Raw genomic sequence first — 144179 nt, 5'->3', positions numbered from 1 at the left:
CAATTAAGAAAGTAATGGAATATTTCACATTGTCTTAAGGATCCTTAACATTTTATTTTTGTCTTTCTTTACCACACTGGCCCTTTATTGTTTCTTGCTATTCAATGCATTTATTTCTTGTTTGCTAGCATGTATGTGTTGTAGGATTCGTGTTCTATGCACCATCTAATTTGTAATCAGCCAATTTAGCTGCGGTGAACCAAGCCCAGTCCCTTAAAACAACAACTAAAAGGCCCAGGGTACTTGTTTCTACTTGGGCCTTGGCATCGTCCAAAAAGGACCCACACACATATATAAAGAAAAAAAAAAAACAAATATGTAATCAAATATTTTATAAACAATTAAATTGTGTTCAAGGGGGGAAAAAACATGAATCATATAAAACAAAAAAAAACAAAAAATTGATTTCTATTATTTTCTAAAAAATTAAATAAAAGTTTCAAATGAACTCTATTAGGACATACAATGCAAAACCCAAAAAAAAAAAAAAAAAAAAAAAAAAAATCAAAATCAAAATCTTACTTTTTTTATCACTCCATTTTCTACTAAAAATTTTAGGATTTTAAGTGTGTCCAATAAATCACACTAATGATATAATAATAATTTACCTTATTTTTTCAAAGAGGGTAATTGGAAGTTTAGAGCAAAAAAAAAATAACCAAAAAAAAAAAAAAAGTCTGACAACATACATAACATTTAGAAAATGAAAAGAAAAATAAGCACGATTGAAATTGACCCGAGATTCATGTTGAAAGTCAAAAGAGGCTTTGGCCTGAGATTTATTCCCTGTACGCTAAATCTCCTTCTAGCTTATGTTAAATAGAATAGCATTAACACATAAGTTCTTGTTGTCTCTTGTTGCATGATTGCACATCTTGTGAAGTTGCTTATCAAAGATGGGCTAGCTAAGAACCTAGGAGTTCGTGCTCTTCTTCATCCTATTGTGATTGCATGAGTTTGTAAGCATATATGTACATCACCAAGAGTCTATTCTGTATATCCAATTTTTTTTAATTAGTTGATATGTATATATAGTAAATAAATATACATTATAGATTACCCGTTTACACTAATTAGGAATTACTATTATACTATAATTCATTCACAATGAAGATAGGTTTTATCTCAATAATAAAATAGATATAAGTATAAAACTCTCTGATGGGACTGACGAACTCAACCTACCTGAACGATCTCATCAAGACCAACGAGGCCATCTTCTGAGACGAGCTAACCACATGTCCATATCACTAATGAAAGTAACGAAGCCATTCAATACAGCTAATAATGTCTCGAGGGGTTACAAAACTAGCTATACAGACTGTTGAATGCCTCTTTAAGGCCCACATTATTGAGCATGAGGCGTTACCAAGAGAGACATTAAAGCCACAGTAACAACCACAATGGCTAGGGGTTGTGGAAACATATATAAAGCCCTCACAACACCAATACGAGGTACAAAGACACACCTAAAAAGCACTACTAGTTATTCTGATACTTTGTTATTTCCTAAAAACTTTCTTATACTGACTTTGGCATCGAAGACATTGTGGCAGGCACCACACCAGTGACCACATTAAGGAAGCTATTTTACCATTTTTAGGGTGACACATATGAAGACTCGGCTCCATCTGGATGCACTTACAACGACTAACGAATTTGCACATCATCAGTTTGGCGCCGTCTGTGGGGACGACATTTTTCGTACTCAGGTTCAAAAGCGTAGTTTCCAATCAACTTCTACATTCAGATTGAGTCCAACCAAGATTCTGCAGCCTTATCTTTGCAAGTCCAGGCTCTTGCAACCACCGTCGAAGAGCTCACCAGACAGAATCAGGAAATGAGGCTACGACTTCAATAGGAGGAGAACCGGTCTAGGGCTAATCAAGAGGATGAAGGAGATAGCCATAGAAGGAGTGACCATCGAGGACCAGCTACTCTAGTGAACAAACTCAAATCTTCTTCGAGAAATGAGGAAGGAGATGGACGAGCTGAGGAACGCCATTAAGGGGAAAATAGACCAAAGTTTGGATAGAATGGTCAGGGCAACAGACTCGCCCTTCACTATAGCAGTCTTAGAATGCCCAGTACCGTCGAAATTTCGGTTGCCTTAGCTTGAGCCGTTTGATGGACTTAAGGATCCCAGGACCACCTCAACACCTTTAAGACAACGCTAGGCCTTCAACATCCTCCTAACGAGATACTATGTCGTTCCTTCCCCACCACTCTCAAAGGAGCTGCAAGGGAGTGGTTCACAAAGTTACCAACATCGTCCATCGACAACTTCGAGCAGTTGAACAACGCCTTTTTATGCCACTTCATCGGGGGACAGCTTCCTAAGAGGCCAGCGGACCACTTACTCACCATTAGACAAGGAGAGAAAGAAACCCTGAGGTCGTACTTGAAATGCTTTACTCGGGAGACCCTGGAGGTAGACAAAGCTGACAACAAGATGCAGTTGACGACCTTTAAGGCGGGGCTGAAGTCCAGAGAGTTTATGGTTTCACTCACGAAGAATCTTCCTAAGACAATGGCAGAAATGCTCCTAAAGGCACAGAAGTACATGAACGCTGAAGATGCATTAGCCGCCATAAAGGATGTAGAAAAGCCGGAAGACAAGGGAAGGAAGGAGGATAATCGTAGAGGACAAAAAAGGGAGCATCCAGATCGTCGAACCAATGACGAGGGTAAAAGGAAAGACGAAAAAACTCCTCGAACGGTAAAATTCACTCCTTTAGTTATGCTTGTTAACAAAATTTTGGCGCAAATTAAGGATGAGCATTACCTCAAATGGCCAAGGCCATTACATTCGTCCCCCAACATCGGTGACAAGAAAAAATACTATCGGTTCCACAAGGATCACGACCACTACACAGAGGATTGCAGGGACCTAAAGGAACAGATAAATGAGCTTATACGGAAAGGGAAACTACAAAAGTATGTGAAAAAAGGAGAATCTAGTAGATTCAGAGGCAATAACAAGAACTAGTGCGAATTTTCACCCAATGACGAGGATCACACGTCCCAGCACCCACCAAATGTGATCAGGGAAATCAAAATGATCACAGGTGGTCCATCCACAGGTGGGTCATTCAAATCCCTCAAGAAAGCATATCAGAGGCAGATGAACAGCGTCCATAGGATGCCCCCATTTAAACAAAGATGGATGAACCAAGACATGTGTTTCTCAGAAGAAGATGCTAGGGGGGTAAAGCAACCTCATGACGATCCTTTGGTCATAATACGCGTAATAGAAGGATTCAATACTAGGAGAATCCTCGTGGATAATGGTAGCTCAGCAGACATCGTCTACCTCTCTACTTTCTAGCAACTGAAGATAGATCCAGGAAGGCTGCACCAATTTGACTCTCCCCTCGTCAGTTTCAATGGAGACAGGGTGTATCCCAAAGGCATAATGACACTGACGGTGACAGTGGGGACTCACCCAAGATAGCTGACTCATCAGTTGGACTTTTTAGTGGTAAACTGCCCTTCATCTTACAATGTGATCATCGGGAGACCCGCACTTAACCGTTGGAAAGTAGCCACTTCTACCTATTGCTTGAAGGTAAAGTTCCCAATAGAAAACGGTGTGGGCGAGGTAAAAGGAGATCAAGTACTGGCCAGGGAATGCTACAAAGCCGTGCTGGCTGCCAAAGAAAACCATACATGGATGATCGAAGAGAAGGAAGAAGAGAAAGTGGAAGCCCAGGAGACAGTGGAATTGGTCGAAGGCGAGACAGCAAAGACAACCAGAATAGGGATGACACTAAGTCCTGAGATAAGGATAAAACTCGTCCAGTTCCTTAAAGAGAACCTGGATGTTTTCGCATGGAGTCATGAGGATATGTCGAGTATATCCCCGAAAGTCATCCAGCATAAGCTAAGTATGGACCTGAAGATGAAGCCCATCCAACAAAAAAGACGAGTCTTCGCTCCAGAATGGAACCAAGCAATTACAGACAAGGTTAACAAGCTGTTATCAGCAGGCTTTATTCGAGAGGTTTACTATCCAAATTGGCTCGTTAACGTCGTCCTAGTGAAGAAAGCGAATGGGAAATGGAGAATGTGTGTGGATTTCACAGACCTGAACAAAGCTTGCCCAAAAGACAGTTTCCCTCTACCAAGGATAGATAAGCTTGTGGATTCTATAGCCGGGCATAGGTTACTGACATTCATGGATGCTTTCTCAGAGTACAACCAGATAAAAATGGCTGAAGAGGACCAGGAGAAAACCGCTTTCATCACGAGTCAGGGGCTCTATTGCTATAAGGTAATGCCCTTCGAACTAAAAAATATAGGAGCAACCGACTAGAGGTTGGTGAACAAAATGTTCAGCAAGCAAATCGGGAGAAATATGGAAGTGTATGTGGATAACATTCTCGTTAAGAGCAAGGAGGAGCCTGCCCATCTAAACGACCTCAAGGAAACATTTGCCATACTCAGATAGTACCAAATGAAGTTGAACCCCAGCAAATGCGCCTTTGGAGTAGTTTCGAGAAAGTTCCTGGGATTCATGGTGTTTCAAAGGGGGATAGAAGCAAACCTGGAGAAGGTACAGGCCATACTCGATATGACATCATCCAAGACTATCAAAGAAGTCCAGAAACTCACAGGAAGGATAACAGCACTCAACAGGTTCATCTCTAAAGCAACGGACAAATGCTTGCCCATCTTCAAGACAATAAAGCAAGCTTTTTCCTGGATTGACGAATGTGAGGCAGCATTTCAAGAACTCAAGCACTACCTGAGCAATCCACCTCTCCTAAGTCCATCCAAGGAAGGGGAAAATCTATATTTGTATCTAGCAGTATCAGCCATGGCCGTGAGCGCAGCCCTGATTCGAGAAAAGGACAAAAAACAACTTCCAGTTTACTACGTCAATCAAGCTTTCCAAGGAATAGAAGCCAAGTATCCCAGAATCGAAAAGATTGCATTTGTTTTGATAATAGCTTCCCATAAACTGCGACCATACTTTCAAGCGAACCCCATCCTGGTAATGACGGACCAACCCATTAGGAAGTCCATGAACAAGCCCGAGGCAACTAGGAGAATGGTTTAATGGGCAATTGAGCTTAGCCAGTTCGACATCAAGTATCACCCCAGGATGGCTATTAAGGCACAGGCTCTAGCGGACTTCATAGCCGAGTTCACCCTTCTAGACGAAGATAGCCTCATGGACGAGACAAAATGGTGGATGATATAGACCAATGGTTCGTCAACCCAAAAGAGGGGGGGAGTAAGGGTCGTCATCACTACCCTAGACGGAAAAATGTTGAAATACGGAGTTCAACTAAAATTCTTGGCCACTAATAATGAGGTCGTGTACGAAGGAATACTGACGGGACTAAGAGTTGGGAAAGCACTGGGAGCTAAAAACCTGCTCCTCCAGAGCAATTTGAAGTTGGTAATAGGGCAAGTAAAGGAGGAATATGAAGCGAAGGAGGAAAGAATGCAAAAATGCCTCAGGCTGACGAAGCATTTAACACAAGGGTTTGATAGGGTGGAGTTCGAGAAGATCCCAAGAAACCAGAACATGATAGCAGATGAGATCGTGAAACTGGCCTCGTCAGAAAAAAGATCCACGAGTATGGGCTTGGACATGGAAATCCAAAAACACCCCAACATCGAAAAAGTCTCTACATTTGCAATCCAGAGCACAAATAGTTGGATGACACCGGTCATATCCTTCCTTCAAGACGAACACCTCCCACAAGACGTCAAGGAGGCCAAGAAGGTTAAGAAGAAGGTAGCTAGATTCACAATCCTAAATGACACCCTGTACAAGAGAGGCTTCTCCATACCCTACCTGAAATGTGTTAACGAAGAGGAAGCCAAGTATATCCTGGAAGAGATCCATGAAGGGGTTTGCGGTGACCATGCAAGCCCCAAATCCTTGGTAAGTAAGGTTATCAGAACATGTTACTTCTGGCTTACCATATAGGTGGATGCAATGGAACTCGTTAAGAGGTGTGACAAGTGCCAGAGGTTCGGGAATGTCCAACGCCTCCCAGCCGGGAAACTGACAACAATAGCCTCCCCTTGGCTGTTTGCCCAATGGGGAATAGACATCATCGGCTCGTTGCCCCAAGGTAAAGGACAGGTAAAGTTACTGCTAGTCGCTATTGACTACTTCATAAAATGGGTCGAAGCAGAGGCTCTAGTAACCATAACTGAAGCAAGAATCCAGATCTTCGTGTGGAAGAACATAATTTGCAAGATCGGGATCCCACGGACGATCATATCAGATAACAGGTGGCAGTTTGACAACCAAAGCTTTAGGGACTTCTGTTTAAACCTAGGGATCAAAAACCAGTTCTCATCCCCGGGACATCCACAGGCAAACAGACAGACGGAGATGACTAACCGAACACTACTCAAGATTATTAAAGTCAGGTTGGACGACGCAAAAAGGGTCTGGCCAGAAGAATTGCCCAATGTCTTGTGGGCTTACAGGACTATGGCAAGAACCTTAATAAGAGAAACCCCCTTCAGACTCACTTATGGCACCAAGGCGGTAATCTCGGTCAAGGTGGGAATAACCAGTGTCCGACGAGAGATGTTCCACGAGGAGAGTAACGACAATCAGCTACGAATTAACCTGGACTGTCTAAACGGGGTCAGAGAGAAAGGTTTTAACAAGATGACGAAATAACAGCAGAAGATGGTCGAGTACTATAACAAGAGGGTGAAGCTCAGACAACTCAACATAAGGGACCTCGTCCTACACAAAATCAACCTAGCAACCAAAAACCCTGCCCAAGGAAAACTCGGCCCCACATGGGAAGGACCCTATCGGGTCGTCCATTACTCCTGGCAAGGTAGCTATCACTTGGAATCCATAAACGAACAAAGACTTCCACGACCATGAAACATTGAGCACTTGAAGAAGTACCACCAATAGATGTAACAGACAATTGTACTAATTCTTGAAAGCAATAAAAGAACTATTCAGCCAATGTTTTAATGCGAATAAATATTTAAAAAAAAAAAAATTGGCTAAGTAACAAGATTCCGCCTTAATGGATGTAAGTTACTGACGAAGCCATAAAAATGACAAGATCTCTTAAATGGGTGTAAGTCATAAAAAATTGGCTATGTAATAAGATTTCGCCTTGACGAATGTAAGTTACTGAGTAAGCCATAAAAATGACAAGATCCCTTAAATGGGTATAAGTCATAAAAAATTAGTTAAGTAACAAAATTCCGCCCAGACAGATGTAAGTTACTAACGAAGCCTTAAAAATGACAAAATCCCTTAAATGGGTGTAAGTCATAAAAAATTGGCTAAGTAATAAGATTCCGCCTAAACGGATGTAAGTTACTGACGAATCCATAAGAATGAAAATTAACTAAGTGACGAGATCCCAATTAGACGGGTGCAAGTGACTGACGGGGGTTCATGATCGGCAAAATCCCTTAAGGGAATGTAAGTCACAGGAAATTAGTAAAGTGTCAGAGATAAAGCATTGGAAGAAAAACCAAATGAACAAAGATCACACAGAAACAGGAGTATGGGCAGGTAAGTATGCAATTACAAACATGATTAAAAGCCTAAAAACAACGAGCAGATACCATTGTTTTCACATTAAGATTATAAGCCCCTAAACGCTGGGCCAAAAACATTGTTCTTAAAGTAGATTGAAAAAATTGTTCTGAAATTAGAATTGAAAAGGCCCAACAACATAAAGGGCACCCAAAACAAAAGAAAATTTTTACAAGTAACAAGTTCATGCGCCGTTAGCCACGTCATTGTTAGCTGTGGGCACAGGAGTAGTCTTGGGGGCATCACCTTCTGGAGCTGTAGACTGGGAAGCCTCGTCCACAGCCATCTCTTTGTCAACCTCCTCGAGATCGAGATTCTCCATGTCCATGCCAACCGGGTGCTTGGCAAGGTAGCGCCTAAGAAGCTCGAATCCCTTAAAGTTCCAATTGAAGAGCATAGTATTATGCTCATCAATCTGCTAAAAGGTTTCAACGGCCTTAGCAGCAATGGTCTTAATTTTCTCCTTAGCTGCCAGGAGCTACTCGTCTTTCTCCACCATCAGTTGGCGCTTAACCCTGAGGTCATCCCCCATAGCCTTGAGTTTCTCTTTCATGGCATTTGTCTCCCCCATGGTGATGATCAAATCCTTCTTCAGTTTTGAATTCTCAACCTCCAAGGCATCCACCCTCAACACTGCAAAGACAACTTTGGTTTCCTGAGCAAGATACACAGACGTGATATGAAGGCTCTCTCCCAACACCTGAAAGAAGAAACCAAACTTCAGCAAAAATAAAAAATAAAAAATAAAAAAAAAAGGAAAAAAAGAAGAAAATGGGTTTACACAGGTACCTAGACGAGCTTGTAAAGATGACGACCCACAACCTCGTTGGTCAGTACTCTTGAGAACACCTTCATGTCTTCAGCAATAAAACTGTCCTGCGCCCTCGACAAGGCGACCCCCGCACCATCCCACATGCTAGGAGATCGGGAGTCAACCTTCTCCTTCTGCTTGTCCACGATTCGCTGCCTTTTACTTCAAGGATTAATCTCTTCAACTGAAGTGTTCAGAGAGGCCGTCCTCATTGCTTTAGTACCAGGAGTGGACAAAGTCGCTGTAGTGACAGGGCCACCCTTCTCCGTCACCCACACATTCTTGGCCCCAAGATTGGACAAGGGCTCATTCTTCCTGGCCCTCATCCAAGCATACATACTCTGGTTAAATTTAGTTGTCATTCCTGCAAGAGGAAAGCACTTGTTAAAAAAATAAAAAATAATAAAAATAAAAAATAAAAAAAGGGAGGGAAGAAGGAAAGGAATGACGAACTTAACACTTACTCTTTTTCTCCTCAATGTCAAGGTTGCACAAGACGAAGGCAGATGGTTCCGGACATAAGCAGTAGAAGGCAAGAGTCTGCGGGTCCACTAGATTGTCAAAATCCTCTATTGTCTGCATGTACTTGATGGCTTTCTCAACACGCTCCCTGCACCTGCTTTTAAGTTTGGGCCATCTTTTAACTGCGCAAGACAATGAACAAAGGAATTAGGGACGATAAAGCAAACACAATGAAAACTAACGGACGAAGAGAAATGATAACGCACCAAAGTTTGGGGTTCCCCACCGGCGGTGCAACCTTGGGAGATCACCCCAAACCTCATTGGAGGGGGTCTCAATGTCATCCTCGGATACAAAAAAGAACCAGGACTTCCAACATCTGAATGACGAAGGCAAATCCTGGGCAATCCTAGTCCTCTTCTCCTAAGGCAACAACTCATAATACCCATGCTCTTTGGATGACTTCAAACGATACAGGTAGACAAGCTCATCCACTCTGATCATATCTCCATCCGCAGCAGCCAGCCATATCCCCATACAGCTGACTACTATCCTCCACGAATTAGGCATAAGTTGCCTAGGAGCAATACCAAAATGGTCTAACAGCTCCATAATAAAGGGGTGAACGGGGAGTCTAAGCCCACATAGGAAGGCAGCCTTGTAGAAGCATACCTCCCCAGGGAAGAAGTGGCAAGCCCATTCCTCCTCACGGGGTAGATGAACCCTAACCCTATTCGGGAATTGAAATCTGTCCTTAAACCTAGAAAGTGTCTCATCATCCAAACCGCACACATCCTCAAGGGCATGGAAAGCCCTAACCTCACGAGCGGCAGAGACGGCGGTATCCCCCTCCACAGGTTTATCACTGGACGATAACCCGGTTTCTAACTCACTTGACCTCACCTTAGGCATTCTCCCTCACTCCCTCATCAAATTCTCAAACCAGTCAATTAATTGACAAAGCAAAGGCAGCAAATCAGCCAATGCAACACTCAAACCACTACCCTCAAAGACAAAATTCTCAAGGTGTGCGAAAACACCTAAAGAACCCCCCAAATGCACAAAAAGGAAAGAAATCGAGGGGCAGGCTATCCTAACCTCAAAGCTACTAACCATGGAAACCAGAAAACAGAGAAAAAAGGATGAATCCTAAAAACCCCAAACACCGAAACACACACACACACACAAAAAATAAATAAATAAATAAATAAATAAATAAAAAGGAAAAATAAGAAGTTTATCACAACCAAAAAGAAAAGTAGCAAGAAAGAGGGAGAAAAGCGTACCTCAAAAAGGGAATGTAGGAAGTTCGACCACACCACGCACCAGTTCGGAGAAGAGTTGCAAAGAAAGGTTGGAGAAGAAAATACTCAGAGCAATGATTGGGAGTTTGGAAATAGTGAAAGGGAAAGTGAGAAGAGGAGAAGTTTAAAAACCAAGGCTCAAAATACTGAAATTCAGCGGGAAACCCAAGATTCATACAAATTGGAGCATTAACTTCACTGATTAGAATGTGCCATGTGGCCATAACACGTGTGGCGCCACCACTACGCATTTAATGTGGACCAAAATCCCAAGAGTCATGTACAGCCTAAGGACCCTTCATCTTCTATAATCGTCATGACACGTCACGATGACCATAGAATCCGGGGGCAGCTGATGGGACTGACAAACTCAACCTACCTGAACGATCTCATCAAGACCAACGAGGCTGTCCTCTGAGATGAGCTAACCACATGTCCATATCACTGACGAAAGTAATGAAGCCATTCAATATAGCTAATAATGTCCCGAGCAGTTATAAGACTAGCTGTACAGACCGTTGGATGCCTCATTAAGGCCCACATTACTGAGCATGAGGCGTTACCAAGAGAGACATTAAAGCCACATTAACAACCACAACGGCTAAGGGCTGTGGAAACATATATAAAGCCCTCACAGCACCAATACAAGGTACATAGACACACCTAAAAAGCACTACTAGTTATTCTGATACTCTGTTATTTCCTAAAAGCTTTCTTATACTAACTTTGGCATCGGAGACGTTATGGCAGGCATCTCACTGGTGACCATATTAAGAAAGCTATCTTACCATTTTCAGGGTGACACATACGAAGACTTGGCTCCATCTGGACGCACTTACAATGATTGACGAATCTGCACATCATTAGTCTCCAACTCATGCACGTGTCTAACTCTTCCTAACTATGAAAGTTGGTTTTTTTTTTTTTTTTTTTTAACTTTAAAATTTGGTGAGATAGCATTAGCACTTATCTAAAAAATTGTTGTTATTTTTATCTAAAAATTAGTGTTAAAGCAAAAGTTGATAAGAACAAATAAAAAGTTGTTTTTATCTATAAATTTGTGGAAGTGTGAAGCTGAAATCTAAATCTAAAAAATAAGTGGCATGTGAAGAGGAAATCCAAAGAAAAAGAAAAGTAACCATGTGTGAAGAGGAAATCCAAAGAAAAAAAAGTGTAGTAACATAATTAAAGTAAAAAAAAGTTAAGAATAAAAGGATCACAATACCTGTAGTAATATAAATTAAGTTTTAAAAAAATTAATAATAAAAGGATTAGAATTTGGATTGTTATTAAATTAAGATTTTTTTTTATCAACTTAGAAATTATAGAAGAAGAAAATAAGAACAAAAAAATTTATATTTATTTTTTTTAAATCTAAAAAAATTTCTGTAATTTGGCAAAGCCACTTGGCGCAACCACAGCTTCTAAACCCAACTTTTATTGTATAGTATATGATGTACAACTTTTAAAACCCTCAATTTTTTCCACTTTTTCTTACTTTTTTCTAGGTACAAGTATACTTTAACACACTTTTAGCAAAAAAATTTAAGTAAAAAGTTAAATAAGCTACTCCCAAATGGACACTAATTGGACAAAGAGATGATTGGATAAAGTTTATAAGGTGGTTCGGACTCATCTTCAGCAAGTCATAACTTTTTCACATGGTTTTTAAGTTGTATTTTGTAATATTATATCTATTTTTGTTAGTGTGAAGTAACACATTAATTATATTCTAGAAATATTCAATAATTTTCTTTTATAATAAAATATTATTTACTTCTCATATTTTTTACAAATTGAGTATATTTTTTTTTATAGTTGTTTGATTAAAAGAGTAAATGTTTAGGTTGAAAAATAATAAAGTGATATTATAAATTTGGGAATAAGATTTTCACGATTAAGATTTTATTTCTTAGATGTAAAAATTTACATACTACTGCATGATTTAAAATTTTAATTAATTTAGACATTTACAGATTTTTTTAATTTATAATATTTAATCTAAATCATGAAATAAATTAATTTTAAATGTAGATGATCATTTTTCACATATCTTACTTACATAAATCTTATGTGTGAGGACTAGATTTGAACTCCTAGCCCACTACGTGGATGGACGTAGGCCCAAAAAGCCCAAAACATTGAATTTGTAAAGAAAGGGTTTGGATACTAGGCTTTAGTTTGATCAAACAAACACAAAAATTGGATTCAGATCATAGGAGAATGAAATAAAAAAGGCTCGTATTGAAGAAAAATCGTCCTTAGAAAGATCCGAGGAGGTTTGATCTTATGTATTGATCTCAAGTTTAGTTCTTAAATGCTACAATATTTTTTCTTGTGAATTCTCGATCCCCTCTCTTGTTTCCCCCCTTTCTTTATATACTCTCCTTCCTTCTCTTCTCCTTCTTCCACGTGCGTGCTAGCTGATCGGTGTTGATACTTGTCCCATCTATACCTTTTATAAGTCTTTCATGTAATAGCTGTAAGGTTGAAATACATTGTTCAGGTATCACCTCCTCATTAATGCGGCCAGAGTGTTAGCTGCAGTGCATTTAATATGGTGGTAGCTGCTTTCTCTTTAGATATTTTAGGGCATTCTTCTGATCACCACTCTAACAATGCTTATCACTACCGACAAGACTTCTAGGAATATTACTCCAGAGTGACAGACAACCTTTTTGAACCTCGGCCTTGGTTAGCCGAGGATGAATTTATCCTCGGCCCATCCCTTGAGCCATAGTGGTCAAAGTTGACCTTTATTCACTAACACAACCTTGCCTAACAAAGATTTCTCATCCTCAGACAAACCCTTGTCTTCGGATTAGGGCCCTAAATCCATAACACAAACAAATGACAGACTCCCAGGCCCAATATCCCTACAGTAACCAATCTATCTTTTTTGTACTTGTTCAGCCTCATTTGAAGGCTTTTATTTAATAAAAGTTTATGGATATTTCCTTTCTTCTTGTGATTTCTGCACTAAAGCTGATATCATTTCCATTTTAGCTAACACTTAAAAATAATGATGAGGAAGCATTTCTTTCACTAATCTGCTTAAGCAAATGGCAATTGTCTTGCTTCATATTGATTAGCAGCAAAAGTAGGTGAATTTTATTAAGTTAATCACCTCGGCAAGGTATAAACCTAATTCTATGAACATACACAGTATTGTAGTATGCATATAGGTGTAAGTGGTGCTAATGAGGGTCAAAGAGATGGTCAATTTTTACACAAATACAAGTATGCTCGTAAATGCTTTAAGTGATGCTCATGAGCATCCATTTGGAACTCTTGACGCAATGAACATCATTGCTGTTTAGAGTGATTACACCTGGTAACAAAGTAGCTAACAAAGGAAACAAACTTACTGTAAATACATATATTTTACAAAGTCCGTTATGAACAAGATTTTGCCCTAACATATAGCCATTTGAAGGGATGTCGTCCGAGGATCCAGGCACAACCAGGTTTCTCCTTGACACTCAGGTAGTTATTATAATGTATTAATTTTCCCAAAGCAGATGGTCTGAGGAACCAGGCATAGCCGAGGTTCTGTTTAACACTTTGAAAAAATAATTAAAAGATATCAATTTTCCCAAGGTATGTGGTTCGAGGATCCAGGCATAACCAATGTTCTGCTTGATACTTAAATTGATGTCAAGAAGTGTTAATTTTCCCAAAGCAGATGGTCCAAGGAACCAGGTATAGCTAAGGTTCTGTTTAACACTTAGATAAGTGTCATGATGTGTTAATTTTCCCAAAGCAGATGGTCCGAGGAACCAGGCATAGCTGAGGTTCTATTTAAGACTTAGAAAAATAATTAAAAGATATCAATTTTCCCAAGGTATGTGGTCCGAGGACCCAGGCATGACCAAGGTTCTGTTTGATACTTAAATTGATGTCAGGAAGTATTAATTTTCCCAAAGCAGATGGTCCGAGGAACCAGGCATAGCTAAGGTTCTGTTTAATACTTAGATAATTGGTGAAAAACGTACAACACATAATATGGAAAACCCAAATTGGGTGAAGGAAGCCTTTATTAATAATAGTATCTTCTTAGATTATGTACATTCCAGGGTCATGGTACAGCTTTTTCCTCCAAATCTTCGAGGTAATAGGCACCTATTCCAACCACCGATGTAATATGATATGACCCTTCCCAGTTGGGTCCCAATTTTCCCCATGCCGGGTTCTTTGCAGCTCCCACAACCTTTCTTAAGACCAAGTCTCCCACTATCAGTGGCCTTAGTTTCACATTGGCATCATATCCTTACTTGAGCTCGTGCTGGTAATAGGCCAATTGGACCATGGCATTTTCCCTTCACTCTTCAACTAAGTCCAAGCTCCTCTCCAACAGTTCATCATTATTGTTCGGAGTAAAGGAACTTGTTCTCAGTGTATGGAATCTGATCTCTAGAGGAATTACAGCCTCGACCCCATAAGTCATGGAAAAAGGGGTTTCACCTGTGGACCTACGAGGTGTAGTCTGGTAAGTCCATAAAACATGTGACAGCTCATCTACCCACTTCCCCTTTGCATCATCAAGCCTTTTTTTTGAGTCCACTTACTATGACTTTGTTGACAGCTTCAGCTTGCCCATTCCCCTGCGGATATGCTGGGGTGGAATATCTATTCTTTATTCCCATATCGCAACAGTATCTCCTAAAGGCTTTACTATCAAATTGGAGTCCATTGTCTGAGATAAGAGTATGGGGGACTCCGAACCTAATGACAATGTTTTTCCAAATAAATCGCTTAGCATCCATATCCCTGATGTTTGCAAGCGGTTCAGCTTCAACCCACTTGATGAAATAGTCTATACCGACTAACAAATACCTCTTATTCCCTGCTACCTTTGGGAAAGGACCTACAATATCCAAGCCCCATTGTGCGAAAGGCCAAGGACTGGACAAAGGATTAAGAACTCCTCCAAGTTGGTGAATGTTTGGGGCAAACCTTTGACACTGGTCACACTTCTTTGCATAGTCCTGTGCTTCTTTTTATATCTTCGGCCACCAGTAGCCTTACGTAAGAGCCCTATGTGATAGAGACCTACCCCTCGTATGGCTTCCACAAATTCCTTCATGCAATTCCTCCAAGATTAGCTCAACCGCTTCCAGGTGTACACATAGCAGATACGGGCCAAAAAAAGATCTTTTATACAACTTCTGGTCCTCGGATAGCCAGAACCGAGGAGCCTTTCTTCTCACTTTGTCAGCTTCGGACTTATCCTCTGGCAAAACATCTTCCTTGAGGAACAATACAATAGAATCCATCCAACTGGGACCTGCTCTTTTTTGATGAACATTGGCCATGGTTCTTCCAGCCTCAATAGGCTTACATAAGTCTTCTATAAGGATTACCCGAGGTAAACTTTGCGTTGAGGAGGTGGCCAATGTGGCCAGAGAGTCCGCATGTGTATTTTTATTTCTAGGGGGAGTTCTTGGAATATTACTCTTGAGTGACAGACAACCTTTTTGAACCTCGGCCTTGGTTAGCTGAGGATGAATTTATCCTCGGCCCATCCCCTAAGCCATAGTGGTCAAAGTTGACCTTTATTCACTAACACAACCTTGCCTAACAAAGATTTCTCGTCCTCGAACAAACCCTTGTCTTCAGATTGGGCCCTAAATCCATAACACAAACAAATGACAGACTCCCAAGCCCACTATCCCTACATTATGAATTGACATGTTATCTATTAAAAAAAAATAACTTTTATTTATTTATTTATTGAAAAAATATTTGATAATAATTTTAACATTTTACAAAAGAAAGAAAAAAAAAGAATTGGAGTTTTGCAAAATTGATTTCAAATTGTACCAACTTCCACGATTATATCATGAATTCAATGTTTAATGCTTAAATGACAAGTTTTTTTACTAAATATTTAAAGGTTGAAGATGATAGCATATATGTGTGAATTCTAAAAGGCGACGTATATCATGTTTTCAAATTTATTAAAACACAAAGTCAGGGACGGACCCAGGATTTCAAACTGGGGCTCAGAGATAAGCGAAAAAAAAAATTTCAAATACGCATCCATATAGTATTAATAAACCATCAATCAAGACAAATACCCAAAAATCATTGTTTCTTAATATATTAAGATACAATCATCTACCAACAAAAACAAAAGACACGAAACACTATTATTTCTTAATACAATCATCTATGAAAAGAGAACTCAACACTCTTTCAAATCTTCAAAATCATTTATGATTGAATCCAAACTAAATGTTGAAACTATATCCTTTTCAATGTATAACATCAAAGAGTCCGTCAAATTTCTAAATCCACCAACAGTGAATGTATTTTGTCTCACAACCCCATTTGGATTATGAAAGACAAAGCAAGGTAGACAATAAGCTGCATCTTTCATAGGAGAATATTCAAGCCATGTTGAATAATATTCAAACCAAGAAGCTTGAAAGCTACGATTGTGTTTTCCACTTTGGTTGTATTTCTCTAGACGAGGTTGGTACAGACCATTTTTAATGTAGCCCGTTGAATTTTATCACATTGATTAACATGATATTCCCATATTTGTTTGCGTGCTCCGGGATCATAATCCAAAGAATCAAGATCAACTTTTTGAAATTGTGTTTGAGAGATTTGGTTATTTTTCGGAATTGGGCTATCGGCATTTTCTAGAATTGGGGAATGAATATTTTTTGGGATTGGAACATCGACATTTTCTGAAATTGGGGAATGAATATTTTCTAGAATTGGAACATCCACATTTTCTGGAATTGGAATAGCAACATTAGTTGTTGGCAATCCTACGTTTAACTTTTGAAGAATTTGATTTTTTTTTTTTGAAAAAATCAAACATTGTAGTTAATTTTTTCATGATCTACAAATAAAACAAGAATCATATATATTATCTCACAAACGGTTGTTATTACTAACTAAAGACAAATACTAGAATCTAGGTAATATGCATGATGCATTTAATTATAAATTTAGTATTTCTCACTTCTTTTCAATTTATAAATTTTTCTAATTTAGCATTATGAGTTAACAATAGGCTCAAGTGAATCACTACTAGTGAACAGAAACTTTTGGTTCCAAAAGGGTAGCTGTTGTGGATGATGTAATTTGGATAAGAGGGATAATAACAAGAAAGTATCAACCTAAATAAATAGAAAAATTCTTAAACTACAACTCTTATTAGAAACAGAAACAAAATCCACTACCTAGAAACTACAAAATTTTTAATTTACTTAAAACCCATCATAGTTCAAATGAAAATTAGCAGTAAATATTGATGGAATGATTAAAAAAAAAAAAAAAAACCATTGTTGGAATGTCATAAGTGCACACTAACAAGTGAAAAACTACTGCTAGACATAGGAGCATCTCAATTGTTTCAAAACTTGTTTAACTATACTAACCGCAACTTTATCTCACGCTCTTTTTTTTCTCAAAAAAATAATTACATACATACATACATATATATATATATATATATATCCTACCAATTTACCATGCATTATTAAATAAAAAAATAAACTGCAAAAGAAAAACATGACTAATAGAAGGTGGCAAGTACTAGCACATACCTGTTTGGTTTAAAAGCACAACCAACCAAACTTTTGTGCTTTGATTGGCAAGAAACACAACAAATAGCCATCTGTCACAAGTCTCCTAAGCCCAAAGGCTTAAGCAACTTACAGCAAACTTATAACTACCAACACAAAGTCACCAAACAAAGAGTAAGAAAGTTCAAACAGAGACTATCACTAAGAATTAAGAACTTGTTATCCAAAATGGGCTCTTGAGTCTTGACTGGGCTGGTCGGTTGGGATAGGGGGGGACCCAAGTCATATTGATAAGGAGGCCCAAGTTTTTTTTTTTTTTTTTTGAAAATTTTAGCTACTAAATTTATTTATTTTTGGCCCAGGGGGGCCCGGGCCCCCTTAGGCCCCCACTAGGTCCGCCCCTGATTGAGACAAGACAAGTCCATTAAATGTATTAGAAATTTTCATTTCTTGTATCACATCTACAACACTTACACAAGCATATCCCATAACAACATAGCCTCATGTGATATATTTCACATCACACACTAGTTGCATTAAATCTAAACTCATTTGACATCATCTCATTGTCAAATTTTTCATGTCATTGGATTGAAACTTGCTTCAATCTATACAAAGATTTAACAAGTTTAAGCACTTTGTTTCCTTGTACAAGAACCATAAATCCCCTTTGGTCTATTGTGTATCAAGAAAATTCACATCTTCCTTTTATTTGTAGCCTTCTAAAACAAGTCTCGCATTGTAATAGTCAATAATTCCATCAACTCTCAAACTCTTAGGTGGTAGATCCACCAATTCCTTTAGGATTTTACTTCTTTGAAGCTTTAAGTTCATCTTCTAATATATAAATTAGAAATTTTGGACCAAACAACCATGACGTTTGTCCCTATACTACGCTTAGGCTCAACCTCTCTTCCATCAACTCTTGATCATGAGAGATACTAAACGTATACTCAAAATTTCTTTAAGAAAGTTTAACACTTGAAATATATTCTAATTAATTGTTATGCATATAAAAATAATAGATACATTAATTAGAAAGCACTATGCACTACCGTTATGACCATAACCAATGAAAACACAATCAATGGTTCTTTATCCTTTAAGGATAGGAATCACCACCTTCATCAAACACCCCCACATTTAAAGAATTTATAAAAAGGCAATTACTTTTTCCATAATTCACAAGGTGTTTTAGTGGTTTCTATTAAGGCATCTCAATTAACAAATAATTGGTGGAAATAATAGCTTCTCCCCATAAGTTCTACAATAATCAAGAACTTATTACATTCATTGAGTTATTTTTCAACTTCATTTTTATAATGAATGAAACTCTAATACCTCATCCTTGCTTACTTATAAGTACTTGTGCATGCCAAAAATGAGGCTATTGGGTGGGGCCTCACTCGGGCTCACAATCTATTTGTAAAGTGGGCTTGGATTTCCTACGTTGGGTTGTTCTTCGCACAGAGACTCACCGAAATTGTGTTTCTATCACTCTGGATTGCTCACCTCCCTCTATTCTCTGTTTCTTTGCAAGCCTTTCCAACCCCTTTTCCTCCTTTAGCTTCTCATATTTATAGCCAAGTGTTAGTGGAAGGATTATAATTGCTTTCAAAGTTAGTGCAATAGGAGGTCCAATATCGTTAATCATAAGTGGGTGTTTAGGTGGGAGTGGGGTGAGGTGAGAGTGGCCTTGGAACTGGTTCCCACTTCAGTAGATATGCTCAGTAGTGATATTCCCCAAGGCACTGCCAGGCATATAAGGGATGTTGTATCCGAACGCCTTTCTTTTTGTTCGGGAATGGTTCATCGAGCAAGGACCAAGTGGCAAAACAAGGTGCATGCTAATGTAGATTGTCTACTCTTCAGGCTTTTGAGCAATACGAAGCTTGGGCCCGTGGCTATTGTAGGTTCGGGCTGGGGCCATGGGCCGCATTGCTGAGTCAAAACCCAAGGCCCAAATGGGTCTGGGTACCTCAGTGCCATACAACACTCATAACAGACTCTTGTGCATACCACATTTTAGATAACCCAAATATGTCAAGTAAGGCATGTAACATATATTTTATCCAAAGAAATATTACAAAACATATATTGGGATTAAACACTTTAATATCCAATCAAGTTCACACATGCTCAAAAAGAATATATACATGTATGTAATTAAATAAGGCTATATGTGCTCAAATACAACAATCATGTGTCCTTCATATCAATACAAACAATTGAGCCTTAAACATTATAAATAAATAACACTTTTGGCCAAGGGGTGAACTATATACTCTCTAACTTAGAGCATCTACAGCAGTGGATCTAAATTTTTAGCTTTTTAGCTACACAAAAAGTCACTTTATCTATTTTACTTTCTCACACCCTACAGCAGTGGAGCTATTTTACCTTTTAACACAATAAAATAATATAAACACTACAATAAAATAATATTTCATTCAACCACCAACACACTCCACAACCACCATCAAACCCATAAAAATCACTGCACAACCACAACCCCATCGTGCCCATCAAAACCAGTGAAGAAGAACAAAACAAAAACCCAGAAAAATCAACACAACCAAACTGAAACCCATGCCTGATACTCTGTCCAATTCGGTACCAGCCGACGAGACCTACACCAATCATCGATCAATGATCATAAACAGTGATGATGAGTGCAAAGTGAAATGGAATGCTCTGATTTAAGGTGAGTCAGGTAATGTGGGACCCGATCGGAGCTAAAAATGGGGAGAGAGAGAGAGAGAGAGAGAGAGAGATAGAGAAAACAAAAGAGAAATGGGTCTAAGGCGATCGGCGGCGTGGTTTGAGGCGGATGGCGGCGTGGGTCTGAGGCTGATCGGTGGCTTGGAATGGCTGGTGGGTCGGTGACGTCGAGCTTCGATGGCGGCAACGTTAAGGATGAGTCGGGCCAACGGTGGTGAGTGAGGGAGCTTGAGAGAGTGACGTTGAGAGAGTTTTGAGAGATGATAAGAGCTTTAGCACTAAGAGAGAGAGAGAGAGAGAGAGAGAGAGAGAGAGAGAACCATTTTTATTATTTTAATCAGGCCAGGAGTAAAAAATTGTTTTTTTTTAGCTCTCAGCTACAGTGCACATCTATCTATAAATGTGCACTGTAGCAATGGAGCTAAAAAAAAATTAGTATAACTCCACTGTTGCATGCTTCTTTTTGGTGTTTTGGTGGAGCTAAAATAGCTATATAGCTATTTAGCTCCACTGCTACAAGTGCTCTTAGAATGAAACCCCATAATTACAACCCCACTAGTGTGCAATTGGTCACATACTTGGGCTTATATCCACACATTTGAAATTATTAATAATAGCTCTTATAATACTATTTTAATTATCAAATAGAGGATCACTTGATGAATTAGTAAAGGCTAACCAAAAACTAAAAATGGCAACCACGCCCAAAATTGAATACATTTAAATGGATTCAAAAAATTTTGCCTCCATCAAAATTTCCAATTTCTTTTATTCATCTAACCCATACACCATTGCACATAAAAAGGCCAAGAACATCATTTTGAACAAACACCACTAAATGTGGTCATCGTTATAAAGTTTAAGGTTAGATATCAATATAAATAATTCATCTAACAAATAATCATTGAAATATCTTGTAACTAAAGGCTAAATAAAAATAAGCATGTCATCATTTATATATACCAACATATATGACAATTTAAAACAGTTTTAAAAATCGTATCTCTTTATCAAACTGTTAAATACCAAAAATATATCAAATATCATTATCCTCGAAGATTTACAGCATAGTACAAACAAACTAAACAACAGCCTGAACAAAACCCAGCCACGCAATAATTCAAGTTTCACAAATATCCTAATATAATATAATTTAATTAAACCCACCACTACTGTCAAGCATCAAATCAACTTTATCACATGCTTAGAAAATATGACAAATATGACACAGAGCAAACACTAGTAAATGTGACAAAAGTCCTAGAGCATCAACAGTGGGGCTTCTATATGCCAAATGTTAGGAACATTTGGCATTTAAGCCCCAAAACTACTCAACAATGGGAAGGCCATATTGCATATACCAATTCCAAATTTGGGATTTAGCTACAGTACCATCTCAAATGTAAGATGGTACTGTAGCTGAATGTTATAAAAAAAAATAATTTTTTAATACTCTCATTTCTCTCTCCTCTCTCATTTAACCCGAGAATTTCTCTCTCCTCTCTCGTTATTTCTCTTTGTTTTCTCTCTCTTCCTCCTCTCGTTCTGCTCTCTACTCTATCTCAGATCAGTTTGTTTCCATATAAAAAAAAAAATAAAAAAAAAACCTCAGATCAGTCTGCTATAAATTCTGATGGGTTTGTTATGGATTCCTTCCTCACTCTTTCTCTCATCTCACATCTCTCTTTCTCGTTCAAGGCTTGCACTATAGCTGGGTTTGGTTCTGGTCACGGCATGGAGATCGGTGGATCGGTGTATCGGTGAATCATGGGTCAGGTGGTGGCGTGGGTTTGGATCGGTGGAGATTGGTGGGTTGCCAATGTCGCCGATGATGGATCGCTCAAGATCGCTGATGATGGGCTGGATGTGGTGTGATGTTGGCGGCGTTGATCTGGTGGCGCCGTGGGTTAAATGGTTTCGCCGATCTGGTTTTGTGCTTTCGCCGATCTGGGTTTTGTGTGGGTTTTGTGTGGGTTTTGCAGTGAGGCATGGATTGATGTTGGCGGCGTTGGTGGCGGCGTTGATCTGGTGGCGCCGTGGGTCAAATGGTTTCGCCGATCTTGTTTTGTGCTTTCGCCGATCTGGGTTTTGTGTGGGTTTTGTGTGGGTTTTGCAGTGAGGCATGGATTGATGTTGGCGGCGTTGGTGGCGGCGTTGATCTGGTGGTGCCGTGGGTCAAAGGTTTCGCTGATCTTGTTTTGTGCTTTCGCCGATCTGGGTTTTGTGTGGGTTTTATCTTTTGGGTTCAGATGGGTTGGATGTGGCAGTGATCTGATGGTTTTTTTTTTTTTTTCCTTAGTTTGGGTTTTTGGTTCCGGTGGAATTTGGTGGGCAGTGGGCATGGTGGCGTGGTAGGCATGGTGGTGGTGGTGCGGTGATAATTGGGTTGTTGGGTTGTTGAGAGAGGGACAGATACTCAGAGAGAGAGGAGTGATAGATAAAATTTAAATATTATTTTATTGTAGAATTTATATTATTTTATTGTGTAAAAATATTATTTTAATGAGTAGAATAGGAAAATAAAAATTGGGATGTTGAGTGTATTGTAAAATGGTATTGTATAATTGATAAAGTAGGTTTTTGGGATGGTAAAATAAGATGGGATTTAAGATCCGGATGTGGATAATCTAATAAAATAATCAAGAAGGAAAGATCAACAATAAAACAGTATATACAAACCAAATTCTGCAGTCAAACACGAAATTCAACGTTTTCAAATATTAGGGTCCGATTTAGATATAACTTATTTTGTTAAAAATTAAAAATTAAAAGTATTGTAATAAAATAATTTTTAAATATGTGAATAGTACCATGAGATTCATTTTTAATATTTTTTTTCTGAATAAGTGGTTGTGAGTCCTGTGAACAGTATATAAATAGTGTGTGAACACAGTACTCAACAATACATGAACAATTCTAATTGTCCCCTTTGAAATGCATGAAAAAAAAAACCCAAAAAACGTCAAACGCAGAAAACGCTAGATCCAAACGCTACCTAAAGTTCACAGTTTTAACAAATAGGTATACACGACAACCGATAAACACAAACCCAGTTTTGCAAAACCAATCACCGATAAAATGTTTTTAACCAACACAAAATTCCTTTCACCATCAATCACAAATGTAAATTAAAATATATGAAATTTGTTTTAAGATGGTTGGATATATTTCAACAATTTATTTTTGTAATAAAGTAAAAAGAATTATAATAAAGTAAAAAAGAATAATACACAGATCTAATTATAAGCAATATTAACACAAAAGAAGTAATAGGCAAAATAACAAATATATTCTGCATATATAAAAGAAATCTATAATATAATTAAAAACTCACAGATCAAATGCATGAAGGATTAATGAATCAAATAAGTCTTGTGTTTGACACAATTTCTTTAAAACGGATTTCGCCCCTCACACAATCATTGTGGCGCTTTGAGACTCACAAACGTCTGCCTCCCAGGATAAAATGATCTACAGCACAAAAATGAAGCACACAAGGTCGTGCTCTGCAAACTACTCAATGTCTCTTTCTCTCTCTTTAACACAAAATGAATGCACAAAAATATTCTCACTTTGAGAGTTTTTTCTTTTTCTAAAAGGTAGTTTTTATGAATGAGTGACTATGAAAACTTATACATTACTGAACAGACATTCTATTTCAGTGATAACTACTGTGTACAGACTAACTGACTTAAAAATTAAAATAATAAAATATTGTTATTTGGACAAATAGGCCCAGTCCACATATGCCAAAAACCTAACCCAATATCCAACTCATGAGCATATAAAGTCATACATTGTCTATTTCTTTTCCTACATGAGACTCAGAATTTTTACCACTTTTAATAACAATATTAACATCTTTAAGTGAACATAAAAAAACATCAATTTTTTATTCACTCTATGCTATTTTTTCAACATGTATATATACGTCACAAACCCTTCCACTCTTTCCCATTTTTTTTTTTTTTCCTTTTATCCTTTTCCAATAGTGTACGTGATAGGGACACCATGAACGGTTAGAAACGAAAAAGACAAACAAAAAATTATTAGAAAATTAACTTGGTAAAATTTGCCAGCTATCGATGTCGATGCAACCATGGCGCCGATGAAGTAATGACAGACATTCAGACAATGAGCCAATAATAGAAAAAAAACAAAATAAATCTTGGACCGACTTTTATATGACCCATCCTTGCAATAAATCTTGGTCACATGCATAGAAATGCCGCAGGCTCATCTCCTTCGTCAAATATGAAATTGACTCGGCCGTGCCGCGTAAAGCATTTTTGTTTTACGATTTGCTATTGCCATCAATTTTTCTGATCCTCCAAATCTTGTCCGTCTGTTCCTGCAAACATGTCACACCCGCAATAGAAAGAAAATGAAAGAAACAAATCAGAGAAAAGCAAGAATGGACAGCATGATGTGCATGACGTGCATATTTAAACACTTTTAAATAATCTGACACAACCTAATTAAAGGTAACGAACCTTTGAGCATGTGTGTATGCCTTTGAGCACGCCCGTGCTCAAAAATTTTTCTTTTTTTTTTAGTAAATATTAATAATTTATATAAATTGAGATTATTATATTTTTTAATTATAAAAATATTTAGGAGTGTGATGAGTGTTATGTACGGAGAAAGGTTACTAATTTTAATATTTGGTACAAACGCATAATAATCATCACATCTTTAAGTATTTTTGTGATTGAAAAAAGTAGTAATCCCAATTTATAATAGATGCAAATTATTAACCTTCACCCAAAAAAATAGAAGAGTATTTCACACGTGTGCTCAGAAACTAGTATTTTATAAGGTACGTAACATTTTTTATGAAGTAGTGAATTAATAAGATTTTTGTTAAAGGAAATGCCCCTGAAAAGATTCTAAAATTTAGTAATTACACATCCACCTTTTTTCTTTTTCTTTTTTCCTTTTTGGTGTTGTTGATGTTTTTTTTTTTTTTTTTTTCCAAATTTTATGTATGGAAATTATCATTTTTTGTCTAATCCTAAAATGTAGTTTTTTAATCCAAAAATTTGGTGTTGTTGTTCTTTTTAAAAAAAATTAATAACATTTATCAATTTTTGTTTAATCCAAAATTTTAGTTTTTTAGTCCTAAAAGTTAGCCACTTACTACACATTCGTAACAAAAATTAAAAAGTGTTTAAATTTCAAATATATCAACAACCTTTAAAATTGAGAAAAAGTTATGTAACATTTTTTATGGAGCAGTAAATTAATACTTATAGAAAAAAAATGTAAATTGAATTTCACATAGAATTATACAAATGATAAATATAGATTCTGTTACAAAATAAATTTTTTTACAACAATTTCTTAGATAAAAACCACTTTATGTGAGGTTTGAATCATATAATAATTCCTATAAAGTCTCTCACCCGAACTTATCTAATATTCCACTCCAATTACTCCTCAATGCAATTTAAAAAATTTGTGCATACATTAACTTTTTTTTTTTTTTTTTTTTGAGAATCTCATAAGTGAACTTGAGAGAGATAAAAGAATTAGGGTTAAACCAAGTATTTAAAAAAAAAAAAAAAAAACTTTAATCAACAAACCAAAGTTAGCGTGCGTGTTATTAAAATCCTATTAAAATTTTTCAAAATAAAGATAAAGATTTTTTAGAATTTAACTCTATCATGAAGTCTTTAAAATCTTATCACCACATCATCAACCATTTAAATAAATAACTAATGGAGATCTAACCATGTGATTGGTGGCTCTACTTTCTCGGATCCATAATGAATTGCCAATGAAAATCATAATTGAGAGGTTGGAGTTTGTGAGGTTGCTACATACCTAATTGTCAAATTAATATGAAAAATTAACGCCAAAAACATATACAATGATGGTAAAAAAAAACTTTCTTAAAAAGGAAAAAAAAATACAAAGAAGGGGAAAAAAAGTGAGGAAGGAGAAGGAAATAGTTATTGAATTAAATGAAAAAAGACGAAAACCTTGGCATGCTGCTTCAAGTTGGCAAATGCATTCTAAAAAAAAAAATTGGCAAATGGATATGATCGGATGGAAACTTGGAGTTGGGAAATTGATAAGGGAGTATTGTGGTAACTATTTTTATTTGAATTCAAAATTTTTAAATAAAATGTAAACAAAGGCTACTAAGGGAGGTAAGGGAAGTCATACTGTTTAACTATTCACGAATGATTTTGAATGCTTCTTTTGTAGCATCTGGCAAGCCTTGTCTTTGGATCAAGATTCCTACAACATGAAATGACAATTCATTAAGAAGTACAGTGGCAAGGTAGAATTACATTTAAAAAAAAAAAAAAACTAGAATGAGAGTTTGTTTTAAATTGGGTAACCATTAACATGATGCATCCAAAACAAAAACAAAAAAAAAACAAAAAAAAAAAAAGTAGAACTCAAAAAAGTCAATCATAAACAAAAGAAAACAAGGAGGAACTTGCAAACATAGAACCTGAAAATTTGTTGAAGCCTCTGACATTAAATGTCTTTAATCTGAAGAAAAAGAAAGGAGAATGTAAAGCTAAACTAAATGTTTTCAATTTGAAGAAGAATGAGAGATATAAAGTGAGATAGAAACCGACAAAGGGTACGAGAGTTTGTGGGTCTTAAAGTGTAAGAGTTTTAATTTACATATTTATTCTCGTTAGTTGAAAACTTGTTAGTGGGTATGATGAGGGTATTTTAGGCATCAAAAATGAGAAATCCAAAAAGGGGAAGTTCCTTAAATAGTAGTATAGATCAAAGATTTTGAAGCTAAAAACTTGAGTTCTAATTTAAAGGTGAGAGAAAAGGGGATAAGGATAATTGTTAATGTTTTTATTTATTATTTTTTAATAAAAAGAATTTTAATTGGAACTGTGTTTTAGACCTACGTAAGAGTTAATGAGAAATTGGAATTAAAAAAAAAAGTTGGAATTCATTTGAAAAAAAAAAACCATGCTTGAACATATATTTTTTTTTAATATTAAAATTTCGATAGCTAGATACGGTGCTTGAGTTTGGGAGAAGTTTGTTGTGATTAGTAACATATGTTACTGGGTGGTTTTGGTTTAGTAGGAAGTTATTGCAAGGAAATTGCAATTGATTGTGTAAGTAGGGAGAGTGGTTTTGGTTTTGCATGCGGAGTGAGAGTTTTCTTGATCGAGTGTGTTTTTTTTTTTTTTTAATGATGGGATAAGGATAATAATTATTAAAAAAAAAGAGATAAGAATAAGGGTTCTCCCCATTAAAAGAAAAGAGTAAGGGTTTTTTTAAAAAAAACTAACTTAACGTGAAGGAGAGGAGAAAAAAAAAGGAAATCTTGCAAAAGATTTTTTTTTTTTTTTTTTTAGAGAAGAAAAGTTGGTTGCCGTATTTTAATAGGAGTAATTGTAACAAATTTGAATTTTAGTAGCGGTTTAGTGGGTGTAAAGTTATTTTGTAGTGGGTTGTTTAAAAGTTAGATATATAATTTTAATTGATTTTCCTCCAATTTTGTCCAGGTGTGGGGTATTTTGGAAACAAAAAAAAAAAAAAATCAGGTCCAAACAGGTAACCCCCTTAAATAGTAGTATAGAAAATTGATAAGAATAAGGTTTTTCCCCATTATAATAATAAACAAATAAATAAATAAAGTAAGGGTTTTTCTAAAAAAACCAACTTAATGTGAAGGAGAGGAGAAAAAAAAAAAAAAGGAGATCTTACAAAAGAGAATTTTTTTTTTTTAGAGAAGAAGAAGAAGAAGAGAGTTGGTTGCCGTATTTTAATAGGAGTAATTGTAGCAAATTTGAATTTTAGTAGTGGTTTAGTGGATGTGAAGTTATTTTGTAGTGGGTCATTGTAGCAAATTTGAATTTTAGTAGTAGTTTAGTAGATGTAAAGTTATTTTGTAGTAGGTTATTTAAAAGTTCGAAATATAATTTTACTTGATTGTCCTCCAATTTTGTCCATGTGTAGGGGCAATTTGGAATAATAAAAAATCTGGTCTAAACAGGAGAACTCCTTAAATAATAGTATAGATAATTTTTAACAAATAATTTTTTTTTTAATAGGACAAACAAATAAAGTCGTTGATTTGACTTTTCAAAAGAGAAAAAAAAGTTGTTGATTTGGTCTACTTTTCTTTAATTTATTTGTTGTTGTTTAAACAACATTATGGGTTTGTTTAAATACAATTTATTTTGTTGAAAACTGAAAATATTGTAGTAAAATAATTTTTAAATGTGTAAAAAATTACTGTTCACTCTTTTTTTATTGTTAATATGCCTTGGTGCACTATTCATGTCCCATAAACAGTGCACCAGGTGCTGGTCTTAAAAAAAAAAAAAAGGCTGAAAACACGCAAAACGTGAAATGTGAAACGTGAACGTGGATCCAAACCAAACTTATATGTATTTTTACAAACTTTTTCACTCATATATTTTCAAATAATACAGACAATATTACTAAAATAACATTCCCGAATGTCCCTTATTTACTATCAGAACAAGAAGCTTGATAATGTTTATAGGGTCCAAAATCTTTTACACGGAGGAGTGTTTTAACTCACGCGCTATCGTATTCGTATTGGCCTTTAATTTTCTAGTAAGTCCAAGCGATTCTCACTGTTTTTTCGTAAAATCCAAAAACAAAGATGTGCTTATCTTGAATCCTTGAGGCAGTCCGTAGTTGGTAGTTAATACAACTTGAAATCAGATTTGCAAATCTCCATTTTTTTTTTCTTCATAAAATGTTAAAATTATTATCAACTTTTTTTAATTAAAAAAAATGACATACAAATTAACTTGACAATGCGTAATATTTCAAGTTTCAATGACAAAATATACACTAATCTCATTACGCATGCTCCGCACGTGAATGAGACTCTTTTTTTATTTTGAGTTTAATGTAATTTTTCAATTTGAATTTATCTTTGTTAGTGGGGTTATATTGGAAGAGATTTTTAAGAAACTAAAATTTATGATTTAAAATGAAGTAAATTGCTTGGATTAGTGTACGCTAGCTGTAGGTGAACAATTTGGTGACTCAATCCTTGTTACTCAAGTCTTGGTCCAAAATGTCCCACACAATGAATTTTTGTAGAGTATGGGTTAAAGAACTCGGTTTCAGTTAATTTAAACGGTTTGATGCATGGGTTAAGGGAATACACAAACACAAACGAAAATGCCACTGTGTAGAAAGGTCTCCAGAAATGATAAGGCTAAAAACTTGATTAATAGATACAGATCAATGTAGTCAGACTTCTCTACAGTATTCTCTCCTTTTTCTCCCGTCCCTTCTCTTGGGGGACTTTTACATATTATATAGGCCCTTTCCCATCATCTGGGCTTTACACTTGTTGATCATCCAAACCCCCACTTGAGCACCTGTCTCATCAGACACCTCTTTCAATTCTTTGTGAGTTGTGGTAGCCTAGGTAGTACTGTTCAGGGGTCTTCTCCTCATTAATGCAGGCAGGAGAGTAGTTGTAATGCATTTAATATGGTGGTGGCAGCCTTTGCTGAGATATTTCGGGTTTTCCTTCCTTTTTACGTATTTGGAAGATGGACTATATCAGTACCAGGCTTACAGCAAGAGGGGCTACCGCTATGTATGCGAATAGTACCTCATCCGCCTTAGGGCTAGACATGATGGGTGGTCGCGACAAGTATTCTTTGAGTTGCTGGAAGGCCAGGACACAATCCTTCGGCCACTCAAACCCTTTCCACTTATTTATTAAGAGGTAGAAAGGTCGGCATCGGTCTGCAGATCCTGATATGAACCAGTTCAACACTGCGATCATGCCAGTGAGTTTCTGCACCTCTTTCGGATTCCGAGGAGCCTGTAGGCTATTAATCGCTTTGATTTGATCTGTGCTTACCTCTATTCCTCTGTGAGTTACCATATAGCCTAGGAATTTCCCAGATCCGACCCCAAATGAACACTTGGAAGCATTGAGCCGCAACTTATGCTCCCTTAAGATGCCAAAGATGATCTCCAAGTCCTTCACGTGCTCAGACACCACCTTGCTTTTTACCACCATATCGTCTATGTAGACTTCAATAACCCTGCCTAGTTGAGGTTCGAATATTCTGGTCATCATCCTTTGGTAGGTTGACCTTGCGTTCTTTAGTTCGAAAGGCATCACCTTATAGTGGTAGTTTCCGACAGGTGTCATGAACGCCGTTTTCTCCTAATCCTCTAGTGCCAATGGTATCTGATGATAACCCTGGAAGGCGTCCAGGAAGCTCATTCGAGGGTGGCCTACAGTCGCATCTACCAATCGGTCAATTCAAGGTAACGGGAATGGGTCTTTCGGGCATGCCTTGTTCAAGTCTGTGAAGTCCACGTAGACTCGCCACTTCCCCGTTTTCTTTCTTACCACCACCGTATTTGCCAGCCATTCGGGGTAAAAGACTTTTTTAATAGCCCCTGCCTTTTTCAGCTTCGTGACTTCGTCTCTAACAGCACTGGCATGTTCTCTCGAGGGACGTCGGGGTGGTTGCTTCTTTGGAATGGAAGATGGGTTAACATTCAAGTGGTGACAAATGAAACTAGGGTCAACCCCCAGGGCATCGTAAGCATCCCATGCAAATACGTCAACGTTTTTCCTCAGAAATCCAACCAGCTCCTCTTTTTCTTGAGGAACTCTGAGCCGACTTGGAAAAATCTCTCTGGATCGTTTTCAACGGTAAACTTTTCCAGACTTTCACACCTTATCTCCTCGGCTAGCCCATTGATTTGCCTTGCCGAGGTGGTTGATTGCTATAAGTTTTCAGAAGCCGAGGACTCAGCATTGGACTGACATGAGATGGCGGCCACCATACATTGCCTAGCCATGGCCTGATCTCCACGAATCTCTTCCACTTGGCCTCCGAATGGGTATTTTACCTTTTGATGAAGTGTAGAAGATACGGCCTCTAGGGCATGGATCCATGGCCTGGCTACTATCACTGTGTAGGGCGAGTAAGCATCGACCATGATAAAGTCCACTTCCACTACCTCTGATCCGGTTTGTATGGGTAATCTGATCTGCCCTTTAGGTACCACAGTTTTCCCTTTGAAGCTAATAAGGGGGGAGTCATAAGCCGTTAAATCCTCCGGCCTTAAGTTCAGCCCCTTGTATAGATCAGGGTACATTACCTCTACTGCACTGCCCGGGTCTACCAGTACCCTCCTCACATCGAAGCCTCCGATTCTCAGCGTAACCACTAAGGCATCGTCGTGAGGTTGGATAGTTCCCCTCTTATCTTCGTCCGAGAATCCTAATATCAAAGAGTTTCCCTTTTTAGACCTTTTAAATTCTCTTTCCATGTCCTCGGCGGAGAGCTGAGCCGCGGACAGCACCCTGGAAGGAAATGAGCCGGTTCTTCCTGGAGCAATGAGGATGACGTGTATCGTCCCCGTGGGAGGTCTTAGTGATACATCTTTTTGAGGCTCTTGCATTGTCTGGTCCAGATGACCGCTTGAGGGGTGTAAAAGGTGACGTAACTTTCCTTCTCGAACCAACTGATCCAGGTGATTCCATAAATTCCGGCAATCCTCAGTGGTATGCCCATGGTCCTGATGATAGTGATAATACAGATTCTGGTTACGTCTCAAAGGGTCCCCAGCCATTTTTCCTGACCACCTGAAGAAAGGTTCATTCTTGACTTTCTTCAGAATTTGCTGTACTGGCTCTCTGAACATGGCATTAACCATTTGCATGCTATTTTGTCCAGCCTGTCTCGAAAAATCTCTCCTCGACTGGTTATGGTTATATCGTTCCGAACTGTAATCATTCCCTTTGGGGGGAATGATCTTCTCCTTTCCTTTTCCTTGTAGCTGATCTTCTTCCACCCTTTTCTACTTATCAATCCTATCCATCAACTGATGAACATTGGCAACAGGTTTACCGGTTAAAGATTTCCTTAAGCCGTGCTCGGTGGGGAGACCGCTTTTGAATGTGCTGATGGCGACATCATCATGGTTCTTATCCAACTCGTTATACATCTCTCAATACCTATCCGAATACGCCTTTAGGGTCTCTCCCTCGCGCATGCACAGGGACAATAACGAACTTAGGGGTCGAGGGACTCTACTATTTGTAATAAAGCGAGAACAAAAAGCCCGAGTGAGCTGCTTATAGGAGCCTATGGAATTTGTTTTCAGGCTGTTGAACCATCTCATCACCATTGGACCCAAGCTAGACGAGAAGACTTTGCACATTAAGGCCTCATTTTGGGAGTAGATGGTCATTTTTTGGTTAAACTGGCTCACGTGCTCCACTGGGTCTGCTCGACCGTTGTAGATGGTAATCGTAGGTTGATTGAAATGTCGAGGTAATTTAGCCCCTTCTATCCTGTGCACGACGGGTGATCTAGAGATCTGGTCTAGTGCCCTGTTCATAGCATTATTTCCCAAACCCTTACTGGATGGGCTCTCATACCTTCACACAGGGCGAGACTCCTTCTCATAAGAAAAGGTCTCACTTGGGGGTGTTCTCGACCTCTGTCGATAACTCACGTCCTCCTCGTTAGAGGATGCATCTAAGCTGGAGGGAGATCACTTTCGCTGCGCACGTCACAACTTTCTTTTCAGGTCATCTATCTTTCGCTGCATGGCCTGATGATTGTTTCGCCTTTGAGATACGTGACTACCTATTTGGGTATGACTTTGGCTCGTCTGGGTAGTATGCATGCTTCCCTCATGATTCCTTCTGTTGCCTGGGTTGGAAGGATCATTTTGTCGCTGAGACTCAATAGGTTCTGTCTGTTGAGGGTTAGTTTGGTGGGGATTCTCCTGGTGTGAACCTAGTCCTGCCATGCTTAACCGTTGTGCTTACGAACACTTAAGTTCTTCCCACAGACGGCGCCAATTGTAGGTGAATAATTTGGTGACCCAATCCTTGTCACTCAAGTCTTGGTCCAAAAGGTCCCACACAATGAATTTTTGTAGGGTATGGGCTAAAGAACTCGATTTCAGTTAGTTTAAACGGTTTGATACATGGGTTAAGGGAATACACAAACAAGAACGAAAATGACACTGTGTAGAAAGGTCTCCAGAAATGATAAGGCTAAAAACTTGATTAATAGATACAGATCAATGCAGTCAGACTTCTCTATAGTATTCTCTCCTTTTTCTCCCGTCCCTTCTCTTGGGGGACTTTTACATATTATATAGGTCATTTCCCATCATCTGGGTTTTACACTTGTTGATCATCCAAACTCCCACTTGAGCACCTGTCCCATCAGACACTCCTCTCAATTCTTTGTGAGTTGCGGTAGCTTAGATAGCATTGTTTAGGGGTCTTCTCCTCATTAATGCGGCCAGGAGAGTAGTTGTAATGCATTTAATGTGGTGGTGGCAGCCTTTGCTGAGATATTTCAGGTTTCCTTCCTTTTTACGTATTTGGAAGATGGACTATAGTGGCTTGGATGTACATTTACTCCGGATTTTGCAGTATCCGAGGAAAAATTACTCCTTGGACATGTTCTATTTGCCCCAGTGGGCCTGAATAATGATTGCTTGGGCCACGCTGACTCCTCGGAAGGGCTGCGTCCTCGAACTGGCCTAGGGCCCAGCCAGCCTGTTATTTTAGGCCGGTCCCCACACTAGCTTTTAGGGAAAAAAAAAATGTATCAAACATGTATAAAATATATTTAAATAGAAAGTGTTCTAATTTTTAGGAAAAGAAAGTTTCTTTAGTAGTTTTTTTTTTTTGAATTACAATTTTAACCCTAATTTCTATTTTTTAAGAAGGGTTCGGTTAATGTGTGCCCTTAGGGCACACATTAGTAAAATCCTTTTAAGAATAAGAATTATCTAATTAGATTAGGGGGTATTTTTGACATTTTCAAAGTTATAATTAACTTTCTGAATCTTCTTAATATATAAAGATAATATATTGCACACGCATGCGTACACATACATATCTTTACTCTCTTTTTTTTATAAAAAGAATATATATATATATATATATATATTATGAATAACACATCCATTTATAAAATTCATATAAGTAAAATTTGTGAAAAATGATCATCTACATTTAGAATTGATTTACTTTATAATTTAGATTAAATATTATAAACTTAAAAGTGTATAGATTACTAAGTCATTTTAAATTATGTTTCAGTTTGTAAACCTTTATATCTAAGAAATAAAGTTTCAATAGTGAAAATCCTATTTCAAATTTGTAGTATAAGATCACTTTCTTATTTTTTTTATCCTATATATTTACCATTCTTTTAATTAAACAACTAAAAAAAATACTCAATCTTAAAAGAGTAGAGAAAATGATAATTAAACAACTAAAAAAATACTCAATTTGTAAAAGAGAGAGAAATGTGAAGTAGATGATATTTCATCGTAATAAAAATTTATTGGATAATCCTAGAATACAATAACTTCACATCAACAAAAATACTAAATAATTACTCTCTCTTTTAACCCGTACTCTTGAATTTTGAAAGTAATTACTCTTATTTCTCACTCAATTAACAAAGGAGAAAAAATCAAAAAAAAAAAAAAAATCAATGATGGAAATGGTATAGACTAAGGTAGCGTTTGGATAGGACTTATTATGCACCTGCGTTTTCTATTTCAGGTTTCCTTCCCTTTTTTTTTTTTTTAGCATGTATGAACAATAACCACACTGTTTATACACATGAATTCACTGTGCAAGAGACAAATTATACTATTCATGCACTATTTACACACTATTTATGCACTGTTCACGCAATGTTCATGAGACCCCTAACCACTTTATTTAAAAAAATATTAAAAATACATCTCATAATACTATTCACATATTTAAAAATTATTTTATTATAATATTTTTAGTTTCAGCCAAATAACTAATATCATCTCAAATTGCCGAACTATCTTATAAACTTTATCCAATCAACTCCTTGTCCAATCACTTGTCACCGACTGCTTACTATATTTGGTAAAAGAAGAAAAAGAAAAAAAGAATCTTTCATACGTCGGCCCAAAATATCTAAAGTTTATTGTCCGTTTGTACGATTTCCGTGTCATAAATAACAACTCCGTATGTTCATAAAAAAAAAAAAAAAAAAAAACAGAGCTTGCCTTCTCCACCCAGAGCGCTCAGCCTTAAAAATGCCCACCATGGCTTGGACATGGACCATACTCTCACTTGTTTTGCTTGCTTATATCCTAGTACAATGGAAAAGCAAAACCAAGAGGAAGAAATTACCTCCTGGTCCAAGAGGGTTCCCTATCTTTGGGAACCTTCATATGTTAGGAGAATTCCCTCATCAAGATCTTCATCAACTAGCTCAAAAACACGGTCCTATCATGCATTTGCGCTTAGGGATGGTACCTACCATTGTTGTCTCGTCCCCTCAAGCTGCCAAGCTATTCCTTAAAACACATGACCTTGTTTTTGCTAGTAGACCACCTAATGAGGCTTCAAAGCACATCTCTTATGAGCAAAAGAGCTTGGCCTTTGCTCCATATGGTTCTTATTGGCGCAACATACGTAAGATGTGCACCCTTGAATTACTTAGCAACCTCAAAATCAATTCTTTCAAATCCATGAGAAAAGCAGAGCTTGACCTGTTGATTAAGTTCATTCAAGAGGCAGCACATGAACATGTTGCTGTTGATCTCAGTGCCAAGGTTTCATCTCTCAGCGCAGATATGAGTTGCCGTTTGGTGTTTGGGAAGAAGTACATGGACAAGGAGTTTGATGAGAGGGGATTCAAGTCTGTAATCCAAGAGGGTATGCAGCTAACCGCAACTCCTAACTTAGGTGATTATATTCCTTATGTTGCACTCCTTGACCTTCAAGGGCTAACTCAGCGCATGAAGGCTGTGGGTAAGATCTTTGATGCCTTTTTGGAGAAGACCATTGATGAGCATGTCCAATCCAAGGATGAAAGTAAGACCAAGGACTTTGTTGATGTCATGTTGGGCTTCATGGGATCTGAGGAATCTGAGTACCGAATTGAACGGCCCAATATCAAAGCTATTATCTTGGTAATTATTCAAAGAACTTACATGATATTAGTAAGGAGTCAAACACATCATATATCAAATCGTTAAATTAATAATATAGTCAAAACTGATTCTTTATGTTTGTGTCGAATTAATTGTATTAGGGGAAAAAAAACGATTCTATATGTTTGTGTAGAATTCAATTATGTACCAAATATAATCTTGTGTATACAACATGATCTCTAATTATTTTTTATTTATACTATCCTACTATCTACTTAAACACTAATTTTTATAAGAATTAATCAAGTTGAAGCTAAAGCGGCATCATTTGCTAGAATCAAAATTTAATTCTAGTGTAGTTTCTTTACTAGTCGATCCCAATAATTTTGGGATTAAGACTTGTTTGTTGTGATTTTCTAACAATGATTTTCTTACAGGATATGCTTGCCGCCTCAATGGACACTTCAGCAACAGCAATTGATTGGATGCTCACGGAACTAATCAGGCATCCTCGTATAATGAAGAAAGTCCAAAAGGAGTTGGAAAATGTGGTGGGCTTAGAGAGGATGGTAGATGAATCTGACTTGGATAGCTTGGAGTACTTGGACATGGTTGTAAAAGAAACCATGAGGCTACATCCAGTAGCACATTTGTTGATACCTCATGAGTCATTGGAAGATTGCACTATCAATGATTACCACATACCTCGTAAGTCTAGACTCTTAATAAATGTATGGGCAATTGGGAGAGACCCAAGTGTTTGGACTGAGCCAGATAAGTTTAATCCAGAGAGATTTGTTGGGAGTAACATAGATCTTAGAGGACATGACTTTGAGCTTATCCCATTTGGGTCTGGGAGAAGAAGCTGTCCAGGAATGCAATTGGGTCTAACTGTGGTTCGGCTAGTGTTAGCACAACTTGTTCATTGCTTTGATTGGGAGCTTCCTAATGACATGTTGCCAACGGAGTTGGACATGACCGAAGAGTTTGGTCTCACAACTCCTAGAGCCAAGCACCTACTTGCTATTCCTACTTATCGCCTTCACAAGTGATAATGTGTTCTTTTTGGTTTTTGTTGTCTAGACTACTAATTAAAGTGCCAGTATGAATGTCTAGATTTGTGGTTGTTTACTTCTACTGCATTTGCTCATTTTGTGGATCATATTTTCTGCTGTACATACCTATCATTTACAACTCTATAAGCCACCATATAACTGGTGTTCCTTACTCATGGAAAAGTGTGGAAGAATTAATTAACCTTGATTTTACATCAATTAATTTTGAGGTTTGTTTTACTGTTCCTCTTATGAATGGAAAAATTATATATAATTGTGAATAAAAATACAGCATAAAGCGAAAGTACAATCGTATAACAATACAAAAATTTACGTGAAAATTCCTTCTCAAAAAAAATTACGGGATAAATTCTAAATAATTTCACTATATTAAATTAAGATTACAACACTTAAAAGATACAATTTAAGCAAAAAAATTCTCTTTTTATTTTCACTCACTTCTTTCTTACTGTATATCTCTCACAATTTTCTCTTACTCTCCATTTTTCTTTTCTTTTCTTTTTTACTTGCTCTCACTCACGCAGTTCTGTCCTCACTCTCATTTGCTGGGACTTCTCCTCTCTTCTTTACCCCAAATGGCCGAATGGCCTTCCCCTTTTTATTTCTTTCACCTTTTCTTCTTTTCTTCCTTCCACAGCCTTCACATCTCTCATTGGCCGAATGGCCTTTGCTTGTTTCTCTTCTTTTGTCTTCAGCGTGTCCAACACTCTTTGGTTCACTTCTCGTTAAGAGAAGTCAGACTTTTCACTAGTCATGGAAGACAAGAGTGGCATGCTCATTAAATGAGCTCTTGAAAAATCATGTGGACTGGACTCATGGTGCAGTGCACCCAACATCTTATACAACCGTACACGCATGTGAGAAGATCAAAATGTAGACTGAGGTGGAGTTTGGATCCACGTCCTGCGTCTACGTTTTCAGTAATCATGTGGACTGGACTCATGGTGCAGTGCACTTTGAACCACATCAACAACTATACCATTTTCATTATATTTTTTTTGTATTTATCTAACAATTTAAAAATAATTTCTATCAGTTTTAAAATACTAAAAAATATAAAATAAATTTCATCCCTATCTCCACCATAAAGCCTACTTCTTATCTATATCTTTCTCTCAACTCATCATCTTCCTCTTCTCCCAAAAAAAAAAAAGAAACACACATCATCTTTCCACCAAACAAATTGTTAATGTTTCTCCTATTAATGACTTCACCATTAAATCTTAATTGCCTTAAATTCAACAATCAATTCTCTTTCTCTCTCCCTCTCTTTTTGACTTATCATCTCCTTATTTTATGGTTTATGCTAGATTTTTTTTTACAATGTTGTAATACAGTGTTTTTTTTTTTTTTTTCCACTTTTTAATTTTTAGTCTTTTTCTTTATATTCATGTTTACAATTTTTCTATACATAATTACATTTTAACCATTAAAATTGTTTGTGTCTAAAAAATTGGAATGCATTTTATTAATTTAGTACATGTGAAACAATTAAGCTCTTTTTTTTCTTTTTTGGTTTGGTAATGTTTTGTTTTGTATTGTCTGTTATTTGATTTAGTACATGTGAAACAATTAAGCTCTTTTTTTTCTTTTTTGGTTTGGTAATGTTTTGTTTTGTATTGTGTGTTATTATGTCTGGATTCCATAGATAGAAAATAAATACTAGTAGTTTTAATGGTTCTTTTTTTTTTTAAATCTATGGCAAACTAACCTTTCTCCTAGCCTCCTCCACAATAAAAATCATTTAATGCATTGATGTTAATGTTAAGGTATTTGTTCATCAATATTAGCCCAATTAAAGGAGCTTTCTTAACAGACCGGCCAATAAAGAGTTTTTTTTTTTCTTTAGAAGTGTCAAATAAAGAAGTTAATAATTGATTAAGGTAAGGAAGTCATTAATTAACACATGGCAACCATTTTAAAATAGCTTCTCTCCCCATCAAAACGTTCATTTGCCTCCTTTTGTATTTAAAACCCACTGATTTAATTTTTTTTTTTTTATATAAATTTTGAATTGCTCTCTTTCCACCCCATAAGTCACCAAATTACAAATAGAATTGGAAACTCCCTTTGAGTTCAGTTTTTTCTTTTCTTCCCCCTCAACTTCTTTGCTTTTCAGCTACAAATTTTATGGTTTGTGCTATATATATATATATATATATATATTATATATATTTTTTTTTTTTTTTTTATGATGTCGTAATACATTGTTTCTTTTTTCTTTTTTCCAATTGTGAATTGTTAGTCTATTTCTTTATATTCATGTTTAAAATTTTCCTATGCATAATTGCATTTTAACCATTAAAATAGTCTAAAAAATTGGAATGCGTTTTATTAATTTAGTACATGATCATTTCCCTCCCATTTATTTATTTTATTTCCTGAATGGCTTTGTTATTTGTTCTATTTATGTCTACTATATAAATTCGTGTATTCTAAATCTATGCTAACTTCTAACTTCTTAGGATACTTTGGAAGAAAAAACAAAATCTTCTACATATTATGATCAATAGGTATGGAGCATATGGTGTTCCTCTTTTTCTTTGTATTTGAGATTATAACTTAGCTTTGTATGGTTTCTCATTAATTTTACGATGTAAATAACTTTACAGCAAGTCATACATACTAATGTTTTTTTTTTTTTCAAAGATCTAATCTCTAATTCTTACCATTTATCATCTCAAAAAAATAAATTCTTACCAATTATAATTTTTAAGGAAACAACTCTTGGGATGCTTACAATGTTTAACTATTGCTTTACATTTTCCACGATAATACTAATATCCATTACTCTTACTTGAAGCATATACCTCGATGTGATCTCATTCTCACATAAAAAAATTTGGGAAAAAAAATAATGAATATGGAAAGTCTCTAATTTTCCATAAACCAATATGGTAGTCCAAAAGTTCTCTATTCAAACTTGCTATTATGTTACCACATTTAATTCGATGAGTTTATACACACACACACACACACATAAACGCCCATATATGCAACTTAGCAGTTACAAGTACAATTTTTAATTACCAAAATATACAAGGTCTCTTCCTCTTCTCTAACATTTCCCCTCCCAAGACACTTATGTATCATTTATACCTTTTCCCCTTCCCTTATACATATATATATATGGTGAAAAACACATTTTAGTCCCTATATTTTCAGACAATTCCCATTTTAGTCCCTACATTTTATTTTTACCGCTTTTAGTCCCTATCCTGAAAAACGCTTCCCGTTTTGGTCCCTACCGTTACTCATTTAATAGAAATATCCTACGTGATAAACAATCCAATAGTAAATGCTGACGTGTCTATTAAAATAATATTTAAAAAAGCCATGTCAAATAAAAGTAATATTAAAAAATGCCACGTCAGCAATTTAATTTTTGAAAAAAGCCAAATCAGATAAAAATAATATAAAATTTTCTAACCTAATTATTTAAAAAAAAAAAAGAAAAGAAATTAGTTAAATTAAATTTTTTTTCCTTTTTTTTGGAAGAACATGAAGAACGTTCTAGAAGATGTTTCCCATTCCTCTTTCTCTATTCACAGTTCTCCATCTCTCCCTCTATATCTCTCTTCTACGTTTCCCATTCCACTTTCTCTATTCACAGCATGTTTCGCTCATCTATCTCTTCTCATCTGACAAAGTTTTGGTTCAATCGAATCGATGGTTGCTGGGTTTTAGTGGTGGCGTTTCGGTTGTAGAGTTGAATCGGTGGCCGGCTTTGGTGGTGGGTTTTTTTCGGTGTTTGCTGGATTTTAGTGGTGGCGTTTCGGTGGTGGGTTTCAATTGTGGAGTTGAATCGGTGGCCGGCTTTGGTGGTGGGTTTTTTCGGTGTTTGCTGGGTTTTAGTGGTGGCATTTCAGTGGTGGGTTTCGATTGTGGAGTTGAATCGGTGGCTAGCTTTGGTGGTGGGTTTTTTTCGGTGTTTGCTAGATCCATTTGGTGGTGGCGTTTCGGTGGTGGGTTTCGGTTGTGGAGTTGAATCGGTGGCCGGCTTTAGTGGTGGGTTTTTTTCGGTGTTTACTGGATCCATTTGGTGGTGGGTTTCGGTGCTTGCTAGGTCTGTTTGGTGGTTGGGTTTCGTGATGGTCTTTTTGGTAGTTGGGTTTTGTTGGTAGCCGGGTTTTGGTGGTGGCTGGGTTCTGTTCGATGTGGTGGTGGTCATGCCGGGTTTCGTTACGCTTTCTCTAAGATCTTATTCAGGCTTCGCTGGGTTTGGTTGTGCATGGAGGCCGAAAATCTGGGTTTAGTTTTGTGTTTTTTGTGTTTGGTTTCAAAGCATAAGAAAATCTTGTTGAATGTTTGTGTTTCGTAAATTTTTATGGGCATATCTTTTTATTTTGTAAATCTGAGTGATTTTATGGTTTTGGTTGCTAAGAAAATGCAAGAAAAGAAAAGTAAATTTTTAATTTTTAATTTTCTAGGCAAGCTTAGTTGGGGAAGAAAAATGAAGAACATGTTCTTCATGTTCTTCCAAAAAAAAGGAAAAAAATTTAATTTAACTAATTTCTTTTCTTTTTTTAAAAAATAATTAGGTTAGAAATTTTTATATTATTTTTATCTGATTTGGCTTTTTTCAAAAATTATATTGCTGACATGGCATTTTTTAATATTATTTTTATCTGACGTGGCTTTTTTTAATATTATTTTAATAGACACGTCAGCATTTACTGTTGGACTGTTTGCCACGTAGGATATTTCTGTTAAATGAGTAACGGCAGAGACCAAAACGGAAAGAGTTTTTCAGGATAAGGACTAAAAGCGGTAAAAATAAAATGTAGGGACTAAAATGAGAATCGCCTGAAAATGTAGGGACTAAGATGTGCTTTTCGCCTATATATATATATATATATATATTCTCTTTTTATCTCTTTTAAAACCAATAAGCTTAGTATTTGTGATGGAAAAATTTTAATTATCAGTACATGTTTATTTTTTATATCTACTACATATCAAAGGTACCTCTCTCTCTCTCTCTCTCTCTCTCTCTCTCTCTCTCTCTCTCTTATTTAGATTTCTCTATAATCTTGACATTCTATTTGTTTTAATGCTTTATGATAGGCATTTTACAAGTTCTAGAAGTTCTTGGATTAATTAGAATGGAGAAAGTTAATGTATGAAGATTGATAAGTATTGTCAAGATAATAACAATAGTTTTTTATGTTAGTAAAGCAATTTGAATAGCATAGCTTAAATGATAAATGGTTGTTAGGTTGTCTATATGCTGGTATTACTAATCAAATTCTCTTACATTATTTCACTTTTTGTATTACTAAAATTTTTTTTACTTTCACATAGGTCACACTTTTTAGCAAGTTTTCCTAACCATATATATACAGTCATCTACTTGGATGATTTCCTTAGCAATTCTACAATCATCAATCCATTACTCTTGTAGTATAATTATAGATTATTGCATTGTTTGTTGACACGTGATAATTTATAATTCAAGATCTTTTCCTACTATTTTCTTGGCTAATTTGTTAAAATTTAGAAATTGTGTTTGGCTTCATCTTGCTAGGTTCTTTTTTCATGATCATTGGTTTATATGCTGTGAGTTGGGCTAAAGTTAAAGACCTAGGAGAGATCAAACAAGATACAGTTGTACAACTACTACATGAATCTTTTAGAGAACATGAGTATTAAATGTATAAATTTTTCAGTAGCTTAACATAATGAGGTGATTCCATGGTATAAAAAAACAAATATGGACATGTATAAACAATTATATCATGAATACGTTTGCTTTTATCTACCCCTTTTATGTTTTTTATTGATTGACTAAAATCAACTACACATTTAGCTTCTTCTTAAAAGAAAAAAAAATACTACACATTTAGCTTCCTTAGTTTTTCAAAAATTTTAAATTGTGTATAAAGGAAAAATATAAATCAATATATGTTTTGGGGAGAAATTTTTTTGTAATAGTTGATTCTCATATATGAGTTTAGTGATTATCAAAATATAAATTGTTATAACTTTGTTTAATAGTTCTTATGCAAAAAAATGAAAACAAAGTTTGAAGAAATTGCTCATTAACATCTCCAAAAATGTAAAATAATGTTAGCTTTTATATGAAATCATCAAGATTCATTTTCATGTTCTAATAAAAATTATACATTCTCTTTTTTTTTTTCTTTTTTTTTTATTGTGTTGCATTTTGGTGCATATCTCACCATATTATAACGTATTACAAAATATTTTGTCATATATATTAATTAAAAATAAAACGCAACATGTTTCCTTGGCAAAAATATATATATACAAAAAATCAAGATATAGACTTCTATAGTTACCGAATATATATTATATATATTATAGTGTAATTACATTATTGTGAGATGGGTTTGGGACTATTATTTATAAGTCTTAACCACTATTTTCATTTTTTACTTAACATAAGAGAATATGATGTCAAAAATTTCCACATATCGCGCGGGTCTACGACTAGTTAAAATAATACTTGAATGATAAAATTCATTATTTCTTAACAATTTAACAAATGGGATAACTAGTAGTTTATGATTGTATTGAGCTAAGTGGTCCTAAGTTTGAAGGAGATTGTTTCTCAAAAAGAAGAAAGATAAAAAAAAAAAAAAAAAAAAAAGGTTTGTAAGAGTGGGTTAAACTAATGGTTTCCAATTTTAGACAATTGATTAATTTCTCTCTTTTCGCTATAGAAATGTTAGACCTAGTGATTATCAAACGTTAGAACTACTAAATATAAGATTTGTGGGATCAAAAGAAAAAATAAATTATAAATAAAACTATAAGAATTGCAATTAACTCAAGACCCAAATTAACTATATACAAGAACAAAGGAAGAGGCGAGGAATATATATATTTATATATATATATATATATATATAGAGAGAGAGAGAGAGAGAGAGAGAGAGAGAGAGAGAGAGAGAGAGAGAGAGAGAGAGAGAGAGAGAGAGAGAGATTGGATTCAAGTTATACCTAGTATAACTCTAAATAATGTTACACAACACAATGATTTGTTATAAAATTCATATTTTGGAAATCCTACCGTTGAATTACATGTTCTATGAATTTATATTTTCTTAACATTCATGTCAATTGGATGTTATTTACCTTTCGATCCATAAAGTCATCTTTTAAGCATTATTTTAAATTACAAAAACTTGAATTTAAACAATTAATTGATGACATGGATATCAATTTTTAATCACCTTGAAATTTTACAAGCATGGAGAAGATATGAAGTAATATAATTTAACAATGGATTTAAGTTACACATGGTATAACTTTAAACAATGTTACACCACTCAATATTTTTTTATGTGAGAGACCGCGCCCCCGGCCCGTTTTTAGGATATCAAGCCAAACCCACGTGAATTGGTAGAGTCGTGTTATTGCCTCTCAAAATGAAGGTTCGACTAGTTATATTTCCCCTTTAGATTAAGGGTTTTATAATGAAGTCGCCACTTATTTAATTATTGGGACAAATAAGAAAACCAAAATTAAAAAATTCCTCATTTTATTAATTTTCAATTGAATTTACATTAATCATAGAAAAATTACATGGCTTTAGTTCTAGATACAATCTAAGATAAAGTATATGGCTTTGTTCCCTATTTACAATCTAAAAATTGAAAATTACAAGGATAAACATTGATCTATCAACCTTTGATCTAAGTTCAGAGGCTATGTTACAAGGTGGGAAGGTGTTAGGCACTCACCTTGCTCGATGAAACCGGTCTTCTAGACAATAGTGGCCAACATTCATATCACATCATCCAATATGTTATAAATCAATTTGCATGTTGAATTTAAAGTGTGTGCATGTGATAAACCCTAATTCAATTTCTTAAGCATTTCATTTGGATTGAAAAATAAATTCTAGTGAATGTGTGTGGATGGTGATATCCTAGATTCAATAATTTAAAAGAATTATTAAACAAACATATTTTTCATGTTTTTTATGTGGATTTAAGATCGAAACTAATATTATGCATGAACATATGATGAACAACCAAAAACATGTGAAGAACATATAAGAACAATTAAGAGCATTCAAAGGAATTTAAATTATTATTATCATGCTTTAATCTTAAACTCTCATCATGGCAACAAAAAAAAAAAAAATCAATTAGGGAAAGGGATTATACCTTCATGCAAAATTCATATAGTGGAGGAGGAGACTCTTGAGGGAGGTCCTAAGGGTGGAGAAAAAGAAGAGTTAGGAGAGGAAGAGTGAGTCTCACTCAATACCTTGAGTCTCAAGAGGACCAAGATATGACAAAACTACTCAACTTCCTAGAACTTAAGAGAGGAGAAGAGAGGGGAGTTTTGTGTGCCCTTTAGAATGGAGGAGAGAGGGGTTTATATAGGAGTGGTTGAAGAAATATAAATAGAAGGTCATTTAATGAGGGTTGACAAAGAATCATGAACCTAAACCTCATTTTAGCTTTTGAGAAAATCTGGTGCATTAAATGTAGAGATTGGTGGGAATGAGGAGCAAGCAAAATTCGGTTTTCTCGTAGCTGCTGTAACAGCCTGTAGAGCCAACTTCAAAAAATCATATCTTACTCAATTCTGATCAAAATTGTCTCATTCTTGTGCTCAAATTGAAGCCCCAGATGTCTAGTTTCTGGTAAAATTAATCTTATTCATAGATTCAAAATATTCTGAGAGATATCAATGAAATGGTGAGTAGAGGTCATTTGTTTGAAAACAATTTCAGCACAATTAGCATTAATAGGTCTCAAATTAGTTTCCAATTAACATTAATAGGCTCTAATCACTCCCATTTTAGACCTAATTAGTTCCAAATTTACCCTAACTAAAAGATAATTGCACAAATTACTCATTGAATGATTAATGTTTAACTATATAGTTAATTAGGTGTGTGCAACTTTACCATAAAATGTAGTCCTGACCAATCAAATTATGACACATCATTAATCTCAAATTGATTATACTTATAATCAGTTGAAATCAATTGTTCATAATCACATATAGTCGGACTCAATTTGTGATAGTGCATCTCAGCCATTAAAACTTAATTTGATGATAACTTTTAATCTGGGCGTCCGATTAGGGCTTGTAACCAGTCGATTTGATCATTACATCAAGATCATTTTGGTGAAATAAGATTAAGGATCTAATGAACAGAATAAAGAGGCAAATTTTCAATGTGAAATTACCCTTTTACCCTACATGTGAGGTTAAATGCGGGTTGCAAAATGGGGTATCAACATTTTAATTGGATGTGAATTTGACAAATCCACCGTTAGATTACATTACTTCATATATTCTCCATACTTGAAAATTTTCAAGGTGATCAAAGATTAATATCCATGTCATCAATCAATTATTTAAATTCAAGTTTTTGTAGTTTAAAATTATGCATAAAAGATGAGTTTATTGATTGAATGGTAAATAACATCCAATTGACATGAAAATTAGCATGAATATTAAAAACATATAGAACATGCAATTCAATGGTAAAATTTTCAAAATATAAATTCTATTACAAGTTATTAGGTGGTGTAATATTACTTAGAGTTACACTTGATGTAACTTGAACCCAACCTCCTCTCTCTCTCTCTCTCTCTCTCTCTCTCTCTCTCTCTCTCTCTCTCTCTCTCTATATATATATATATATATATATATAAGTCAATAACATGACAGCAATAAGTCAAAAACATTGAAAAGTATTATATGATAGAGATCAAATTTGTAGCATAACTTTTATAGGATAGAGTTATCATCATTGGTGTGGATATATATGGATCAAGTTGTTAATCGTAAGCAGACTATTTTGATTACTTGACATGCTTATTGGAAAGTTACAGAATAAGCAGGACTTGGAGCCTACAAGAACATGTGCATTGTGGATAACATGTTTATAAAGTGTAAACAGATATATAGACTCTGATGTCAACATGCAATGTAATGAACATTTTTCATTTGCAAAAACTAAAAAAAGATGCTGATATTTCAAAATAGCGGAAAAACTAGTCAAATTCAAGAAATAGAAAGAAAAAAATCCCAATAACTTAAATTTTTGAAGCAATCAGTTATTTAATATAATATCAGAGTAAAAGGTTTTAATTTCAAAAAATTGTTTTCTTCACTTTACCTTTCATTTAAAATTCTACGTGTGGGCCAAAACTGGTAATTATTTTTGTATGTATGTCGATATATTTTTTTTTTAATTATTTTTATCTTTGTTTGTGCGTGTACGTGCATTTATTAATTAAATTTTTTTTTTTTTTACTTTTATCACAATTAATAGTAGACCAGCATGATACGTGAAAAAATTTAACTTTATTATTATTATTTTTTTTTTTTTTGGTTGTTGAGTGAAAAATGAAAATAGTAGATACGACCTATAAGCGTTAGCTACAAATCATTCTAAAATGATGTGATTATTTTCTAATTAACAAAGTATAATTGATAACCTAATATAATATATTAGATTTTCTTAATTAAGCTATCTATTTTTGTTATTAAAGTGTTTTAATTTTTTTTTTTTCAAGGAAACATAATACATTTTACATTCAACATTCAAGGAAACTTGAAGGAAGTGGACGTAATAGACTAAAGTTGACCGAATGGACCGAATAGACTGAAAGCACTTTGTTTATGGGAAGGTCTATTGGATTTGTGGGGAGTGGAACAGTAACTTCTCGGGCCTAAAGCCCAAGAAGCAATTGGGCCACGGGAAAGAATTAGGCCTAGCCTTTGTTTTGAAAGGAAGGATCAATGGGTAATAAACCATGAAAGAAGGAAAGCTGGGTCATCCCAAATATTGTGGAAACAATAAGTGACACAAGAGATTAGTTCCTGTGGAAAAAGTAAGGTGCCACCTTACCTAAGGTATGGTGCGCGAATGATTCACGTGTGATTTCTAGGAGATTCCTAGGATCACAGAAAAGTTCCGGAACATACAAGAAGGTTGAAGATCTTTACCTCCACATTAATGATGGGGCTCTTACCTCACCTCTACGCATTAAATACAAGTAAGACAGCTTGAACAATACAAACAACCCCCAAAAGTCAGAGTTCCAGGATAAGGGAGGGGAGGAATCTGATAAAGTTGAGAAAAATATCCCTAAGGCTCTAGCAGGCAACAAGATAGTTGTAGTGATAAGAGCAAGAATTGAAACTATAAAAGGGGGAGGAGAGGTAAAAGAATGGGGATCTGGAAAAAAGAAGGAAAAAGGAACATAGAGAAGAAAAATCAATAAGAGAGAGAGAGAGAGAGAGAGAGTAAAGATAATACCGCAGGAACGTGAAAGTTATCTATTGTAATACCTAGGTTGAAATTGTAATATTTGAGTTGAGAGAAATCAATTGCTTAAGTTTCCAATTATGGAGTGTTTTTGCCTTATGTTTACTTATTTGTTGGTTAATTGAATAATTTGAGTGTGAATCCGTGAAGGACTCCACGGGGGCAAGTTTTTGCAACCCCACAATTGGCGTCGTCTGTGGGGAATACTCTACTAAGCAGAAGACTCAAGAGTTGGTTTGTTCTAGACTATGGGGAACCAATCACGGAGTGGTCCCACTCATCTAGAGCAACCTAGCATTTCAGAAGAATCTGTTCATGTGGATCGACATGTGATATCCAAAGCTCATAAAGAGAATCAACGACAACCTAGCGCACCTCCGCAAGGAGAAGGGACTGCTACCAATACAGAAGGTCTGTCCTACTATAATAGGGATGGAAAGGTGGAAAGGTTAAGAGAGCAGGTGACGTTGCTGTAGAGGAACACCAAGAAGGATAAGGAGTTGCTCCGTCGTAAAGACAAAGAGCTTCATAATTGGAAAGGACCAAGTCCGGCACGCAGTCACTCTCGAGCAGATGAACGCATGTTGGATGCTAGGAATAGGAAGCGTGATAGGAAATCACCCCCTCCCCATGGAGAGCGAGAGCAGTCTCCGCACAGTGAAAGGACAGTCTCTCCACCTCACCACAAGAATAGAAAGAGAGAGCAAGATAGGGAGAAGCATAAAGGACCAGTTCCTCAACCCTCGTCAACCCTTCAATCTTAAGTCCCCGCAATGCCAAAGGTTCTCAGAAGAGATTGAGAAAACTAATTCACCATAAAGATTCACAAGGCCAACTTTCACTATTTATGATGGGAAAACGGATCTCGTGGAACATGTCAATCATTATAACCAAAGCATGGTCATATATTCTTAAAACGAGGCTCTGATGTGTAAAATTTTTCCTTTAAGCCTGGGGCCAATAGCTATAAGATGGTTCGATGGGCTGGAAAAAGGGTCTATCTGAGGATATGATGAGCTAATCAGAGTGTTCGGAGCGAGATTTGTGACGTGTAGTAGGACCCCGAAGCCTTTCGCCTCACTCCCCTCATTGGCAATGAAGAAAGGTGAAACCCTCAGAGCTTATTTGGATCATTACTGTGAATTATACAACCAGATCGAGGGAGATAACAAGGGAATTGCTACAAGTACCTTCAAGGTAGAGCTCCCCATCGATTCCAACTTAAGGGCTTCGCTAGCTTTAAAGCCAGTCACGGATATGAATAAATTAATGGAGTGGGTGGAATATAAAAGGTTAGAGGATGACCAGTTGCAAGATAAGGCTAAAACAAAAGCACCCATCATAGAGAAGAAAAAGGTTAAGGTAGATCAAGCTCCCCAACCTCGAAATCAAAGCGTTCAGAGCAAGATTTATGAAGTGCAGTAGGACCCCAAAAGCCTTTCGCCTCACTCCTCTCATTGTCAATGAAGAAAGGCAAAACCCTCAGAGCTTATTCGGATCGTTACTGGGAATTATACAACGAGATCAGGGAAGATAATGGGGGAATTGCTGCAAGTACCTTCAAGGTAGGGCTCCCCATCAATTCCAACTTAAGGGCTTCGCTGGCTTTGAAGCCAGTCATGGATATGAATAAATTAATGGAGTAGGTGGAGGAGTATAAGAGGTTAGAGGATGACCAGTTGCAAGATAAGGCTAAAACAAAAGCACCCATCATAGAGAAGAAAGAAATTAAGGTAGATCAAGCTCCTCAACCTTAAAGGGACTTCTTCTCTCAAGCTCAGAAGATGAGGCTCGAAATGGTTAGTTCATTGTACAAAGAGCCTATATACCAGATTATGGAAAAAATAAAGAATGAGTCATACTTCTGCTAGCCGAACAAGATGAGTGGGGATGTTACGAGAAGAAACTAGAGCCTTTACTGCTCATATCATCGAGTCTGGGGGCATACAACTAAGGATTACCAAACCTTAAAGGACCACTTGCACCAGCTTGAAAAGGTAGATTATTTGGGAGAATAATTAGTACAGGAAGATTCTCGTCTGCAAGACCTGAAAGGGGCAACCACTTCAAGAACTTCAACACCAACTCGAGGGCTCATAGAGGTAATACACGTGGTTAGGAAGCAAGCGGAGACTATGAGAACTCCACTGAGGATATTGACCGTGAACTCAGCTTCTGACTCAGAATTAGAAGGCCCTATACCTAAAAAGAGATGTTGGGAGGACAAATGCATTGGCTTTACAAGAAAGGACCTTATGGATACTATTCGTCCCCATGAAGATGTGTTGGTAGTTACACTGCGAATTAGGGGCTTTGATGTAAAAAGGGTTATGATAGATCAAGGAAGAGGAGCAAAAATAATGTACCCTGGTCTATATGAAGGGATAGGACTAACCCCTGAAGATTTGACAGAGTATAACAGCCCCTTGGTGGCCTTTGATGGAAGTATTGTTCTGCCAGCTGGACAAGTGACTCTTCCTGTGGAAGTGGAAGGAAGAAAGGAAATGGTCCACTTTATAGTAGTGCACTCCTACTCCCCTTATACAGCAATTCTTGGACATCCTTGGATTCACACCATGGGTGTAGTTCCATCTTCTTTACATCAAAAGGTAAAATTCCCCACCGAGCAAGGCATTGCAGAAATACGTGGAAACCAAAGTGTGGCATGTAGATGCCAAATAGCCATTGTAGGGCACAAGAATAAAGGAGAACTTAGACCGACAAATCCCTTGTAGTAGCTATAGTCTCCACCCGAGGACAAATGTGAACAATTGGAGAAAATACACATTGACCTTGGGGATAAGTACTTCCAGCTAGGAGCTAACCTTCCTATCTTGGAAAAAGTAGAATTAATCTTGTTTCTAGTAAGCAATTTGGATGTGTTTGCATGGAGTCCATATGAAGCACCCGGGGTAGATCCCAATTTTATTTGTCATCAGCTTACTGTTGACCCCCAGTGTCCACCAAAAAAGTAAAAACCTCGCAGGTCCTCAGATGTACACGCTGGGGTAGTAAAGAAAGAGGTAGATAGACGCAAAGAAGCTGGGGCAATTAAGGAGATCTTTTATCCCGAGTAGTTAGCTAACACGGTAGTGGTGAAAAGGAAGAATGGAAAGTGGCAAGTATGTGTGGACTTCATGGATCTGAATAAGGCATGTCTGAAAGATCCTTTTCCCTTGCCCAAGATTGATCAGCTTGTTGATGTAACTTTTGGGCACCCTAAGATGAGTTTTCTTGATGCGTTTCAGGGGTACCATTAGATAGCTCTGGCCCCCAAGGACCAGGAGAAAACCTCTTTCATTACACCTACTAGTAATTTTCATTACAAGATCATGCCATTCGATTTGAAGAATGCGGGATCCATTTATCAAAGAATGGTGAACTAGATGTTCAAAAGAGCAATTGGGAAGGAATATGGAGGCTTATATAGATGACATGGTGGTAAAGATTAAGGTCGTGAAAGATCACCTTAAGGATCTCACAGAAACCTTCAAGACATTGTGAAAGCACCGTCTGAATTGAATGCTTCTAAGTGTGCCTTTAAGGTCAGCTAGGGGAAGTTTTTGGGTTATCTGGTGACTCACCAAGGTATAGAAGTTAATCCAGATCAAATTGTAACTTTGCAAAGTTTGAAGTCTCCTAGGAACCCTAAAGAGGTCCGGTGGCTTACTGGGATAACTACGGCTCTTAATTAATTTATCCCACGGTCTACGGATAGGTGCCGACCTTTCTTCCAACTGCTGAAGAAGTGGAAAGGCTTTCAATGGACGGATGAATGCTAGCAAGCATTTGATGAACAAAAGTTGTATTTATCTCGAGCTCCCGTCTTGTCAAGGCTGGTACCTAGAGAAACGTTGTATATGTATTTAGATGTAACTAATCATGCGGTGACTGTTGTTTTGTTAAAGTTAGATCAAGGAGTTCGGAAGCCAATCTTTTTTGTCAGCAAGACTCTTATGGAAGCAGAAACACGTTATCTCCTTTTGGAAAAAGTTGTGTTTGCAATAATTCATGTCGTACAGAGATTGCCCCATTATTTTCAAGCCCATACAATAGTTGTGCTAACCGAGCACCCCTTGCAGGCGTTACTCAGGTGGTCAGATTTCACAAGAAGGATAGCCAAGTGTGGGGGCTCTTTGGGAGCTTTTGATATTCAGTATAGGCCTCGGATTTCCATCAAAAGGTAGGTTTTAGCAGATTTCATTGCCAAATTCACTCCGGGAAAATTAAAGTTTTGTTAATAAAGGGAAACGGGGCAATAGAACCTTGGGAACAAATATGGCAGGTGTATATGGATGGACCGTCAAACTGCCGAGGGACAAGGATTAGAATTATATCATCTCTCCGAAAGGAGTCAGAGTGGAAAAATCATTCAGGCTGGGCTTTTTTGCCTTAAATAATGAAGCAAAATATGAAGCTATCCTCGCGAAGCTCAAAATGTCTAGAAAAATAAGGGCGGACAGAGTATAGTTACACTGTGATTCACGGCTGGTTATTAGTCAAATTACAGGCGAGTTCGAAACTAAGGACCAGAGAATGATAAGCTACTTAAAAGAGGTTGAGATACTAAAGCATCAATTGAAGAAGGTAGAGATCTCGCATATCTCAAGGGTCGGTAACAGTCATGCAGACTTTCTGGCTACTCTAACTTTTTCAATAAAAGATCTCCTTCCAAGGATTGTGACAGTTGAACTTTTGCCTTTTTCCAGCCTAACTCCTTTCGACAAGGGCTTAGTCTTGAGCATGCATTCACCCACAAGCTGGATGGTTCCAATTGTTGCTTATCTCCGAATTGGGATTTTGCCCGAGGATAAGAAAAAGTCTGAGCGGATCAGATGTAGGTCTCCAAGGTACTGGGTCTCCAAAGAAGGGAAATTATATAAGAGATCATATTCAGGGCCCTATCTACTGTGCATGCATCTCGAGGCAATTGAAACACTTCTGGAAGAGTTACATGAAAGGATATGTGAAAGTCACACGGGAGGTAGGTTGTTGGCACACCAATCCCTTACTCAGGGATATTAATGGCCAAACATGCAGAAACAAGCATTAGAGTACTTTAGAAAATGCAATCAATGACAAAGGTTTGCTCCAAGCATTCATCAATCCAGGGGTCCTCTCAACCCTATATCCAGTCCGTGTCCCTTTGCCCAGTAAGGGGCTAGACATAGTGGGGCCTTTTCTGAATGCCACGGGAAGTAGAAGATGGCTCCTGGTGGGGACAAATTATTTCACCAAGTGGGTGGAAGCAGAGCCCCTTGCCTATATCCAGTCTGTTTCCCTTTACACAGTAAGGGGCTAGACATAGTGGGGCCTTTTCTGAATGCCACGAAAGTAGAAGATGGCTCCTAGTGGGGACAAATTATTTCACCAAGTTGGTGGAAGCAGAACCCCTTGCCAATATCCGAGACACGAATGTGAAGAGGTTCGTTTGGAAAAATATTGTGATACGGTTTGGTGTGCCAAGGGTTCTCATATCGAACAATGGATTGCAGTTTGATAGCAAGACCTTTCGGCGATACTGCTCAGAATTGGGAATAGTCAACAGGTATTCTACTCCGTCTTATCCACAAAGCAATGATCAGGCAGAGGCAACCAACAAGTCCATTGTAAATGGCCTGAAGAAGAGGCTAAATGACTCAAAGGGTCGATGGACGGAGGAGTTTTCGAGCGTGCTATAGGCATATCGAACCACTCCACGGTGCTCCATAAGAGAGACTCCTTTCTTGATGATATATGGTGCAGAAGCAGTAATACCCGTGAAAACTAGGCTCCCTACTTCTCGAACTGACGTGTTTCAGGTGGGAGAGAATGATCAATTACTCTGCAAGCATCTGGATCTGATAGAAGAAAGCCGTGATGTGGCCTTAATAAGGCTAGCTAACTATCAACAGAGGATCTGCCAAGGATACAACAAGGGAATCAAAAATAGGTTCATTCCAGAAGATTTGGTATTGAGGAAAGTTTTAGGAAATACCCGAGATCCAGCTATGGGAAAACTAGGCTTGACTTGGGAGGGGCCTTATAGGTTCACATCCATTGCTAGGGTTGGTGCTTATCAACTAGAAGATTTGGATGAAATACCTATAGCAAGGCCATGGAATGTTTTTAATTTGAAGAAATATTACTGTTGATTGTTATGTAAGAAGATGTGAATTAATCACACTACTATTTTGTCTATAGCATTGAGTTTTGTGATGGCCTGACTAGGAACACTAAGATTGCATAGAAAAAGTAAACCCTACAATACTAGACCCTGTCTTTGCCTCGGGTGGGTTTTAAACTGAGTTCTCTGCCTTAGCCTAACTTTCGAGTCACTAACAGAAAATGAAATTAAAACTTTATAGTAAACCCCGCGGTACTAGACCTTGTCTTTGCCTCAAGTGGGTTTTAAACTGAGTTCTCTGCCTTAGCCTAACTTCCGGGTCACTAACAAAAAATGAAATTAAAATTTTATTGAAAGTAAACCCTATAGGTGGGTTTTAAACTGAGTTCTCTACCTTAGCCTGACTTCTGGGTCACTAACAGAAAACGAAATTAAAACTTTATTGAAATTAAATCCCGGGGTACTAGACCTTGTCTTTTCCCTGAGTGAGTTGCGAATTGAGTTTTCTATCTTGGTATGACCCCATGGACACTTACAGGAAGCGAACTAAAGACTATACATAAGAAGAAAAACAAGCTTCGTGGCAATGGGCTTCATCTTTGCTACGAATGGGTCTTGAACTATTATCTTACTTAGTTTGTCCATATGGACACTGGCGAAAAGCATGAATAAGACTTGCTAATGCGTGAGAGATGAGTTCCATGGAACAAGTAGCCCAGATAAGTGATTAGCTTTGTGGGAAAAACCATGAAAAATAATGACAACATCTCTAAGCAACTCAGGAGACAAAAATATGAAGCATGGTTAGGTGCAAAAACTTTGAAATACTTAAATGTATAAAAGTTTGAAACACTTAAGTAAATTAAGTACAAAACAAGGGCCCCCAAAGTTGGGCAAATTACTAAAATGTTCTTAAATTAACTATAAAAAATAAAAAACAGTTAAACATGAGGAGGCTTCTTGGTGGAAGATACAGGAATAGAGCTGGTCATCTCTCCTCCCAATGCTGCAATAGGTCCTGCCCCTTCAACCTCTCAAACGGGAGATTCATTGTTGATGATCGCTTCAATCTCGAGGTTAGGAAGGATGACTAGCTCCACAAGGATAGGCATGATACTCTCCAACCATAAAGAGGATGAAGCCTCTACTTGCAGTTTGTCAAGGGCAGCAACCCATCCCTTGGAGAAGTAAACCTAGAGATTCTGCTGAACTTCTGGCTTCACGATGGCGATGCAGTCATATTGGCCTTGATAGTAGGCCTCTTGCATCTTTGCATCATCAATTGCCACATGCGCTTTCAGCTTAGCGTCTTTATTTGTAAGGGCCTTTCTTGCCTCTTGGAGTTCCTTCTCAAGGGCCTCTGTTGTAACGACCCAAGGAAAAGTGCTAGCCACATCTGCGCTATACCTCAAAAGAACTAGTCACAATTGAGGCTCCTTGTAGTTGTTAATAAAGCCCAGTTCAACCTAGTAAATACCCGATGTGGGACTCATCACACACCCACACATATCAAACAATCAATCAAATTGAGGCATCACAATCTCCCCCACTTAAATCCCTAACGTCCTCGTTAGGGCCCACTTTGTGGGGTAGTGTTTCTGAGCCCACACAGGATTACCGGGCCGGCTCTGATACCATATGTAATGACCCAAGGAAAAGCGCTAGCCACATCTGCGCTATACCTCAAAAGGACTAATCACAATTGAGGCTCCTTGTAGTTGTTAATAAAGCCCAGTTCAACCCAGTAAATACCCGATGTGGGACTCATCACACACCCACACATATCAAACAATCAATCAAATTGGGGCATCACAATGTTCAACCCAATAAATACCCGATGTGGGACTCATCACACACCCACACACATCACACAATCAATCAAATTGGGGCATCACAATCTCCCTCACTTAAATCCCTAACGTCCTCGTTAGGGCCTACTTTGTGGGGTAGTGTCTCTGAGCCCACATGGGATTACCAGGCCGGCTTTGATACCATATGTAACAACCCAAGAAAAAGCGCTAGCCACATCTGCGCTATACCTCAAAAGGACTAGCCACAATTGAGGCTCCTTGTAGTTGTTAATAAAGCCCAGATCTATCCAGTAAATACCCGATGTGGGACTCATCACACACCCACACATATCAAACAATCAATCAAATTGGGGCATCACAATCTCCCCCACTTAAATCCCTAACGTCCTCGTTAGGGCCCACTTTGTGGGGTAGTGTTTCTGAGCCCACACAGGATTACCGGGCCGGCTCTGATACCATATGTAACGACCCAAGGAAAAGCGCTAGCCACATCTGCGCTATACCTCAAAAGGACTAGTCACAATTGAGGCTCCTTGTAGTTGTTAATAAAGCCCAGTTCAACCCAGTAAATACCCGATGTGGGACTCATCACACACCCACACATATCAAATAATCAATCAAATTGGGGCATCACAATTTTAACAACCCAAGGAAAAGCGCTAGCCACATCTGCGCTATACCTCAAAAGGACTAGTCACAATTGAGGCTCCTTGTAGTTGTTAATAAAGTTTAGTTCAACCCAGTAAATACCCGATGTGGGACTCATCACACACCCACACACATCACACAATCAATCAAATTGGGGCATCACAATCTCCCCCACTTAAATCCCTAACGTCCTCGTTAGGGCCCACTTTGTGGGGTAGTGTCTTTGAGCCCACACAGGATTACCGGGCCGGCTCTGATACCATATGAAACGACCCAAGGAAAAGCGCTAGCCACATCTGCGCTATACCTCAAAAGGACTAGTCACAATTGAGGCTCCTTGTAGTTGTTAATAAAGCTTAGTTCAACCCAGTAAATACCCGATGTGGGACTCATCACACACCCACACACATCACACAATCAATCAAATTGGGGCATCACAATAATATGTAACGACCCAAGGAAAAGCGCTAGCCACATCTGCGCTATACCTCAAAAGGACTAGCCACAATTGAGGCTCCTTGTAGTTGTTAATAAAGCCCAGATCTATCCAGTAAATACCCGATGTGGGACTCATCACACACCCACACACATCACACAATCAATCAAATTGGGGCATCACAATCTCCCCCACTTAAATTTCTAACGTCCTCGTTAAGGCCCACTTTGTGGGGTAGTGTCTCCGAGCCCACACGAGGTTACTGGGCCCGCTCTGATACCATATGTAACAACCCAAGAAAAAGCGCTAGCCACATCTGCGCTATACCTCAAAAGGACTAGTCACAAATGAGGCTCCTTGTAGTTGTTAATAAAGCCCAGATCTATCCAGTAAATACCCGATGTGGGACTCATCACACACCCACACACATCACACAATCAATCAAATTGGGGCATCACATCTGTTCTCTCCATGATGGCCTTAGTGTTCTCTTTAGCCTTGGACCTTAGCCTCTTAAACTTTGAGACCTTGTTCATAACATCTGGGATCTTCTCTAGAAGATCCTTGTAGTCATTACTCAACTCCTTGACCTTGGCCTTGGCAGCTTGGTACCTCTCTTCGATCACAACGGAGCATTGATATCCCTGCCATATAACAAAGGTAGTGATTTTTAAAAGAAGAAGAGAAATTTGAATGAAATAAAGAAGTAGAAAGAGCAATAAGAATGTGCTAAGGAAAAATTAGTTACCATGATGGCTTCCCTTTTCATATTAAGCAAGAGGGATTCATCATCCCACTTAGCCCAGTGATTTATGTCAACTGGAAGCAAGAAAGATTCACCAACACTCTCGGCCACTTTGCCTTCGTTGCCCTCTCTCCAGGGCCTAACCCTTTCTGTTGCAATGAGGGGAACCCCATCCACCATGAAGGCATGGACATAAGTAGAAGCCCCTGCGGCTTCAACCTAATTGTCCCCTAGATCGGGGGGAGAGTTTTTAGGATCAGGAGTTGTAGAGGATTGGCCTACTCCCTTAGGACGCTTCCGACTAGCCCTAGTTTCACGGGAAGGAATTGCAGCCACCATGGTGGTTGGAGTAGCTTGAGTGGCTGCGAGAGCATTAGTAGTTGGGGCAGGAGGGGTTTGAGTCTTATGCATGATTAAAGTGGCCAAGAGTTATGCAAGGGTGACCCCACTTCTCTAAAGCGTCATCTCGACTGAAAATTCGTCTAAAGGGATGGCTTCCTGAACGTTAGATTCTTCTTGGGGAGGTGAAGGACTGCAGGGAGGAACATTGCTTGTTTTCTTCTTCTTTCACTGATGTCGGGGACAGTCAACAGGGGTAGGAGCAACAATGGTTAATCCTAGATCCACGGGAGTGGAAGGGGGAGGAGAGTTGCTTCAGTACCTTCCTTTTTCTCGGCAGGCGCATTCAAAAGGGGATAAGATATATCCCTTACTACGAACGTCTATGTATGGGAGTAGTGGATGCTTTAAGGTAATAGCCTTTCCCACAGCTTGGAAGCTTTGATACATGGGGGAGTAGCCGAGTATCAAATAAGTTGCACGGAGTTAATCGTCGGTGTGGGGATAAATTGGAGATCTCAGCAACTTGTTCAAATCTGTGGAGTTGATTAACTATCTTTTCTTTTGAAAGGCGTGTTTCTCTGGAAAAAAAAAAAACAAAACAAAAAACAAGCAAAGGTTAGTCATGTAGGATATGAAATACAACTCAGAAAAAAAAATAGAATAATAATAATAAGTTAGTTAAAAGAAAATCCTATTAAGTCTACCCACTTGCTTTACCCACATTAGTGAGGCAATGGATTCCATCAGGGTACCAGTTCACCGAGACGATTAAGTAATCTCCCTCTGTTTCCCTGTCGAAATCCGGAAGGACTAAGATAAGCCTCACCTCCCCGTGCCAGATCTTAAAGTAATACCCGAAGGTTTTACTGTCTTGAAAGCGATAAACATAGTTGATGTCGTGCTCGGTAAGCTTCAATCCGAACCTCTTATTAAAGGTGTCTACACTAGGGGTGTGTGCAGGTCGGATTGAGCGGGTAAATGCCAATATTTCTATCCAATCCGCCACTAGTGGGTTGGGAAAATTCAAATCCGCTACCAACCCACCAAAGTCTAAATCCGGCGAATTAATTACAAATTTTGGTGATTTCAACTTGGCGGGTTAGGCAGGTTGGGCGGGTTGGCATTAACAACATTTAAAAAAATATATATATATCACAAACTGCAATTTTTTTTTAATCATCTCAAAATATAACTAATGCACAAAAAATACTAAAGGTAGATTTCATTGAATAATCTCAATTCTAACATAAACATAAGGTCAATGAAAAAGAGATATATCATCTCTAGCAAAAGTAGGCTCTGTCTTACAACTTAGGAAATTAAAAAACAGTAGGCTTTGCTTTACAACTTAGGAAAATTAAATCAACAAACTCAAAGTCTTAACATTTCCAAAGTCACATCAAGGATTAAAAAGAATAATAACAATTAGACAAAGACAAAGAATTAGATGAACTGTATTCTTATGTAATATATAACATATTTAACTTGAATATACAATGAACTACTTGAATATACAACGAACCTGCCAGCCAAAATGGCTTTACTTGTAATATTATAACACAGTTTATAATATATAAACGGATCAAATGACATAAACTGAAATAAAAAAGACAAAAAAGAATTAAACAATAGAAGACAATAATGCAATTACGTACCTTTGTGATTGTCAGCAAAGAATTGAAATGATAAGAAATAGGCTTCAAAAAGGTTAAAGAAGAAAGAGGAAGGGAAAGACAATGGCTGAAGGTAAAAGCCAAAAGTGAAAGGTGAGAAGAAAAAGTGAGACCTAGAGCCACAAAGTGTATACTGTATATACGGCTAAAATAAATGGGATGGGTGGTAGCAAGGGATGTTTAAGGTTTCAATGTTGACTTTTTAGATTTTGTTTAAGGAATTTTTTGAAGGCTAGTTCTGTTTAGGGAATTGATTATTGGTTAGTTGTAAAAATTTATTAGGTGAATTGATTAACTTTAAATACATAACAATCTGAACTAATATATATTTATATATATATATATATATATATATATTTTATGTATGTATAATTAAGTGGGTGGGTCACGTTGTAATGGGTTGGCAATTTTTTAATCCATAACCTAATCCAATCCGCAATTTTGGGGGTTTAACCTGCCCAACCCAAATCGCCTAACTTAATGACCCGCACGTTGCAAGTGGGTTGGCGGGTTAAACGGATATTTTGCACACCCTTAGTCTACACTACTAACAATCCTAAAGACATTAGGAGTACATTGGTCAGGACAGACCTTAAAGTGGCGTAGGAAGTTGGTAAAGGAGGTCACTCATAGGGATCCTCACTCCCCCCTCTACAATGGCAACAAATGGGATTACCACTCTGCCTTCCCCCCTTGAAAGTGTTGCCTCGGATTCCAGGCAATAACTTACTTCTACATCATCAGGAAAGTCATATTTCCTCCTAAACTCAACTAATCTCTCAGAGGTATCAACCATAGATTTAAATTTCCCCATTGTAAACAAAAAATAAACTAAGAAGAAAAATATAAAGATAAGACTAATCTAAAGGAAGAAAAGTTGAAGGACTTACAACAGGAAAGAGAAGCAGAAGAAAAGGGGTCGCTGAAGGCTGCTTGAAGATCGTCAGAGAAGGAAGTGATGGAGAGAAAAAGAGAAAGAAAATTTTTTCTTAGAGTATTGATAGAATAATAATGAAGGAGCTTGAGTCTCCCTTATATAAGAAAAGTGAGGGAGAGGAAGGGACATATGAGACCCTTCCTTTCCCGCCCATTTTCTGTTTTCCAAATGGTCCATCAGGCCGTCTATTCAGCAACATACACTGATGATCGTGGGGCGAGAAGCATGGTTGTGTCAGCGGCATTTATTGCCTGACACCACAACTGTTCATAAATGCCAGTTAATGATTGCTGCGTTTCTCTCAAACCACGATCCCCACGTCAGTTATGATGACCTGGAAATCATGGAGGGCTATTGTGGGGAGTGGAATAGTCACTTCTCGGGCCTAAAGCCCAAGAAGCAATTAGGCCACAGGAAGGAATTGGGCCGACCTGTGTTTTGAAAGGAAGGCTCAATGGGTAATAAACCATGAAAGAAGGAAAGTTGGGTTATCCCAAGTATTGCGGAAAAAATGAGTGACACAAGAGATTAGTTCCTGTGGAAAAGGTAAGGTGCCACCTTACCCAAGGTATGGTGCCACCTTACCCAAGGTATTGTGCGCGGGTGATCCACATGTGATTTCCAAGAGATTCCTGGGACCACAGGAAAGTTCCGGAACATGCAAGAAGGTTGAAGATCTTTATTTCCGCATTAATGATAGGGCTCTTACCTCACCTCTGCCGCATTAAATATAAGTGAGACAATCTGAACAGTACAAACAACCCCCCAAAGGTCAAAGTTCCAGGATAAGGAAGGAGAGGAATCCGATAAAGTTGAGAAAAATATCCCTGAGGCTCTAGCAGGCAATAGGACAGCTATAGTGATAAGAGCAAGGATTGAAGTTATAAAAGGGGGAGGAGAGGTAAAAGAAGAGGGATTTGGAAAAAAGAAGGAAAAAGGAACATAGAGAAAGAAAAAAAAAATCAATAAGAGAGAGAAAGAGAGAGTAAAGATAATACTGCGATAACGTGAGAGTTATCTATTGTAATACCTAGGTTGAAATTATAATATTTGAGTTGAGAGAAATCAATTGCTTGAGTTTCTCATTGTAGAGTGTTTTTTCCTTATGTTCTTATTTGTTGGTTAATTGAATAATTTGAGTGCGAATCCATGAAGGACTCCAGGGGGAAAAGTTTATGCAGCCCCACATGATTTATTTATAAATTATAATGTGGCACGGTATTTATCCAATGGACCATATGAAAATTTTACAATGTGACAGGGAAGCTTCTTGGACCAGGAGAAATTTACATTAAACAATTTAGCCAAATCTGAAGCTAATAATAATAATGCAAAATTCATCTCTATTCAAATTCACATATATTTATTAATGTAGCCCCATCTGAAGCTAATAATTATGTCTACGACTCTACGTACGTACTCACTATTCGCAGATTCAATGAAAAACTAGAAGATTGGATTAAACTCTTTTCTTTTTTTTTCTTTTTTTCTTTTTTTAGAAACAAACACACACAAATAATAGATCAGCATTTTTAATAGTTGATGACAATCCAAAAATTCCACTTTCCATAATGTCCATGCTTTTATTTAAATATTAAAAAAAATGGTTGATTTAATTATTTCAAAACCAATTATTATAATATAATATAAAAACTCTTCACAGCAGTTTTGATCCTCTTCATGTTTGTCCTCTCTTTTTATCAAGGTTCAAGTTACAAATATATCCAAACCTATTGCAACCTCTAATCTCTTAGGATGTGTTTGGTACATCCACTTAAAAACTGAACACATGTATTTGAAAACATGTGTGAAAATACGTGTGAAACCTCTAATCTTATTTTTCTCTTTTGCCATTTAAGCATCTTATTTTTTATTTTATATAAACTTTATCTTCAATTTCAGTATCAGTATGCTTTGTCTTCTGCATAATTATCATGTAACTTATATCCCTTATGGCATAAGAAAGAACATGGTATTCTTATATACAAGATGTATAAAAGAATTGGCCATACCCATACATGCAAGTGTTGTAAAATGAAGGAAAACATACTCAAAAGTTGCAGTATAAAATGATGCTTGTAAGCATTATTCCGTGTAAATATAATCATGAACACTGTAGAAACATGAATTCATGAAGGTTCTAAATACAACAACAACCAAGCTTTAGCCTCAATTTTTTGGGGTCTGCTATGGATCCACAATATACTATTTATGGTCGGTAACATGTATTCTTTTCTGTCATTCACGAAGGTTCTGAATTATTAAAAAAAAAAAAAAAAAAAAAAAAAAAAAAAAAAAAAGAAAAAAAAGAAACAAACCATGCTCTTTTGGGTGAGGGGCTGGGGGAGCAAAGCTTGATCATTGGAGCAGGGGCAAAAGCTTTTCTATAGTATTTCCATATCCTTCTCAAACATAAATCAGCCATTGCATCAAATCCCTCCATAGATGCAAGCCATGCTTAAATAAGGGTACAGACCCCTTAACTTCTTTTTTCACTTGCGGCTAGCTCTCAGGTTGGTGGAAGTACCAAGCCCTGAGAACACAAACAGATTGTCTCAAAACAAATCCATGTCATTTACCAATCAGATTCCAAAATAACAGGGCCATAATGTGAATAGCTCTAGGAACTTCACTGTTCATCATCTTCAATAAGGCTTGAGATCCCAAACCCTATTGACTTCCCAGTGCCACTATGTACTTGAGCAACATGATCTTGAACCCCTGGTGTGAGAAATAATACCCACTCTCCAAATTATTGAAGGAAAATAAGACATAAATCATTGTAGAACAACAGTTTGATATAAGAGAAACAACAACATCGAAAATAAAAATATCTCAGAATTGTGGACGAGAAGAAAAACAATTAAAAAGTAGAATGAAGTAAGAAGTAGAATTACAATGGACATGATGTCAAGCACACTACAGGTGTTACAAAATATGATAATCTGCATAATCCATTCCATTAAAAGCATCATTTGCTTCCAATTGAAGTGGACTAAAGCAAGGCCACAGCAGGGTAAGAATGAAGCTCTAACAGTAACGCCCTGGTAGAATGAAAGTGATAACAGGCTAGAATGAAGAACAATCAAGTTTAGAATGGACATGATGTCAAGTACACCACTTATTACAACATATGATTATTTGTAGAATCCATAACATGAAAAGGATATTCAAAAGTTCATGCTTGGTAAGCATCTTAAGTGCACTTTATTTAAGGACAGCGTGAAAGGCATATTTTTCATCAATTGATACAATTAGATTGGTAATATTAAGAGAGAAAATTAAGGTAAAAGCATTAAAATTTTCAACAAGTTAACTTGATGTAGTAAAAAGAAATTCTAATCTTCCACCATATATAATGACCTGTCAAGAATCACAAGAAAATGAAATTCTAATTCCATGACAGTTGTATTGGCTGGTTGCAGGTTGGGAAAAAATACAATGACAATTGACAATCAACAAATATAAGTGAATGGAAAATTCACACAGCGGCCAAAACAAAACTGTTTCTCAGTGTTTTTCTTTTACAATTAATACCGCATTTCTCAAAATCTGTATGATCTTCATGGAAGGCCCTCTGAGCTGCCAGGAAAACAAGCTCTGCCAAGATACTTTAAACAAGAATTACTCAACATTGTCAAAGCAAGTCACTCTATAACATTGATTATCAACTTTCCACATTCTTTTAATTCACCCAAAAAGTCTTACCAAGGAAATGAAGGCTAAACACATATCAAAGTTTCATCCTCAGAAGAAGAATCCAATAAATGACCCTTGTAAGCTACCAACAATTCCTCAGTATGATCACTAAACTTTGCAATGAACTTCGTTAAGAACACCTCCTCAGTTAAATTCAATATGTGAAGAAAACTTGGCTCCTTCTTCAACAGCCTTTTGGACTTCATAATCTGCAAAACCCTGTACCGAGGAATCACTCTTTCCTCCATGCTAAACATCAAACATGAAGGTAAACGAATTAAAACCGACCTTTCCAACTTAATGGTATTCATAAAGAACTCAATTCCAAGCTTTAACTTCTCCTCAGAGGCCCTAAGCAAACCAGGTGCCTTCCTAAACATTTCCATGCATTCATTGGAAGAAAACCCGGAACTCCGAATGAAGTCTAACTTCCTCATGAAAGTCTCATGGCTCATGCAACTAACTGTATAAACTGCATAAACTAACATCCTTGAATTAACCACAAACCCCATATCTAAAACTCTAGAAACAAGGCCTCTAAGCTTGTTTTCTTGAATAACAAAAAGCCAAGGCTGCCTAGTCAAAAGCATTGAGAGCTGAGACCCAACAATCCCACAACGCTTCAAGTAAGCAATGTTGCCCAACAACCTTGATTCAGGGTCTCCCTTAACCACGCCATTGCACCGCCGCAAAACCCGGAGAAGGCATTGGTTATTCTCATTGTTGCACAAGATTTTCTTAAGAATCTCAACACAAGGTATCAACCTTCTCTCCAAACTCACACTCAAAAGCGTGGAATTCTTGGAAATGAACTTTCCCAGATCAGAACCAACAAAACCCAGTTGTTGGAAAAACTCAATCTTGGGCTTAAGGGTCTTGTCAATATCAGAGAACAATATATGGGGTGAGACACGAACCGCGGATCTTATTTGGGTTTCGGAGAACCCAAGGTTTTGGAGGAAGAGAACCACGGATTGTGGCTTTTCAGTGGATTTGACATAATAGAAGCGGGTTGAGATAGAAAGTGCTTGGGTTTTTGAGAATTTTAAGGTGTTGGTTAGGTAATTTATGATGGTGGAGTTTGAAAATGGGGTTTTAGGTTTGGTTTTGGTTTTGGTGGGTGAAGAGAGATTTGAGAAGAGAGAAAGGAAGGACTTTGTTGGTTTTTTTGTGGGAAACTTGTGGAGACAAAAAGGTGAGGAGGGGCTGAAGAGTGATTTGAGAGCTTGCATTCATGTGAGACAGAGAAAGATCAGAGGGTTTAGGGTTTAGTGGATGCGATTGAAAACTGAATTAACGGTATGTAAATTTTCTTCTCTGAACAGCGACGCTCTTTCGTAACATGAAAATAAAACTGCATAAGAAACATTGTCGTTTAGCAAAAAAGAAAATAAAATAAAAAATACAAAACAGAATTCCATTCCTTAATATGGGTTATGAGACACAGACAGAAACAGAATTGTGGTTGCTGAATTACCTAAAAAAGCTGGTGCTAAGTGTCGATTGTGTTCTAATTAAATTTGAAATGACAGATTTCAAGTTTTTCTATTTCTGAAATTAACCAATAATATAATCCTATAAACCAAAGAAGCTCTCACCTTTTTCGTCTTCTGTGTGTCTACGTGGCACAGCTCTCACGGCTCGAGTTCTTTCTTCTTCCTCTTCAATTTGTTACATTTCCAAACTCCGTGGTTTAATTGGTTACTTTTAAAACTCACCCACCTCAGGGTTTAAAATGTAATTTACCCACATAAAAATAAAAATACTAGATTGCCTGGTCTTGTTGATACTATTGCTAAGTTGTAAGTTGCACCTAGTGCAATACATACCAAGAACAGAAATTCTAAGTTATAATGTTAATTTTTTTCCCTCAGTGCTTGGATTTTAATTCTGATCTAATGATTGAAGTAGATGATATTGCACTGGTTCTCAATTCTGCTTCATTCTTGGTACCATCACAGTCGGTGAGGGCGTGTATTTGTTTTCCGAAATTACACTTCGAGATAATTCTAAAACTATATCGTGCTAGTGTTGATCTATAGAGGCAGGTCTTGATGAAATTATTAGAGTACGTGTTTTAAGAGTTGTGGATTCATGATTGTCTCAACTAAGAGGACTTTATTAAATCACCACTTTATTTCATGGTTTCTAGGACAACAAAGCAACCATCAATATGCTGAATAATTCTGAGTTAAGAAAGCGTCAGACACCATTTCTATGTTTTTGACATATCGATTATTGAGGATGGAGAGATTTGAACCTTGTGTCTTTGAGTTGAATTATGAGACTCTTGGCAATACTAATTTCATAGTTAATAATATGGTCTATTTGAAAGTCTAGAAGGAAAAACATTTTCCATAATTTTTGCATTTTTCTTAAAAATTAACACAGTTCTGAAAGACTTTTTTTTTTCATCTTCTACATTTTCTGGTTTTCAGGATCTTCCATATCAGTGACAAATGACTATTCGGCTTTCCACAGTAGCACTATATATGCCCTTATTTTGGAAAGTCCGGAACACAACGTTGTTATATCTATTTGCTTGTAGAACACTCTGGCATTTCTCCAAACCACACACACCGCCACTTTAATTGCCTATTGCCTTATTATTATCTTTAAATTACTAACCAGATAGAATTAACAAAAGGAAGAAATTCAAGAGCCAATAAGTCACTTTAATGTCTTGTACCATACTGTACTTGTCAAAACGACACATCAAGACTACCACGCATTCTTGGTGTGATGGTTACTCTACAAATACAAGTGCATGTGAAGTGTTAAGGGCAAGAGCCAAAGTTCAAATCTCCAAGAAGAAGGTTTAGATACATATACACTTACTCCCTTCCCCCTAACTAATTTTAAAAACATCCAAATAAAGTGGAGGATAATCATTCTCCTCTACTCTCCTCTCCATTACTCTACTCCCCTCTACTCTTCTCCCTCTCTAAACTTCCAAACAGGCTATTAAATTATGCTACATTAGAATTCTATCTCAATATGAAGAAAAAAAAAAGGGACATATCAAGAACCCAATGAATCACAATCCTTTTTCCACTTTAGATCAAACTCAAGCACTATCAAATAATCAATGGATGGCATGTCTCTTTACAAGATCTTCAAAATAACAAAAGAATGTGATAATTAGCCCAAAATCAGAAGGCTTGAAACCAATTAAGGGGGAAAGAATGGAGGAAAAAACAACAATTGTGTCAAGGAACGAGAAAGGAAAAAAAAAACTAATTCCAAGACGCATGTACAAAAATTTCAGATAGATATAGAACAGAGCTCGTCAAAGATTTGTCTGATGTTAGGCCTCTCATTTACGGGGAGAATACACCGAAGTGATACTCCAAGCAATTCATCCATTGCGTTGGAGGGTTCTTCCCCACCTGCAATGTCTCTGTCAATACAGTCCATTCTCCGTCCTTCCTGATCACATAATCGAACCCAATCTGTAAGGTCAACAGCCCCCGACTGGCCCGATATTATGTCACCCGCACTTCTCCTGGTTAACAATTCCATTAGAATCACCCCAAGTGCATACACATCGGCCTTGAATGATGGGACTGGCTTAACTGCAGTAGCAAGTTCTGGAGCACAGTATCCAAGCGCTCCCAGATTTAATATTTGCTCTGCAATGCCAGCTGCCGTCATCAGGCGGTGGAGACCATAATCAGTAAGGCGAGCAGTGTAATCAGGGCCTTCCAAGAGTATATTTGTTGGTTTGAGGTTTCCATGAGGCAGGCCTCTATCATGAAGGTATAACAGGCAGTTTGCAATTTCAGTGGCAACTTTTAGTCTTTGACTGAAAGATAATGGGGAGTATCTCCGAGGTGTGGTTTCTGCATGACATACATATGGAAAAATAAAACTCAAAAACTAAGAGAAAGTTCGTTGCATGAAAAAATACTCCTGCATAGTGTAAAAGCATGTGGAAATCAACATTGCCAGACTATGGTAGGTATGAAACCCCATTCTGTGTCCTGTAATGCTTCTAAAACAGATGTAGCCTTGGGCACCTCAAAAACTGAAGCTTATAGCCTACCAACATTTACAACAACTAAACACTAGGGAAAGTAGCAGTATCCCTGTTATACACAAACGCCAGCAGCTTTGTTAACTACCATACACTATTAACCAAGTTGTCAGGCATATGACATTTCCCCAAGAGGTAATAAAAAACAACAGGAGATACAATCCTACTTTAGACTAGTGACTTCTGCATCATTCTAACAATGAGTAATCACCACCAAACATTTATTCATTAATTTTTCCTTAAAACCCAGGCTGTGTCATAGTCTGCAACATGAACTATGACACTGCACTTCTACATGTGTCATACCATAGTTATCGAGTGCCCTCACCACCTATGAACTAAAAACTGTATAATGCATCATGATTCACGGAATTCCTACAATCCAATTCCCCAAAATCGACAATCACAATGTACTGTGTTTATGATAGTTCATCATTACTGAATAAAGAACGAATTTTTGGCTAAAACTTTGAAAAATAATTCATTATATATAAGGATGATAGAGAAGAAAGAAAAAAGAGCAAAGACCAGTGATTGATTAATTTTATGTGCTTATACATTAAGAATTATTTACTAACCCATGTATGTAGATAACCATGTTTGTCCACATAAGTACATATACATATATACATTCATGCAAATTGAACCGAAGAAACACAGACCCCATATAACAAAAAATCTAGGACTCCTCCTGACATACCGTGCTGAGTATGGGTGCATACCAAGTTCAAACTTTGTCCAGACCTAACTGAAGCTAGAATATGGGGCACCAGCCAAGGCAACTCTTTTCTTTACCAAAGGAGCAACTATTTATGCCCAAGTTTCTCTTTTCAAAAGCTAAAATTTTCACCAAAACCTTATTTAATACCAACAACAACTCTCTCACAACTGCCTGCATGAACTAAGGTACCAAATCATATCTAATGAAAAGATTATTAGCAAGCAAGAATTGCCAGTGTCTAAAAATCCATGCAAAGTTTACTCCCATGGGACCAATATCTACAAGATAACTCCAAACCATCATTGAATCTATATTTTCCCAGGTAAAAAGGTCTGCTAATTAAATAATGGGTAAAACTTAGGTACAATACCTTAAATGCAGTAAATTAGGTTCCCCAATTGAATCCAAATACTTGGTTGTTTTGAATTTAATTGTCTTTGAAAAAAAATAGCACCATTCGTGTCTTATTGGTCAATGCTACCAAGTGTTCGAATTTAATTGGAGAACTAATGTACTGCACCTAAGGTACTGTAACTAAGTTCTACCCTTAAATAACCCAGCAACAATATCATTTATAGTGATAGAGCATTATCACCAAGAGATCATTCCTTTACTGTTTAGATTTATAAATCAGGTCTTTCAACTAAAGGTCTCACTCAAAAACCATTCCTTTTCTTATCGCTTTATTGTGAATACCACACACATTGTTGCCAGAAAATTATGAAAATTATGAAATATATTATCTAATGACAGCATGACGCTGAAGGTGATCAACATCAACTTACAAAGATATCAACAAGATAACAGTTTGGATTTCTAAGTTCCAGATATTCAACATGCCATTTATTGGAAGGCAAGTAATGCTTCCATGAATACCAATTATTGCTGGCTAATAAAATCCATTCTAATTTAATAAAAATGTGTTTTGTTAGGCAAGCTCAACATATTTTTCTACTCCTGGACTTTCCCTTTTCATCTTAAATGGCAATTCAGCATAACCACTCCAAACATTAAAACCCTAATCTTTTTAAATACATCCATATTCAGTAAGTCCTTTTTCCCCTTAAATTTGGAAAACAATCTCTAGGCACAACCATAATCAATCCTCCCCCAAGAGACTAATGTATTGATATTGGTCTGTAACATACAAATAATTTTTTTCTTGCCTTGTTATAAATCCTTTAATTTTAAGGAAGTTTAATGACAATAAGTAGATACTAGGGGAAGTTGACGCAGGGCAACCAAAACAAAACTAAAACAACAATAAAGTAAAGGGATATGACCTAGGAGTCAGCACCTAGGCCTTGCTTGGAGTCAACACCAAGCAGGGAAACCACTAGGAGTTAGCACCTAAAGTAAACCTGGAGTTAGCACCAGACCAAACGGCCATTTTTTTCATTTATCAAAATATCAACTATCTCCTCAAAGAGTATAATAGGTTGCTTATAAAGGATTACTAAACCCTAGTTCTAATTGGCTAGGAAACCCTAATTGCTTTATTATGAAAATAACCTTGCTTCCAAATTAAAATATTAATAGCCTAATAAACTACTAGGACCCCAAACATAAAAAATACAATTAACTTGCAAACATAAATAATACTAAATAAAAATCTTCTTGCGTTTCCTACATCATTCTCCTCTGGTTGGAGAAAACTCAACCTCGAGTTTTAAAGCATTGAAGGATTAGGATGCTAATAAGTAACACTTGCTTCAAGTTTGGAATCACCTTAGGGAGCACAGGGAAAAGGAAAACCTTGAATTCCACCACATCAAACTCATTTGGAATAACAAAATTAATGTGTGGAATCAGTATAATCTCGTCTTGAACCATAGGAAGCACTATGGTTTTAGCCTTTTCTACTTCACCAAGATGTAGATCTTCAAGGACTGTGGAGGGTTGATCAAAAGCACGTTCAACAACTTCAACTTTCACATCATGTGCACCCTCAAGCTTGCTTGGAAGTTTTTGAGTGGGTGCCATTATCTTTTCTAGTTGGGCATTAATCCTAGTGATTATTTGCTCACCCAATGTCCACGAAATAGGTGAAACATTCTGATTTGCCTTTCTTACAATAGCAAAAAGTGAACTGAGAAGATCCAAGGAAATGTCTTCACTTTCATCTATGACCAGATTCATAATTGTTTCTATGGTTGAAAGTACAGCAGGTGGATGGTTGGACCTAATTATCTTCAAGAAACTTTGAAACAGTTCAACAACCAATGCATCACACTCAAGATCCAATATCACCAAGCATAACTTGACCTTTGCAATGGTATCAAGAATTCAAACCACCTTCTTATAAGAGCAAGTAGACACATGAGGCATATTTTCAAATGCTGCCACAATAAACTGAAATATTTCTTTCATTTGCTCATCCTTACATGGGGCATCTGGTGATGTTATCCTTGTAATCTCAATAATGCAAGATACAACTGAGACCTTCACATCTATTTCAACATGTCTCAAAAGTTTATTAGTGATCAATGCCTTCACTAAGGGGAAAAGTGCATCTCGCATTGATTTGGATGGTTCTTGCTCCACATATGCTAACAAATTTTCAACTTCATCAAGAAGAGTGAGAAGATCATCAATGGAGGAAGGAGGGTTAAGGAGTCTATTCCTAGCCTCCTTAATTTGCTTTTCAAATTATCTATCTTTAAGCTGCTTCTTAAGCTTTCTATCAAAGGAAGTCATTTTCCAGCTCCAACTTAGAGGCACAATACACAAAGACTAAAACATAATTTTCTGCCTTTTTATTATTGGTCAGGCAAGGTTTTATGGTTTGGAATAGTACTAGGTTGTCAAACAATAGGCTTAGGCTTGCATTTGTTAGGAAATGGGGCTGAGGGGCGGACTTTTAGGACTTTTAAAGGGAAAATTGGGCCAGGTAAAGTTTTTTTTTTTTTTTTTAACAGGTTTGTGCTGGGGTTAATGGGTCGGTCACAAATTATGTTTCACGTGAGGTCATATGGATTGGGTATTGCAAAGAGAAGTGTGCTGGGATTTTAGGATTTTAACACAGGCTATTTACGAGTTACCTTACAGGATCGGGTTGAGCTTGGTGTCGCAATTGGGTTTGGCAAAGTCTAGACCACGGCTCTCATGATTCTGGTGGGCTTGCGGCGGCACGGAACAGAGGTGATGGTGGTGGTGTGCTAAGCAAACTTCATGAAAGAATTTGACCAGATCTTACTGTGGGCGTTTGTTGGTGGTGGTGTGGTGCGACGGCAGCGATGGGCTCTTATCTCTCTTCTCTCTTTGTGGTTGCAAGGGATTTGGAGACTTGATTGTGGGTTCTGCACTAGAGGTTTCTGGTTGGCTTCAAAATCTGGGTTTTTTTTTTTTTTTTTTTTTGGGTGATATTTTTTGGCTCTTTCCTGTGGTGATGCTTCAATAGATCGGTGTTTGCTCTGATACCAAATATGACGCAGGACAACTAAAACAAAACTTAAACAACAATAAAGTAAAGGGATATGACCTAGGAGTCAGTACCTAGGCCTTACTTGGAGTCAGCACCAAGCGAGAAAACCACTAGGAGTCAACACCTAGAGTAGACCTGGAGTCAGCACCAGACCAAAGAAAGACCAAACGGCCATTTTTTTCATTCATCAAAATATCAACTATCTCCTCACGGAGTACAATAAGTTACTTATAAAAGGATTACTAAACCCTAGTTATAATTGGCTAGAAAACCCTAATTGCCTTATTATGAAAATAACCTTGCTTCCAAATTAAAATATTAATAGCCTACATAAAAAATACAATTGACTTGCAAACATAAATAATACTAAATAAAAATCTTCTTGCGTTTCCCGCATCAGAAGTACATAGGAAAGCCAGGGAGGTTATGCTTGTATCAAAAGCCTTACCAAAATAGAAGTACCTGGTTCATTTAACAAAAAATTTCCTCAAGTTGCACATGCATCCTTTTAGGGGCAAAAGTTTGTCTGTGGCAAAAGATCTATGCCAACTAAGCACTAGAAGTTAATCTATTGCTCCATCTGCAGAAAACTGGATTAGCCTACAAGAATGTAATATTATCAAAGCCTAGAGTGTTATGTAACAACACCCACTTTCCCAGTTAAGTTTCCACTGTATAATTACAGTGGAAGGACTGCATGTATAATTACACTAGAACACATTCAAAGATATCAACGTCTAGCAGAATGAAATATAACCATGTGTTGATCTTATAATCTCCCATTCTATGCTTGGATATACCATATTCACAAAGCAATTAGTAGAATATTTATCCTGCACGCACTAAGATGCTACAAGACAAAACCCAACCATAATTGGTGCAAGCTTAATAGACAACTATCTATGTAAACTTAAAATGGGACAGGACCTCTCTTCCACTTAGGCTACATCCACTGACACTAAATCCTGGTGTTTTTTCTGACTAATTATAACAGCTTAAGCTGAAATAGAGAGGTAGGGACTAGGGAGAGTAGATATTTTTTGTAACTTAAGAGAATAAGATGTTTTCTTGTAGATGGAATTTTTAACTATATGTTCAAACAAACACATCTTAGAAATTGACAAGCACTTCACCACAACTTAAAAAAAGTACTATATTTTTAATAAATAAATAAATAAAGAAAGAGAGACTACTTAGTGATACTTATTCCAAGAAAGTTTAACTATTATAATATTATCATAAGAATTGCCCAAAATACATCCATTATAGGACATTGGTCCAGATATAATGACATGTAACAGGTGAACTTTTGAAATCAAACGGCAAAGCTCTCCACAAGAGTCCCACGTTGAAATCAAAAACCTGAACATGTGCCACAATTGACATGGGCTTACCACTCCTCCAAGGACTGACACAAAGCATAAAACAGTCTATGTTAAAAGCAATTATAAAATCTTCAAACATGCCTGATTTACATGATGTTGAAAAAATCAAGTTAAGATAAGGCATTTCATGGACTTGGCAGGAAAAAGACAATTTACAAAGATAAACATCATAGATATACCCATCAAGAGAGAAGAAAAAAAAATTCTAGAGCTCTTACCATAAAGATGTAGGGCTAAGCTATCTCCCCGCACATAATCTGCTAAAAGAAGCCTCTCTTGTTCTCTGGGCCCCCAATAATATGCTCGTAATGGAACAATGTGTGGATGCCTTATAGAGCCAATCCTTTTAACTTCTCTAGCTAATTCTTTCTTATGCTTGACCAGTCCCACCCGTAACCACTTCACAGTCAACATATGTCCATTATCTAGAGTAGCTTTGTACAGGGTACCATGGCTGCTTCTGCCAAGTACTTCTGCCGGAGCACGAGATAAGTCCTCAGCAGTGAATGCAAGTGAAGTATCCAAGAAGAACAATTCTCCAGCAAATCTATCTGGTGAGTAGACATCCAACATCACAGGTTGTTCAGACCCCTCTATAAAACGTGGTGAGGAAGATAATGGCGAACCTGGGGAGGATCTCCTTCCAGATGTGGCAGGATTATGATCTAGCACATTCGAATTCACAGTTGCTGAAGTAGCTGATACTCCCTCAGGTAAAACATGCTCAACTGTTTCAGTCAGGAACTCTGTCTGCCCAGGTAATGACCTTGGATTTGAAGTCAGCAAGTGATCATTTGAAAAACTCATGGAAGTTGGCCGGGGCTCAACATTTCTGTGAAAATTGAAGAGGGAAGGCCGAGTAAACCTTCCTAACTTAACATCTCTCCCTGTATTTTGATCATTAAATCCACTTCTTCCATGAAATTCTTTAATATGTGCTTTGTGATAAGCCACTAAAACAAAAACAATCATCACAGCAGCACCAACAGAGGCAAGAATGATTGCTAACCTAATATTCCCTTTGGACTTCTCATGTTTCTTTTGACCAGAAAGGTGATCTGGCACACCTTTGCCTAAGTTGAGATCCTTATTTCCAGCAAATGAAGATTGAGGAAAATGTTTTAAATTTTCTGGAATGTTGCCTGATAGATCATTGTCTGACACATTAAATACTTTAAGGCTGGATGGAAGGTTATCAGGGATATTACCCGTAAATTTGTTGACAGATAGATCAAGGTACTCCAGGCTAGTGAGTTTACTCAATTCAATAGGTAGCTGTCCTGAAAAGTTATTCCTTGCTAGATTCAGTAATCTGAGACTGGGGATGTTTCCTATGTCTGAAGGCAAGACACCTGTAAAGTAATTAGCAGAGAGATCAAGATACTCTATCCGCAGATTTGTTGTTTGAACTAATAATTCACTTGCATGTGAGCCTTGAAGAGGAATTGGACCCGAAAAATTATTTCCTGAAAGATTCAAGCTTGTCAAGGTCAATGACGTGAAGAAACTACTAGGAATCGACCCACTAAGTTCATTTAAACTGAGGTCAACTGAGGACAAAGTAGAATAGATCCCCAGACCTGAAGGCAAGGTTCCTGACAGTTTGTTTGAACTCAAATCAAGAACCTGTAGTTCAGAACTCCAATTTTGCATAATTGATATGTCACCAGAGATCATATTTGTTGAAAGATTCAAAAAATTCAAACTTGTGGAGTTAATTCCAAGAAGTGAACCTGTATATATACAAATGGAAAAATGTCAATAGTTTCAGATACATGATTGAGCTTATATTCAGATAATGAGAACTACAAGACTCACAACCACCTAGTTTCTAACAGGATGTAATACCAATTTTCGATCGGTACAGAAGGACACTTAGTTACTAATAAAACCAGACATGCATGCAGAGAAATGGGTTTCACCAGAAACGTGGAAAAAAAAAAATTTAAAAAAAATTCAGAAAAGTGAAGAGTCAAAACATGATTACTTTAATATAGAATACACAATAAACACAAAACAAGTATATCCAAGCTAGAAGCAATGATATAAATTATTCACAATCATTCCATAAGAGAGTTTCCAGTATGAGACCATATGAAATTGGTCTATCACTGTTCAGGAGCATATAAGAAATCTTAGCATTAAACCAGCACTCTTACCAGCAAGAGGAACTACGCCAACTCTCAGCTTTCAAACCATAGATCATTATTGACTCCATGGACACACTCCCACGATTATAACATTCCTTATAACCCCCAAAAATAGGGGTGTGGGCGGTAATAAACCATGAGTTTTACTTTCAGAAAGTAAGGCTTTTGGGGCTAGGCTTAAGCATATTAGTTCATGATAAATTCAGACACAAATCATATGTCTTGAGTCATACCTAGTAATGTTTATATATATATGGCATCTACTGCATGAAGATTGTTCTTTATATAAGCCTAGTAATGGGTTTATATTTGGTAACTTTGGTGTAGAAGAATTTAAACATAGTAAAATTGATAAAACTTTGGACCTCCATCATCTAAAACCCAAAAATTCAAATAGCCATAGCACACCTAACTGGGTTGACTTAACAATATCTCAAATTTCCAACATGCTATAATGACATAATTTGAACAAAACAAGCTCTCACACACATTTTTCCCAAAGCTACAAAAGCAATGAACTGTGCAAACGAAAAAGAATTTAATTCTTTTACCTGTAAACCTATTGCCACTGAGATCTAATTCCTCCAATGCCACAGAACTCTCTAACAACTCCTCTTGTATCGACCCAGAAAATTGGTTCCTTCCCAACCTCAAAATCCGCAATCTTGGCATCGAACTCCAATGAAGGAAGCTCTCCAGTAATCTGATTATCTCCTAAATCCAAAACCTCCAAGTTCCGAAACAATTGTACTGAGTCACTCGCTAAAAACCCACCGCTCAAGTTGTTGTGGCTCAAGTCCAAGTGACGAACTGTATTGGCTAAGCTGGTAATAACACTGGAATTCGTTGAAATCGAACCGAAAAACTCGTTGAAACTCAAATCCACGTACTCCACATTCCTCAACTCCAATAACAATTCGGCAATGTCGCCCCATAGACCATTTCCGTGCATATCCAACGTTTTCAATTGCTGTAAGTTCTGGATTCCGCTCGGAAACCCACTGGAGAAGTTGTTTTGAGAGAAATTCAAGTAATTCAATCCCCAGAGATCGTTAATCCGGGCCGGGATCGGGCCGTAGAAGCTGTTACTGGATAGATCCAAATACTGCAAAGTAGTGATCGTGCCGAGAACCGGCTCGACCCGGCCGGTGAAGTTGTTTCCGGCGAGGCTGAGGTTTCTGAGCGCTTTGAGTTCAGTGAGGGCGTGAAACTTCAACTCGCCGGCGAGTGCGAGACCGTCGAGGACGATAGCGGTGACATTGCCGGAGCCTGCGCCGTCGTCGCCTTCGCAGTAGACGCCGTGCCAGGCTGAGGGACAGTCATTGGCGTCCAAAGATGCGACGGTAGCCGTGTCCCAAGACGAAACGACACCGTGGGGGTCAAGCTGGATCCCTTTCTTGAATTCGAGTAAGGATCGGAGCTCCGAGTTGGAGGCGGAGTGAAGTAGTGGAGGTAGAGAGAGAGTGAGAAGAAGAAGAAGTGTGAGTGAGAGATTCATTGCACACTCAGCAAAAAAAGAAATGTAAGAAACTAAACAAACCTTTCCTTATTATAGATTCATTGAGACACAGTGATAGAGTATTCGAAACCCTAGAATGAGAGAGTTAGGGTTTAGAGAGAGAATATAAGTCCGTTAAAAATGGCGGTCTGGGAGTCAGGTGGAGAGTGTTGGTTGGTGAAGGAGAGTCAGTAGAGTCTGTAAATGACAAGTTTCCCTGTAACACTCTCTTTCTCTCTTCTCTCTCTTTCTTTCTTTCTTTCTTTCTCTCTGTGTTTTTGTGTGAGTTGAGTGAGTGTGTTTTTTACACTCTGTGCGAGCGAGGCTTCAGCTCAGCTCACATGGTTTACTGTTTTTTTTTTTTTTTTTTTTGGTTTGGGTGGATGGGGACTGTTTACCGTTATGTTAATTGTTAACGCCGTTAATAATAATCAACTGGTTCATTTCGGTTTCTTGGACCACTGGAGGAGAGGTCAAAGTTGCACGTGGCTACCAGATGTACTCATGGGTTGTTTGTTTTTTTGCTTGCCTCTACCACTACTTATTTTTTATCATTTCCATCAAGGATAACTACAAGAGATAAAGACAGAGAAGGAATTAGCTTTCTATAAAATATTTTTAACTTTTACAAAATTATTTTATTATTTCCATCAAGGATAACTATGAGAGAAAAAATATTTTTAAATATTTTCACCGCTTATAAAAATATATGTAATATGAAATTTTTTCAAATATAAATTACCTAAATTAGTGGCTATCACTTGACGATTGGCCGGCCACCAAATAGAGGGAGAGCTATAGTATTTTTTTTTTTTAAATGTCTTGTCAAGTTTTTTAACATAAAACATATTATAATGATTTTATAATTAATAGAAATCATTTTTATATTTGTCCAAATTTTACAATAAAACGAACATGCTAAAATGGTGAAAATATTTTCCATAAATCTCAATATTATATATATATATATATATATATTATTATTTTGATCTATGATGATTTGACATCTTAATTGTGGGGACCGTTCGATTAATGGGCCCATAGGGTTCAGAATTGATTCAGGGTTGTTAGGGCCCGTGGCCCATCCAAGGACGTGTACCCGTCCGAGGATGCCATACTTCCTCGGCAATATGCGTCCGAGAACGATCGCGTCTAGGACGATCGGGACGTGGTCTTACTGCGATCAGATCTCAGAATTAGGTCATCGTAAAGGATAAGAGTAACCGACTAAGGATGAAAGAGATAAGGCAAACAAATATCTGTAACTACAGCTGCCTCCACATTAATGACCTCTCAACCAACTCTCTGGCCGCATTAATGTGGAGGTGATACCTGAACAGTAAGGAAGCAACCTTACAGCTGCCCATAGGAAGTTCCAAGAGGTGCCAGATGGGACAGAAAGAAATCCTCCGGACCCAACCTACACGTGTGCGGTAAGGATGAAGCGCAAAGGGGAGTATATAAACTAAAAGAAGAGCGCCAAAAAGGGGGATCGGAACAGAAAAAGAAAGTAGAAGAACAGACGTAAACAAAAAAGAAGAAAGTTAGAGAAGAGAAAAGGAGTTGCTCTAGTCACTAAAGAAAAACATTCATTGTACCAACTGAAAAACCTTGAACGTTCTTGAGAGTGAATCTTTTGAAGAGAGACCACAGTTAACCTAGTTCTTTACACCCACGCTCTAAAAATCATATTATCTGGGCCTTTTACGTGCGAACCCAATACTGTTTAGGTTCGTTACTAAATCGTGTCCTTACATTAATCATTGTAAAAATGTGAAATTTTATTGTGTTTGTCAAATAACTTGTATTTCACAAAAATAGACTAGACTAATTCTTAATCTGACAAAAAAAATTTTAAAAAAAATTCTTGTGTACTGTGTAGTGTATGTCGGTATGTCCCTCATTTCTATGTGTGTGTATTCTATGGTTATATCCCATTTGCAGGAGAAATTGATTATGGCTATATTTCAACATTTCAGTGTAATACAACAGTACAATGTATTTTTTTTTTTTAAAGGGAACTGTACAATGTATTAAAATGCTAGCTCAATTAATTAATAATCCAAATGAAATTGTACTTACATTCTAAATTTGCAGCAAGTGTAATTCTAATTGCCATATTATTATTATCTTTTTGCATAATTCATTTTCATTTTGTTTAGCTTATGCATTGAGTGGAACATTCTAATACAAAAATAAATAAACTATTACAATCTTACAAAATGAATCATGTTTGGACCGCTAAATTTGTTTGATTTATTGTATTGTTTGCACTATGCAGCATTAAAATATGAACCGTAATATGAAAATCAAGGATAAGACAAATGAGTCCCTCAAAAAAAAAAAAAAAATGATAAGACAAATGAAGCAGCCCTTAGCATCTCCTATGTCAATCTTGGAAAATTTTATTCATATTGGAATGAAAATTTATAAAATAATATTCGATCATTTTCTTATCTTACTCATCAGCTTTTTACTCATCTAGCACTTATAATATTTTCAATAGAGATATTTAAAATTTAAAATTTAAATCCGTACATCATCAAGCACCTTATTACTCATTTAACACTTGTAATATTTCTAACAGAGATATCTAAGATTTAAATCCGTACACCATCATCAACGAGCTACGTACAATAATAATAATAATAAACATTTTCTTAAGTTAATCTTTCTCCCACCAACAACAACCAATGGAAACATCCATGGCCAAGCTGTGATTAATCCCAGAAATATTAATAAATTTATTGTGTCGGGACCGACCAATGGGGTGTGTTCTTGGTATATAAAGTTGAAACAGAGAAGCAAATTTTTTTAACAAATATGGAATGGTAGTCATGTTATGTAATAGTAGTTGTGGCACACAGCTAAGCTAAGTGACACGCATATTAACGCCGTGAAGGCCGAGGAGTCAAGGTCAAGGAGCGAGGTTCAGTGCATGTTTGGAATGGTGCAACTATAAACAAACTATAATCATAAATCAAAAATTGATGATGGGTGTCTCTTTCTCTTTCACTACCAATAAAATGCAATTTTCAAATACACAAAATTTGACATTCCATTTTCCAACTGTATGTTAATTGGATACTCTTTTTTAACACTATGATTGCATGCAAGAAAAGCAAAGATATGTTTGGATTAGGATTGCATTAATGGCTGGTATATACAAAAGAAAGAAAAAGAAAAATACACTAATTGACCCTTTTATCCTCGTTTATATTATGACAAACTTTTTTTTATTTTTTTTGGGTTGCAAAGGAAAAAATGTGGAGCATATATGAAAGGCATATGAGTAATTTCAAAACAAAAGAATCAAATGTTGGAAACAACAAGTTTTCTTTCTTCTCCCTTCCATCTATTTCGGTGAACACAAATCAATAGGTCCAAATAGAAATGAAATTAAGTCATTGTCAATGTATTGTAGAGAACCTAAATTCAAATATCTCCTTTTCACTTTGTTGTAACTTGTAAGTCTGTATATGTATTGGAAATTCAGTCTTTTCCCTCTTCATTTTTTTCTTCATTATTTTTTTCCATTCAATCACATGGTCTCATTTGGAAAATTGTTAGTTAACTATTGCATTTATAATAAACTATCTATTTTATATTATAATGAGACAAGACTAGGAGTTGACAGATGTCATTGTATACATTTCATAATTAGAATAAATAGTCCAAAGAAATAACAATTCTTAATTTTCTTTTTAAATTGTTATTATTAAAAAATCCAAAGTGTTTTGATAGAATTTGGCATGAAATTACCATAAAGTTGTTATTCTAAAAAAAAAAAGTATGGATCGTTTCTGAAAAAGAAAAATGGATCACCCCGCAGCCATGGGAGGGAAGAATTTGGAGAGAGGGAGTTTCATTATTCTTTACATAACTTTTTTTTTTTTTTAATATTCCTTACATAGTAATTATCATCCCTAAATTTAAGAGAAAACAAATCACCATAAAAACTGTGCAAGAAGAATAACATTTGAAAGGTTGCGAATATCACTTTTATTAAGGACTATTTACTTGTTAAAAGAAAGAAGACACGCAAAACAATCCCTAGTGATCTTGCCTGTTAGAGTTGATTTTTGTGATGTTTAGCAAAGTAATTTGAGATCTATCGAGTGATATGCTCAGGTTTCAAAGGTGAGTAATTCTTGACTTGCAAGATTTATGTCGATGGATCAACACGACTGAAAAGTAAAGTTGATGTTGGTGGATAGCAATTTGATTGTAGAAACTAGGAACACCAAAGCAGAAGAGGGATTATTAAAACCTTGGTTCTTTTATAACATGTTAGAATAATTGTATATTATAAAATAAGACATATAATATAAGCGTCGTCCAAGTAAAGGACAATGGCTTGTGCTCAGGCCTATACGAATCTACAATCAGATATGCTCTAACATTTTTTTTTCTTTTCCTTTTTTCTTTTTTTTTCCTTTTTATCTGACAAGGTGGGGATGTGGGATTCAAACATAAGTTCTCCTTGTATTGAGAATAGAATAATGACACTAAGGGTCTGTTTGGATACTATTTATTATTAAAAACTTAAAACTTAAAATTGAAAATACTATAACAAAATAATTTTTAAATGTATGAATAGTACCGTGGGACCTAATTTTAAAGTTTTTTTTACTGAAAAAAGTACTTGTGAGTACTCGTGAACCATGCACGGGACCCACTGTTTTTCAGCAAAATGTAGAAACGCACACTAAGCCACAAGACTATTTGCCTACTGTGCTCTAACATTGCCAATGGACTCATATGGCATTTCATTTGGAAGGGTTTTACCCTAGAGACACAATTTGTGCTCGAATGTTGGGTCAAGGCCCATAAGATCAAAGGCTAGCTTAGCTTAGATTTCATGTTTGATTGACCATAATCGGGCACAATCAATGACTGCTACCATCAACTCGACCACATGTCATAGCTCAGCCACACATATCGAACTAAATATAGCATCCAATCTACGTTAGAAATCTACTCAATCAAAGACCCAGCCAAGAGTGCCCTAGCTCCCTCTAAACAGGTTAAAGGTGAAGTACCCTGCCTAAAAAGAAATCTACGTAGAAATTCATTCTCTCCCACATTAGTATTTATTGCATCCACTTATTGTCAACATCATTAAAAACTATTTGATAGAAGCCACCGCTTTGTAGGGGACAACAACGCATTTTCACATCCTCTCAACTAATCCAGTGAACAATGAGATGTAAGGCCTATTCTCGATTTTGGGAAAGGCTCTTATTGACCCAACTCAACAATACCACTTCAATTTACAAAAAATGTACACACATATAAATAGTTAAATACCACTCCTAAGTCCTAATCCTCTCCAAAATCCTTTTCCTAACTTGATTATGAGAGCTCCTTTAACTAGCCTCACTAATTGGTCTCCAAAGTAGTGAATAAGTTTCATGTTTCTATCTTAACAACTACTTGATTCGGTGAGTTAGAGCTTAGCCAAAGTCCTTATTCCATAAAATTTGCTTCTAACTATTACACAATCACTTATTAACAATAAAAATAGAGGGTCAAAATTTGTGGATTGAAATTTCACAATTCACAAATAGTATATAACCTATAAAATTACAATAGTGGCCCAAAAATTAGGAAACAAAGAAATGAGGAGAAGGAAATCTGGGCCCCCATCGAAGGACAAGTCCTTTTGCCTTGGTGCTGAGGCCCCCATGAAGGATACGAGGGGGATTCGATTCTCTCGTACTAATTTGTCCGAAGGAAGAAATAGTTGTGTTTGGACGGTTACGATTTATTAACAAACTAAACAAAGTACAGGTCAACCATGGCAGATTATGATAGTGAAGTCTCAAAAAAATTTTAAAAAAAAGGTACTAGGGTCAAATAGTGGCTAAACACGATCGATCTCTGTCTTGATGATTATGTCCAGCTCCTTTAAAAGAATATCATTCTTCTTTTTTTTCTTTAAGAAAAGCATTTTACAGTTACTTGGGGTCAAGTTTTGCTAAAAATTATTTGTAAGAATTGATATTTGAATAAATAATTAAAAGGGAATTAAGACCTGTTATTTTATATAAGTTGGATTGAATACATGAAACTTACAACCCATTTTAATGTGTTAACTTTGATCTAAACTCTCATTTCATCACACTGAAAAGTTATTTTGATGTAAATGTCCTTTGGCTTTTGCTTTGTAGAGTTGTAAGACTTTTGTTCTTAATCAAGCTGCTGGTATTTCAATAAATAAATAAACCTATCATCTCATCAAAAAAAACTTTATATTTTGACTAACTCTTAAAGTCTAGTTAACTTTGGTCAAATTATATATTAAAATCTTAACCTAATCTAAATAAAAATTTCACTTAAATTCATTTTTCGATGTAACGCAAATAATATCGAGTTGTCTTAACCTAATGTGAGTTCATAGAGTATATAAAGCACATCAAACCATATTATATTTAACGAATTCAATTAATGAATGTGAGATTCTCACAAAAAAAAAATAATGAATGTGACATTCAAAATTGTACTAAAATAACAGTTTAAAGGATAAAAGAATAATAGTATATATATATTCTGCACAAAATCTTAATTTTTGTGTGGTATTAAAAAAAAAGTTACAACTTCTACAAAAAAAAAAAATTAAAATTTTGTACAAATAACATTGTTTATGCATGTATCAACATTTGACTAAAACAAAATAAATAAAGAAAATGCATACCTGATGGCACGGTGAGTCCAAGAATTAAACTATTTGAAGTTGGTTTGCTAAATTCAAAACTCTTTATTTTCTCCAAAAAAAAAAATTTCAAAACTCTTTAGGTTTTTTTTTTTTTTTTTGTTAAAAAAAAGTAAGTAAACAATCTTAGCCTTAGGAATAGTTGAGAAGAGAAGAAGGCTCTATTTCACTTTTTGCCGGCTCGGAAGTTATGCCCTTATCTTGATAAATAAAGGCAACCTTAATATTTTGAGGCTAGAAGTTTGGGTTGCACTCAGTGGGAGTGTAGGACCCGATAAGTTCCATCTTGATTTTGTGAACTTTGTTAGATTCTAATGAACTAAAAAATGTCAGTCTGATAAATTAATTTATTTTAAGTGGGTAGTAGTGGCAAGTGATCACACCATAATATTATATAGGAGGAATTAATTAATTTTAAAATGAAAGTTAATTATTTGCTCAAGAGTCATTTTTTTTAGATAAAATACATTTATTGGCGTGTGTATGTGTATATATATATTTATTTATTTATAATTATTCCTAAGAAATATGAAAAAGTCTATAAAGACTTGGACTCCTCATCCACTACATACTTTAAATTTATTCTCTCTGTTAGTGTTGGCAATGGCGGCTTAATGCATTTGGGGGTCTAAGGTGAAAACTGATTATCTTGTTTTAGATGCAAAATTCCTACTAATTAACATGAGCCACGCATAATTTTTTCTTATTTTAGAAAGTTTATAGATATAAAAAATTTGACAAAACGTTTTACACTTGTTGATATGGCAAATTGATAGTAGTAAGTAAAAAAGTAATATTAATAGTAAACTTAGATGATAACCAGTAAAAGTTTGCTAATTCAACTATTGTGAAAAATATTGTGAATTTTTTTATGTATTGCTCTCTTTTCTTTTCTTTTCTTTTGAGAATTTTAGCATTCACAATATTTTCACGACAAATGCTAGGTGTTAAGTTGTTTCTTGTTTTCTATTTGAACCCGCCACTATAATTATTTTTTGCCATCAATAACAATCTATTACTTAGTATTTGTTGTAAAAGTGTTATGAAAAATGTTGTGAACATTGCATTTCTCTCTCTTTTTTGTTTGTTTTTTATTTGATAAAAAAATATTATTTTATTTATTGGTTATAAATAACTTTATTAGTTAAAATTTGGGGTCTTTTTTTTACTTGGGGACTTAAAAGATCGCATCAATTGCATCTATCATTCCGCCGACACTAAGTGTTGATGATTCCCACCCTAATAGGATTACCAACCACACCATAGAAATAGAATCCAACAATTTACAAAGTTGGTTGTCCAATAATATTTTAGTGATTCCATGACTCCATCCCAAGCGTGTTTATTACTCCTGTATGTAATCCGTTCATAATCTATTAGAAATTAACCTTCAAACAAAAAAAAAAACAAAACCAAAAAAAAAAAAACTTTTGGAAATCTAAAATTTTCATGTCTAGCTTTATTTTTAATTTTTTATGATATTAGTATTTAATAATCATCTATAAATCAAAATAGCATTATTCAATTTTTTTTACATATTATAAAGTAATAATGCTCAAACATTGGTTCCCTAGAATATAAAGTGTTACCATGGTTACATGCAGATAGATAAGTTCATCACGGCTGGTTGCCTATCTTATCTTCTTTACTTTAAATAAAATATTAAAAAAAAAAAAAAAAGTACTAGAAATGCTCAAGCTTTATATCTGGTCTTCCTTTTCGTTTCCAGAAATTTGAAGTATTACTGGCTTTGCCTTTAATTGGAAAAATCTATATGCTCTGGGACCTGCACACTAGCTTTAGAAAAAGAAAAATGGCTTTTCCCAATATTTTGTTCTTGACCACTAGTACTCCAAAGGTATCAGGCTTGATTTATAAGCCTTAAAAAAGTCTGATCTTTAATTTCGTTACTGGATATGGAAGCAACTATTCTTAATGTTATGTCATATATGTGTCGTTGCTTTTAGGAGGAACTACCAATTTCTATTACATGAATGGTAGATTTCTCTATAAATTTAATTATTGAAGAATATAATTTTTTAAATTATTTTTTTGAAGAAGAAAAAAAAACCTACTATTAGATGATGTAGGGTCTCTATTTTGGAGCCCAAACCCAAATTGTATGGAGTCTTGGTTTAATGAGTCCAATACATTGAATTTGTAGAAAATGGGTTGAATACTTGGATCTTAGCGGATCAAACGAACAACCAACAGGTCTGGGTGATAAAGAAAGAAAGATGACATAGATTTACTAAAAAGAGACGTCCTCGGATTTTATCCAAGGGGGCTCGTTCTTCATCTATATCTCCCCCCTCTTACCAGTCCTTCCCCCCTATTTTATACTGTCTTCCTCCCATTTCCACCGTCCACATGTAGATTTAGGTTGATAATGATGATACTTGTCCCATCAGTCCTTTTCCAAAGTCATTAGGAGTGGTTGTAAAGGCTGAAAAGTAAGGTTCAGTTAGTTGCAGAGCACTTAATGTAATAGTAACAGTTTTCTCTTAAATATTTTTAGGCCTCCCTTTGTCCTTTTCCTTCTTAATACTTATCATCTTCCATGGAATGGTCCGGAGTGTCACTCTTAATGACTAACCGTCCCCTTTGTCCTCGGCCTTACCTGGCCGAGGAGGAGTTCTTTTTTGGGCTGGGCCTATAACCCAACATATATATTAGTATGGGCTCCCTGATTTGTCACCCCCACATTAGCCCTTCGGGATTCTTCTTTTCTTCTCCCTGGGAGGAAATGAGGATCTCGATATGATAAAAACCCCTTCACGCCCGTTTTTACACCATTTCTGACTGTAAGATATTTTTTAGTTTACCCAAGGCACGTTCCTAACATTTCGGTACACGAGGTACGCCTTCATTAAGGTCTTTACGAAGTGACACAAATCCAACGATTTAAAGACTTCTTTGGAAATTGAGTGGGATTCATTTCACTCATAACTCTCTTTTGAAACTTGGGCGAATTAATTTCCACCAGATTCGCCTTCTATATAAGACACCTTTGGGGAAACCATTCTACCTCATTCACAGATCCTTGAGTTCTGCGGGAACCTCAAGTTCTTATTCCTTTAAGCATTCCCAAGGACCCCACCATGATGGTGATCAAAGTCTAGGAAATGAGTTGGCTAAGGATAAAGGTGAGGGCAAGGAAAACAAGCCCTCCTCAAAAATCAAGGATGCCGCCAAGATTTAGGATAACGCAGTTAAGGCAAAGGAAGCAGAAGCCAAAGACGTTCCTTCCTTTCAATTGAGCAAGAAAGAAATCCCTCCTCCTTCAGTCAAGACCCGAAGCAGATGTAGATCGCATCAGATTTTTGGTGCGACAAAGTTTGAGTCTCACCCATTTCTCAACCTTGATAGCAGAACATCCTGTAACTAGGAGAAGAGGGGTCCATCAAGCCTTCCCACCTCTTTTTCTTTCTCATCGCCGGTACCATCCATGCTTCTTCTTCTTCTTTCTCATCGCCGGTACCATTCATACTTCCTCTTCTTTCTCATCGCCGGTACCATCCATACTAGCTCGATTGCTGCTAGAACAAGATTGTGGATCTACCATTCCTATGAGCCCCTTTTTTTTTTTTAGATAGCTTTTGAAACAGGCTCGCCTAAGCCATTTTTGTATATGATGTACTTTCCCTTTATTTAATAAAAAGAGAACTACATTTTTACTTTATGAGTCTTTCCTTTTTTGTAATAATTGCTTCATAAATGGGTGTGTTGGTATTTTTCCTTCAAACAGGGCTTAGAATTGGCGTTATTAATGGTAATGAAAAATTATCACCCTGACTTTTACCAAAACTGACAGTGGCACCCGACTGCTAATTTTAAATAAGTTAACTATGTAGGACTAATCAAGAAAATAATCGTGTGCACTATACTGTGAACAGTGCAACCATTAAAGAATGTGGAATTTAAAGTAAGTGATCCAAGGGGGCCATTGTGTACTAAGGCTCTATTCAACATTTATGATGATGTTATAGTGTTAATTCCCCTAAATCTATGGTCCAAGGGGCCATTCAGGACTTAGATTCTGTTTAAGCACTTTGAGAAGTAGTTAATTTCTCCTAAGCCTGTGGTCCGAGGGGCCATCCAGGACTTAAGTTCTATTTAAGCACTTGAGAAGTAGTTAATTTCCCCTAAGCCTGTGGTCCGAGGGGCCATCCAGGACTTAGGTTCTATTTAAGCACTTTAGAAGTGGTTAATTTCCCCTAAGCCTGTGGTCCGAGGGGCAATCCAGGACTTAGGTTTTGTTTAAGCACTTGAGAAGTGGTTAATTTCCCCTAAACCTGTGGTCCGAGGGACCATCCAGGACTTAGGTTCTATTTAAGCACTTTAGAAGTGGTTAATTTCCCCTAAGCCTGTGGTCCGAGGGGCCATCCAGGACTTAGGTTCTGTTTAAGCACTTGAGAAGTGGTTAATTTCCCCTAAGCCTGTGATCCGAGGGGCCATCCAGGACTTAGGTTCTGTTTAAGCACTTTAGAAGTAGTTAATTTCCCCTAAGTCTGTGGTCCGAGGGGCCATCCAAGACTTAGTTTCTGTTTAAGCACTTGAGAAGTGGTTAATTTCTCCTAAGCCTGTGGTCTAAGGGGTTATCCAGGACTTAGGTTCTATTTAAGCACTTTAGAAATGGTTAATTTCCCCTAAGCCTGTGGTCCGAGGGGCCATCCAGGACTTAGATTCTGTTTAAGTACTTGAGAAATAGTTAATTTCCCCTAAGCCTATGGTCCGAGGGGCCATCCAGGACTTAGGTTCTATTTAAGCACTTTAGAAGTAATTAATTTCCCCTAAACCAATGGTCCGAGAAGCCATCCAGGACTTAGGTTCTATCTTTAGAAGTAATTAATTTCCCCTAAGCCTGTGGTCCGAGAGGCCATCCAGGACTTAGGTTATGTTTAAGCACTTGAGAAGTGGTTAATTTCCCCTAAGTCTGTGGTCCAAGGGGCCATCCAGGACTTAGGTTCTGTTTAAGCATTTTAGAAGTAGTTAATTTCCCCTAAGTCTGTGATCCGAGGGGCCATCTAGGATTTAGGTTCTGTTTAAGCACCTGAGAAGTGGTTAATTTCCCTTAAGCCTGTGGTCCGAGGGGCCATCTAGGACTTAGGTTTTGTTTTAGCACTTTAGAAGTAGTTAATTTCCCCTAAGCCTGTGGTCCGATGTGCCATCCAGGATTTAGGTTCTGTTTAAGTACTTTAAGAAGTGATTAATTTTCCCTAAACCTGTGGTCCAAGGGGCCATCCAGGACTTAGGTTCTGTTTAAGCACTTGAAAAGATGTCATAGTTAGCCCCACTTCGGATCATCTTTTGATTTGTAGTGCTATTAACATGTGTCGTTCTTGGCAAAGGATTCCATGCAGCAAAACCGTACCAACTAATTTTTCATCTACGTGTTGTGCCTCTGTCATTTCGACTGGCGAAGGTTCAGCGATATCGGTTATTTGGTCCGTGAGAACCTGCCCCATGACAGAGGCACGAGATATATATTTGATACTAAAAGCCCCCAATATAGTTCCGTACAGAGCAATCTTCTACATGGCATGCGTCACAGCCAAAATGGTCCACTCCACCAATGGTCGATATATCGCTGTATTGCCTCGGTAGGTTGAGTGTTCAACTCGCTTAGAACCAAGTCCCCACAAACGGCGCCAATTGTAGGGTCTCTATTTTGGAGCCCAAGCCCAAATTGTATGAAGTCTTGGTTTAATGGGCCCAATACAATGAATTTGTAGAGAATGGGTTGGAAACTTAGATCTTAGCAGATCAGACGAACAACCAACAAGTTTGGGTGATAAATAAAGAAAAATGATATAGATTTACTAAGAAGAGACGTCCTCGGATTTTATCCGAGGAGACTCGTTCTTCATCTATATCTCCCCCCTCTTACCAGTCCTTCCCCCCTATTTTATACTGTCTTCCTCCCATTTCCATCGTCCACGTGTAGATTTAGGTTGATAGTGATGATATTTGTCCCATCAACTCCTTCCCAAAGTCGTTGGGAGTGGTTGTAAATACTGAAAAGCAAGGTTCAGTTAGTTGTAGAGCACTTAATGTAATACTAGCAGTTTTCTCTTAGATATTTTTAGGCCTCCCTTTGTCCTTTTCCTTCTTAATACTTATCATATTCTATGGAATAGTCCGAAGTGTTACTCTTAATGACTAACCGTCCCCTTTGTCCTCGGCCTTGCCTAGCCGAGGAAGAGTTCTTCTTTGGGCTAGGCCCCTAGCCCAACATATATATTGGTATGGGCTCCCTGATTTGTCACCTCCACAGATGAAATGTTTACTTTGCCAAACGTGACTAAGGGTCCATTTGGATACAGCTGAAAACTGAAAAACACTGTAGCGAAATAAATTTTAAATGTGTGAATAGTATCGTGGGACCCATTTTTAATGAAAAAGTTACTGAAAAGTGAAATTTGTGGGTTCGTGAACAGTACACAATGTGCTGTGATTGGTCCAAAAAAATTTGAAAAGTCAAAGTTTGCAGCTACTGTTCATTGAACAGTGCATGAACAGTAGTCGCAACACCCAAAACGCTCCAAAACGCGTGAAAAAAAAAAAAAAAAAAAAAAAAAAAAAAAAACAGACAAAACGCAAACGCAGTTTTTTTCAGCCGAATCCAAACGCTCTCTAAATCAATATTAGCAAAAAAATTGTGAACTCCAGTCCTAAGTAAGCCTCTAACTGCTATTAATTTTCAATTTTTTCATCATCCAACAAGATAAATTTTCATTTTCTTGGAGGTTATTACTTATAATTTACCATCAATCGTTCTTTAAATAATTAAATGTCAACTTGACAAACTAATGAAGTTTTGTTAATTAAAGCTTAAAATCTTTATAAAAAAATCCACTATGTCAAACTTCAGAAAGAAAAAATAATTCATAACAAGTTTTTAGTCACCTTATTAAATTACTTGTTGAGTGTCTTGATTCAAGGGAAAATTAAAACTACGTCCCCCATCTTTTAAGCATATTTTGATCCAACCAATATTATCCTAGTTTTCCTGGAGACTCACCAAGTATCCCACATAATAGTTACACGACTTTCAATTTGTCAGTCAAGGCACCCCATGAAACTGTAATCTCTCAATAAATTACTACACGAATTTGAACTGTGATCTACAATCAAACAACTCTCCATAAAAAAATTTTAAAAAAATAATTAAATAATTTAAAAAGAAAAAAGCTCTCCACAAGTAATCCTTAAATTCATATATAATTCACACAAACCTCATGTTTCAAACTTCAAGTCCAAGCCTCCACCTTTGAAAGGAGAAGTATGACAATCCATTACACTCCTAATTAAGGTTGATTGTAATGACACCAACTTGAAAGGTAAGAAAAATTGTCATAGTCCTCCATATGGTAACATTACATCGAGTGTATTTGTGTAATTAAATCTACAATCAGTTTTAGTTTACTATATTACTTTCAATAGAATATTTATTGTAATACAAAGTTCTAGTTTATAAAAATGTAATTTTTAAAGGTTTTTTTGGTTGTGGACGTGGGTTGTAAAGTTGAACCACATTAAACCTTTGCTTTTCCTCTCTCTTTTCACTTTTTCTCTTGATTTTGAAATCTATTCTGATGATGAGGAAGACTAAGGTTGAGAATAGAACCGCTGATTGCGAGCACCTATTCACAAATAGCAATAGCAATATTGCGTGTTTCCTGTAACTACAAAATGAGGATTTTACGTAACACCCATATCCTCCAATGAGCACTAATTCTCACTTATGCCATGCTGCCATAAATAAAAGGGACCAATATCTAGTGTGGCTTCACCTCTAAAATTTACATCGAGTGCTAAACCCTTTTTTTTTTTTGGCTAAAACAGATTTGCTATATTCAACTTGGTCTGATCCGGTTTCAAGTATTTTAATTCGCATGTGGATTGTACAGTTACCAAAAATAAAAAAGATTGTAATAAGTTAAAGCTCATTGGATTCTTTGACACTTTTTATGCACGTAGAATGCTCAAAAAACCAATATTAATAAGTTAGAAGAATAGATCTAGTGATATTTTAAAACTTTTTTCCAGCAATGGCAGCTTGTGAATAACGGAAAATAAAAAAACGATGTGAGCGATGATATGTGAAAATGATTGTGTTATAAACTTCGGTTATCAGTAAAAATAAAGAGAAGAAAAAAAAAAAATCAAGCATTTACAATAACTTTATAGCGCCTCCGAAGAAACCCTAACACGATATATTGAAGATTTTCAATATACCCCTTACCATACTGCAAGGGGTGGCCTCTAGTAGAGACCAATATTACTTTCAAATTTCAATACAGAATATGACCCATTTTCTCTAACACTGATTGTCCATCTATCACGACTTGCCATCCATCTCGTGAAAAAATGCCCTTTGCATGATATACAGCAGTAGGTAAGTCACTAGCTAGAGAGTGGATGCAAGCCAAACCAAGTGAAAAATGAGGAATCTTGGAGACCAAACAAGTGATAAGTGACAACTTCCTTGCCCTCTTCCTCTCTTCCTGTGTGTATATTTTAGTGAGAAAACACCAAGAAAAGCCAACCCATGCTCTTGAGGGTCGAGCTTGCTGCTAAGGAATCAGGAGACAGGTCAAAAGATCAGATAATACTAACAAAGTTCATATATAAATATTGGATTAGTTGTATTAGAGAATATTATTGTACCAAGAAGCTTTCAAGATTATGTCGGTGCTGTCTTCTTCTTCTTATTCTTCTTTTTAAGACCCCCTAATACATGGTTGTATTTGCATGTTTTCACATCATCCATTACAGGGTTCAAAGCAAGTACAATGAGATTTTCAAGACTGGCTTTCTTACTCACTTTGGCTTTCATTTACTATTTGATATTTGTTGCTCAAGGGAAAGCAGACACCAATGAATTGCTGGTGGGCTCTGCAGGGACTTCTGTCAATGAGGTGAGCTCTCTCTCTCTCTCTCTCTCTCTCTCTCTCTCTCTCTCTCTTGTATAACTAATTAAACGTCTAGAGTTGCAGTGGTTAACGGCAGTTTGATAATGATATGATGCAGGGAAGAGCTGAGTGTAGCAAGGATGCGGTTGAGTGCAAAGAAGGAAATGGTGGGTCAGAAGAGAATGCTTATGAGAATGAGGATTATATCTACACCAACTCTCTTCCTTAGATGATACACCTCCTTGTAATGTAAATTTCTTTTTCCTTGCTCAAGTAATGTAAATTTGCATTCAATGTACGTATCAGTTGGTAGCGTGCACTAAATAATTTCTCTTTTTGGTAGAGCAAGACGTACTTTTTTTTTATTGAGCAATACCGTCAACCAAGTAAGGCAATTAATATTCTCAAAAAAAAAAAAATAAAGTAAGGCAATTAATCATATTTTGGTTTGACTATGTGTCTATAGTAGAGTGGAGAGTTTCTATCCATCCAAATCATGACATTTCACAAAGCACATCCTTTGTTCACTTGTCAAATGGTGATCTTGTAGGCTGCAGCTCAATAGACCAGAAAAATTCCAAAGTTAGGGTTTCTTTTGTTTGCAAAGTGATGGAAAAATTATTAATTTCTCTCATATTAGTATTCATATCAATAAATGCAAATCATTTTATATAAAAATATAACATAAGCTCAGAAATTAATTAAAAAATTTTAATTATAGTATTAATTAGTTAATATTTTTTTGGTGTGGAGTATCACATCAACAATATTTTGAAAGTACTTAATAATTACTTTTAAAGTAATATAACTTAGAAGTTTAGTAAGATAAAGAACTCAAAACATTCAATAATGGGCTGAGCCTGCAACCCCAATTTTCAGTTGACAATGACTTTAGATGGGGAAGGTGGGGCTTGCCACTGAAAATAAAAGAAACTCTATTTCATTTAAATGCATAGATATCGATTTCAAAGCTGTCCAGTAGCCATATTCACCATAACCACCACAATAAATTTGAATCAATGATATGCATGATCAACTTTTGCCTCTTAGAGCCAATCATATGGTTAGATCCAAAACAAAGAAATGGGCCAATCATATCCTGTCATGATGCAATTTCATAATTTCTCATATATTGTTAAGTTATAGTTCTTCTCATGAACTCTACCCCTATTGGTCAGGAATTGCAGTCTAGTTACAGCTACAATGCTTAAAACCTATTTAACTACTTAAAACTTGAGATAATTACAAGCCAATCTCTTGTGAATGACATTGCATGCACACAAAAAAAAAAGAGTTACTTCAATTGCTGAATCAGGTTTATTTCTTTTAGATTACTTTTGGTACTACAGCCTGGCTAAAAGACTAATTACTGTGGATGTGATAGGGTGTCCACAGAGGGTGCTAATATCAACAGACTAAAATGCTCAATCCCCTATTGGACCTTCCCAATTGAACAACTTTAGAAACAACTCATACATTTCTATACCTTCCCTGACATTGCTGCTTCTATGAAGCATGATGTGTTTCTCAATTCATGAATTTGGAAGTTGGAGAAAAATGCAAATAAAAAAAAAAATTGGTACCAAATGAACTGACAACAGCAAGGCAACAGAGGCAATATATTATATGGCATTAATATGCGTGTCATTCTATTTTATCCCAGAAATTACATACTTAATTAGATGGCACGGCACAGTGTCATGGTGTATAAAAATAGTGTCAATAGTAAACTTATATCAAAGTAATATTACTTCAATCACAACTTATTTTCTCGATAATTATTATAAAAAAAATAAAATAAAAAATTGTACATCCCTAGCTGCAGCTCTTCTTAAATTTTCCCAGCATGCAGCTCTTCTTGAAGTTAACTCTAGCTGTTTGCTTTGACCACAAAATATATTCTTAAAATAGAGTAACAACTAGTTTCTGGAAAAGTATGACTTAAATTAAAGCTTATCTTAATTTTCTCTTCCAACATACTTCTTGGTTGGTGTGAATTCAGACAATATTTGTCCTCTCATTTGGGTTCAGCTGACCTGGCATCAAGCACTAGGATAATCGGAAGTCAAATGGAGTTGCTGGCTCATTGAAGATTCTCTCTTTCACACACATACACATGAGGAGAACCCATATTAGCAAGAACATGAGAACATGACCATGTGGGAATATGAAAATTTTTTCTTCCCTAATGGCATCCTTTAGCACTATTTACAATCATTTTGAATATATAATTTTTTAAGTCATCTTTACTTTTTCAGTACTATTATTCTTATTCTTTTGCTGTACGTATTAGGAATACAATATCTTTTTAAGCGAGTGAATTTCAGGGAGTTTAAACAATATCATTGCCCTAAACTCACTCAAAACATTCATTTCATAACTAATTACCTATAGGCTATAGGTCAGATGGTAAATATATTTGCGTGTTAAAGAGATTTGCAACGCCCTCGGAACGTGTGAGTAAGCCTATAATAACTTCTTCTTTTTTTTTTTTTTTTTAAGCCGGAACCAAATAACTTTTATTGATTTAAAAGACTAGAGTCCAGGTACAAGGCATCCGCAGGTGGAGGATCCTCCTCCATCCATACAATTTCATTTTCAATCAATCTAGTAAATTTAGCCAAAGCATGAACAACACTGTTTGCACTACGCCTAACACAGTTAACAGAAATGGAACTAAAACCAGCAGTCAAACACCAAATATCTTCATAAATTAACCCAAGCCGAGAAAAGTTTGGTTGAGTTGTGATATCATCTTCAGCACCGTTGCATTATCTCCTTCTAGAATCACCTCCGTAAATCCAGCATCTACAGCAAACTTGAGAGATTTGCAACAAGCCATCACTTCCACCTCTTCACTATCCCCCACAGCACCACCTTTCGCCGAAAGAGCAGCCATCACTTCTCCATTCACATTACAGATAATAGCCCCATAACCCGATACAGCACCATTATCAAAACTAGCTCCGTCGAAGTTTAGCTTGTAAAACGTCCCCTACAGTGGCTGCCATGTATGGTTTACTGAGGTTGGGATTGAGACTGTCACACTCAATTGATCCTGTGCCTCAATATACTCCCTCAAGTAATCCAAAGCACATTGGTAAGAGCGTGATGGATGTTGGAAGGCACCCCCATGCATGACCGTATTTCGTTGTTGCCAAATCAGCCAATACATAACCTAGAATAGGTCCAATTCCTCCAGCAAAAGCTTTGGCATGAGACCAGATACCAGATGCATAAAATCCTCTTACTCAGTACATAATTTCTGGAATCGAGTTGCACTTCCAGCCCATACATCCTGTGCTGCCCCACAACTCTAGAGCACATGCAATACCGTTTCAGATGCTCTCTAACAGAAGCAACATCTTGCATCCTCGATTACACACCTGCAAACCAAATTGTCTTGTGTGGGCAAAATGTTTTGACATGCTCTCCAGGAAAAGATTTTAACTTTATTTGGAACCTTTGCCTTCCAGATTCTTGACCAGACTGGATTGTTGGCCCTTTGCACCGAGCACTCCCCACTATGATTTTCTTCCTTCCTCATTTGCTTAGCCACATGGTACCCAGACTTCACTATGTATTTTCCATTCTTTGTGAGAGTCCACACCAAAGCATCTTGCACGACCCGCCTACTCAAAGGAACTTTTAGGATGGCTTCAGCATCAAACTGATGAAACAGGGCTTCAATTCTTTCTTTGTCCCACTAGTGGTTCTGCCAAACAATCAAATCCGAGACCCTCCACTCCCATATCTCATACTCAGGTTGGAAAAGAACATTTTTGGTTGGCTGGTTTGGTAGCAAACAGTCCTTCAAAACCCGAATTGAAGCACCATTGCCCACTCTCCAATAGCACCCTTTCTCCAAAATCGATTGAGCAACCAATAAACTTTTCCAAACCAACGGAAAGTATTTTGTTTTCAAACAACTATACAAAAGAGAGCTTTGGTCCTATAACAACCTTTATCCTTATTTTGCTAGCATAGCTAAATTAAAGGATCTTATGTCTCTAAAACCCATACCACCCTCTTTCTTTGACTGTGTTAGAAAACTCCAACTTTTTTAGTGTATTTTCCTTTCCTCTCCAATCTAACCCCACCAAAATCTAGCACACATAGCATCCAATTCATCACATAATTTCCTAGGCAACTGAAAAACCCCCATTGTGTAGGTGGGGATGGATTGAGCCACTGTTTTTATCAGAACCTCTTTACCCACCCTAGAGAGCAACTTCCCCTTCCAACCTTGCATCTTTTTCCAAACCCGTTCCTTGAGAAAAGAAAAAGTATCATATTTCCTCCTTCCTATCAAAGTAGGTAGCCCCAAGTAAGAATCAAACTTCTGCACTTCCTTCACCTTCAGTTTATCAACAATCCATTCTTTCTGCTCCACAAACACATTACTACTGAAATAGGCAGAAGAGATCTCAAGGTCGATACATTGGCCCGAAGCTTCAGCATATAACTGAAGTGTATCAGAAACAACTTGCACTTCATCTTTATTAGCTTGGCAAAAAATCAAAGAGTCGTCAGCAAAAAGCAGATTAGTTATACTAGGAGCATTCCTACAAACTGCCACTCCATGCAACCTCCCATCTAATTCTGCTTTAGCAAGGAGAGAAGTAAAACATTTTGCACATATCAAAAACAAATATGGGGACAAAGGATCTCCTTGGCAAAGACCTCTTGAAGGAATAACATTCCCATATGCTTTGCCATTGATTCGAACTGAAAAGGAAGGTGTGGAAACACACCTCATAACCCTATCCACCCAAACCTCTAGAAACCCCAATTTGATCATCATACCCTTTAGAAAACCCCACTACACCCTGTCATAGGCCTTGCTCACATCCAGTTTCAAAGCTAAAGCCCCTTTTTTACCCTTTTTTTTCTAATATGCATGGCATGTAATGTCTCATAGACTACGAGCACATTATTAGTAATGAAGCGGCCCGATACAAAAGCACTCTGAGTAGGAGAAATTAACTGTAGCAAGATCAACTTTAACCTATTTCCAAAACTTTTGATATAATTTTATATATCACATTACATAGGCTAATGGGCCTGAAATTTGCCATTTTTTCCGGTGTCTTTACTTTAGGAATCATGACAATATGAGTTTAGTTAATATCAAGCACCATTTTACCAGAATGTAAAAAATCTAACACAGCATCAGTCACATCATTGCCAACAATATGCCAAAAAATTTTATAAAAGAGTGCATTCATACCATCAGGTCCAAGAGCCTTTGTTGGACATATCTGGAACAACACTGCTTTAACTTCTTCACTGCTATACGGCCTGGTTAGCACCTCCAGCATATTATCAATAATTTTATGATTAACTGTATTGAGACATTCCTCCATTCTGTCACAAGTGCCTTCTTTAAAGATATTATAAAGTAATCTGACGCCACATCCGCCACATCATCAACTTCCTCCACCCAAACTCCATTAGCATTTCTGATTCCCTCAATATAATTCCTTCACCTTCTTTGGAAGGCTTTGGAATGAAAAAAACTAGTAGCCTATCTCCATGCTTTAACCATGACACTCAAGATCTCTAACGCCAAAAGATCTCTTATTTCAGCAATAAGTCATCAAGTTGTTTACTCACTGCTAGAAATTCACTCCTATTGTCTTCGGTCATCTCACTTGCATTCATTAACTCCAATTTCTTTTGTAGCCTCTGTTGAGGTCCAAAAAATCACAGCACCCAAGCCCAAAGAAATAAACACAAGGGGTCATAAAAAATGAAAAGAGGTGGTAAGTCCAAAAGGCTTGAAGCCCAAAAACCATTAAAAAAAATTAAAAAAAAATAAAAAAAAAAAAAAAAAAAAAAGACAAGCCCGAAAGCCTTTGAGAAAAGAAAGAAGAAAAAGAAAAGAAGCCCAGATCAGAAGATTGGAGAAGAACCAGCGTAAAAAGAAAGCTGAGTCGGGATCCCCAGAGGCTGCCAAAGGCTCAGGATCCCCGAGGCGTGTAGCACAGCCAAGAGAGGATTAAGACAGCTCAAAGGAAAAGCCAAAAGAACACAAGAAATAGAGGATAGATACGTCCTTCTCAGGTACCAGAGATCTAGCAAGAAAAAGAAGAAAGCCTGGAGTGACCTCTCACAGCGCAAGTGGACGGTACCTCGGGGAACCAGAATAAAGAGCTATAAAAAGGGGAGTAGCAGCAAAGAACTTTCGAACCAGCAGGGTGGGATTCCGCCCATTTGAGAAAAAAGATAAAGAGGAAGGATGGCCAAAAGCTGAACCATGAGGAACGTGACATCAGAAACAAGTGCACTCCGAAATAGATAGATAGCCATGGGCTTTCAAGAAAACAGCACCAAAAGGAAGAAAAAAAATGAGAAACAAGAAAAACTCAACCTTTTGGGCGATGGGCACAAAACGGGTTCTGGTACCCAAGGGGCAAAATAGGGGAATCAATAGCTCCCCGGGACCCTAAAAATAACACTATAAAAATGGGGGAAGGATCATGAAAAAGGCAAGAAAAATTACAACAGAATCATTGAGAAAGTTCTGTTGAGAAAAATTCAAAGAAATTAGTAAACCATCTCCCGATATCTCAGAAACAGCCACTATAGCACATACTCGGATTCAAAAAGATTCAAACTTTGCAAATCTTAGAGGCTTGAATAGCCATCTAAGTCTGTAATTTTTGAGCTTACTTGAACCTTGTATCACGTCTTAATGAGCGCACTGTAATCATAATAAAGAAAAACTAATGAAGTATTTATTATTAATTTGAGGATCTCTAACCATTACTTTGTATTTTTCCTGATTGCTTTGCATTACTTTTGATGTTTTGATTGTTGTTCAATACAAATATCCTCGTTTGCTAGTTTATGTGTATTGTAGGAAGTATGCCATGTGCACCACTTGGTTCTAAAACAGCCATTTGGCTGCGGTGAACCAAAGCCCAATCCACCAAACTATAATCATTTGGTCCAGGATCCTTGGGCCTATGTGCTAAAGAAAAAGCACTCACACAGCCTCTTAATCTCCTCAATTTTGGGTAGGGCCTTTGATGAACCCCATGCATGCAATTCGACCCCACAAGACTGGATCTTGTCCCTTGCACCACTCAAACCCGAGCGACCATAGCCTCCTTTTGTCCACACCTCAATCACAGCCTCCTCACAATCCTCCCACAATACCCAACTCTCCTCAAACTTAAAACCACCAACCCCCCTTCCTGTAGTCCACCTATCATTCATGGTTTTCAATAGGAGTGGAAGATGATTAGATGCATGGCTGAATAGATAGGTAATTGAGCTTGCAGGGAATTTCTCAATCCAAACTCTGTTAGTCGTGGCTCTATCCAACCATTGCTTTGTGTGAGCTACACCTAGCCGCCTATTTGTCCATGTAAACTTATGCCCATTGAACCCCAAATCTGTCAACTCACATCCTTCCAATGCTAACCAAAAATCCTTCATCTGATTATAGTAAGGTGCATGTACACTTTGTTTCTCAGAGGCATGAAGTTTGGCATTGAAATCACCTGTACAACACCAAGGACCATCAATGAAAGAACGTAGATGAGATAAGAGAGCCCATGACTTCCGCTTTTCATTTGCTTTTGGCCATTCATAGAACCCTTTGAGGTACCACACAAAATCATCATATTCCACTACTTTTGCTAAAATATGGTTGTCAGTAAAATTAATAACATCCAAGTTCATCTCCTCCTTCCAAAGTAAAGCTAACCCCCACCTGAATATGGTTTTTTCACTATCAATTTATTTTTAAAAGGTACATCACCACAATGCTACTCAAAACCAACTCTATCCAACCTTGTTTCTATTAAGAAGCATACATCAGGAGCTTGTTCCCTCACTAGTTTGTGAAGGCTTTGAACTGTCCAAAGATTCCTAAGCCCTTGGCAGTTCCAACTTAAAAGCAGCCTCATTGCTCTCAGCAAGGGTGTTGCAACACCCTTGCCGCTTCATTTGTGTTTGAGCCCTCGCATACCTTCCTCCTTTTTCCTTCACTGCCTTTGTTCTTTGCCTCCTCAACTGCATTCACAACCAGCATATTTCTTTTACCCAAGATGGACTTGGCTCCTTCTTTTATTATTCCCACAGGCCCAACATCCATACGGACTAGTCTAGTTTACGTAGGTTGCTTTTTAACATCACTCAACCTAGCCCCTTCTTGCTTAAACTGCACATGCTCCCCCTATGTAGCTGGCACCAATTCAATCTCCACACTTAAGTTTGAATTTTGAACTCCTAAAACTAAGGAGCATGATTCTCTGCTTTCCTTATCCACCCCGCCCCCCCAATCCCATGATTCTTGACCCTGTTACCGCTGCATGCCAAATCTTCCCCAACAATTCTGATTTCATCTCCCACAACTTCTATAACCGTCTTGTTAGGGTTCCTGTCCTCGCCACCACAACTTTCCTCCATCACCATCGTTCCTTGTGAAGCACTATGTCCCTCCGTTGCTCCTTTGTCTCCATCATGCCGTCCTTCCTTCCCAAATCCCCTTTTCTGTGGCAACCTTGCCCTTCCACCCGTTGCCTTTGGCCAATCCCCGTAACCACACTCCACATCAACCCCATTTTTTGTTTTACTGAAATATTGAGCACAGTATCGTAAGTCATGCCCAAAAAGTCCACAATAATGGCAAAAAACTGGCAATCTTTCATACTTGAGATCCACCCAGTATTTCCTCCCATCTGATCCTGCCAAAAAAGCCCCTCGACATATTTCTTTTTCTATTGGGATGGCCATCTTGACCCTCATGAAGAAATTTTGGCTATCATTATTGCGCCTCTTCTTGACTTCCAAAACCCTACCCAATAGGTTTCCCACCTCCTCCGCTACTCTAGGTGTTCTCATATCAAATGGAGCCCCCCAGATTTGTACCCATAAAGCCACCGAGTCAAACTTTACATTCATCACCGTCATCCCCGCCTTCCATCTGGTTAACAGCAGCTTTTGATTATCAAAACTCCATGGACCTCCTGTAAATACTCTATTCAATTCAAACTCTAATCTAAACTTGAACTGAAATAAGTTTGACCCCACTTCAATAACTTGCACTCCATCTTCTAACCCCCCCGCTTTTTTGAGTGTAGCCAAAGCTGCTTTTTTGTTAAAAGGTTTGCAAGTTAAAAACTTGCCAATAAGACTCTACACACAGCTCTCTAGTTCTTCTTTTCTACCTTCATCAGATATAGCAATAGTCTCTTCTTCCTCCAAATTTAATTTCATCTTCTCTAAAATCTGTGAAACGTTGCCTTCCATGATCGTTAACCCCGCAAAAGAAAAAGAAAACGCAACCCCGTAGGAAACCCTAAGGGAGAGATGTCTCGTAGTATACGAGAAAGAGAGAGCTCCTACAAACGAGGAGATATAAATAAATAGTGTTTTTTTTTTTTAAACCAAACGTTAGAGAAAGATAGAGTAAATTTCTTATAACTTATTGTCCAACTATATATTTCTCAATACATATATAATTAAATAATCATTCAACCACTGAATACTGTCCCTTCTCAAAAAACAAAAAACCATTGAACCCTATGTCCCTATAAAGCTGCGCAGACCTTGTATCAACCATTGACCTTTAAGTATTAGCCATGGTCTTACATAAGGCCCTTTAAGGGTATTACAGAGTCTAAAAATAGTCAGATCCAACTAGAGAACTATTTTTTACAATTGTTAAGATGACAAATTATGATTTGTTATCAATAAGTCTAACGCCACTTTTAGAGTTCACTAGTCGCGAACCCGTGCGTTGCACGTAATAATATTTTTAGGATTATCTCATTAAATTTATTTTTTGCAGTTTAGACTAATTTAATAAATAGTAATGTATTTCATAATCATATTTTCATTTATTATAGGAACAATCACAAATGTAATATATATAATTTTTTTCATGAAAACAATACAATTTTTCTCAAGAATTCAAAAGGTAACAAAAATATTAATTTTTTTAATAAAAATTATTTATAACATTTTGTGTATCATTAAAAAGTATATTGAATTTGAAAAAAAAAAATTTTAAAAAATCTTTTTTAAATCCAATTGTATCTAGTGTACAATCAAAAACACCAAAAAACTTATATAAAAAAAGTCAACAAAAATTACAATTCAGAAAAAGAAAGGGAAAAATAAAAATCACATCAAAATCAAACTTCTTCTTCCGAATATATAAAACATTTTAAACGTGATGTGATTAAGCCAAATACCCAATGCATAATCAAATTCAAAAATTTTAATAAGATTTTGAAGTGACGTAATAGAAATATGTCATTATTCCCAAGAAAAAAAGTGTTGGTTATAACTTTATATATAATGATTATAACCAAGAGTACAAAGGGGAAATTTAGACAAATTTTTTCGTACAAATAAGAAGTATTGTGTTAATACCATCATAATCTAATCTAACACCTAATCCAACATATGAAAAATGAGTAGATAAATAAATAATTTTAAACACAATTGAATTTTTTTTTTCTTAAAAATATCAAAGAATACACAAATGAGATAAAGAATATGAGCAATACAAAATATTCGTAAATGCTTAAAACAATTACTCATGCATCTAAAAATATCATATAAAGACATAACAATTTGCTGCTAATTTGGTAATCAAAATATTTACAAATAATGAAAAAAAACTGCACAGATACCATCTTCTTCAACTGCATTAACTGTTCTTCATCGTATTATCCAAACTATCCAGATATTTTCCAAATAAACTAAAACCAGACAACAACACAAAATATGGACATATTATAATATGATTTTTCCCTAAATTTGGTCAACAACATTAAAACTATTTTGTGTTGTAAATAAAATAATAATAAAAAAAATACTTGCATCAAGTAACACATATAAATTAGTCAATAATAAGACAATGGGAGTACAAACCTCATAAAAAATCCAACAAAAAAATGAAAAAATAAAAAGTGAGAGAGAGAGAGAGGGTGAGAAATAACCTTTTTTGTGTGGGAAAAATTTGTGTAAAATGGGAGTGAGTGACAAATTTATGGTAAGAAGATGAAAATAAGAAAAGTCAAAATAAATGAAGGTAAAGGGACAAAATTATATATAAAGTTAAAACCGTCTAAGAGGAATATATATAGATAATACCTAGTTATAATATCAAAATTAAAGTAGGTGAATATGTAAAATTAAAACCATCTAAGATGAATTTGTAAAGCCAATGTATTTATATATTTAATATTGTCAAAAAAAAAAAATTAAAGGTAAAAATAATTATGAAAAACAATGATAATGTGGCAATGACATAGAGGATGAGGTGGCTTAACAGAAGTATAGCAACAATAAATGCTACGTTTCAGCTTTTAGATATATATAGATTTCTAGCATTTTTATTGTCACCAATCACAACTTACCATCTAAGCATGTATGAAAAAGGCTTTATCCGTAGGCTCTGTCAAAAACAAAAATGGATACCACGTTGAAGGCTTTATCCATAGGCTCTGTCAAAAACAAAAAAGGATACCACGTTGAATAAAAACAAGGCAGTTTGGATGAGTAAGGATGGCCCTCTAACATTCACCCTCAACATCCAAACAAGGGAAAATTACAGCTACCAGCCAACAAAAGGCGACAGCAAAAATGAAAACTTAGCTAAACAACTTTCAAATAAGAGCGCACATGTGAATACCCAGATGTGTACAATTGTTTGGAAAGAGTACTTCTTCTTTGTCGATCCATGTGCTAAATTTGCTTCAAGTACAGACAGTTGCTCGAAATTTACACAGATTGATTGTGCCAAAAAAGATTAGAGCAAAGAGAATAAAATTGTGAGGTTTGCAACCATCATTATTACAATTTCCATCAGAATTATTGAAACAAATGGGAGAAGCAAAAAGGGGGAGCACATTTTATTAAACAATTTTCTTCATGGTACAAAATTATACACAGGCTAATGTTCATCCCATCCTGTCAAATATGATGGGATGCTACAGTGCCAACATCTACAATATATATGTCATAAATGTAACTCCTGAGTAGGGCTGAGAGCTATCATTTATGGCCATCAGCCTGCCAATAAAGTCACCACGTCTAGAGACTCTAGTCCTTTTGGGAACATCCTTGTTGAAACTTATAATTACAACAAAGTGACTTTAGCTAACCAATTTGCAAGTTTGATCTCATTATAATTATGAATTTGAAGAATCCAGCGAAAATGTTCAGCCTCGAGAAGTTTTTTTTCTCATGAATCAGAGAGTCGGAAGTTTTTGCTCATATTGATGGTATAAGAACCTTGCATGAAGTGCACCTTTAAGCTCTTATTTTCTTCAAATGACTGAATGTTGCATGTTTGATTAGAAAGCTTTATATGAGCTGAATCTCCACTCTAGATCTGCAATGAACCCAACCAAATGAACCGTGGTCCATAGTAAGATTGATATAACAGGAACATTTCACAGCAGTGACAATAATATAGCATAAAAACTGTAACCAGTAAAATGCTTCACAATCCCTAAAGATCAGAAGAATGATTGTGCAAAATGGTCAACATGCAAAGGCACATTATTATAGCAATTAGGAATTTTTCGTAACTGTTCATAAATTAGTTATACTGCAACAAAGAATTTGCACTTCATCAATTTATTTGCCATCAGCTTAATTAGTGAGCTCCTATATGGCCTGTAACTTATTATCTATGCTAGTGGCTGAGGCTCTCAGTAACTTATTTCCAAGGGCAAGAATAGTGAATGGATGATGGTTGTTAAAAAATTACATATATCGAATCCCGATGATCCACTTTACGTGGTTGGAACTATTTTGTTCAGTGATATAATGAGCTGGCTCAAGAAAGTCTTACTCCTAAGTGCTTTATATCAGTCTTTAATTTGAGAATAAGATGAGATATTTAGGATTTGTTTGGGATCCACTTATTTTGCTGAAACTGAAAACTTTTTGCTAAAAGTACTGTAGATAAAGGTAAAAGTTAGCTGAAATAATACAATCTATGAATAGTATCAAAAAGTATAATGGAGTCCATAAATAGTAGTAAAAATAAGCTGAATAGTAAAATAAGTTGGTTTTTTAAGCTGGAGCCAAACACACACTTAATGATACCGAAAATCTATGACACAAAGAGTTTAGGTTCCTAATTGCTCATCATGGACAACCCAAAGGTGCTACAGATTAAATTGCTAAGTTTGGAATTTGCACAACTATAAAAAAAAGGAATTATTATGTTTTAACTTGACATCCTATTTAGGGAATAAATCAACTTAATAAAGTTTGTCCACTTTCATGTAAGTGTTAGAGAATGCCAGAAAATTGTGGCTACCCTTTTATTATAAGCTGTCTTGCAATAATGTGGGTATATGTGAGATAAAGGTATTGGCAGCTGCTTAGCCAAAAAAAAAAAGAAGATAAAAGGTGGAGGCATTGGAAGCTGGTGCAGTTAGGTTTTTCCAGTGTGAACATTGTTTTGCTCTTGGCAGACCTTATCACCATGGTACAATGAATGAATGGTACATGCACCCATTCTCCTTGCTCAATGCTTGATGGGATCAGTTAGGTACACCTATTTAATGAATGCCTTCCATGGGCTCTGGGTCCTACCCTGTCTTACTCATACAAAAGGGGAGTGTGGTGGTCTTGGCAGATTTTGAGAACAATTTTTCAGTCTTCCATTCCACACTCCCAGGTACACCCTCCAGTACAGCTTGTTTGAACAGATTCATTGAACAAGATAAATATTGCCGACATCAGAAGGTTGATGAACAATGACAAGTCATTTTATCATCTGCTAGTTCTTCTTCTTTTCTTTTATTTTAAATTTTTTTTTTTTTTTCTGAATAACATTAATGACATATGTTGAATGAAACAAATAACATTACTCCCCACAAGGAAGATATCCCATCTCCCACACCCACAGAATTTGGGAAAACAGAGGGCACTGAGGAAATGGCAGTTCTCCTCGTTCACAGACTCCCATGCACATCAATTGATTGTTTAAATAAAATTTCATAAATTGAAAAAAGAGTTGCTTCTAGCCCAATTATTTTTCTTATAAAAAAAAGAAAAATAAAAAACTTGGATTATTCGGTCACGCGTATCTGACACAATTTTTAAGCTGTCTAGAATGAGAGGAAATTGAGAAGGCTGAATTATTGAATATAAAGAGGCTTCAATGAATGTTAAAAACAAAAAAAGCTTGTTTTCTTTTATATGTAAGATATTTTGTCTTATGTGTCCTGTAGATGTACTTGTATAAAGGGAGTTACTTGGGGCCAGGCATGGCTTATATTATTAAAGAGTCTTGCACAGATGATTTAGAGAACTAAAACATTATATAAACAAACTACAGAAATCTTACCAATTGTTTAAGCAGTTCCTGTAACCAACCTCTCCTGTTCATCTAATTTTCTGACCTTTAGAATACCAAATAGAACTTGAAAGCCAAAAAATGCGCAGATGGCATATGCTATAGTGGCAGGCACCTAAAAAGGAACAATTTGACCAAGCATTGAATAAGAGTTAAGCACCACAGACACTTTATTCTGCAAAGAACAAAAATTGTCACAGATGGCTTACTCGAATGGAATTGAAATACAAAATTGTTGCAAGGTTTATTAGACTTCCAGCAGCTACAGCCTGTTAGTCAGAAGAAGATACAATCAAGGAGAGATAAAATGATATAAAGAATATTCAATTTTTTTTTTCTGATAAATATCAGTCAAATTTATGAGATAACCTGTCCAAAAGATATAGAGAGGAAACTGGAAATGTTTTCATTAACATTTTAAATCTCTAGGCTAAAACTTGTCATGGTAATCTCTAGTCTTTTTTAAAAATAAAAAATTACCTTATTTCCAAAACTGTACAAAGTTTCTAGTTCATGTCATGGTATTAACTACTTACAAACAGATATTCAATACTTTTCTTTTTTCTGTTTTTGGTGACCTGACCATGTGTTAAAAGCAAAAACCATTGTTATTTGAAAAAACTTGAGCATTTTGTAAGTACACACAACTTCCCATCCCCATGCACAGATCTTTCTTAGATACAGCTCTCTTCAAAATAGAAAATCAATACCTTATTTTCACATTTCAATTTAAAGTTGCATAAAATACCAATCAAAATAGTGATTTGACAATGTTAGCATGTATGCTAAAAAATGGATTCCAAAATCTTCCAAAGAAATTATATCACCTAAGATATTGGTACAGAATTTCGGAAAGTGATGATTACTGCCACATCCAATAGCCTTCTTCATATAGACACGAAGCGGTCTACCATGTCTCCTTTATTTTTTTTATGTTTTTTCTTCTCCTTTTTCTTTATTCCCCCTTGTTTTGGTGCTCTGGGATTTGGGAGCCCCAAGGGCCCAATAACCATCCATGTTTCACAAATTCTTTTATTTGTATTTGAAGAAACCACAAAGAAAATAAATAAATTTTTTTGTGAGACTATCATGTGCTGAAACAATTTCATCTAAGAGTTCATGAGAAAGACTTGCATAATTCCACTAGGAGATCAGCCAGCAAAACTCACATTCCCTATTGTTCTCTGAACAGCCGCAACACGCTGGAATGCCCTCTCAGACTCCAAAGTACGAACTCGCAGTTTAAGATCACCTTGCTCCTGTATTAAAAGGAGAACAGAACATCAAAATGAAAGCCACATCAAGAAAACATATATCACATAAACAATTTTGAATAAATACCAATCGTTGGATAATTTCTGCAAGCTTTTCAACTCTGTCAGCCTGTCTGAACAAGTTGTAGAATGCAATTGACTGTCTGTCCCATCTCTTTCTGATGTCCTGACAGATATAAGATTCACTAGGATATTAAGAAACATACCATATCAATATACAAGGTAACAGTAGAATCGAGAGAGTTTCATTTGCGTTCGGCCAAAAAAATAAAAAGATGAGTTTCATTTGCCTTTAAGATAACTTCAACTCCTGCTTCCCGAAATCTTAGCAACTCCATTGCATAGCTACAACGTAAAGCATCAAAGACAAGTCAGATAGACTGAACATATGGCTTGCTAAATCTCAAAGAGTTGGTTGAAACTAAGATTAAACTCACGGTTTAGCAATCTCAGTAATATCAAATCGAGGGTCAAGGCCTTTCCCAATGCCATCTAAAACTGCAGAAACGATCATAATTTACTATTCTTAGGTTCATGTATCATAATCCAATTCATAGCTATGAAGCGGCCGTGGTCTTTTTATATTACCTGAAAATGCTCTAACAACAAATGTGAATGTGGCAGGAAATCGAAAGGGTTGATCCGCAGCAATCGCTAATAAATCTTCCCCTATTAAGAGAATGCAATGGTTAGCATCTCATCAAGTTCATGGTGAATAAGTGAAAACCATAGTGCTTTCATTTGCTCCAAGGTAGAAAATTACACAACTAATTTTAGGGTAGGAAGTTCAAACATAAGACAGTATTTGTTTATTTTACTAAAGTTTTGCATACACAGGCATACACAAACATGTTACCACTGTACATAAATACTTTACATAATATTCAATGATACTTTTGCCACAATTCATTTAAATTGCTCTTGATAAATTACCAATTGTCCCAAAAGTTTAAACAATTAGGAAATGCTACCAATTGTCCCAAAAACTTAAGCTATTAGGAAATTATTAATTTAATCCTTTAACCAATATTCTAACACTCCCCTCATGTGTGGACCTAGACTCCCCCTTAATAAGTGAGGCCCAAAATGTGGGATTTTTAACTTTTAAAATGGGAGGTAGAGCAGAGATAGAGTTTGAATTCATGACCACTTGCTCTGATACCATGATAATTTACCAATTGCCCAAAGGCTTAAGCTGTTAAGAAATTATGAATTCAATCATTTAACCTATAGGAAATTATGAATTCATGACCACTTGCTCTGATACCATGATAAATTACCAATTGTCCCAAAAGTTTAAACAATTAGGAAATGCTACCAATTGTCCCAAAAACTTAAGCTATTAGGAAATTATTAATTTAATCCTTTAACCAATATTCTAACACTCCCCTCATGTGTGGACCTAAACTCCCCCTTAATAAGTGGGGCCCAAAATGTGGGATTTTTAACTTTTAAAATGGGAGGTAGAGCAGAGATAGAGTTTGAATTCATGACCACTTGCTCTGATACCATGATAATTTACCAATTGCCCAAAGGCTTAAGCTGTTAAGAAATTATGAATTCAATCATTTAACCTATATTCTAACAACTCTTACAAGACCTAAAGCTTTAATCTGCCAAAATACAGTTGCATGTGTTCCCATTAAACAGGTAGATAAATCTAACTCCAGAGTACGCCTTAATTCCCTAGGTCTCAAGTTACACAATGTGACCCCAGTACAGAATCTTTTCTGAAAAGCCAAGGCTACTCGTAAAACAGAGGATAGTTCTTGGATGAAGAATACTAGGACAAGATGCATTGTATTGATTGGGCCCACACCCACCACGTGTATTTAGCTCCCAAAATCTTTTAAAATGGTGCTATATTCAATATCTCATTAACAAGCATAGAACCTATCACAGGCACAAAATCTAGACCAGGTGAATTACCAATTGCAGCCAGCCTTTGTTTCCTTTTCATTACTCTTTCCTCCTTGCTCAATGGCTTTTTAAACCCAAGTTCCGCTGTTGTTATCTCTCTTTCTTTTCTTTGCGCAGCAAGACGCTCTTCAAAACTGCAAAATAGTCAGCTTAGAATTTCATTTCATGGTTAGAGAAAGGTTTAATCAGAAAAATAAAATAAAATAAGTCTTGAGATTTCACTGGTACTTCTTTGTTTTATGTTACCCAAGGGTCCCAGTGCTTATTTGAGGTTCACAGTGCAAAAAAAACAGTAGCATAATCAGTGCAGACAACATGTCGAGCTGTACTTAAAACAATATCATCGTACTAAAATACAAAATAACAGAATATCATGTATAGGTAAAGTCAGCACATTTTCAAATCCACCCTGTACATGATTAAAGATAACACAAGTATTAAAGTATAACTCACGGTTGACAGCACTATAACACTACCAACATTAGGCTAAAACATTATTCCAAAAGCTAATATCTTCACATCTGGTGGATTTTTAAATGACTTCTATGTCAGCTCTATCATGCAATAAATTAGTCAGGTAGAAGCATTGGTAGTGCTCTTTGAGTGTAATACATTTGACCTGACATAAAGGCATTCTGCCCAAGTGGGCATTTGAGGCATAGCTAAAGTTTAGCTTAGTTCTGTTTTTTGTCAAATAATAAATAATAATAAAAATTATTGGTAATTTTACACAAACAAAATAATATATCAACTGGCAGAATGCCTTTTTATCCAATCTTTAGCTCAAATGGCAAAATAACATATCAAAGAAAGTAAGCAAAAGCATTAATGAAATAAAATCTTTAAAAGAGAAAGAAAGATAAGAAATGGAACCCATGGGAATTTTCCACTCAACTCTCGCTATTATTCTCTACACTAAGAGCACCTGTTAAGGAAGAACTGTGCTGTTCGTCTGACAGCAGTCATATCTCCAGTAGGCACAAGAACACCCATTTGAATCATTGCCTGAAGGACCTGCACCAGCGCAAAAGTTTCCAATGATAAAGTAAACACAAACCAAGCATGGGAACCGCAATATTATTAACATATGGTAAAAGTAATGATGGCCACTTTTGCTTGAAAGTTGAAATAATTACCTTGTCTGGATCCTTCTCATAAACTCCATAGAATGTTTCCAGTAAACCTTCTCTGATATTTGGACTGATACTGCAAGTTAGAGACAGAAAATGCACAGGACAGTCACGAAAGAAAAATTGATAAATGTACTTGTCAGTAAATTCTTACAGTAGATAGACAGCAAAGGGTCCAGAAATACCTTCCCATCATTCCAAAATCATAAAAAATCAACCTACCACCGTTGACATCATCAACGGCAATATTTCCTGGATGCTGCAGATAGGAATAAAAAGAGGTTCTGATTACATCTAGCTGATAGATATTTAATAGCAGGATTGTATGTGATTATAAAAAAAAATGCGGACACAGTTTCCTTAATTGTAGATCACAAATGGATCCTTAAAAACCTGAGTAAGACAGAAAACATGGAATTCTAACAAAACTTCTCTGTCATGGCTATTCTATTGAAACAGCATTAAATAAGAGAAAAGACACAAACAGATATATTCAAACTAACAGCCAAGAGGGATTGATAAAACCACTGTTCAAGAACAGTATAGTGCGAGGGTTTTCTAGACCACTTTTTAAATTATTTATATGATTCTAATATATATTTCATAAGAGTTCTCTTTCTCCTCTTTACAATAAATCTGTCTTGCCTATATCCAACAATATAAAAAGGAGACCTCATTTTAGCTTCTTTTTTTCTTTTTTTTTTAATCAAGGATGCATATTGAAAAACCACTGCGACAATGCAAATCAAATACGGTGACCATAAATGTGTTTGGGTTGGAATCAGATTTGTCAGGTTGTTCAATGCTGTTCCCTTAACCCTGGTTGACTTTTAGAAAATGCCACTGCACTCCACCAGAGTTGCCCTTTTCCTTATCTAATACCACCGTATCATGGAGGGACAGTCTGACACCAAACAAAATAAGAATTACAAATAGAGACTCGTCCAACTCCCCCATCCCCCCTTCTTTCTATCTTCCTGACCCCGCTCATCGGCTCATGTCTGTGATATCTAGGAGACTGAACTTTTCAAATTAAACATGTTAACTTTATGCGCATTGTAGTCCAAAGTCAAAATACTTTTCTCCAAATAAAAAAAAAAAAAAAAAAAAAAAAAGCTATAAATTACAAATTAAGCGTCCGTTGATTCCAATTATAGATTAAAATTAAGAAAGAATATTTTTCTTCATAAATGATATTTTAATTTCAAGTTTTCGGGGGGGGCGGCGGGGGGGGTGGGGTGGTGGGGGGTGTGTTAGAATTCTAGCGTTTTAGCTGGTGCATCAGGTGAATGCCACAGCCTGGCAAAACTCACACTTCAAAATGTTAGGGACATCCTGTAAAGCATGAGCCTTGACACATTGTTGCCTCAAGTGTGCAGCAGATTTTTAGAGAATCATTCCATAAGGCAAGCCTTCAGACATAGTTGTTGCACATCATTAAAAATTAAATATAAAAAAACAAAAACAAAATCAATGTAAGTGCATAAGCAATATGCAAGCACAATAAACTTCTGCTCTGGAATCATTTTATAATTCCACAAAGTAGTCCTAATTGGACAATTGTAAGCATACTTCAAAAAATAGTATAGAACCAAAAATCAAAAGCAACAGTAGGAACTCACAGGATCAGCATGGAAAAAACCATGAGACAGAATTTGTTCCAAGTACGATTCAACAGCATATCGACCCAACCTACAGAATGTGGCACTAGAATCATCAGGTCACATGTGATGTGTAAGAGTTGAAGGTCACTTGCAAAAATGATTTCACCAAGATGAAAAGGGAGGTAATTGGATTAACCTTTGGCGATCAACGCCCAGCTGATCCAAAGCTTTTATCTTGTTTATCTTGATCCCTGGGACATACTCCATTGTCAGAACCTACATGCATAAAATTATAATGATAATAATTAGAAAGGAGAGAGATATTAAAAAGAAAGGAAAAGAAAAAAAAAAAAAAAAACTAATGTTCACTTGTTGGGAGGTCACTATACAGAAGAATTAAACCTGCGGTGTTGTGTATTCCCAGAATATTGATGGAACTTTCATGTAATCCATATTTTTGAAGTTACTTGCAAATAATTCTGCATTTGCAGCTTCCTTGGTGTAATCAATCTCCTGAAATTTCAAATTTCAGGTATGGAGAAGAAGAGAGAGAAACAGAAACAGAGAGAGGAGCTGAATATGAAATTAAAAATAAAGTACGTTCTGCATCAATGATCTATTAGGGACTGAAAAATGCAAAATAAAATAAGATCACAGCGTATTTTTAAACTTCTGCTTATCACATCTAATCTGTTGGCTCATAAAAGGTTGAACTAAAATGGCAACCCAACACAATTTTCTTTCACAAATAGGATTTGAATTTTCCCATAGTTATAGCCTGCAAAGCAGCTCATGTACAATCTTCCATCAGAAGCCTTGTTCATCAAACCACTTCAGAACATTATGTTATATTCAGTACAGAATCAGTCTACAGCATATTCAGCAATATCTTGTTCTCTCACTAGAATAGCATTCCTCAATGAACCATCAGGAAATCAATTTAATTCCAACTTGAATGACTAGAATGTCAACTTGACCATAATATCTAACATGACTACATGATGGCCCCATGATGCTAACTGGAACGTCATTGTAAGCTCTTTATTATCAATTAATTGATGTTTGGATCACCTATGGGGAAAGGGGATCAAAACCAACCAGGCCAGTGCACTGTTAAGGAAACATGTCCAACAAACTAGATTTATACTAGAAGCAAATGGATTGAGTAGCCTTTTTCTAACACCACAAGATCAGGCATTTATAAAAAGGATTTTGGTCATAGTCAACAGGGCAGGATACCACACTCAACTTGCCCTGTTTGACCATAAGAAATTTGAGAGGTCATTAGCCAACTTCATTGGCACATTCTGCTTCAACATTTTACTTTATGCTGGTCACAGACAAGATAACTCATAGAGCATCGTTTACTAGCAACATTGACTCACATTCTCCTTTTTCTTCCCTCGGCCTCTGTTGCATGACTGAGCTTCGCAATCAACTTTCTCTAGTATTGTCCTTAATGTTGTTGCACAAAATCCCTCAAATGATTTAACATAATATTACTAGTCTATTTCTTTGTGGGCCTTACTCTTCCATATCAACATCCTTGTCTCAATTAAATTCATTTTACATTATGGATATGTTTCTTCTTTAAGCATAGCAACCCTTATAGTCATGTTGTGTGCCTTAAATTTATGAAAAATAGTAAGGTAGTTTCATAATAAATCTAACATAAGAATGAGGCAACCAAGGCAATGTGACTACCTGATATAAGACATTAGCACACTCATCATAGATAGCAACCCAATCCCTCTTTGCACCGTCTGACTTTGGGTCAACTTTTTGAAGATATTCTGCAATTACCTGAAATAAACAATGACCATGCACATTATAACTGCAAAACCCCTAAAAGTAAAAACAAGTTACCCCTCAAATGCATTCCACATATAATTTTGTAAAACAATGTGGATGCCCATATAGATGTAAACACAACATAGACGCATAGAGACATTAAAAATTAAAAAGAAAAATTAAATTAAAAGCCTCCAAGTTTCTTCATTACCAATACCATGATATCACAATCATGGTATATTAAGTAATATATCTAATGAAAAATGTCAATTTTTCCGGGACAAAAGACCAAAAGTCAAATTGATGAATAATTAGGATTTCACGACTATAATGACCACTAAAAGAATAATGCCAAAAAGAAAACTAACCCTCAGGTTTTTAAGATCAATATCAAAAAGACCCTTGAGACCAGGCCTTTGTACTTTAACAACAACTTCCTGTCCCTTCAATCTTGCACGGTGGACCTGACCTGTATAAATTAGATAACAGAATTTGATAATTCAAAATTTATCAGCTATGAAACTGTAAACCTAAAAACAGCTTTACCATTATAAAAAATGAATAAAAAAAAATAAGGAACACTTGAGCTAGGTTAATTTACTTTCGCACAAATTTCTGTATAACAAATGTCAAAAGCAAATCAAGGTTACCAAGACTAGCAGCAGCTATTGGTTCATAGTCAAAACGATCAAAGATAGCAGTCACAGGAGCTCCAAGCTCTTCTTCAACTATAGACACAGCAGTCTCTGATGGGAAGGGAGGAACTTGATCCTGAAGCAAAAAAGCAATTCAGTTCTAACATAAAGAATTGCCAAATAGAAAAAGATAGCAAACCAATAATATTCAGTGAATGTTGTTCACTTGTTCTTTGCGAAAGGTAAGGAGAAAAACATGGTTAGCTTTTATATTCAGAAACTTAATAGAAAAGCAATGGTAAATGTCCAAAAGGGTGGGGGAAAATAGTAATTAATAAATTATTAAGCCAATGAGCTCTAGCTCAAACAACACTTCCTTCTTCCATAAGAATGGGTGGAGTGAGGCCGTGGGTTAAAAATACACAGGGTGCACGAGTAACTGACCAATAGAAAAAATTTAGCTTAGCATTTGTGACAAGAAAAAAAAGGGCTATCAACACTCATAAATGATATTTAATAAAACAACTTGAACCTGAAGTTCTGACAACTGATCAACATATTCTTGAGCAAGAATGTCCACCCTTGTGGAGAACTGCTGGCCAATTTTGATGAATGTAGGACCTAATCTCAAAATACTTTCTTTAAGCCATTTGGCAAGGGCCTTCCGCCTTAAAGTTTTCTTCTCTTCTGTCATTCCTCCTGCAAATTCACATATTTGATATTACGTCTAGATTCAACCACCACCTCTCCAGAAAAGAAAAAAAAAAAAAAAAAAAAAAAAAAAAAAAACTCAAGTTATGTATTGCTCGAGAATTCTAGATTTCAAGCCCTCGGCAATTGCTCTACAACAAAATCTTCTAAAGCAAAACCTTACAAGAAAAATGTCATAATGAAACAACAGAAACAAAAAGAGAATGAAAGCATAATTGCAAACACTCTAAGTAATTACAAAGATCAGCAAGGTCTATATTAGTTTCAAATCCTTGTGATCATCTAGTGGGCCTTGACCATCTGGACTACCTCACATGACAAGGTAGGACTATTAGAAGTTCTATTTCACAGCCATCCCAACCAGAATAGGGGACAAGAACTAGTTGTAAACTAAACATAACTTTTGGAGTGAAAGATTTGAACACCTTTTTTAGGAAAAGAAAAATAGCACAAATGGGTTCATGCAGCCAACACCAAGTTGTTGGGATCAAGGCATTATTAAATACCATAAAGGGTTAATGACTCAACCGAAGTATTCATAATACATTCTTCTTCTCTTTTTGGAAATATAAATAAAACTATATTACAAAAAAGATGAAAAGGTACAATGAAAAGCCAAAGCACACAGGCAGTGTGCCAAGAACCATAAAAACAACAATTATGCATGATAAGTACAGCTATCTAGCAAATCTGATAAGGAAGTAAACGTAAAAATTTCCGAAGCATTTGTCCATTTGAGCAAATTCTGGAAGAAAGAAAGCTTTAAATATTCATAATACATTATTTGTTAGTTTTCGTCAAGAATCTATTATAAACTTAACTTTCAAAAGCTACTTGCTGTGTTTGTTAGATGACTCAACATCAAAAACACTTATGAGGCAGCCAACATTGTTCATTCTGAGATCCTAATAGCAATGACCAATCATAGTGCATTCCTATGCTAACAAATCCAGTGAGAAGGTAACATGGTGCAAAAATCCCAATGAGATAATCGAATAATGAGAACAAGAACTCCTTCACTTGGTCAGCTGGTTTAAGGAGCAGGAGAGGACAGTATTGTTCTTTGTGCCATTGCTCAGTGATGAGTTCATTTCTGCTTCTGTTGGCCATGTCATAGGAAATTTTTTCTCCGTTCCCTGAGAATCCAATTCCAATGCCTATAGGTTTTATTTATGATCACGTTAGTTAAAATAGTTCATCTTCTCTCAACCATTGATACCATGTTTGGATCAGTGTAGCTTGCTCCTGATTGGAATCTAATAGGATTTATTCTTAGAAAGCAATTCCAAGTTTTGATGGTATAAACCTTTGGTAATGTTGTACCATGGGCTTATGAGGACTTTCTTTTCATCCTTGACACTTGCAAAGTATTTTGCATTAAGGCTTAAATATTGCAAAAGGCTTGCTTTATTTCTTCACTAGGACTCCTAGATGGATAAGTAAGAGCCAGATTTTCAGAGCTATTAAGAATGCAACAGTTGGAGTTTTAGTTAAGAAAAAAGCCTTAACTACATGCTTTCCATTGTTTGAAAATTTTCAACCAGTAGAAGCACCTGACCTCGATAAGAGAACTTTTGATTGTTCAACCAAGCCTTAAAGATAAATGCTAGAACAAATCCCCATATTTCCAAGGTTCTCTGTATTGTTGAGTAGGTTTTGAATCTACTCCAACGGCCACCAGGTGTAACAGAAACCTGCAAAAGCCATATTTTAGCAAAACATTATTCTCAACATATATATAGGTTACCCTTATGAACTTATGTATATAAAAAAAAGAAAGCTAAGCTTCAAAATAACTTAAAACAAGATAATTATTTCTTGAAAACGTTCTGGTCAATATGTCATTAACAAATATGTATTTGCCATATACCAACTGGCCTGATTCCGAGAATATATTTGAGCACAAAAAAAAAAAGGAAAAATAAACAAAAACAAGCAAACAAACCTTTGAGAATATATTTGTAACTTGTAAAGAATATCTTCACAAATATGCATAATTTTATATAAAAGCTAGAAGGCCTGAAGTCAGCTCAAAGTCGTAAAATTGCATGCTGAGATTTTTAATTATTCCTGACTAACAAATACAACAACAAAGCTAAATTCCCAAAACTAAGGGGTTAGCTTTTTTATAGCCAAAAAAAAAAACTACTTATGGGCTTATGGATCCTTAACAGACTAATTAGGACTGTTTAAATGTATATTTCTCCATCCTAAATCATACTCTCTGTCACCTCCTTCACTAACATTTCTTTTCTTTTCTTTTTTTATCACTGCAACCTCCTCCTTTGTCTGAGCTTGGAACCAGCTATGGGACAAAAAAAAAAAATATGATCACTAAGTACAGACACAGATGAAGTTATAAACTAAACTAATGACAACTAAAATCTATCAAAAACCACCATGTCAAACACCACCAACCAACTAGTACCCTAACTTCCATGATTGATAGCTAAAGTTATATTCTTCAATAACACATATTAAACCAATGTCTCTTTGCACACGTCCTAGATGTAATAGAATAGGCAAGAACATAAAGTAGCATTTCTGTGAAATATCCCACATAAGATTACACAATTCTTTCTCCCATACAACACCAACAACAACAACAAACACTCACTCTGCATTCCTTGGCATAGAGTTGGGTCCTTCAAAATCGAACCCTTAAATTTTCAAATTCAACTAAACCTCTACTCCAAAACAATAATATCACAGCAAAAGAAACACTATTCCTTCAAATACCACAGAATTGAAAAATCAAAATTAATTAATATTTATATATATATATATATATACCTCAACTTCTTTCCCGGCTTGCTTGAACCACGCATCTTCTTTACCGATCTCCTCTAGCCTTCTCTTCCTTCCGTCCTCCTTCGCCGCCGAATCCTCCACCACCTCCGCTGCCGCCGGCGCCGCCACACCATTTCCATTCACATACTTCACCAAGCTCCCATTCTCACTCTCCACCGCCGCCGCGCCATTCGAGTACCTCCTCTCCTCGTACCGAGTAGTGGCAGCAGCTCCATTATTTCCATTCAATTCCTTGATCAACTTGCTCTCTCTCTCATCGACTTCCACCACCGCGCTTCCTTCTTCCTTCAAAGCTCTGATTCGACGAGTCCGAACAGAAACACAACCGTACCTAAGGTTTCTAGAGAGAGAAGAAGGTTTAGAGAGAGAAACCCGGCGCTTGAATGTGGATTGTGGAGAGAGAAAAAGGAGCTCGGGTAGCAGTAGTGAAGTAGTGGCCATATTTATCAAACTCCAAACTCTAACCCTAATTTTTCATTACAGAGAGAGAGAGGAGAGAGAATTGAAAATTTTGGAAGGCTCAAAATTTGTGGTTGTGACAGTGAAGAAGAAGTGAGAAGAGGAAGAGACTAACAGAGAGTGAAAGACAAAAAAAAGAATAAAATAGTATTATGAATAAATAAATAAATAAGTGAAAAAACAAGAAATGGAGGGAAGCAAGTGGAGGTAGTTGGGACACGTGGGAAGCGGGAAGATGAGTGTTGAGGATTTGGGGGTTTCTGATTGGTTGAGAACCTTCACGGATTGCTTTTAACCACAAACGTGGAAACTTTTTTGGACGCTTTTTGGCTTACGTGTTATCCCACACTTCCAGTTGTTCCTGCCTTCTTTTCTTTTCTTTTTTCTTTTTTTTTTTTAAATATTTATGACATGAATTGAATACAATGAACAATGTGGCTACGAATAAATTTGAAAACTGGATTGTAACTCGTATTTATGGAAACATTTCACATGACGAGGATAAAATGGTGCTATTTGAATAAGTGAGATACTCATCATTATGAATGGATTACTTAATACCAATTAAGAAAAAAAAAATGATAGATTTTGGTTTTTTTTTTTTTTTTTTTGAGAGAGGATGATAGATTTTGTTGTAACATGTTTAAGGCTTTTTTTTTTTTTTTTAAGAGTTTTAAACTATAGCATCAACTTCTAATGATAACTCTTTATCATCAAACTAAGACACCATTCAATTTATGGTGTAGGCAATGATTGAAGTCCAAATCTCTTATTTAACTATCAGAAACTTTATCAATTGAGTTAATTGGAACCCACAAAATATAGTTTGTAAAATTGTTTGGGATTTTTCTTTTACTTCAAAATTTATATCTAACTAATTAGTAATTAGTTAGATATAAATTTTGGAGTAAAATACTATATGGTTAGAATTTCGGTGAACAAACAAATTGGGACGGAATGAGTAATTAATTAGATATAAATTTTGTAGTAAAATACTATAATGGTTAGATATAAATTTCGGTGTTTGGTGACCATTTTATATATATATATATATATATATATATATAATTGTTAGAATTTAAAAATACTATTAGAGTATTCATATTAGTTTGTGCAAACTATCTTTCTATTTTAGCATAAAAACCTACTTTTTTTTATTTTACACACCTACTTTCCAAAATACCTCAAATTAGATTATTTATTTTACATTACATTTCATTAAAATATCATTTTTTCTTAATTTTTTTTTTAATTGCCTCTCTTTCTTCACACACATTAACCACTATTCACATTCTTCCTCCATCCTCAAAATACATAAAGAAAGGCTAAAAAACTTAGTACAAAATGAATATTGTCAATGTAAATTTATACCGTTACTGTAACAACTCTGCAAATTTATACATCTTTAACTTGATTGATTTGGATAATTTTAGGGCTAAAATGTGTAAAATTAAGCACTTTTTTTTCTATTTTGGATTGACGGATGCAAATGCTCTTTCTGGCTATGTTGCCCACCATTTGAACCTGCCTCCCTAGACCCCCAAGTACCTTTTATAACAAGGGAGTTACCAACTCATCTAAAGAAGTACAGTGATTTTTGTGACATGTACAACAAATAGAGAATTGTAATATATTGCGATTTCTTTTTTTTTTTTCTTTTTTTTTTATCTTATGCATAAGGAACTCAATAATTAATATTGAATTAAGTATGTCATTATATATTTTATATTTTATGATGAGTATGTTGTATTAAAGTGTTTTCTAATTTTAATTTGATTGATCAAATTTTAACATTTTTCTTTTTTTTTTTTAATGTTTAATTTTTCATAATTAACCTCATGGTTCAACTAGTGATTCATAGGTTAACTAGATCACCAATGTTTCAAAGCCTACATCTAGTCAAGTTCCATCAAGACATATATTAACAGTGAACCTTCAGGAAAGTTAGGGGGAGCACATTGATTATCATTGGCATGGCTAATGCAAGACCTCTCTTTTTTCTTTTTGGTATTTCTCTTGATTTCCGTTCAAGATATACCTTTCAGACGAAACTAACACATTGTTGTGGAAGAATGCTACTAAGAATTGCTTGACTATTAAGCCCAATAGTGAAAAAAGGCAAAGAGAAATTAAAGAGGTGAAAGCAATGTTTAAACCACCAATTCCCCAAAGTATCTCGTGTTTGGTAAAGCAAGTTGAGCCTACATTTTCTATTCCAAATTGTACTGCGCCCAATGCTCAAGTAACAAAGTAGCAATTTCATCTAGTATTGAGATTCTCCAACAGTTGAATTTCTTGGTTTATATTTATATAAAATCAAAGAAAAATATGATGAACTTAAAATATTGGAATCGTGACTTCTGAATCACAATTTTTTAGTTCAAAAAAGCTGAGTGTGCCTACTATTTGCACGAGTGTGTACGATAGAAAAATTTCATATTTTAAAGCTAGATGAACTAGATATTCCAACTTTTTCGGTTGTGGTGTGTTCGCGCACGAATCTGTATGGTAGGGTGTAGAGGCTTAAATTTGTGACGTGGGGTGCAAAGTATAAATTGTGTATAAGCAAATGAAGAGATAAGATAAAAAGTTATCCTTGCATCAAATTATAAAATAAAATAGATTGTGTATAAGCAAATGAAGAGATAAGATAAAAAGTTATCTTTGCATCAAATTATAAAATAAAATAAAAAATGGTTATTGTTTACTACATGCGGAAGTGAGTGTATGAAATAGACATGACTCTTAAAACATTCTCAATCTTTTTCATTTGAGTTGTAAAAGGTAAAAACGAGACAAGGTTTAGTAAATAAATTTGAAAGCTCGAACATGGTCATTCACTATTGGAGAGTGTCTGTCATAGTCAAAAACATTACCATTTGCTTTCTCATTTACGTATCGATTATTTACTCAAACCTATCCAACGCTGATTGATGGCTAACCGTTTTTGGCCAATAATATTAAAAAAGCGCAGCAAAATTAGATGATTAAAATGAACTTAAGACCTCTTGAACATTAGAGTTGTTTGCACTTGGAGTCGGTGCCCTTAGACCCCGTGTACTTTAATTAGTCGATTAGTACATAAAACTTCAAATCTGTGTCACGTGATATGCATGTTGGCACTTGCATTTATATATATATATATATATATATATATATCTTGCATAGCATACATATGACCAAATTAAACTGAATTTCTCAATTCAGACACCTTGCAGAAATTTCTGAATACTGAGAAAAATGTCCTTAACATTTACACCTCATATTTACAAAGTAACGCCCTCAAAATTATCTACAAAATTCTTTAAAACCCCATGAGAATATCTGCCCGACCCCATAGACTACCATTCTCCGTTAATCAAAATTAGACCTCTTGAACATTAGAGTTGTTTTTGCACTTGGAGTTGGCGCATTTAGACCCCCGTGTACTTTAATTTAGTCGATTTGTACATAAAACTTCAAATCTGTGTCACGTGATATGTATGCTGGCATGCCCCCCTCCTATCTTTTTTTCTAGCTAGTGTACCACTGCCTTCACCAAATTTGGCCTTCAAGCTTAAACAATAGCTCAGCGTGCATTGCAATCCCGACAACCTCCAAGCATAGACACTGGATAAATACCAACTAGCTCAGAGCTCATTGCTAATCCTGACAACCTCTACAACTGTTGCGTTGCAAAAGAAACATCTCTGGCAATTTAAAAGATGCCTGGTTATACAGCCGTGACAAGATCTATGGGAACAAGGCACAAACTGGGAATCTGCTTCACCTGAATAACAGATGCAGCACGTGCTATCATCCCCATCAATTTCCCCCCCATATCCCATTTCATCAATTACTTGTGACTCAGTCCGGCTAATAATGATGCTTGCAAATTTCTCCAGCCGCCCAAGTTTTCCAAGATTCACATCCCCCCTGAAGGATCCTGCCTGGAAAATCAATGAAAAGGGAATAGAGGCATAAATTCCAATTAAAAACCATCAACAAATATACTTCCTAGATGTTTCAAGCTAGGGCAAGCCAAAAACACACATTCATGACACAAGCTGACAAGCTATTACAAACACCAAAATGGATGTGAACTCAATACATATGTTTATTTCATAAACTAATGCATGTCCCAGTAGAAATCCTCAAAAGCTTAATCCTCAAGATCAAAAAGAAAAGGAAACTTCCGATCAAAGAAAAAAGAAAAGGAAACTTGACTAATGTCCAGCACACATTGAGACAAGTTGTGATGGACCAATTTAGGTCCGGATAACTATGGATAATTTAACAGCAGCTACAATAAATTTGCAAATAGTCAAACATTATGAGAACAAAGTTAGGCAGAGAGGTGAATCTATGATATTTAATAAGACAGCATCATCAACATAATGTTAGCAAGCTACTGTACATTGTACCAGAAGAATTGGCTATATAGGAGATAAAAAGGAGGTCATAATATTCTTACTCTATGTTTGAAATGGAGAGAGATGGAGTGAGGAGAGGGGAAGGTGGCCAGAATATAGTAATTTAATTTTTAGTATATTCCCCTCTTTTCTCCCACCATCTCTCTCTATTTCAAATATATCCTTGATCTATTTCTTCAAAAGTGGCATCTTAAATATCATAAACTAAAATTGTTTTCCTGCTGCTGGGAGAAGCTTAAAATTGTTGCAAATACAAATATGCATACATATCACACACACAGAGAGATAAAAGCAGTCAAGAACTAACCCAGTTATAATTCAAGAGATACTGGAAACCACAATGAACAGTTTTAGGGCAGTCCATGCTTGCAAATACACCCACAACATCATTGTGCTCCCTGCACTCTGCCCCAGAACTAGCATCCAACAAATTCAAGATGATCCCCACAAGAGGTGCCAATATCATGCCTCGGTTCACTTTCTCTAAAGAATGGCCATGTCGTCTAAGTGACCTGCAAAATTAACATGAAATAATATGAGAAAAAAAGTAACCTCCCCCCTTAATTGCAGCTATGGATCACATTAGGATAAGGAATGAAGTTATTTATGAGAAGGCGTAGCACCAATTGAGAATAGAACAAGGAAGATTAGTTCGAGATGGTTTGGACATGATTGGAGAGGTAAATTGGGGGGGGTGGGGGGGGCGGGGGGGAAGGCATGATCACATGGCCCTAAAATAGCCTGGGTGACGTAAAAGTATCCATGTAGCCAAACCCTATTAGTTAGGATTAAGTTTTGGTTGAGTTGAGTAGATTGACTTAAATTATAGCCAATGTTACTTTGTACCAAGAAACAACAATTCCAATGCTTATACATTTAAAGAACGATAAGAGATTATTTCATATAAGTTCAATAATACAAAAAAAAAAAATACAAAAAACAAAAAAATACAAAAAATACAAAAACAAAAAAACAAAAACAAAAACAAAAAAACAAAAAACAAAAAAAAAAACCCATAAATGCTTCAAGAAAATTACATTTAGAAACAAAAAGATATTGAGATAGTAATGCAACACTTTTTATTTCATGACCCTATATAAATAAAAAATTTGAAAAAAAAGATAAAGTACAATGTATTAACCCATGAGTATTCCCTAGCACAGAAACTTACAAGTCAAAAAACTCTGCATCCACTGCTGACGTTACATGGTTCAAAATAAAGACAATCAGTTCAGTTAGCCGTCGAAGGTTTGTATCAGTTCCCAACAGGAATGCTTGAGGAATTTCATGGGTACAGAACTCCAATACCCTGGTAAGATTGCATGAGAGATCAAATATTACGCTGCATTTTCTTTGCTGAAACTCTACTACCTGCAAAGATGATTTACAACAATTACATGATCTTTGAAAAAGAAATGATAAGGAAATTCATTAGGTTTTATATAAGGAGGGGAGGGGGTGATTAAAGCAAGAAGAAGAGAATCTGCACTTGCATAAAAATGAATAACAGTCAAACCATCAGAAACTACAAAAGCTGAGAAAACCTTTAAGGTTAAAAAATAATAATATAATAATAATAATAACTTTGAATAAACTCTCCAGGTCTCATAATAGGTAAGAATTCTAACCATGAAATGATAGAGAACAAACACCAATACAAAACTATTAACAGTTTTTCCCTATAGAGTTTCGCAGCAGGATATACAACCACTTAGCAGCTGCATAACCCAACCCTCAAAACTGAGTATGGCGGAACTAACTTCAATCTGAACCATAATTATAAACAATAACCAGGACTGGGAACAAGTACAGGGTCAATCCAGGTTAATTTAACTATTAGCCAAATGAGACAATTTTGATAAGTCAAATTGAAACCAGACCTGAGAGAAATGAATGTGACAGTAGAGGCAGACACGGATTTTAAAACCCAGGTAAAATCCACTTGATTATTCAAAAATCTCTCTCTCTCTCTCTCTCTTGACAAATATGTGTCTTCTTCTTTTTTTAATAGGTAAGAATAATTTTGTTAAAGGAAGACCACCTTATGTACAATGGACAAGCAGAAGCATAAAGAATTACAAAGAATGAATGAGGTACAAAAAAGCAGTGGCTCTAAAAACACCACAATGGAATCACTATTCATAAAACCCAATGCGCAAGACCAATCAGATAAGGAACTAGAAAAATTTGCTAGCAACTAAATACCCGTACTTTCCATATCTTCGAATGTACGCCAATTATGTTCCCTCCATATAGTGCACATAAAACATAATGGAACTATATTACAAATATCCTAATATCCAATGAATGCTTACCCACCCAATTTCTCCAACCAAGCATAAGATCAACAACCTTCTCCGGTAAAATCCAGTGGATCCCAATGATCCCAAATAATCTAAAAACAAAGCTCCACAAGTCACATGCAACCGTGCAATGAATCCATCAATGGTTCACTGTCTCCCCACCATACCAACACATACAAGTATACAACACCAACCATCTTTTTTTTTAATAAATAACAAAACTTTATTAAAGATAGAAAAGCTCTCTTTATGAGGTTATCACAAGTAAGAATTTTCCCCAATGTTTCCATCCAAATGAAAAGGAGACCCACTAACAATGCTCATAAAGGATACATTAAGAGATTTTTCAAAATTACAATGCTTATAGAACTCCTCAAAGAACGCCATCACATCCGCTTCTACCACCCTCCAACAATGCTGGAAAAAGGCCATAGTGAACCATCTGACCCCAGTGCTTTGTCCCCCTAAAACTCACTCACTAGCGGTAAAATATCCTCCTCAAACCTCCTCTCAAGTAGACTACTCTTAGTGTCCGTTTGGGAACAGCTTATTTAACTTTTTGTTGAAAGTATGCTAAAGTATACTTGTACTTTGAAAAAATTTGAAAAAGTGAGAAAAAGCAGGAAAAACAGAGGTTTTAAAAAGCTATATATAAAAACTAAAAGCTAAAAGCTGAAATTGATGCCAAACAAGCTATTAGACTCCCCAATAGTGGCAAAGCCCCCACCCATCAACCATATGCCTCCACCCTTCCATTTCTTGATACAAAACCATATAGAAATGCACCACCTGATCCCTCACCTCCAAGTCCTCCTCAGAAAACGAACCATCCACCTCCACAACTCCTAAATGATTATACCTTCTATGAAAAATTGCCATCCTTTGAAAAACATGGAATTCTTGTCACCCTCCATAAGCCAAACTCCAAGGGTTGGTGACGTCTGCCTACATCAGTTGGTCTAGATGTTCTTAGGTATTATGTGATAAATCTAAATCACATTCGTACCTATTATATACCACATCAGCATGTCAGTATACCCAGACTGCACCATACAGCATCTACACTACTCACCGCAAGCACATGTAAACAAATTTCCCGAATCAATGTTGTGAAATTTGTCTTTTAATTCATATATTATGTAAAAACGTGCATAGTTGGGTTAATGATATCTAAAGATTGGGCTATAATTTTCCAGCACATTTATTTGTACTTTGCACCACACATCACAGTGCTATAAAATGTGGCAGGGAAAAAATTACTAAAAAAATGGGAAAATGTATTATTGTAGGTCACCCAGTTTTGCACTACTACGTTTCAGATTATCCAGCTTAAACCAGGTGGTTTCAATTAATCAGGGTTCCATTCATGGAAACCTCATACTGATGTTGTATGAAATCCAGATGCAGGTTGGTCCCATCCCAGGTTCACACTAAGTGAAGTCATTATACTCAATAGTGATCCAACTCAACACCCTATTTCCCCAACATTTTGCTACCCTGGCCATTATGTATCTATAATCAGTATCATAATTAACCAAATTTACTCTAAAGATAAAGATCGGCTGCTGTGAACTTGTTCATCCAATCCACTTAATAGCTACTTCTTCTATTTGCTTGTGATCCTCCAAAAATTGTCTATAACTTTTTCCTCTCACATTCCCTACCAACACCCCCCCCCCCATCTCTCTCTCTCTTTCTCCTTGCTTTTGTTCATTTAAGTCCTCTCAATCTCCCAGAGTGTTGCCAGAAGTCCACCATGCACTATACATACCACATGTAGGTTGCGTTTAGGATATTTTATATTGGGCAGCTTATTTTTGCTACTATTCATAGGTCTCACTGCACTTTTTGATACTATTTATGAATCGTATTATATTATTTCAACTAACTTTTAGTTTTACCTACAGTACTTTTAGTACAAAGTTTTCAATTTCAGCTAAATAAATTGTTCTCAAGCAAACCCATAATGTATGAAATGTGGAAAATAAATAAATAAAACCATCACTTCAACAATAACCATGTTTTGAAAAAAAACAAACAAAAAACTTTTAATTAGTAAGATTAAAATTTATATAAAAAATAAATAAATAAAATTTGTTTCATGTCTCAATAAGAACAAGATTATGCATACCTGGAATTTTTCTTGCATTTCTCGAATGGAAACTGAGAATTCAGTCATTGTCCAGCTGAGAGTATTAAATAAGCGGTTGAGGAAAGCTGAGAACAGGTCTTTGTCATTGATGCAGGCTTCCCGTAGTAATCTCTTTATAAATGGATGAAGAGGCCCAAATAGAAGTAGAAAAAAATTGTCAGAAGTTACTCAACAGAATAGAGAGAGAGAGAGATCTAGCAAGAATAAAACATCATTATAATAAAAAATAAAAAATAAAAAATCTTCACTATTCACCTGGAAAACCACTGACGATGATGATGATTCCCCATGCTTGGAAGAACCAAAGCCAGAACCCCTACACAACCTCAGAAGAATATTGGTAACTGGGATCCAGGATCTTTGATCAAATGCCGACAGCAATGCTTTTGGCAACCTCAGGATTGCTGTTTCATTGCTCTCAAAAGCAGTCAAATATTCCCTGTACTGGACCAGAACCGATATAGATTGAAGGAGAAGATCCTTAAGATCTGCACTTGATATCCTTGGGTCATTGAAGTGGGCAACTACAAAAGTGACCTGATCAAAAAGACATCCGTATGTAATTTATTTGACCCGCACTATTACACGCATTTAACATTCTGAATAGAGCAAACATCATGAGTCGGTTGCCTGACTAACAGGCCCAAGTTTTAGCACATGTAAGATCTAGACATGTAGGAAGTCAACATATCACATGCATGTCATAATTAATTCCGAACTGCATGTAAGAAAAGCAGGACAAATAATACCATGGATATTGTATCAAAGCAATAAAAAACCCACTATAGAAAATTATTGGAGCTTTCTAAAATTTGGTTGCTTTGTTTAGAACATGGAAGATACATAAATATATGTAGAATTTTTTACAAGAGCTAACCCTATACTTTGTTTTGTCATTCATGCTGCACATATCAAGAGGCCATTGATAACAAAGATTATATCATCACTGAAGGATAGGAACATTCTTTTTCTTGATGCATGACATTCCATTTGCCATGAATACCATACAGTTTTAAGTTTCTTTTTTTTTAGCAAAGTTTTAAGTTTCAAATGTCTGAGATAAATGAAAAATGTTCTTTGCCATCATCAATAATCCAGCAATACATTACTCAAAATAGCTGTGAGAAGACATTCATATTTTTCAATATACACTGTTATTTTTCCAAATTAAACTCAAAATCGCAAAAACAATTGGAAGAAGACGAAGAATATTGACAGATGAGACATACAAATGAAGCAAGTCCCTGCTTGACAAATACCGCAGGGGGAACAAATGGGGGATCGCTCTTACGCAACACATGAAAGCAGTCAACCTGTGACAGAGATTAGAATACAGATTAACAATAATATGGTTAATGGAAACAGAATGTCAAAATCCCATTAAACATACAGGAAATAAAAATTAAGAACAAGATAATATGAATGTTAGCAGTAAAAATTACTCATAAAAGTTCATAACTACTGGCTATGTGCAGTTTTTCAAAATCCTAACACGTGACTATATTAATTTTGGAACATATAAAAGATGAAAAGAGCACAAAGTCATATGAAGAAAAAAGGCTCAAGACAGATCAACGGTGTATGTGTGTGCAGGTGGAAATATAAGTATCAGTAAGTGTGGTTGTCTTAGTATCTTCATATTCACCACCACAATTGGAGGACACATACACAGACACAGGTGAGAATCTTGCTATTGTACCATGCTGATTATACTGATTAGTAGCCAACCACCACTACTACACATGCAGGCACACATGTGAAAAGAGAGAGAGTGAGACTCAATATCTTTGAATGTCAAACTGCAATTTCACCATGCAACTCTATAACACCCTAATGTAGCCATAAAACATTCTGTTCAAGCTCGCTGCAGTTTGCATTGATTTGATACACTAATGGCAAAAGACGCAAATATATTTGTAACAATGTGCACACGTTGCAACAGAAGAAAGAAGAGCAGGGAAAAGAGTTTCTATATGCTCGTGCAACAAATTAAACAATAATGATCATGTACAACTCTCATATAAAATGATTTTACAAGCTTTTATGTTGAATAAAGTCTCTATTTACCAGAACTTCCAAGTAAAATTCCGGGATGTAAACGAACACTGAATCTACTCTGCTAAGAACCAGAAGCAATTGGACAATCCACATGCACGTAGCATACATCCCTCTTTGCTTCCATCGAGAAAAGAGAGAAATGCGGTACCTGTAAAGCATGACAGTCACAATTAGAAAATAAGAATGCAAACACTTAACTTTTTTGAATCACAAGGTGAACTGTCACTTTCACTGACTTTCTTTCAAGATTCCCAACTAACAGCAGGGAAGCTTAAATACATACATGTTTTTCTTTTATAAAAAATAATCTATCTAATTAATGATAAAAAATGGAAAAGGTTTCTCTCCAAACTAGTTAGGAGAGAAACCATTCAAACTCCTCTTATATCTTTTCATTAAATGTGAATTTTAAAAATCAAACCGTTAGATTCCATATTCTTTATGTTTTTAATACACATGTCAAATTTCATCCAAATCAGTTGTTATTTACTATTCAATCAATAAACTTATTTTTTATGCATAATTTTTTACCACAAAAACTCGAAATTTAAATATGTCATAAATGACTTGGCTATTGATCTTTGATCTTCTTAAAATTTTGCAAGCGTGGAGGATATAATAAGAATATGTCCAACAGTTAGATTTTCAAAATTCACATCTAATCAAAAGATATAAGAGATTGAAGGATTTCGTTTGGAGAGAAACCTTTTCCATAAAAAAGAGAGAACATGGGTATTCACTGGTACACAATGTGTGTACAAGAGACAACCCAAAATAAAAAGAAATTAAGATCTAAAATTTAACATATGCGGGAAATCAAGAAAACTAGAGCAAGAAGATGGATTGCTTTAGTCTACTCATATAGAGTCATTACAAACACATTATTCAATCTTAAAGTTTGAGGTCTCTCTTCCCCCAAACATCCACTCATTCCTTTCTCTCCAAATACACCGCATTAAACACAAGGGAATGGCCTTCATAGCTGAAATACATTCACATAGAGTCACAAAAATTTTCAACAATCATATCTTCCCATGCAAAGATCAGCAGATACCAACTTCATGACAAAGTAAGTTAACAAGGCAACATATGCACCCAAAACATCTGACTCAGTTACAAACTACAATAAGGGTAGAGATGATAAAGAATAAACCATAAATACAAGCAAAATTGAACTTGAAAAATATTTCAATGTGCTCATCTTACCATGCACAATGTCTCACACAGTCAATAACTTCTTCACGATAGAGATTCCGAGCTTCTTTCAAACGCTTCAATTGCTCAGTGCAAGTTCCGTCTCTTATTTGTTTATCAGTTTCCTCCAGAACAGAGATTGAATGTGACTGATGAGACATGTAATATGATGCCTACAATCAGAAGATTTTATTTCAGATTATTCACAACATCCCAAAAGAATCTAGGAATGTAACAACAACAGGTTAGTTACTCAGTAAAACAACAATGTAGAGAAGTGAAAGGTCTTGAGCATGAGAAGAGAATGCTACTAAAAGGGAGGGGGAGGGGGAGGGGGGGGAAGGTGGAAAATCAAATTCAAAACACTTCTTTTCAAACTAAAACAAATGCTCATTTAAGGAAAAACTTTAAAATAACCAGGCATGGCAGTGATTTAGAAGTCAAATGATGGGGGAGTTTGAGACCACACATGAGCGGGTGTTAGAATAATGGTTTTAATGATTAAATTCATCCTTTCCTATCAACTTAAGCTAATTTATCATGTGTAATAACAACAATATCAAAATTTTACTCCCAACATTAACAAATCTTAAAATAAAAATAAAAAATAGAGCTTCATCAAGTGATCAAAATCACTGATATTTTGCTGATGACCGTGAGTCCATGGGGACTTTGACCCTCAATCAATAACATACATACATAAATAGCGAGTGCTTTATCTATTCACTTCTTTGTATCTTTTTGTTTTTCTCATTTTTACCTTGACACTGCATTTTATAATTTTAAGAAAGTGGATGGATTTCAGTCAAAGCAGTCACATCAATGAAGCATAACAATATGGATATAAGGTTTACAAACATGCAAAAACAGAAACATCCATCAACATCAAAGCTCGTATACTTTAAAGAAGAGAATTTTCCATGTTGCTTCCTCACCTGCTTAAAGTTTGGTGCAAGGCCTATGTGATACAATAACAGTAAAGCATCCAGAAGTTCTTCTTCTGTTAGTGTAGCTGAAGACACATTACATTCCCTGGGTACAATCATCACATGTTGGACCGGACGATAATCCAATTCAGATTCAGATTGATCACTGGAGCTAGGCTTATTTGCTATCTCATCATTCAAAGTTCCAGCACTACATTCTGTAGCAACATGAGCCGATCTCTCTGGAATATGGTTGCAATGGCCAGTAGAACTTTTGGCTGTGTATATAATTGGATCCTTTGAGATTCTTGTGAAGTCATCATACCGTGAACTTGAACAACAACATGGTTTCTGCCTGGTTAAATGAGTTACTCTGTTTTCTTCATCATCCATACAGCCTTCCTCCCACCGGATCACCTCTGCTTCCTCATTCTTTGCAGGATTTGATTTCAATAGATGATTGAATGACCCTCCAAGCCTAGATATGCCAGTTCGATGAGGATCATTTTTCAGAAACAAGTACATGGGAAAACTTTGTTGGCCGCCCCTATGAAGAAAACCAACATCAGGGTCAGTTTCGCAGCTCTTCAACCAGCCACAGACGTCCCCCGTACCAAATCCTTCAGATAGAAAATGGAGTATGACTGTGTACAAAGAAACAAGAACAGAGTTGCTTGAAAGTCCAGGAGGCAGTACATTACGATCTGCTCCTCTATTCTTTAATAAAAGATTCTGTAAAAATTTCCTGAACACTGAACCAGGCAACTGAGGAGGTGCAATAGGTGGTATGAATTGAATGACCAAGCGACAAAGGTCCCTATGCTTCTCCTCTATCTGCAAATAGAATACGTGAGTCAGTTAATGGAAAATCATAACACCAGCATCCAAGACAAATATGCGTATTTTATGCACCTATGTATACTATAGAGAATATACAATTGAAGGAACCCCCCAAACAGTCAAGAAGTCATATTGAATATTTTGCTCCACAAGGTCAAGCCTCAACCATGATAAGCTCTTGTACAAAGAACTTAGAGAATACACTTTAAAAAAATCAGTACATTCCATATGTGAGTAGTACACATAATCGACCTGTCAGGGTGCAGCCTAGTGGTTGGAGGCTTGGGATAAGCTGTATAACCAGACATCATAAGATTGATCCCCACTAGGAGTTCCCCTGGATTACCTGATACACATTTCTGGCAGGTGGGGTCGAGTATCCGTGGTTTACTCCCCAAGGGTGGGTCCAAAGGGCCCTGCCTTGGTAAGGTTCCACATCATCAAAAAATATTTAACTGATCGACACCACTCAAACAATAGCAGTTTGCCAACAATTCAAACCTACAACATATAGTTGGAAGAGGACTTCTTACTACAAGTCAAAGATTAAATTACAAGCAGACAAATAAAATGTGTGAATTACTTCAACATGGAACTAAGTAACTTTGCAGCAATTAAAAAAAAAGACTTCAACCCATTGCCAATTCTTGGTAGCGCCATTTATTAAATAAAAACAGCCATGCCTTCAAGTTCTCACACAAATATGGCCCATCTGTACTTGACTTCTTATGGAATCCCACATAAGTTGGGTATGTACTTGGTTAGATTATGGATATAAGTACTTGTTGGGTTTCTCCACCTACAAGCTTAAGCTTTTAGGTTGAACAACTTAGTATGGTATTAAAGCCCACTTTGTTTATTTTTGGACCATGTGCCAAGCTTATATCTATTTGTTTTAGTTAGGTCTTCAGGGTCATTTGTCATGATTTCAGTTTATTTGAAGCTTAGACATAAGAGATGTCAAAGAATCCCACATTGGGTGGTCTGTGCTTGATTATTGGTATATCTACTTGTTGGCCCCTCCACCTACAAGCTTAAGATTTTAGGTTGGATGCTGTAACACCTTCTAGACACCTCAAGGTCGGGCATGTTTTCACAACTTCATCAGTATGAATAAAATTTCCCACTGAACTCTAAAAGATAGGTTAAAAATTCAACTGCTACATTTTTTATGCTAGCAACATAGCAACTGGGTGACAACATTCATGTTAAACAAAGACAAAAGGTCTGCTTCATTCATTATTTCAAAAAAGTAAACTGTCCCTTAATAGATTAAATTTAGAAGCACCAGCATCTTTAATTGTAGAAATAGTAAGAGTATTGTGCATGTCTCATATGCTATACCTTGTGAATATGCTATATCAAGATCCCATGCCAACTACCATTTGTAATTGTCAAAAAAAAAAAAAAAAAGATACAAGAGGGAGAGACAAAAAGGTTATTTGACAAATGGAGAGTAACAATAATAAATATCTGAACTTGAACACGAATATCAATCAAACAAATAAAAAATAAAATAGGAAAATAAGAGTTTGATTTGGGTAAACATAAGTAGCCCAAATTCACATGTGCAACAAGGTTTTTTTTATGTCAATAAGCATGCTTACAAGAGAAGAGACACATCCAAACCTTGTATCCTTCCCTATAAAATGCCTAAATTACCTCTGGGAAAAATGGCGAACACAAAGAAGTTGTAAGAGTTACAACAGAAAATTCAAACTCATTTTTGACACGGGTTTAGAACAAAAATTTAACTAAAATATCATCTCATTTCTCCTTGTTAGCTCGATATAGAATGGTAGGCTGCTAAGTACTAAGTTGTAGATTCCAATCGTGAGTGAAAAGACTTGATTCATCTAAATCCTTCAAATTCAGATAGAAATTTTTATTTGACTTACTTAGAAAGATTTGCTTCTATTGCATTCTATCTCATGGTAATCACATTATGTGATATTTGGGAACTGACCTTAATATTTTTTTAAGGGAAAATTACACTAACCTCCCTCCATATTTTGCAAACCTACATGCATCCTCTCCTGTTTCAAATTACACATTAACCTCCCTTATGTGTTCCACACAGATCACCATCCCATAAATAACTGATGGGATATTTTGCCTACATCAACGAATTCATTAGAATATAAAATGCCAATTTTTCCATTAAAAGTACAATGGACACTTTTAGGGGAAATTAAAACATGGCAATAAAATATATCGATTTAACATCAATTATTTATGCATTAACACTCATGCTTCTTACAAATTTTATGCACTATTAATAAACATGCTTGATGATGCCATTACAGAAAGTAAAATGCTTCAAGAAATTTGAGTCTCATTGTAAAAACATAAAGAAAATATCCAAAATTTCAAAACCAAAAGAGGAGCAAGTGGTCAGTTTATCAGGGAAGCAGCAGGATTAGTCCAGTTGTTTGGGAGCAAGCTTACTCAAACTAATATTAGCTCCCAACGGTTGGTGCAATACATTCTAAATCGAAACCACTGGCCATTGCACCTATAAAAGGAAAATTGGTATTTTACACATTGCAACCAATTTCCAATAGTTTCTGATTACGTCAGCAAATATCCCAACTTTTTTTTAATAATGTAGGGAACCTTTCTAAAGAAAAGCCCTTTGGACTCACCTCTAAAGAAGTGCAAGCTAAATGAGACGATGAGGCAAAATTCAGCATGTTACTCAAATTTCTTAACTAGTATTTGCATACTTCTATTTTTGGTATTATATTATTAGCATTTAAAAATGAAATTCTTTGTCTTTCACTGACTACTTTTTCACTTTTTGGATCTAAGGTAGCATGCATACACACACAAAAAAAATATATATATATATATATATATTTAATGTAGTTAAAAATGCACCTTACTAATTGCTTTGGATAAAGCAGTAGTTGTCAAAATCATGCCACTCTCACAGGACACGTCCTCAGATGAACCAGGCCACCACACTGAAGGCATCATGCACTCAAGATCCTCCTTGTTTGGAGACTTCAGTGAAAGAAATCCTTCAAACAAGAATTCAAAATCTAATGACTTCCACCAAAGCATCATTAATTTTTCTCGTCTTAAGATATGACAGGCCAATGCAAGATAAGAATATGATCCTGAATATGGGCATTCTGCTAGAACAAATGGTGCTGTTTTACAACCACATGAAAGGGCATTTATCAGGTGCTCAAATAACAAATGAGATTTTTCAAATTCTAGAAAGATGTCGATAGCTCTATCCAAGCTTAAATAATCATGTGGTGCCTGCACTCCAAACACTTCCATCATGAATGACAGAAATGGACCTCGACCTATATACTCCAAACTCCCAGCATCTGCTTCAAGTATAGAGAAAAATTCTTCACATATCCCATGGAATACAGGATCAAAAAGTTCTTCAAATGAAACAAACCTCTTCAATCTCCTCAATTTCTCAACAGAAGCATGGTCACCCTGCTCTTTCCGTTGCATATCCAAAAGCCTTGACAAGCATTGCAGCAACTGTGTAGCAAAAGAAGTTACAGAGGAAGGAGCTTGAATTGGGAAATATCCTTCAATCGGGTACTTAAAGGGGCGGGACCCAAAATTTAATTCGCAACGTTCACCTTGAGAAAGAGAAATTGCTGGATAATACCCAAAACCAGGCCCCATTTTGCGAATCTCATGAAAAGCCACTCCAAGTGAGACGCCATTCCTGTAGAATGAAATCTCATCATAATCCAAATCTATGCAACATCCAATGACATCACCAACAACCCATGACTGACCATATTCCTCAGCTTTGTTATTCCATTTCCTAACCCTTCTTCCATCAAATGCATATGAATCATCAGCATCACCTACACCCTTATGTTCAGTGAAAGGGCAAGAAAGAGTTACCCATCCAAGCTGTTGTACACCTGAAGTTTCTAAGATAACTTCATACATCCATTTTCCTTTCCAAACACAAGCATTAGCCCTGGCACTACTGAACATTGCTAAGCTCTCTACAAGCAATGGTGACTTAATAATTCTTATATCACCACAAATGCTGATATCTTCAAGACCAATGACAAGGGGACCACAGCCATTATCAAATATACAAAGTCCATCCCTATTTCTAACCAAAGAGCCCGAGCTCTCATAAAACTTTGAGAACTCACTCTTTGCAATAGAGCGAACAAAATTGCTGTCAACTGGACTAGTCAATGGACCAATTGATTTGTGAGGGAGACCAAATACATATTCAATCATTCGCTCCACAGACTGGTGACAAAAATCATCACAATGTGAAACAAGACGGGTTTTTGACGAATTCTCTCTGCCATCCTCACCCTTCAAGATTACAGCCAAACCAGAAGAAAGCCCACCAATCCGTAGGCCGTCTTCTGCCATTGGCAATATGCAGAATCACTACAAAACCCTCAATTTTCACAGAACACAATCAAAATCTTCAAAATTCAAATATCCTTCCAGAAATATTGATCCTTTCTAACAACACTTTGAACTCTTGTAAAATCGCCATCCTCCTGACCCTGAAATTTCCAATTCACAACACATATGATTGCAAACACAAGCTACAAAGAACTGTTTGGTTGCTAATAAAACTAAAGGCCAAAAAACAAAAACTAGCAAACACACAGTCCATTTGTTTGATTATCAAACAATAAAATAATTTAAGAACAAAAAATTATTTAGCATAGTTAACTAGGGAGCCCGAGAATATGAAAATTTCTCATTTTCTTTGGTTCTGCTTTTTCTTCCTCAGTTTTCTTGGTAACCAAACAGATATCAAATTCAAAAATTCAAAATGAATTTAACTTTTAATAACTTAAAAAACATAAAAATTCAAAAACTGTCTATAAAGAACTGTTTGCTTGCTGAGAAAACAAGAGGCTAAAATCAAAAATCAGCAAATACAGTCTCTTATTCTTTTTTTTCATTTCTTTTTTTTTTTAAGAAAATGTTATCTATTCATTTGATTTACCAAACAATACATAAAATTTACTTAGCTAAGTTAAGTAAGAAGCTCAAGAATTTAAAATTTCTAATTTTATTTGCTTCTGTTTTTTCTACCTAAGTTTACTCCACAACCAAACATAAATGAAATTAAAATGAATTAACTTTTAAGAATTTATAATACAAAAAAAAATAAAAAATTTCAAAAATTATCTATAGAGAACTGTTTGCTTGCTGATTAAACTAAAGGCCAGAAAACAAAAACCATCAAATACGCAGTCTATTCGTTTGATTTACCAAAAAATACATAAAAGTTACTTAACTGAGTTAAGTAAGAAGCACAAGAATATGCAAAGGGCTAGTTTTATAGATCCTGTTTTTCTTCCTAAGTTTTCTCAGCAACCAAACATAAATCAAATTAAAATGAATTAACATTTAAGCAATACATAAAACATTCAAAAACAATCTATAAAGAACTGTTTGGTTGCTGAGAAAACTAAAGACCAAAAAACAAAAACCAGCAAATATATGGTGTTTATTCGTTTGATTTACCAAACAATACATAAAAGTTACTAAGCTAAGTTAACTAGGAAGCCCAAGAACATGAAAATTTCTAATATTATTTGCTTCTGTTTTCTCAGCAACCAATTCGAAATAAATTTCAAAATGAATTGACTTTAAGAACTTACAATACGTAAAAATTCAAAAACAATCTATAAAGAACTAGTATTTGCTTGCTGAGAAAACTGAAGGCCAAATACACACAGTCTATTCGTTTGATTTACCAAACAATACATAAAAGTTACTCAGCTAAGTTAACTAAGAAGCACGAGAACATGCAAATTTCTAATTTTATTTGCTCTTGCTTTTTATTCCTAAGTTTTCTCGGCAACCAAACACAAATCAAATTCAAAATGAATTAACTTTTAAGAACTTACAATCCATAGAAATTGAAAAACAATCTACAAAGAACAGTTTGGTTGCTGAGATAACTAACCAGCAAGTACACACTGTCTATTCGTTTGATTTACCAAACAATACATAAAAGTTACTCAGAACATACAAGTTTCTGATTTCTATTGCTTCTCCTTTTTCTTGGCAACCAAACAGGAATCAAAATTCAAAATTTGGAAACGAAAATTGAAAGTGAATTTTAAAGTTATAACAACTTACAGGTGTGGCTCATGCTCTTCTTCTTTTCTCGCTTCGGAACAGTGAAAGGCGGCGGAGGCAAGGCATGCTAGGGTTTTGCAGAGACCGTTGATTGAGAGAGAAAGAGAAAGCTTTTAAAGAGAGAAAGCGTTTTAGAGAGAGAGAGAGAGTGTGTGTTTTGGATTTTCTAAATGTTCGCCAAAAGTTTGGGGAGAGATGTGAACGAACGAACCGAAGCCATAGGTTAGGGACTGTCAGACAGAGCAGCCGCGCCAAGCCAACTCAACTGTGAAAGAGAGAGAGAGCGCTGAATCGAACGAAATTGACCGACACGTGTCCACCTCGCGTGGGACTTACGGGTTGCTGACGTGGAGGCGTCGGCTAATGTGCGCCAACAGGTGCAAACCGCCCTTTCTGCTTGAAAGAGAATTGTTCTGTTCTGTGACTAGGTCAACTCGGCTATTTTCAAAGGCAACGTTATCACTATTCACTACATAGTGTGCTGCTCAGACGGGGATCAAGGAATCAATGATTTTTTATATGCACTTGTGACTCTGATTATTTCAACAGATTTTTTTTTTTTTTATCAACCATTAATTTTGCTTAAATTATGCAAAATATATTAATAGTCCGTTTGAATTGAGAGAGAGGGAGGAGGAGTAGAGTAAAGTAAAGTAGATTTAGCACAAAATTAACTTATTTTTAGCTAATTCTACTTTACTTCCCTCCACTTCTCCTCATTCCAAACAAGCTATAAGACCATATAATTTATAAGTATAACTTATCATAAAAGTGTGAGTATTGTAGATTAACTTATATTTTTTGTTGTTTTAATGGAGAAATTAAGAATTTAAAATTTTCAACCCTCAATTATTATCATACATTTAAAAAATAAATAAAACAAAACAATGTAAGTTCATGCGAATGAACTTAAACTCTTATTATATGATTGTGTTTGTTTAGCAAAAAGAAAATTTACTTTTTTATTTTTTGTCTTAGTTTTTTCAAACTCTTGTTGTCACACGTTTGGTAAACAAAGACTAAAAATTATAATTTTTTACCTCATGTTTAACAAATGAGAAATGATTCACAATATTTTTACAACATATTTACAACAAAATTTAAGTGACAAGTTGTTACTGGTTATTATTGTTAGGTTAAAAAAGTAATCTTAGTTCTAAATTCAAATTTGAACCAATAACAACTAAGCACTTATGATTTGTTGTAAAAATATTATAAAAATATTGTGAACGTAACACTTCTCTTAACAAATGAAATATCAAAATGTAGTAATAACTTCACGTTTGGTGGAGATTCAAGTTTGTATAGCTAATCATACCAATTTGTCCAAAAATGTAGTAATAACTTCACAATCTATGATCTGTTTGGATTGGGGGTATAGAGTAAAGTAGAGTAGATTTAATACAAAATTAACTTATTTTTAACCAACTCTACTCTACTCCCCTCCACTCTCCCTCCTTCCTCCCTTCATCCAAACAGGCCACTGGGTTGGTGGCTAAACCCTTTGTTAATTCTTTTTTCTATGGTAGCAACTATCTAACCCGGCCCCTTGTTTTGTTATAGTTTTTTTTATTGATATTTCCAGTACATATATGGATAACTTGGTTCCCCTTGTTTCTCAAAAAAAACTTGGTTCCCCTTATTAATTTTATTTGGCCATATCCATGTCGTTTATAATACTTCAAATGACATGTTTGATTTACTTGTTAAAAAAATTGACATGTTTCATTTCAGTCGTCTTCAGGTGACCGTTTGAAGAGGTTGTTCCATTATTAATAATACTGTAATAAATTTATATATATGTATATATATATATATATCCAGCTGCAAATTAGAGCTAGCAGCCTAGCAACATCAGTTGGCTGTATTAATGGACAAAATTGATTTTTACTTGCACTTGATACTAATTCAAACAAAAAAAATTGACTTGGTTCTAGATTAAAACCTTTATAAACTCACAAAATTGTTTTTTATTTTATTTAATAAAGGTGAAATTTGTTTGAAAGGTACTCTGATGCCTCTCAAATCAACTAAATCCAAGTCCACCAAACATTTGAATTACCGTGGAAATTCATTGCCTTGATTGGATTTTTTTTTTTTTTTTTTGGAAAAAGGTACTTCATAAATAAACATTAATCACCTAATAAGGTATACATCCTTCTTCTTTTTTTCTTTTTCTTTTTTTTTTTTTGAGAATAATAAGGTATACATCTTATCCTATGTAGGAGGCAAAATTTTAAGCCAATTATAAAATGTCACACTAAAATTTAGTGACAAATTCTAAATTAATATGTCATTAAATTAATTAAATCAAATGATGACATGTGTCATCCAAATTGATTTCACATATTAAAATTTGCCACATGTCACTTGGCCCATAAGATAATGATAAATTTTCTATTCAAAATGGATGAATAATTATCTTTATTAAAATAAATAAACAAAACAGAGATAATTATTTATCTTTATTTATTATCTTTATCGAAATATGATCTGTGGGTACCTAAGGCATGCTTGGCAACGTCCTAGGCATGTTTGCAACGTCCTCGGCTGTTCTCGGCATGCTTTGCAACGTCCTTGGCCGACCTTGGCATGCTTTTAACCTAGACGTCCCACATCGAAGGAAAATCCCTCCACTTTCTGCCTTATAAACTGTGAAGCAAAGGGAGTAGTATACCACCAAACATCTGATCAGAGGTTTGGTGGTACACTACTCCCTTTACTTCACTCAAAATAGATAAATAGAGATAATTATCTCTAAATAAAAGTTGGGCCAATTAAGAGTTTACTACATATCTTCAAGCATATCAGTTAAAAGTGAAGTTTATTATCTGAAACCACTATAAATAGAGGATATCCCCACTTGAAGGACAACAAATCTCAAACAAGGTTAAAGCCAGAGGACCATTGTTCGAGTCAAGACCTCAACGATGATCAACGAAGATAGAATCAATGGACAACCAAATAAAATAAAATAAAAAAAATTTCGCGTTCAAGTCAAGATCACAACAAAGATAGAATCAAAATGAGCACTTTTTGTAAAAGAATCAAAAAACAAAGATTGTACTCACTACTTGATTAATGCAAAAATATATTTGTGACACCTTTTTCAATTTGTTTAATTTTCTACCATTGTAAAATTTGTGTTTACAGCCTAATGTAAATAAAATTTGAAAATGAAAACTACATTCAATGGAGTATTTCAAAAACATCTTCGGCCTTCATTCATGTCCCTTATAACCAAAGCATTTATACATATTATAATATATATACGTTTTCCCTGACACTATTTCATCAGCATTTGAGAGCACTCATATAATAATAATAATGTAAATTTTACATAATTTTGCCTAAAAAACCCACATCAATCAAATTATGATTGTGTAACATTACAAGTTTATTACAGTAACCATATAGATTTACATGGACACTGTAATGATGCAGTTTGGTTCCTATGCCCAAAAGGTAATAGGATTTAGGCCCAAATAGCACAATACAATGAATTTATAAAGAGTGGGTTAAAAAACTAGACTCTAATGAGTTGGATAACAATTATAGTAAATTCAGATGACAATAAAACAAAGATAAACTGGTTTTATCCAA

General features: G+C 36.1%; 7 protein-coding genes and 1 long non-coding RNA gene across 9 annotated transcripts; 3 read left to right on the top strand and 5 right to left on the bottom strand.

Moving 5' to 3' along the window:
- Window positions 1-5272: 5272 nt before the first annotated feature.
- Window positions 5273-6655, top strand: LOC115950138. Its single transcript, XM_031067382.1, has 2 exons — window positions 5273-5899; window positions 5945-6655. Exons 1-2 carry the CDS (start codon window positions 5273-5275, stop codon window positions 6653-6655), a joined length of 1338 nt encoding a protein of 445 aa, XP_030923242.1.
- A 24470-nt stretch (window positions 6656-31125) lies between these two features.
- LOC115950137 lies at window positions 31126-32061 on the bottom strand. Its single transcript, XM_031067381.1, has one exon. The coding sequence runs from the start codon at window positions 32059-32061 to the stop codon at window positions 31126-31128; it is 936 nt and encodes a 311-aa protein (XP_030923241.1).
- Window positions 32062-35421: 3360 nt separating this feature from the next.
- On the top strand, window positions 35422-37537 carry LOC115993822 (cytochrome P450 CYP736A12-like). The gene is made up of 2 exons (XM_031117801.1): window positions 35422-36345; window positions 36744-37537. The coding sequence occupies exons 1-2, from the start codon at window positions 35464-35466 to the stop codon at window positions 37356-37358; spliced, it is 1497 nt and encodes a 498-aa protein (XP_030973661.1). The 5' UTR covers window positions 35422-35463; the 3' UTR covers window positions 37359-37537.
- A 27103-nt stretch (window positions 37538-64640) lies between these two features.
- On the bottom strand, window positions 64641-66728 carry LOC115993560 (transcription termination factor MTERF5, chloroplastic). 2 transcript variants are annotated; one of them, XM_031117498.1, is made up of 2 exons: window positions 66647-66728; window positions 64641-66402 (listed from the first exon to the last, which is right to left on the bottom strand). In XM_031117498.1, the coding sequence occupies exon 2, from the start codon at window positions 66278-66280 to the stop codon at window positions 65072-65074; it is 1209 nt and encodes a 402-aa protein (XP_030973358.1). In that variant the 5' UTR covers window positions 66281-66402; window positions 66647-66728; the 3' UTR covers window positions 64641-65071. The 2 variants fall into 2 exon arrangements, with proteins under 2 accessions (XP_030973358.1, XP_030973359.1); XM_031117499.1 differs by lacking the exon at window positions 66647-66728 and adding an exon at window positions 66526-66585.
- A 1345-nt stretch (window positions 66729-68073) lies between these two features.
- Window positions 68074-78586, bottom strand: LOC115993559 (probable inactive receptor kinase At5g10020). Its single transcript, XM_031117497.1, is given in 4 exon segments — window positions 68074-68890; window positions 74833-76347; window positions 77316-77445; window positions 77447-78586. Coding segments are annotated over 4 exon segments (3039 nt in total). The 5' UTR covers window positions 78263-78586; the 3' UTR covers window positions 68074-68312.
- Window positions 78587-93549: 14963 nt separating this feature from the next.
- LOC115993638 lies at window positions 93550-94286 on the top strand. Its single transcript, XR_004093035.1, has 2 exons — window positions 93550-93901; window positions 94014-94286. It is a non-coding gene; the product is annotated as an uncharacterized LOC115993638 (long non-coding RNA).
- Window positions 94287-105748: 11462 nt separating this feature from the next.
- Window positions 105749-120704, bottom strand: LOC115950855 (protein ACTIVITY OF BC1 COMPLEX KINASE 8, chloroplastic). The gene is made up of 21 exons (XM_031068120.1): window positions 120098-120704; window positions 118863-118998; window positions 117126-117292; window positions 116609-116729; window positions 116327-116427; window positions 115872-115970; window positions 114570-114680; window positions 114364-114443; window positions 114186-114255; window positions 112749-112822; window positions 112570-112639; window positions 112359-112447; window positions 111443-111567; window positions 110102-110182; window positions 109951-110011; window positions 109804-109858; window positions 109581-109679; window positions 109409-109498; window positions 108449-108508; window positions 108231-108354; window positions 105749-106256 (listed from the first exon to the last, which is right to left on the bottom strand). The coding sequence occupies exons 1-20, from the start codon at window positions 120554-120556 to the stop codon at window positions 108238-108240; spliced, it is 2265 nt and encodes a 754-aa protein (XP_030923980.1). The 5' UTR covers window positions 120557-120704; the 3' UTR covers window positions 105749-106256; window positions 108231-108237.
- Window positions 120705-123748: 3044 nt separating this feature from the next.
- Window positions 123749-140823, bottom strand: LOC115950757 (E3 ubiquitin-protein ligase RKP). The gene is made up of 11 exons (XM_031067995.1): window positions 140577-140823; window positions 137340-138979; window positions 133629-134453; window positions 132706-132866; window positions 131509-131647; window positions 130671-130754; window positions 129697-129978; window positions 129421-129552; window positions 126158-126357; window positions 125294-125498; window positions 123749-124503 (listed from the first exon to the last, which is right to left on the bottom strand). Exons 2-11 carry the CDS (start codon window positions 138837-138839, stop codon window positions 124204-124206), a joined length of 3828 nt encoding a protein of 1275 aa, XP_030923855.1. The 5' UTR covers window positions 138840-138979; window positions 140577-140823; the 3' UTR covers window positions 123749-124203.
- Window positions 140824-144179: the final 3356 nt, after the last annotated feature.

This window comes from Quercus lobata, chromosome 6, assembly GCF_001633185.2.
Source record: "Quercus lobata isolate SW786 chromosome 6, ValleyOak3.0 Primary Assembly, whole genome shotgun sequence".
NCBI classification, from domain to species: Eukaryota; Viridiplantae; Streptophyta; class Magnoliopsida; order Fagales; family Fagaceae; genus Quercus; species Quercus lobata.
Note: the sequence above shows the minus strand (reverse complement) of the source record. Positions and strands in the feature narration are given on the sequence as shown.

What these genes read in the sequence shown, in the direction of transcription:
- LOC115950138 (XM_031067382.1), top strand. Translation starts at nt 5,273, where the DNA reads ATGTTGAAATACGGAGTTCAACTAAAATTCTTGGCCACTAATAATGAG. An exon ending in ATGCAAGCCCCAAATCCTTG is followed by an intron (nt 5,900 to 5,944) that starts GTAAGTAAGGTT and finishes CTTACCATATAG; the next exon opens with GTGGATGCAATGGAACTCGT.
- LOC115950137 (XM_031067381.1), bottom strand. Translation starts at nt 32,061, where the DNA reads ATGGTTAATGCCATGTTCAGAGAGCCAGTACAGCAAATTCTGAAGAAA.
- LOC115993822 (XM_031117801.1), top strand. Translation starts at nt 35,464, where the DNA reads ATGCCCACCATGGCTTGGACATGGACCATACTCTCACTTGTTTTGCTT. An exon ending in ATATCAAAGCTATTATCTTG is followed by an intron (nt 36,346 to 36,743) that starts GTAATTATTCAA and finishes ATTTTCTTACAG; the next exon opens with GATATGCTTGCCGCCTCAAT.
- LOC115993560 (XM_031117498.1), bottom strand. Translation starts at nt 66,280, where the DNA reads ATGCAAGCTCTCAAATCACTCTTCAGCCCCTCCTCACCTTTTTGTCTC.
- LOC115950855 (XM_031068120.1), bottom strand. Translation starts at nt 120,556, where the DNA reads ATGGCCACTACTTCACTACTGCTACCCGAGCTCCTTTTTCTCTCTCCA. An exon ending in CTGGGCGTTGATCGCCAAAG is followed by an intron (nt 114,256 to 114,363) that starts GTTAATCCAATT and finishes CACATTCTGTAG; the next exon opens with GTTGGGTCGATATGCTGTTG. An exon ending in GTTTTTTCCATGCTGATCCT is followed by an intron (nt 112,823 to 114,185) that starts GTGAGTTCCTAC and finishes TCCTATCTGCAG; the next exon opens with CATCCAGGAAATATTGCCGT.
- LOC115950757 (XM_031067995.1), bottom strand. Translation starts at nt 138,839, where the DNA reads ATGGCAGAAGACGGCCTACGGATTGGTGGGCTTTCTTCTGGTTTGGCT. An exon ending in AAATGCAAGAAAAATTCCAG is followed by an intron (nt 126,358 to 129,420) that starts GTATGCATAATC and finishes TCATCTTTGCAG; the next exon opens with GTAGTAGAGTTTCAGCAAAG. An exon ending in ATCTCTTGAATTATAACTGG is followed by an intron (nt 124,504 to 125,293) that starts GTTAGTTCTTGA and finishes TTGATTTTCCAG; the next exon opens with GCAGGATCCTTCAGGGGGGA.